The sequence below is a fragment of the Saccopteryx leptura genome, chromosome 7 (genome assembly GCF_036850995.1).
Source record: "Saccopteryx leptura isolate mSacLep1 chromosome 7, mSacLep1_pri_phased_curated, whole genome shotgun sequence".
In the NCBI taxonomy this organism is placed as follows: domain Eukaryota; kingdom Metazoa; phylum Chordata; class Mammalia; order Chiroptera; family Emballonuridae; genus Saccopteryx; species Saccopteryx leptura.
In genome coordinates, this window is record NC_089509.1 from 8683006 (window position 1) to 8827184 (window position 144179).

The 144179-nt window shown below is 44.6% G+C and overlaps 2 protein-coding genes across 3 annotated transcripts; one reads left to right on the forward strand and one right to left on the reverse strand.

Annotated features, from left to right (window-relative positions):
- The first annotated feature begins 18062 nt into the window (after window positions 1–18062).
- Window positions 18063–112016, forward strand: SCTR (secretin receptor). 2 transcript variants are annotated; one of them, XM_066346669.1, is made up of 13 exons: window positions 18063–18342; window positions 40106–40226; window positions 79394–79501; window positions 84703–84815; window positions 92716–92813; window positions 94071–94200; window positions 96182–96335; window positions 100830–100890; window positions 101875–101944; window positions 104358–104449; window positions 105063–105189; window positions 109403–109444; window positions 110554–112016. In XM_066346669.1, the coding sequence occupies exons 1-13, from the start codon at window positions 18274–18276 to the stop codon at window positions 110722–110724; spliced, it is 1356 nt and encodes a 451-aa protein (XP_066202766.1). In that variant the 5' UTR covers window positions 18063–18273; the 3' UTR covers window positions 110725–112016. The 2 variants fall into 2 exon arrangements, with proteins under 2 accessions (XP_066202766.1, XP_066202767.1); XM_066346670.1 differs by lacking the exon at window positions 105063–105189.
- Window positions 112017–112156: 140 nt separating this feature from the next.
- Window positions 112157–119597, reverse strand: TMEM37 (transmembrane protein 37). The gene is made up of 2 exons (XM_066346671.1): window positions 119512–119597; window positions 112157–113670 (listed from the first exon to the last, which is right to left on the reverse strand). Exons 1-2 carry the CDS (start codon window positions 119530–119532, stop codon window positions 113098–113100), a joined length of 594 nt encoding a protein of 197 aa, XP_066202768.1. The 5' UTR covers window positions 119533–119597; the 3' UTR covers window positions 112157–113097.
- Window positions 119598–144179: the final 24582 nt, after the last annotated feature.

Consider the following 144179-nt stretch of genomic DNA (forward strand, 5'->3'; position numbering starts at 1 on the left):
AATATATGCCCAAACATTGAAGAAATCGCTAGGACACATCAGGCTCATTTTTCTCATAAACACAAGCATGAAAAAACTTAACACATTCATGCCAGGACCTGCCCAATTTACTAAGTCTTACTAAGAATGTATCTATATATATATATAAAAGATAACTTTCTTGTCTTTTTATTTTTAACCCCTCTTTTTTACGAATTCTAAAAAGCATAACAAAAAATGTAACATAAGAATGTTTTTTAATGTCAGAATAAATTTAATTTTGTTGTATTTATTTCATTTAATTACCATAAAAGCACATTTGGACTTTATATTTTTTTCTTTAATATGTGACTTAATTATTATAACATATGTAAGGTATTTTTCCCCACCAAGAAAGAAGGAAAAGCGTAGCCACGAAGTGTGGAATAGCAAAAGCTCTATTTAGTACAGCGCATCCTGCCCAACGAGTTTCTCTGGTCTGGGGGACAGGGGCCAGAGAAATCATATGGAGGAAATTGCATGGGGGAAATTTAAAGGGTCATTTAGGGTGTTTGAGGTAATATGTCATGGCAAAATGTCATTGGCTGACAGATGGCCGCTTTTTTCCAAAGGACTCCTGGGAAGCTTCTTTCGATGCGCATGAGTATGCGGGTGGTTCCAGCTTAAGTTCCCGGGCCTGGTTCCTCACGTGACCTTCCCCCATTGCCCACCGACCTTACAACATATTTCTCAGAAATTTGTATATAGTGCACCTACAATTACTTGTAGGATTTTAAATGCGTCCCGACTTCAAAAAGTTTGAGAACCACTGCCCTAGGTTAATTTGTTTTCTATTATGATAAATTTCAAATATATACAAAGGTAGGCAGAATAGTATGGTAAACCTTCAACACTCGCCTGCAACAATAATTAAATCATGGCCAATCTTACTTTGTACCTTTCCTTTGCTCCCTGTATTATTTTGAAGGACATCTCAAACATCATTTTACCCAAATTATATTCCAAGTATTTCAGAATATAACTCCAAAAGATAAGGACTCTTCAAAAACATAACCACAATACTAGTACCTAAAATAATTATAATATTTTTAGCTAAAAATTACAATAATTTTGACATCTTCAAATATTCTGTATTCAATTGTATCATAAGTATTATAAAAAATATATATATTTTTAGTGGTTGATGCTTTGAAGCAGAATTTAAATAAAGTCTACACATTGCAATGGATTGCTGTGTCTTTTAGATCTCCTTTAATCAACAGATTCTCCCTCCATATCATTTTGTTGTTGTTCCAATTTATTCACCAAAGAAACTGTTTCTGTCCTTGATACTCATATTTAGGGGTTATAAACCATGAAGCTGGGTCTGCTTTCCTAACCTCCTACCTTGCCTACTCCACCCTGGTTGCCCAAGGACATTGTTTCTTACACAGATGGCTCAGGCCACTCTCTTCCCAGGAACTGCCCTTGTCTTGCTCTCTCCATCTATGAGTTGACACTTGATGTCATCTATGCCTTCCTGTTGGTAAGAGATTATAGCAGGAATTCAGTGAGGATACCTGCTTTTCTCACACCCACATCACTTGTTGCACTTTTTATAGTTTTGTTTTTTTTCCTCCCACTGGAACTGCTTATTTCTTCCATCTTCTCACTCTCCAATCCCTCCCTTCTGGCCACCACCATTAATGATTAAGAACCTCCCCATCTTTCAAGGCTAACACTAGAGATGGTATTTCCCAGGGGCTGTTGCCCTCCTCTGGGCTTCCATACACCTTATTTCATCATCTTTTTTGGTGCTTATCTTTTTATATGCTGTACCCATCATTATTTGTGTATGTGTCTTTGTTGGTCAAATAAGTTTGTAAATATAATATATATGTCTGCTCGCTTTTAGTTTGCATTGGGTGTGGGGGACAGGCTATAAGCAGGCTTCGTTATAGCCTAAGGCAGGGGTCGGGAACCTATGGCTCACGAGCCAGATGTGGCTCTTTTGATGGCTGCATCTGGCTCACAGACAAATCGTTAATAAAAATAATAACGTTAAAAATATAAAACATTCTCATGTATTACAATCCATTCATTTCCTACTGCTCATGTTCATGGATGTGGGTGTCTGGAGCCAATCACAGCTGTCCAATGGGATAACACCAAATTTTTATTGAATAATGCATAATGTACATGGGTCATTGTGAGGTCAGGAGGTAAACTTTTCTCCTTTTAATCAAGTAGTCAGCTAGCTTATTGCAGAAACCTTTTGATGAAGAAGATGGCTAAAAGAAAAAAAGATGAGGAGTATCATACTTTTCAGCAGAAATGGACATAGGAATTCACCTTTGTGGAGAGAACAGGTTCTGCAGTATGTCTAATATGCAATGATAAAATTGCATCGATGAAATGGTCAAATATAAAGTGGCACTTCAACACACGCCATACTGCATTTGCATCGAAATATCCAGCAGGGGACAGATTAGCTGTGCAGAATACAAGCTAGTCAGCAGCAACTCCATGCTTGGACCCAACAAGGTGACTGGAATTCAGCTAGCTTTGCTGGTGCTTTAGCAATTGTGAGAAACGGAAAGCCATTCACAGATGGGGAGTATGCCAAAACATTCATGCTTGATGTTGCCAATGAACTTTTTGACGACTTTTTGGATAAAGACAAGATAATCAAAGGAATAAAAGACATGCCCCTGTCGGCAAGAACTGTTCATGATTGTACCATCATGATGGTAAATCAAATTGAGGCAACACAAGTGAAGGACATAAATACAGCACCATTCTTTTCTCTTGCTTTAGATGAGTCAATAGATTTAAACCATTTATCCCAGTTCAGCGTGATTGCAAGGTATGCTGTTGGTGACACACTACATGAGGAAAGTCTTGCTGTTTTGCCTATGAAAGAAACAACAAGAGGGGAGGATTTATTCAAGTCTTTCACTGAGTTTGCTAAAGAAAATAATCTACCAATGAATAAACTTATTTTGGTGTGTACTGATGGTGCTCTGTGCGTGGTGGGGAAAAACAGAGGATTCGTAGCACCTCTTCCTGAACATAAAAGAGACCCATCCTAAGTTTTTCACTGCATCCTACATCAGGAGGCGCTTTGTGCTCAGATGTGTGGCGAGCAGCTTGGTGAGGTGATGTCGCTGATCATTTGGGTGTTCAACTTTATGGTTGCCTGAACTTTAAATGATCGCCAGTTTAAAACACTGCTGGATGAAGTTGGGAATAATTATCCTGGTCTGCTTCTGCACTGCAGTGTGCATTGGTTTATAAGAGGGAAGGTGCTCAGCCATTTTATGGCTAGTCTGAGCGAAATCTGGACTTTTCTGGAATTGAAAAATGTCGAGCATCCTGTGTTAGCTAACACTGAGTGGCTCCTGAAGTTCTACTATCTCGTGGATATGACTGAACATCTGAACCAGCTCAATGTGAAAATGCAAGGCATTGGAAATACAGTCTTATCCCTTCAACAAGCAGTGTTTGCATTTGAAAACAAGCTGGAACTCTTTATTGCCGACATTGAAACAGGTCGTTTACTACACTTTGAAAAACTGGGAGAGTTTAAAGATGCATGCACAGCGAGGTGACCCTGCTCAACATCTTGATCTCCAGCAGCTGGTGGGCTTCACATCTAATCTCCTGCAGTCATTCAAAGCGTGCTTTCAAGAATTTTGTGAGCGCACTCGTCTTTTTAAGTTCATCACCATCCACATGAGTGTGCAGTGGACAGCACTGACCTGAGTTACATCCCTGGTGTCTCCACCAGAGATTTTGAGCTACAAGCTGCTGACCTGAAGGCCTCAGACATGTGAGTGAATAAGTTCAAGTCACTGAATGAAGATTTGGAAAGACTTGCACGACAGCAAGCAGAGTTGGCGAGCAAACACAAGTGGAGAGAAATGAAAAAACTTCAACCCGCGAACCAGCTGATTGTCAAAACTTGGAACACGCTTCCTGTCATGTACCACAACAACTGCAGCGTGTGAGTATTGCTGTACTGACAATGTTTGGCTCTATGTATGCATGTGAGCAGTCTTTCTCACATCGAAAGAACGTTAAGACCAACCTATGGTCACGTTTAATGGATGGAAGTCTCAATGCCTGCATGAAGCTTAACCTCACCATGCATCAACCAGACTACAAAGCCATCAGCAAAACCATGCAGCACCAGAAGTCACATTAATGGTAAGAAGTACTTTATTCATCATTGGTTAGCAACAGCATAACAACGTTATTAGAAAGAATTCAGAGACTTATTGTACTTTAAAAGTGTTGATCTTACAGAAAACACACACATTTACTTGTATTTAGTGTTAAACATATTGTATGGCTCTCACGGAGTTACATTTTAAAATATGTGGCATTCATGGCTCTCTCAGACAAAAAGGTTCCTGACCCCTGGCCTAAGGCTTAGTCACTAAGCCTTTCCCATTTTAAGTGACTTTGTATCAGAGACTTCTTTGTTTGTATATTGGATTAAAGGTTTTGATTTCTACACTATAAAATGGGGCAGAGGAGCCTATGCAGGAGGCGAGCAGAGAAAGGCCATGTGGAGGAGAAGAGAAGCAGCCAAGATGTCAGAGTGCTGAAGGAGAAGCCAGTTTGTGCAGTTTGTGCAGAGAGAAGGAGATGGGGAACAGAGGTGAATAAGGCTGCTGAGCTAGAAACCTTTGATTCTAGGAAACTCAGATAAGTCAGTGGTTTTGGGAACCCTGAATGGAAAGAGAAGTGTTTTCCCACTGTGTGTATTTCTTGCCCACTGGGTGCAAGCTAGGATTAAAGCTAATGGCCCACCAGTTCTTGGCTCCATTGTTTCATTACCGTCTGTCTGAATCTAATGCGAACCTGCATGGGCCAGGCAGCTGTGATGGTGGCCGTGCCTACTGGCTTGCAGGATTCTTAGGAGGAGGGGACTATGCTTTATCTTTGGATCTCCCATAGTCCTGACACAGTTCTCTGTTCATAGTGATTACCGAGTAACTATACGCCGAGTGGGTAAAAAATTCATTTGTTTATGTAGTAGGTTACTCTAGTTCTTAGTGTTGTGTTGCTCTAACAAGGTTGTAGATTTCAGGACAGGTACTATGTTTCCAATAATCCCAGAATTTTCTGCTCAGCTCAAATCATCAAATTCATGTTTCTGTACATTTAAAAATTGGTATTGGGTAACACCTTTAAATTTGTACTTATTTTTTTCTTAGAAATAATGCCAAATTCCCTGTTTTATATACAGATATGATATCATATGTAGGTCTCTGTACAATCAATTAACCAAACGTGCATTATAGTGAAGTGGACACTGCTGGTTACTGACTTCTGCTTCCTCACTAAGAGAACCTCAACGTTGCTTTGTGATAAGGTACCAAAGAACTGTAGGGCTTGGTATTGGCAATGCCATTTTAAAGAGGAAAGTTTGGGCTTCTTGCACCCTCCTTTCTGTGGAGAATGGAGGGAGAGGAATGCAGAAGCGTCTTGGCTTGCAAGGACAAATAGGCCATCTAGTCATAATTTAACTGTAGTTCTCTGGAAGGACTGAGGCCACTACTTGGTAGACAACAAAGAAGATAAAGGTTATCTGAAAACTTCCTCTTCCCTTTCAATAAGATCCTTTAGGAGACAATGTTTACATATCCTACACTGATTTTAACTCTTCCTCCCCTCCTGGAGTCCTGAGAGTAAAGTATACCTCTAGACAAAGGGATCACAAGGCCACTCCCCTTGCCTGAAAAACCTGCATATGCTTTCTAATAATCATCCCTTTTGAAATCCTTTATATGTATAAAACTTGTAAACTAAAGCTAACCTCAGTACTTTTAACAAAGGTGATTTCTTATTTCCTTATCCTAAGCTAAAAAACTTTTCACTGTTGTGGTAAGGACCCTAGAAAATTTGGGAATGTCTTAATACGTAAAACGACTTTTATCGCTATTGTGTTACCTTGTAAGTTTTAATGTGTAGGAATGTTTTTTTTCCTTTTAATAGATCCAATAGATAAATGTTGTAAGCTTGTTAATGATTGACTATTGTGCCATGCGCCCCCTCTTTTCCTCCCAACCTGTGTGTGATTAAGTCTATATAACTAACCTCAGAGCTATATTCGAGGCGGCACGATTTGGGTTAGCTGTACCCCGTGTAAGTCTCATGTAGCCGGCTTATTAATAAATCTCCTCCTAAAATTTCTTCTGTATCCTGCCTTGGTGTCTCTATGTAACCCCCAGAATTAAGATAATATACTTTACAACAGCTTAGGTTTCTCCCCACACCCCCAGTTCCAGCAATAGATGCTGATTAGTCTAGTCTAGGCAAATCACTGAATTCCTGATCCTTCTGCCCACAGTTGATTTAAAATTGAGTATGTAACCCAATTCTGGACCCAGAGACATTAAGGGAAGGCTTCTGGGGGACTGCTGGAAAAGGTTTCCTCTCTCCTAGAAAAGAGACATACATGGTGTAGGGTGGTCAGCAATGGGGGAAGGTCATGTGAGGAACCCAGACCAGGGAACTTTGGCTAGAGCCGCCCACAACCATGCACCCAAAAGAAACTTCCCAGGAGCCCTTTGGAAAAAGCGACTGTCTGCCAGTCAGTGAGATTTCACCACGTCATATTAGCTCGACCATCCTAGAGACCCTTTAAATATCCCCCACGCAGGTCACCCTATGCGACTTTCCTGGCCTCTGTCCCTGGGAATAGAGAACCTCGTCAGGTGGGATGCGCTGTACTCAATAAAGCTTTTGCTTATCCACACTTCGTGGCTATGCCCCTTCCTTCTTCCTTGGCAGGGAAAAATACCTTACACATGGGTAGATATAGCATTTTTCTTTTTCTGGACATTGTAGTGTTCAGAGTGATTCCTTGGAATTGCAACAGCCATCAGAGGCCGTGAGAGATCCTTATCGTTAAGGCAAAGCTGATGAGGACAGCAGGAGACAGAAAGAAGACTCTAGACCTGGAAGACATCATTTCACCTTTAATTGTTTTGTACCCGCATATATCTTTTTCTTTCAGCTGAAAACGTTCTGACATACAATGATTTCTAAACACTAACCACTCAAAGTGTGCCCTGTAACACAAGAGCTTGTTAGAAAATTCAGAATTTCAGGTCACCCCAGACTTAATGAATCAGACAGCATTTTATAAAGATCCCTCAGGAGCCTGACCAGGCAGTGGCGCAGTGGATAGAGCGTCGGACTGGGATGTGGTGGACCCAGGTTTGAGACCCGAGGTCGCCAGCTTGAGCACGGGCTCATCTGGTTTGAGCAAGGCTCACCTCAAGCAAGGGGTTACTCGGTCTGCTGAATGCCCACGGTCAAGGCACATATGAGAGAGCAATCAATGAACAACTAAGGTGTCGCAACGAAAAACTGATGACTAATGCTTCTCATCTCTCTCTGTTCCTGTCTGTCCGTCTCTCTCTGTCACTGTAAAAAAAAGATCCCTCAGGAGATTCATAGACACATGAAAGTTTGGGAATCACTGAACTGATGCCCTAGAATTATAGCTGCATTAAATATCAATTATTTAATCAATTCATTTATGTATTTTACATTTATTTTGCTTAGTGTTTTCAATGAGTGGAATACAAAAGTATCCCAGCCTTCTGCATGCATGGAAGCTGTAAGCTACACACTTTGGCAGAATGAGGGGAGCAATTAATATCCTTGCTTAAAACCCTACAGTGGCTTTACATTATACAGGAAATAAAATTCTAAATTCTTAACACAAGTTTCAAGGCTTTGCGGGACCTGACCTTTTTCCACCTTCTCCTCACCCCACTCTGCTGTGCTCCTCTCCCACCCCCGCTGCCCAGTGTTGGGATTTAAAGCTGGCTGAAAATTCTTTGTCACTCCTCCCAGGGACAGGTGGGTCCCTCTGCCCTCACTGTGAGTCTAGGTAGATCTCTGATTGCTTTAACTTTCCAGCCCAGTTTTTCCTGAATTTCTGATCCCCAAATTAGTGAGAAATAATAAAATGGTTGTCGTTTCAAGCCAGTAAGTTTGACGATAGATATAACTGCAGCAATAAATAATCAGAAACATGGCTACTTCCTAATCAGCCTAAGAATCCCTCCCTCAAAAAGGCTTTTCCTGGATTCCCTTTGTTAAAATTTGTGAACTATCTTAATCTGGACAGAAATTAGGAGGAGCTAGGGCCCATGGGAAGAGCTGTCACACTCTATGTCATCAAGAAAGCCCTTCAGGAAAAATTCTATTTACAACATAGCTGTATGGTTGTAACAGCCCTTCCTTTTAACTTCCTCTCCCATCTATGAAGTACTTACTCCATCTTTGAGCAGAACATCCACGTGGTTCACCTTGGTTGCACTCACAGGATTGCAATTCTTTCTTTTTCCCAAATAAATCCTTTTTGGTGACAGAATATCTAGTCAACTTTTGTTTTACAGTAGATATTTTCTAAATCAGGTCCCAGCCATTATCTTCTCCTAGCACTGGGGTGTCCCTTCAGTGTCCTTAATGTAGTGTATGATTCTTGACTGATGGGTTTGCTTCTTAGATGTCTGTCTTCTTAGATGATAAGTTCAACCAAGGCTGATTGTTCACCACTGTATACTCATCGCCTTGCACACTGCCTAGCACATGATGGTCCCTCCAAAATATTTGTAGAATTTAATCATTAATGAGTTATGTCAAGTAAGTTCTAAATATGTAATTTGGAAAAGGAAAAAATATTAATATGGTTCAAAATTCAAGATGTGAAAAATCTCCCTTTACTCCTGTGCTTAAGCCACCAGATTCCCTTTCCCAGAGGTAATGCATCTTACTAAATTCTTATTTATCTTTCAAGAAATATGCTATACATATAGAAGCAATTATATGTATGCTTACATATATTTTAAAAGTTCATCCCCTGTTTAAAAGCCCAAATAGCTTACTCTTCTCAATCCTCTTTCTTTTTTCACTTAAAAATATATCTGGTTGATTATTCAATATTACCCTATGATCATTCTATACATGAAGTACCTCCTTATTCTTTTTTTATGGCTACAAATATTCTATGATTATGTAACCAGTCCCCTATTGTCAGTTATATAGGTTGTTCCTGATCTTTTGCCATTATAAACTATGCTGTAGTGATTTAAACAAATGAATACATCATTTCTACAAAACTTGTACATACATCCACTCATTTACATGTGAGTAAATGTATATAAGAAGAGTTCCTAAAGTATAAATACTAGGTCAAATGGTTTGTGCATTTGTAATACTGATAACTATTGTCAAGTTTCCTATCATGGGTTTTGTGTTAATTATTCACTCCTACTTGTAATGCAGAAGAGCACTTGCTTCCTTGCAGCCTCACTAACAGAATATATTATAAAACATTTATGTTTTTACCAGTTTGATGGGTAAAATATAGTATTTCAATATGCTTCTACTTTTTACTTCTCTAATGATAAGGAAAGGTGAGCATGTTTTGATATGTTTAGGAGACATTTTTGTTTTCTTTTCTGTAAATCCATACCCCCTACTCATTTCTTCATTGGAATCTGATCTTTTTCTTATTGAGTTGTTGGAGCTCTTTATATATTAAGAACATTAGTCTTTTGTTTGTGATAAGTGTTGTAAAAATTTCCCCCCAGCTTGTCATTTGCTCTTAATAGTTTTTGCCCTGCAGAATTCTTTTAAAAAAATTTATGTTATCTTCATTTTGTATTGTTCCATCATAACAAGTTGTTCCAAAACAATGGTTCAAAGCAGCTATAACCATTTAGTATCTCTCACAGTTTCTATGGGATGGGAATTCATCAGAGATGGCTTGTTTCTGCTCCAAAAAGTCTGTGGCTTCAGGTAGAAAACCCAAAAGCTGGGAGATAGAATAGTCTGAAGGCATCGTCTGATGGTTGATGCTCAAGCTGCCAGTGGGTAGCCTACCTAAAGCTCTTGACCCAAATACCCACACATGCCCTGAACTTTCTCACAAAATGGCCACTGGGTTCCAGGAGAGAGCCAGGCTGAAGCTGTGTTTCTTTTTTTTCTTTTTTCTTTTTTTTTAATTTTTTTTTAATTTTTAATTTTATTTATTCATTTTAGAGAGGAGAGAGAGAGGGAGAGAGAGAGACAGAGAGGAGAGAGAGACAGGGGGGAGGAGCTGGAAGCATCAACTCCCATATGTGCCTTGACCAGGCAAGCCCAGGGTTTCGAACCGGCGACCTCAGCATTTCCAGGTTGACGTTTTATCCACTGCGCCACCACAGGTCAGGCCGAAGCTGTGTTTCTTTAATGATCTAACCTTGGAAGTTGTGCAACATCACTCCCTCAGTTGCGATTGTTTCAAATCTGCACCAGGAACACAGTCTACCTTCCAACAAAGGGGAGTCAGTTTCTGAAGAGAATACTACATTCTCTGTTCCTCTGGCATTGATTGTGGATGGGAGACTACAGAACTACTGCAGACAGCTTACCTAAAGCAAGATTGGCCTGAGGTTGTTCCAGTCAGAAGATGGCAGAGCGAAAACGAGCACGGCAGACAGAATTTGAGCCATGTACCAGTCCACCCGGAAGCATGCTCTGTCTCTAGACTCTCAGTCACGTAAGCTGATACTTACTCTTATTGCCAGTTTGAGTTGGTTTGTCTATTTTATGCATTCAAATGCATCTTAATTTATATATCCAGACAATTTAATTGCATTGAATTATTTTCAACCTAACAGCAATGCTGAAATATGGGTATTACTTTTTCCATTATGCAGATGAAGAAATTGAGTCTTAGGGGGCTAAAGTAACTTGACCAAAGTCACATGGCTAATTGATGACTAGGTCAGGATTTGAATCCAGTTTTGTCTGTTGGGGATATTCTTTTCTGTGTGCCAAGCCAAGCTGCTTTATCAGGCAGAGATGTTGAAGAGCTCTTGGGAGGTTGGGGTGTACCTGAACTTCCTTCACTCAATCCAGTGAAGGTTAAGGCCTTGGGAGCAATAGCAACATTGTCTTTTGTATATGGTTTTATTTGCTCTCTTGTTCTAGTTTTAAATTTATTGATTTTTAGAAAGACAGGAAGGGAAAAAGAAAGAGAAACACTGACCTTTCGCTCTACGCATTAATGCTGTCATTTGTTGTCTGCTGTATGTATCCTGCCTGTGGATCGAACCCACAGCCTTGGCATGTTGGAACGGCACTCGAACTAACTGAGCTACCTGGTGAGGGCTTATTTGCTCTCTTTTGTTTGATCTGTTTAACCATAATATTTCACAGAAACATTCAAAAGGATGCTGACAAAGAGAGGAGGAGAATAAGAAAAGTAAAGGAAAAGCTGTTTTCCTGAGAAAGCCAGCCCCCAGTCCCAGAGTGGAAACAGGGAACCTGAACCATAAAAGCCTCATTAAATGTCAGTGCTGTATCTTGTGCTTCAGCACTGAATAGGAAGTCATGCCTGCCCCATTATTTATGGCTCATCAATAATACATTAGCTCAGCTCCCAGGAAAGCTCCCATTCAGGAGAGGACAGATCTTTTTGTTTGGTTTATTGAGCAGGTGAAGGGGCAGAGCACGTTCATCTCATTGGTAGGGTCATCTGGTGAAGGCCTTACACCAGGATACCCAAGGATAGCCAAATCCTCACTCCTTCTTTCCCCAGTGCTCTCCTGACTTCTCACCCTGTAACCAACCCCATTCAGCTCAAATATGTGTTACTTTTTCTGGAAACTTTCCTTAAGTATATGTCAGGGCTCTTTCTGTTACCAGTGAAAAAAACGGATTCAAAAGCATCAACCCCCCTCCCCCCAAAAGTTTAATAGTTATCTATCATATGTCTGTCTAGCATTTATCAAGAGAGGCTCCAGTCACAGCTGCATTTTAAGCCACAAGTCAGAGTAGGTCAAGATTTTGTCTCTTTTTGTTTCTTGGTTCTCTCCACTTAGTGTTGGCCTCATTCTCAGCCAGAGTCTTGGCATGCTGTGGAAAGGCTGTCATCTGGCTCCCAAGTAGAGCATAGTGCCAACACATAGGTTTTGTTCTGCTGTTCCTATTGGCCCAGCTTGAGTCACATGCCCATCCCTGAACCAGTCAATGTGGCTAATTGTGAGGTGTGACTCTCCTTCTCTGGGCCTGAGTCATGTGCTCATTCCTGGTCTGCTGCTGGTGAAAGCCACACCCAAGCTATTGGTCTGAGAGTTGGGGAAGGAAGAGGACTCTTGTATCAGAAAAAAAGGGAATAAAGTTTGGCCTGACACCACCAAGATGTCTGTCTATTAGGATGAACCTTCCAAAATTGTCAATATTCAAATATATTTTCCCTGCCAAAATGGTGACTGATATGACCCAACCTAAGACATTAACCTTCCAGGGTTGGTCTGGTCCTTTAGTATATGCTCCCATAGAATTGATCAGTTTGCAGTGTCATCCACCATACCTTCTGCATCTGCTTATAACCTCCAACCAAGAGATCTGTTAAATGTGTGGTTATGAGAGCCTCTGAAGTGTTGACGACCGGCCTCAGTCATAGTTCCAGGCCTCTTGGGATGGCAGTGCAATCGTAGCACCGCTGGCTTTGTGCATGGGGCTGCGGTGACCAAGGGCAGTTTCCCCAGCTTCCATTGTTCTGGCACACAGCACCTAGGTCAGGGTCAGCGTAAGTACTCCATAAATATTCATTGAGGGACTGCGCTTAATTAGTTTTCCAACAGTTTGTTGCTGTTGGAAATATGCAAAAGAGAAATATGACATGATTTCTTGTTGGAAAAATAATTAAAAATAAAATCTCCTGCCAACCAGATGAATCCTCACACAAAATGAAGACAAGAATGAACCAGTTTTATCAATAACTGAGCATTAAACTAGACTGTGAGGCATGTCACTAACAATCTACAAGAGAAATTGCAAAGATAAATAAAAATTGTACCCTTTTAGACAGCCAGGCAAATATGATCCATCACACACACATGCTACTTGTCATTATCTAAAGAAAACGAGAACTTCTCATAGCTTTTCCATAGGTGGGAAATTGCAACTGGGAGCCAAGTGCCTGGGCTAAACTCCCATAGTGACAGGGATGCAGAACCCCACCTTCCTTGGTGTTCACATTTCAAAGAGATGACAAAGTCTTCAAAAAAGACATTCCTGGGATGCAAAACTGGCAAGAGGCTTAATTAGCTTTTAAAAAGATTTCTATGCCTCTCAAAGAGAAAGAGAAAGGATTCCTAATGGTCAGTTTTCTAAAGGAAATGCTGAAAGGAAAGGAAGGGGAGCCTTAGCTAGTTCAGTTGATTGGTGCATTGTCCCCAGAGAAATGAAGGTTGTGGGTTCGATCCTCAGTCAGGGCACATACAGGAACAGATCAGTTTTTCTGTCTCTCTCCCCCTTTCTCTCTCTAAAATCAATAAATAGATTTAAAAAGTTTTTTTTTTTAAAAAAAAAAAAGGAAGAGGAAGTGGCCCTGGCTGGTTGGCTCAGTGGTAGAGCGTCGGCCTGGCATGCAGGAGTCCCAGGTTCGATTCCCAGCCAAGGCACACAGGAGAAGCACCCATCTGCTTCTCTGCCCCTCCCCCTCTCCTTCCTCTCTGTCTCTTTCTTCCCCTCCCGCAGCCAGGGCTCCATTGGAGCAAAGTTGGCCCAGGTGCTGAGGATGGCTCTGTGGCCTCTGCCTCAGGCGCTAGAATGGCTCTGATTGCAGCAGAGCGACGCCCCAAGATGGGCAGAGCATTGCCCTAGGCTTGGCATGCTGGGTGGATCCCGGTTGGGCGCATATGGGAGTCTGTCTGACTGCCTCCCCTTTTCCAGCTTTGGAAAAATACAAAAAAAAAAAAAAAAAAGAGGAAAAAAGATCTCTTTCCCTTTGGTACCAGGGAAATTTTAAACTTAATTTTTGAGGGGATTTATTTGTATTGTAGAGGAAGAAAAATCACTCCTCCTCTACTCTCCTAGGTTCAGATGTGGAGGTGGGTTGGGTGGGTATTGGGGGGAGGTTATAGCAAAGAGATAGGGAAAGATGGCTGAGGAGCCCCCAGCTATTCCAGCCCCAGACATATAAGAGTATTCTTGCCCAGTCCCAGACATTTGAGCGACTACATCTCGGGGTGACTCTGGTTCCAGCCACTGTCCATGCAACCGTGTGAGAGACCCCAAATGAGAACTACCTGACTGAGCTTAGTCAACCTCTAGAACTGTGAAATGATCATAAACAATTGCTCATTTTTCATCGCTAGAATTAAGGGTAATGGGCATAAGAGTGATGGAACCAACTTAGGCTGGGAATCAAAATACCAGCATTTCAGTATCAGCAAGCCTACCTCTCAGCTGTGTAATCTTGAGTTAAAACCTCAGCAAATCTTAGTTTCTTCATCTATGAAGTGAGTATAATGATATTTCCATGTGGAGTTATTCTCCTTTTGCCTCAATCCTCCAAATCCATTTTCAACCTTCTCCACCCAGGAGATTAAATCTATGGACAGTTTCTCCATACCCCTTCACTCCCCATCTGTCTGCCTTGTCTCTGGCTTTGCACTGGTTCAGCCGATGGCAGACATTGCTGGATGGACAGAAGAGAGGCGTGACGCCCTTGCCAAGCCACAGTTTTGACAGTGACTGCATTCCTCTGTGGTTAAGTTCAGACGGGTGGCTCCCCTCCCAAGGGCAGCTCTTGCTGCTTTCTGGGAACACTGCTCTATCGCCCTGCCCTTTATTGAAGAAAAAAATTGTTCTGACACTTGATAGAATGGTAAGACTTTATTCCATAACTTAATCAAAGAATACCTCATTCAAAACTGTTGCATTAGGGCAGAAAGATTGCACTCAACTTGGAATACAAAAAAAAGGATGAGGGGATTTATAGATAAGAAACAGATAAAGGGGTCAGTGGGTGGGAGATGGCTAAGAAGAGACATCAAGGATAGGAGGGTTCTTGCTAAACTGACAGGATTTACACACCGAAGGAGAGAAATGAGGAAATTGATCAGATATAAAGGGTGATCAGATATCAGAAGGAGGCCTTTCTCACAACACTGATGGCAAGATTCTTGCTAAGTCTGGGCTAAGCAGGCCCAAGACAGACAGGGCCAAGGTGGAGAACCAGTCAAGAAGGGGAGTCAGAGGAGCTGCGTAAAGTTTGGTCAAGAGAGTGTCTTTGTCACCCTTCAGGTATTGTTGCTAATCCCTGGCTCCTCACTCTCCCTTGTTGGCTCTCTCAACCTGCCCACACAGCTACACATACTCCCATTATTTCAACTCTGTTTAGTTAAACAATAAGAGCAAGGCTGCTTACTCTCCTGCCAGCCACTGACTGTTGGTCTTACCTGACCCACAGACTTATTTTGAGGATCAAAAGAGATAATATGTGCAAAAGAGCTAAAGAAGCCTCAGGGTTAAGGAAGTCATCTTTATGACTGAGAGGAATCCCAGTTCAGTGCCAAGGGCATGGGCTCTGGGCTCCGTCTTGGGTTCAAATCCTGGTCCTGTCTTTTATTAGCTGTGTTGTTGGAGAGTGCTTATCTTCCCTAAGCCTCAAGTTTTCTTCCTGCTAGTCAAGGAAAGGGATTCTCTCTCTTCTAGTATTGGAAGATCTGCTATGACAACACACCCTAAATTCCTACAAGCCTTACTTGCATATGGCAGGTATTAGTATATTGTTTGCTCCTTACCCCCCACCCCACCCCTATTATGAAATTGTTTTCTCAGGTGGGTTTACAGAGCCACTGATACATCCAGGGGTTCTAAAAGGGCTTCTCACAGAGCACTTTAGACCCTTTTCTCAATGCCGTGAGAGGCAGGGCCTCCCATTTCAAGAAAAATGAATGGATTGTCACAGGCCAAAAATTTATTGAAGTGCCCAGAATAGATGTTGTTTTGATTTTTCAGTGAAGATTATGAGGTTCTGGCATAGAACACAAGTTGCATTTTGGTATTTTTTTTAAACAAAAAATACATACAGTGGTTACAGAAAGTATTCAAGCAACAGAGAAGTCTGTACAGTATAAATTGCAGGTCCTTACCTCATGTACTTTCCCATGCACATTTAGGGTGTTAGAGTTTATGTGGGATGCAGCAAGTAACATTCTTTCCAGTCTAACTCTTGAACCAGTTGAGAAATAAGATGAAGGCACACAGGGCCAAATACCACTTTTATTATTAATAATGTTGGCCTTGGATAATGTGGTTTATACTTTCCTAGCAGCAAATCCCAAAATTAGATAGGCCACCACCTTGTCACTGATGTTACTAGATCAACACAGTCAAAGCCTGATCATGAATGACAACCTCACCCAGGGCAACTCAGTTACAGGCTCTTTGCAGGTGGGAGCACTGTCAAAAGAAGGGGAGAGTTTGGGGCAGAACCTCATACCAGTCCTTATCCCAAATTCATCAATTATGTAAAGCTGACTTCGTGTGTGTGTGTGCGTGTGTGCATGTGCGTGCGTGTGTGTGTGTGTGTGTGTGTGTGTGTGTGTGTGTGTTGAGATGGTTAGAAGGAGACCAGGAGATTATATTCATGGTTGTTCTCCATGAGGAAGGAAACATCAAGAGTGGGCTAAGTGTTCCCCTTCCACATACACTGTCTCCCATTTTCTGCTCCTTTGATGGTGCTTCAACCACCATCCTTGCACATCTTTCATTGGGCCCTTGGGTGAGTATCTGTAGTGAAAGTTCCTGAAAGTGAGTTTGTGGCTCTGGTCAGATAGCTAAGTTGGTTATAGCTTTGTCCTGAAGTGCAGAAGTTGCCGGTTTGGTCCCCAGTCAGGGCACATACAGAAACTGGTCAATATTCCTGTCTCTCTCTTTCTCTTCCTTCCTCTCTTTGCAAAATCAATTTAAAAAAATAAATAAGCCTGACCTGTGGTGGCGCAGTGGATAAAGCGTCGACCTGGAATGCTGAGGTCACCGGTTCAAAACCCTGGGCTTGCCTGGTCAAGGCACATATGGGAGTTGAAGCTTCCTGCTCCTCCCTTCTCTCTCTCTCTCTCTCTCTCTCCTCTCTAAAATGAATAAAGTCTTTAATAAATAAAGAAATAAATAAAAGTGAGTCTGGTTATAAGTTTATAGACATGTACTGAGTATTGACTGTGGACCTGGGAGCTGCAAGTACTTTCTTCTCTTTCATTTCTGCTGTGGTTTACCAACCTCACCTCATCAGTCACCTCTTGGTGTAGGAAGGCTACTGAGGGCTAAGCATCTTACTTTACCAGCGGTTTAGCAACTTGGCCAGAAGCTAGTCACAGAGAATCAGCGCAGTCACTGAAACCAGGCTCTCCCATCTGACTTTCGGAGTCCTCCATCCACCCTGTGTGCTCTCCTCTGTCAAACAGGTACAATATCAGCTAAGGGTTTGGGGGGTTTGAGAAGAGATTCAATGAACTGATTTATTTCAAGTGCCTGGAGAACGCTCAAGATAGAGTTAAGAAGAAAAGGAACGGGCACTGGTGCAGAGAAAGTAAAAGCTGGGTGTACAAGAGCCATGTGAGCATACCTTGTACTAGGAAACACAACGCCATTCTTCAGAATATCTGAACAATCAGACTGAGGTGGAGCCGGCCACTAGGAATATCCGCCTGATGTTTACCTAGCCTCCAGCGAGGCCAGGAAGCACCAAACTTCTGGGTGGTTTGCCTTCAGCACAGCCCCAAATGCCCAGGTAGACCAGATGGTCCTCCTTGGTTCACTTGATTATTAAAGGCTCTTTTGGGTGATGATACCTGTCGTAGGAAACTTTCTAGAATGAGACGGTATAACTTTAATGGGGAAGAAAAATAAAGAGAAACCCGGAAATCAAGTGCAAGAAACCTGTCCCACGGACTAAATGCAACAGGTATTGACTGAGCCCCAGCTATGTCACAGGGCACTAGCACAACCTTCTTCATCCCGAAGGTGGTTATTATTAGATGTGTCGTGAAGGATGAAAACACTGATAGGTTGCCCATCTGCGCGCCGCAAGGCAGGGCTGAGCTCTCTTTCCGGAATCGGGGGTGTTGCAGTGTCGAAGGCTGAGCCATCGAGCTCTTTCTAGGTCTCCTCCGGCCCCCGGCCGAGCCTGCGGGAGCCGGCTGCAGGCCTCCCCCGCCCCCCCCCGGCCCCCACCCCGCGCCGCCGCCTCCTCTCCCGCCGCTCGCGCGCCGGCTGGTGGCCAGACGGGCTGGGCGGAGGAGCGCAGGCAGCGCCGCGTCCTTATCAATGGGCTGGGCGGCTTAGCGCGCCGCCGCCTCTCCGAAAGGGCGCAGTCCCGGGGCCGCCGCAGGTTACGGGGCCCCGCGATGGCTCCTCCGGGCGTGGCGGCAGGCCGGCTCCCGGGGCCCTGCGGGAGGCTCTGAGCTCCGGCGCGGGCGGCCGTCGGGGCGTTCGCCCGGCACCATGCGCTCCCGCCTGTCGCCGTCGTCGCTGCGGCTGCTGCTGCTGCTGCTCGCTGGCATCGCGCACGCCGTGAGTACCGCGCCCCTCCGCGGGCGGGCGGGATGGGGAGAGCGAGGGACCCTGCGGTCCCCCACTGAGCTGTGGAAACTCTTACCGCCGTCCTCCGCATCAATCATCTCTATCAGCTTCAATCCAGAGGGCCTCCTCCTCCCAAAATAAAAACGCCTGAGCCAGGGGAAGGCAGGTCGCAGGTGACTACCCCTGCTCTTCACCTCTTCGCCCGCCCCTTCCTGTGGGCTCTGGACTGCGCCTCTGAGGCCCCCCTCGACGGAATTTCTGGGGCTGCCCCTGCGGTTCCTATCGGGTGCTGGCACTTTGCTTCCATTATTTATTGAAGCCTCATACCTTCTTACGAGGTTGATCTTATCAACCTCACTTTAAAGACAAGAAAACGGGGACTCGAAGGGCCGAGAATATTGCCCCAAAGGAAGACAATTGGAACCCACATCCGTCTGCCCAGAGCCTTGACATTTTCACACACACCAGGCTGCAGATGGGGAGTGAGAGGTGGGGGGAAACAACCCAGAAGGCTCAGCCCGCTGCTTCCAGGTCTGGGATGGGACCGGGTCTGGGAGGGGACCTGGTCTGGGATGGGACCTTTTGCAGCTCCCTGCCCCCTCTCTCCTGTGGGATTTGGCTCCCTCCTGTCTGCATGCCTGGGGACTCCTGGGAGTAACTGGTCTCTACAAACCAGGTCCAGGGAGAAGCTGGAATGGAAAAGAGAAGGCAGCAGAGTCGGTAGCTGATTTTTCTTTCCCACACAAACTCCTGGAAAAGGCAAACTTCTCCTGTGGGATTCGTGAAGGAGAGAGTGGCCGCACCCAGAGCGGCTGGACAGAAGGAAGGAGGTTGTGGTCAGGGCACACATGAGAAGCGACCATCTGCTTTTTTCCCCCCCAGCTCCCCCTTCTCTCTCTCTTATCCTCTTGCAGCCAGTGGCTCAATTGGTTCCAGTGTTGGGGAGTAAGGGGTGCAGGTTCCAGAACCACTTCTTTCCCCCAACATTCCAGACTAGCTCCCAAGCCTCTCTGTCCCAAGAAATTCCCCAGGGAAAGCCCCTGGGGACCCAGTTTTGAGTCTCCAATCTGTCGTGGGCACATCCTTCCTGGTGTCCAATGACCTTGACCTCCTGTAGTCCTTGACCTGCTGTAGTCCTTTCCTGTTTTATCATAGGAAAAACCTCTTCTTCCAGAGCTGATAAGAGTGTTGACAAGCAGTAGATGTCCATCTTCTGGCAGGTCCATGGCATTCTAGCAGCCGTAGTTTGGAAAAGTGTAATTTGGAGATCTTGTTCCCACCTTCCTGGTAACCTGGGAGCCGTTTCTCCTCAGTGCTAGTGTTGGAAGGTGCTAGTGCAACAGCATCCAATCATTTCATCTGAACTCTCAATTTGGGGAAAAGCCACCTGGGGCATTGGGGACAATTCAAAGCCAAATATAGCCTCCAGGTATGTTGTTATTCAGTGCCCAGGGATAGGAGACACAATAGTTTCCTCTTTATGACCCCCCCCAGCCTCCTTAAGTATTTGCAGTGCCCTGAAGTTGTCTGAAAAAATTAACAGGTCTGAGGTTCAACCTACATTTTAATCTATGTGGGGTGGGGGGGACTCCCGTGTTATCTCAAGAATAAGCAGAGGGGGAAATGAGAGCCTTCACATGCTTCAAGTGAGGTATTCAGTGTTCCTTGGAAGAATGCTTCATTATGCTCTGGTCCAGTTTTTTCATTTTACAGAGTAAACTGAGACCACAGAAAGAAGGGACTTGCTCCAAATATGCAAGTTAGTGGTAAAGCTGGGACTAGAACCCAGATCTTTTGATTTCCAACCACTCAGGGCTCTGCCAATTATATACCTCGTCCTTACATGTCATTTTCGTGCACTCACTGGTACTGCTTTGCATTATTACCAGTTAGTTTCCCATAAGTCTTGGTTCTCTGGTTATTTTATGGTCTTATCCAGAGCTAGGGTCTCACACTCCTTTAATAAATAGGAATGAGGCCTTCGTAGTTGGCTCGGTGGACAGAGCATCAGCCCAGCATATGGAAATCCGGGCTTGATTCCTGGTCAGGGCACACATGAGAAGCGACCATCTGCTTCCCCCCCCCCCCCCCAGCTCCCCCTTCTCTCTCTCTTATCCTCTCGCAGCCAGTGGCTCAATTGGTTCCAGTGTTGGCCCTGGTGCTGAGGGTAGCTCGACTGGTCCCAGCATCAGACTCAGGTGCTAAAAATAGCTTGGCTGATTTGAGCATAGGCCCAAGACAGGGGTTGCTGGGTGGATCCTGGTCAGGGTGCATGTGAGAGTTTATCTTGTCTTACTATATTCCCTCCTTTCACTTAGAAAATAAATAAATAAAACAAATAGCAGTGAAATTGACCTACTGTCATTGGTGTATTTCCCAGCCTATGAAACCCTGTTTTTGTGTGTGTGTGTAACTGAGTGGTCAGAAATTTGATTTTAAATTTTAAGGGGATTCAAACAGGTTTTATTCATTTGGGTCTCACCCTGAATAAGAGCATAGGCACCTTCCCAGTGGGAGGTCAGTAAGGCCAAATCAGTCATTACTATCCCATCCCCCCACCTTGCTTTTCGACAGGGAGGTGCCAGGAAGGAACCTTACAAATGAAAACCCAAAAGTGATGATGGGGGCAGTTTGAGATTGTCATAGGAAACCTTGTCCACACCTCCCTATGCTAACCTCCCCGCCTATGTCTAGCTCATGAGGACTTCCACCTGGGACAGTATTGTAACTATTCACTAGCACATCTGTCCTCCCCTCCGCCTCTAAACATACACTTTGAACTTGAACACTGAGACTTAGTTTTCTTCATCCTTTATCCCTAGGCCCCATCACAGTGTAAGAGGGAGCTCAATGATTGTGTGCTGAATGAATGAATGAGTGAGTGAGTGAAGAATGACATCTTGAAAGCAATCACTGCTGCTTACAAAATTGGACCTAGACAGGAAGGGAGAGAAATGAGAAGCATCAATTAATAGTTGTATCGCTTTAGTTGTTCATTGGTTGCTTTCTTATATGTGCCTTGACTGGTGGGCTCCAGCAGAACGAGTGACCCCTTGCTCAAGCCAGTGAACTTGGGCTCAAGCCAACGACCTTTGGTCTTCAAGCCAGTGACCATGGGATCATGTTGACAATCCCATGCTCAAGCTGGCGACCCCGTGCTTAAGCTGGTGACCCTGAGCTCAAGCTGGTGAGCTAGTGCTCAAGTCAGCAATCTTGAGGTTTCAAACCTGAGACCTCAGCATCCCAGGTCGATGCTCTATCCACTGTGCCACCATTGGTCAGGCTTTGAATCATGGCTTCTTATCTTTGACACTATAATCTTGGATCTTAAACCCGGGCTTCTAACAAGGGGTGCCGGGAAGAGAGCTATGCCCTCCCATAGCAAGGGTGGGGATAATGGGGACAGGGTGCGGGGAGGGGAGTTGGGCAATGCTTTATTCTGTGCAATTGTACGATGTTTAGCAGCATCCCTGGTCTCTGCCCACTAGAAACAACTCTCCAAGTTGTAACAACAGAAATGGCTTCAGACATTTCCAAATGTCTTCTGGGAGGCAGGGAGGACAAAAGTGCCCCTGTTGAGAACCGTTGTCTTAACAGTTGTCATGCTTCAGGGGAGATGCATTAACAGGGCCAATAATAGGTGTTAGTTGCATGTTGGACATAAGGCAGTGTGGTTGGTGACAGGGTATCTGAGTTGGAGGATAGAAGCAGGTGTATCTGATGAAATCAGTTTCCAAACCAGCAAAATAAACTTCTGCAGGCAATGGCTTCCTTGATCATTTACACCCTCCCTCCCCACTTTCCGCCCCCCTTTATCTACCCCTCCTCAGTTGATGGCTCAGAAACATCAAAACTTCAAGTATAGGATGTGGCACATAGCAGCGTCCAGCACATGGAGGGCCCCGCCCCTTCTTGCGGTGCACCTGGATTGGAGCTGACAGGCTCTGTGGTGGCCGGGAGCAGCATTTTAGGGAGGCCTGCAAAAGGCCGCCCGAGGAGTTGTCTACTGATAACTCTTCAGAGGAGGGTCATGGGGATTTTTGTGTACAGTAGCTGAAAAATTACTTTCTGATTTGGATTTCTTTTAAAAACTTTACTATTCCTGAAATTAATGTGAATGATGATGATGGTGATAAAGGCTCCCCTCACTGAGCATTTACTTCACAGTGGGCAGTCGAAGTCCTTCCCAGCTCTGTCTGATTTAATTCTCACCTCAACAATCAGTACCCCCTGGGCCAGTGCAGATGAGGGCACTGAAGCCATTTGCTCAGGTGACCCAGCTGGACACAGTGGTCTGAGGACTCAAACCCTGATGCTCTGAACCAACATAGGCCCCTACTCCCAGAAGGTGGCCTGCTCTGGTTTCTGGTGCCCAACCCCAACGTGCTCTCATACAAGTCTCTCTCAAGCCTCCAAATGACATTAAATTCATTTTAATCTAATTGCTTTAGAAAACATAAAACAAATACTGAAATATACACAGCATTTTACTGAGGGAGTCAGAGAGGAGCTAGGGGGCACAAAACCAAACAAACGGGCGCAACACTGTTCAGGGGAATCCTCTTGGCTTTACATCACCTTTTTGGCATTCCCATTGCGTCCTCTCCCCCCTCCCTGCCCCGTTACCCCACTCAGTCATTACCTCCCATGCAAAGGGCAGGCATGGCTCCCTTCCTGGCCCATGTTGAAAGCCCAGATTTAACATTCCAGGTTAGAGCTCCACCACCACATTGGCCCCCTCCAGTGAGCTCTGATCTGGTCCCTGCTTCCCTGCCCTTCGCAAGCTGAGGTTTGTCAACACTGACCTTCACATGGGCTCTTGGGACAGCCTGCAGCCCAGGTAAAACCCACAACACTCAGATCCTATCTACTTGCTTATAGTACAAACAGTACTGCTCAACGTTGTTCGTGTGGGCTTGAGAAAATGAGAGTATCCTGGGGTCCACCCAGCCTCACCATTCTGTGGCTGGAGAAGGGATGCCCCTGGCTGATTGTCTCCCGTGGTCCTAATCATTATGCTGCCAGGATCCCCCAGTTTTCCAGAGTCCTCTTCAGAATTCCCATATGTGCAGCATCAGTTCCCTCACCCCTGGCTTTCAGAGGCTCTCCCTGATGTCTACGTGTTTGTTCAAATTCCTGACCTTACCACCCCTACTTTCATTTTCAACACACTGGTTTGCCTCCCATTTCCTGAGAGTCAAGACTCTGTGGATGAACTTCCCCCTACCAACATCTTATAGGTGTGTCTAAATTATACCCCCTGTTCTCTTCCTTCTTATCTTAGTCAGGTTGGTCTGCCATAGCAAAACATCCCAGACGGGGCAGGGGGCTGAAACAACAGACAGTTATTTCTCATGATTCTGGACTCTGGAAGTCTGAGATCAAGGGCCAGCATGGTGGGGTTCTGGTGTGAGCCCTATTCCTGGCCTTCAGAGGGCTGCTTTGTCCTCACATGGCCTTTCCTCTGAGCAGGTTCAGACACAGAGAGAGTGAGCTCTCTGGTGCCTCTTCTTAAAAGGACACTAATCCTATCAAATCAGGACCCACCTTATGACCTCATTTAACTTTAATTATGTCCTTATGAGTCCCATCTCGAAATACAACCACACTAGGGGTTAGGGCTTCAATGTGTGAATTTTGGGGAGATACATATTCTGTCCATAATACCATCTGAGTGAACTGGTTCTACTGCCCATGGCCAATCCTGATACCTGTGCTCCTGATCCTTGCCCTCACCATCCCTGGTGACTTCTGTCCTGACATAACACGATGAAGCCATTGTGCCCCATCTTTACCATCTTCCTCTTGACTGGTTTGTTCCCTCAGCTGTTTAACTTGCCCAAGTCCATCTAGCTAGGTTGTAGAGAGCTCTCCCTCTTCATTCTGGGTCCTTCAAGCTACAGTTCCACCTCTGCCTCGCAATGCCCATTTCTTGGAAGTAGCATCCGCAATCATTGCTCCCACTTCCTCTCATTTCTCAGCCTTCTGCAATCTGGCTTCCACCTCACCAGCTGCCAAAATCAGTCTCACCAGTGGCCCTTATTTTGCCACATTTGCTACATACTTTTCAGTCCACGATTTATGAGAGAGGTGCATCATTATAAATAATGACATCGGGACAGCAGGCATGCACATGGACTGTCCTGGGCAGAGTGGACTATGGGACCTGGCCTCTCAGAGACCTCAGTGCCAGGATCCTCCTTCTTTTCTCTTTGGCTCCTTCCCTCCCCTGGCTTCTGCCTTTTGCGGTCTCCTCATCCTTACCCTGCCTCTCGTGCTGTTCCTCAGTCTTCCCGGTCATTTCCCAGGCTCTGTCTTTTGCCCTCGCTCTCCTCACTCGGCTTGCTCTTACCGTGTGAACTTCCTTGGCAGTCTTACCTTGTCACAGATCCAATCTTTCTTAACCAAATTATCTTACCCCAACTCCCAAGCCTATGCCTGTTTTCCCTGTTATTGAAACTACTATCGAGGCACCCAGACCACACTCATGGGAGCCCCACTGTGCCCTGCCTTCACCCCCACACTCAATCCACCTCCTGCAGCATCCGCTTACTCACTGTCACCTCTGGGCCCTCTTCTTTGTGGGGTATTGCTACTCTGAGTACAACAATTCTTCCTCACTGTTTGCCTGAATGTCAGGGCCACCTCCGGGGACTTCCCTGCTGCTAATTTTGGTTTGTCATGATCTGGCCCCTGCCTTCACCATGCATTCTGGCCATTGACCTCCTTGGACCCCCTTGGAGACCATGAGCTTCAAGGGTAGGAGCCATGTCCCTTATACCTTCATGTCCCCAGTGATGAGCAGATTGCTGGGCATTTAGTAGGTGTCCAATAAAGGTTTGCTGAAAATTTACATTTTGAACTTGTAGGATAATGAGTTCCCTCTTATTTTTTATTGTATAAACTAGACTAGCGCTTCCATTCTTGTTTTTCCTCCTTGAAACTACTTCTTTCTGGTCTCAAGTTGGCAAGTATGTAATTACATAATAAAATATATAATTTTTATATAAAATCACTTATATATTTTATAAAACATATAATTTTTGAATTTATAAGAGATTTATAAGAATTTATAAGAATTTATAAGAGATTTTGAATCTCTTTGCCATCTTCAGAATTCAATAGGTTTTATTATATCTCCTCCCATATTTTACCTTTGCAGATTTAAATCCAAAATTAAACTTGAAAATAGCTTACATAACTCTCTTTTGCCATCTTTCCTCTCTTATTTTGGGGTTTGCTTCATTATTCTCTCTCTCTCTCTCTCTGCAGATTGATTTTTCTGTTGCTTTTTTTAGGACAGACTATGGCTGCTGCATAGCTTCAAAGCTTACATGCTTCAGGAATTGGAGCAAGAGACATCACTCCCAATTCCAGTAGCAAATACCCAAGAGAGGAAAGCAGATTGTCTCAGGTTGGGTGAGGTTTTCTTCCTTGGTCTGACCAGTGGGAGGACCGGATCTCATTGCATAAACCAACCTGCCTTGCAATGAAGGGGACTTTCCTGAGATTGGGAGCAGGAAGTAGTTGGCTGAAAGGCTGAGAACACATCTCAAAATAGGTCTATCCTCTGCGAAAATCCCCCAAAGAAAGGGATGATGAACGCTCATCATATGATCAATGAGCAGGTGTGAACTTGTACACTTTTGTGGGCCGGCCGTGACTGGGAGCTGAGTGAGGAAACAAAGGGTGACACTCCCTACCAGAGACACTATTAGATGTACAATATCTCAGAAAGTTTACAACCTACGTGCCTTTTCTGGAAAAAAATAATAAGGGATACAAAAAAGTGGAATTTACCCAGGATGGTCATGGGCAGATACTGATTCCATAGTTCTGCAACAGACCGGAGAGGGTTTAGTTTAGAAAGTCAGAGTGCCCCTTGAGGCAAGTCCCAGAGAAGCTGGGGGGCAGTCTCATCCAGGGCTGCTCTCTGCAGAACCTGAGACTGCAGCAATGCTGTGGAAGTCGATGCAGTGGAGGACCTGAATTTTGTGATCACCTAGAGAAAAGGAAGGCATCTTAAAATTTCAGGAAAAGATGGAAGTTATATGAAAAATCTTGTGGTCTGAGTATTTTACAAACTTTGACATGATTTTAGCAATATTTTAAAAACTCTAGATGTAAAGATGGCTTGGACTCAAACTCTGAAACTGAAGAAAAATCCTAAATATTTCTAAAAGGAAAACAAAAGTCATGCAAAAGATTTGGAATCAGAAATACATTTTTCAACAACACAGAAGAGAAGAGGAGAAATGCCTTGAAAATTTGGAAGGAAAATTATCTTTAGCCTAGCATTCTCTCAAATTAATTGTATAACTAATGAAGTTAATAAAAGCTTTTCCACTTCTGCAAAGATTCAAAGATTTACTCCCTATTCTCACTTTCTTAGGACGTTACTAGGGAGTGTGTTACTATTAAACAGGGAAGTACATGGACTCTAGGACACGCAGCTCAAGTCAGGAGAACTGGGGAGAGGGTACCCCAAGGCCAGCCAGGCATCAGGCCTAGACTGGAGCAGGAGGGAGAAGGACTGTGGGGTCTGGTCTCCAGAGGGAAAACAAAGAGCTGTTGCTCGATGTCTAACAGAGCTGTCAGACTACTTGGAAAATTTAGCTGTATATAGAAAACTAATCAAATGAAAAAAAAGTAATTATTGACTTCAAGAAAGACAAAATGTACAAGAAGAGACGTAATCATTTTACATGACTAGACACAGCAGTGAACAATATTTCATAGTCAAAATAAGTTATAAATACAGATCATGCATTAGAAAATTAAGTCAAAAGGATGATATATATATATATATATATATATATATATATATACACACACACTACAAGGGGGAGAGAAGTATATGTGGAGAGATCAGAGAACATCTAAATCTACCTTCCATTATAGACAGTTTTGGATAATGTCTCAAAATAATAAACCAGGAAATAGCGGCCCTGGCCAGTTGGCTCAGTGGATAGAGCGTTGACCTGGTGTGTGGATGTCCCAGGTTTTATCCCTGGTTAGGGCACACATGAGAAGTGACCATCTGCTTTTGTGCCCCTCTCTCTCCTGCTTCTCTCTTTCTTCCCCTTTTGCAGCCAGTGGCTTGATTGGTTGAAATATCAGCCCGGTTACTGAGGATGGCTTAGTTGGTTTGAGCATTGGCCTCTGGTGCTGAGGATAGCTCAATTGATTTGAGCACATCAGCCTCAGGTGCTAAAAATAGCTTGGCTGATTCGAGCATCAGCCTCAAATGGGGGTTGCCAGGTGGGTCCTGGTCGAGGCATGTGTGGGAGTCTGTCTCTCTATCTCCCCTCTTCTTTCTTAAAAAGGAAGGAAAGAAGGAAGAAAGGAAGGAAGGAAGGAAGGAAGGAAGGAAGGAAGGAAGGAAGGAAGGAAGGAAGGAAGGAAGGAAGAAGGAAGGAAGGAAAGTAAAGGAAAGAAAAAGAAATAGCTGTATAAGGACATAATTTTTAATGTGGAGATACAAATGAGAATAACAGCTAAAAAGAATTGGAAGCAACTGCTGCTGGGAAGCAGGTAGAGGTTAGAGAAGGGAACAGCTGTTTTTCATTATAGATACTTTGACACTAGTACAAGTAAAATTTTTTTAAAGTACCTGATACTCTATCAAGTACAAACTTGTGTTTTCTTTTTAAATTCTATAAAGGGAACTGTTAAGGAATAATAGCTCTTCTTTTGAGAAAAACAAATAAAATAAATTTTAACAATCCTTTCATCTTCACTTGTCTCTTTCTCCAGTGAGTTCTAAGTAAAATTATATTTAATACTCTCAAGTGTAATGGGTATATGGAAATATATTATACATATACACATGGCTACTAACTACCAGCCTCTCCTTCCCTTCCTGATCTTAATTTAGATAACAAGGGGCCTTCTTCCCACACCTTCTCCAGTCCAGGCACCTGCCAGGTGGTTGCTCCATTGAACACACCATTTCCCCAGCCACTTCCCGCAACCCTGAGGCCCACCTTTTGTTGCTGCTAGTCACCATCTGGAAACCATGGATTCAGGTCTTTTCATCAGAATACTGCTACTGTCACATATTGGTGGAGACCTCATGTTTCTTGAGTTAGAATACCACCACTGCACAAAATTATCTGACTTATTAAGTTTTAATGGGAGGATTAAGGTTAAAAGCAATATGGGCTGACCCACTTTATACCCATTCGGGTGGTTGTTATTAACACAGAAGGATAACCAGGGTAGATGAGGATGTAGAGAAACTGAAACTCTTGTGCCCTGCTGGAGGGAACATAAAAGGGTATACCTTTGGTGGGCAAGAGGTTCGTGTTTCTTTAAAAAAGTAAACAGCCTGACCTGTTGTGGAGCAGTGGGTAGAGCACCGACCTGGAATGCTGAGGTTGCTGGTCAAAACCCCGGGCTCCTGTAGTCCAGGCATTTAGGGAAGCAACTAGAGTATAAGTTGATGCTTCCTGCTCCCCTCTCCCCTCCTTTCTCTCTTTCTCTCTAAAATCAATACATAAATGTCTATATTACCCAAAGCAACTTATAAATTCAATGCAATACCAATTAAAATACCAATGACTTACTTCAAAGATATAGAACACATATTCCAAAACTTTATATGGAACCAAAAGAGAACACGAATAGCCTCAGCAATCTTGAAAAGGAAGAATAAAGTGGGAGGTATCACACTTCCTGATATCAAGTTATACTACAAGGCCATTGTACTCAAAACAGCTTGGCATAAGAACAGGCATATAGATCAATGGAACAGAACAGAGAACCCAGAAATAAACCCACATCTTTATGGACAACTGATATTTGACAAAGGAGGTAAGAGCATACATTGGAGTAAAGACAGCCTCTTCAACAAATGGTGTTGGGAAAATTGGACAGCTACCTGCAAAAAAATGAAACTAGACCACCAACTTACACCATTCACAAAAATAAACTCAAAATGGATAAAAGACTTAAACGTAAGCCGTAAAACCATAAGCATCTTAGAAGAAAACATAGGTAGTAAGCTCTCTGACATTTCTCGCAGCAATATATTTGCCGATTTATCTCCAAGGGCAAGTGAAATAAAAGACAGAATAAACAAATGGGACTATATCAAACTAAAAAGCTTTTGCTCAGCTAAAGACAATAAGAACAGAATAAAAGACAAACTACACAATGGGAGAACATATTTGACAATACGTCTGATAAGGGGTTAATAACCAAAATTTATAAAGAACTTGTAAAACTCAATACCAGGAAGACAAACAATCCAATCAAAAAATGGGCAAAAGAAATGAATAGACACTTCTCCAAAGAGGACATACATATGGCCAATAGGCATATGAAAAAATGCTCAACATCACTAATCATTAGAGAAATGCAAATTAAAACCACAATGAAATATCACCTCACACCAGTCAGAATGGCACTCATCAGCAAAACACAGAATAAGTGCTGGCGAGGATGTGGAGAAGAAGGAACCCTCCTGCACTGTTGGTGGGAATGCAGACTGGTGCAGCCACTGTGGAAAACAGTATGGAGATTCCTCAAGAAATTAAAAATCGAACTGCCTTTTGACCCAGCTATCCCACTTTTAGGAATATACCCCAAGAACACCATAACACTATTTCAAAAGAAGAAATGCACCCCCATGTTTATGCTAGCATTGTTCATAATAGTAAAGATCTGGAAACAGCCCAAGTGTCTGTCAGTGGACAAGTGGATTAAAAAGCTTTGGTACATATATACTATGGAATACTCAGCCATAAGAAATGATGACATCGGATCATTTACAACAACATGGATGGACCTTGATAACACTATACTGATCGAAATAGGTAAATCAGAAAAAACTAAGAACTATATGATTCCATACATAGGTGTAACATAAAAATGAGACTCAGAGACATGGACAAGAGTATGGGGGTTACGGGGTTGGGGGGAAGGAGAGGGAGGGGGTTGGGGGAGGGGAGGGGCACAAAGAAAACCATTTAGAAGGTGACAGAAGACAATTGGACTTTGGGTGATGGGAATGCAGCATAATCAAATGTCAAAATAACCTGGAGATGTTTTCTCTGAACATATGTACCCTGATTTATCAATGTCACCCCATTAAAATTAATTTAAAAAATCAATACATAAAATCCTTAAAAATTTTTTTCAAGTAAACATAGGAAACAATATATATATATTTATAAATAAATTTATATATAAATGCAGTATTACCATCTGATCCAGCAATTTTACTACTGGGTGTATACCCCAAACAATTGAAAACAAGGACTCAGTTATTTGTACACCCGTGTTCATAGCTACATTAGTCACAATAGCCAACAGGTGGAAACAATCCAAGTGTCCATAAACAGATAAAGGGATGAACAAAATTTGATATATACAGGCCATGGAATGTTATTCAGCCTTAAAAAGAAATGAAATTTCGATAGATGCTACAACATGAGTGTGAATTAAGCCAGCCCCAAATGAACAAATAGTGTATGGTTCCATTTATGTGAACTACTTAGAAAAGGTAAATAAATTCATTGTCAGAAAGTAGAATAGAGATTACCAGGGGCTAGGGAAAAAGCAATGGGGAGGTAGTGCTTAATGGAGTCAGTTTCTGTTGGGATGTTGAAAAATTCTGGAGGTGAATAGTGATGATGGTTGTACAACATTGTAAATGTATTTACTGCCACTGAATTTTATATTCAAACATGGTAAATTTTATGTTACATGTACCATATTTCACTACAACTTATGAAAAGAAATGTAGGATGAGAAGAAAAAGTTAAACTGTCCTCTGATTATTATTTTTCTACAGTCCCAGAGAAAAAACAGCAAAGAAATTGAAATTTTCTTGGAGGAGTGGTTCCCATTATAAGTGTTCTCTCATTTCTAATCTTGCCTTATTGCTTCCAAGGGTCTTCTTTGTGGAATACCCCCTCCTTTAATCTCCAACAGTGCAAATTGCCACCCACTTTTGGGAAACTTCAACCCCTAGCTACTCACATTGAGGCTGTCCTAGAATCTATCCCCCACCCTGTGTCAGTCAGCTGTACTGCATAACAATCACAAAACTCTCAGTGGTGTACAACAGGTGTTCTTTCTCTCTTAGTGTTTGCAAGTGAGCAAGGGTTTCATTGATCAGCCACGGTATTGGCGATACAGCCAAGGTACCAAACATTTCTATTCCCCAAGGATCCTTCATGATCCCCTGTTATAGTCATACCCACTTCCTTCCCACTCCCACCGTTTCCTTAACTCCTGACAAGCACTCATATGCTCCTCATTTCTATAATGATGTCATTTCAAGAACGGTGCATAAGTGTAATTAAATGGTATAAAATCTTTTGGGATTGACTTTTTCCATTTAGTGTACTTCTCTGGGGATTAGTCTAGGTTAGTGCATGTATCAATAGTTTGTTCAGCATCTATAAGTTTATGTCTCTTGTCAAATTTGGAAAGTTTTCAGCTCCACCCTCTTTTTCCTCTCCTTCTCTAAACTAATGTGAGTTTTAAATGAATTTCCATCTACGAACATAAGTGTAGGTTTGACAAGAGGGTATGAAACCTGGTCTTTTACCTGCTGGCAAGTTGGTTTCTGAAATTAACATCCCTGGGTGAACAATTTTGATCACATCGCCTAAACACCGTGGACCTTTGTTTCCTTTTCTGTTTCTCGTCATAGGATTGTTTCTATTTATTTATTTATTTATTTATTTACTTACTTACTTATTTATTTCTTACAGAGACAGAGAGAGAGTCAGAGAGAGGATAGATAGGGACAGACAGACAGGAACAGAGAGAGAGGAGAAGCATCAATCATCAGTTTTTCGTTGCGAGACCTTTAGTTGTTCATTGATTGCTTTCTCATATGTGCCTTGACCTCAGGTCTTCAGCAGACCGAGTAACCCCTTGCTCAAGCCAGCGACCTTGGGTCCAAGCTAGTGAGCTTTTGCTCAAACCAGATGAGGCTGCGCTCAAGCTGGCGACCTCGGGGTCTCGAACCTGGGTCTTCCGCATCCCAGTCTGATGCTTTATCCACTGCACCACAGGATATTTCTATTTTATTTTAATTTTTTACTTACAGTTGACATTCAATATTATTTTATATTAGTTTCAAGTGTATAGCATAGTGGTTAAACATTCACATAATTTATGAAGTGATTCCCACTCCTCCTGCCATAAGTCTAGTACCCATACTATGTATGGCACCATACATAGTTATTACAATATTATTAACTGTATTCCCTATGCTGTACTTGACATCCCCATAAGTGTTTTCTAACTACCAATTTTTACTTCTTAATCCCATCACCTTTTTCACCCAGCCTCTCAAACCTCCTACCTTCTGGAAACTATCAGTTTGTTCTCTGTATCTATGAGTTTGTTTGTTCATTTATTTTGTTCTTCAGATTCCACATATAAGTGAAATCATATAGTACTGTATTTCCCCATGTATAAGACGCAACTTTTTCAGAAAAATTTGGAGTCTAAAAACTGGGTGTGACTTATACAGTGGTTGTAGATATTTTACTTGTAGTTTTTGCTTTTTCACGCTTGTTTTTGTGCTCATTGTTACAGTTTTTTAACCTGCGTTTCCCGTTTTTTCACACTTGTTTTTTTTTTCTTCAAATTTCGGGCCCCAAAAATTAAGGTGCGTTTTATACATGGGACAATATGGTATTTGTCTTTCTCTGTCTTATTCCACTCTGCACAGGACCCTTTGGTCCATCCATGTTGTTGCAATAGTAAGATTTCATTTTTTTTTTATGGCAGAGTAACATTCCATTGTATATATGTACCACAGCTTTGTTACCCAGTTGTCTACTAATGAACACTTAGGTTGCTTCCACATCTTGGCTACTGTAAATAATGCTGCAGTGAACATAGAGGCACATGTGTCTTTTTGAATTAATGTTTTGGGATTTTCCAGAAGTGGGATTTCTGAGCCATGAGGTAGTTCTGTATTTAATTTTTTGAGAAAACTTTATGCTGTTTTGCATAGTGGCCACACCAATTTACAATTCTACCAACAATGCCTGAGGGTTCCCTTTACTCCACAACCTGGGGAACACTTACTGTTTGTGGATTTATTGATGAGAGCCATTCTGATAGTTATGAGGATTTAATTCTTGTTGTGGTTTTAATTTGCATTTCTCTGGTGACTAGTGACATTTGAGCATCTTTTTATATGTCTATTGGTCATCTGTATGGCTTTTTTTGTGTGTGTGTGAGAGAGACACACAGGAAGAAAGAGAGATGAGAAGCATCAATTTTTCTTTGCGGCATCTTAGTTGTTCATTGTGTATGTCCTTTTTTACAGAAATATCTATTCAGGTCCTTTGCCCATTTTTAAATTAGGTTGTTTGGGGGGTTTTGGTGTTAAGATGTCTGAGCTCATAATACATATATTTTGGATATTAACTCCTTATCAGGTGTGTCATTGATGAATATCTTCTCCCAATTGGTAGATTGTCTTTGCATTTTTTGTTGATGATTTCCTTTGCTATGTGAAAACTTTTTAGTTTGCTGTAGTCTCATTTGTTTATTTTTCTTCTGTTTCCTTTGCCATATAGATAGATAGATAGGTAGATAGATAGATAGATAAAATAAATATTGCTAAGAACAATGTCAGAGATTTTACTGCCTATTTCATGTTTTCTTCTAGGAGTTTTATGGTTTTGAGTCTGACATTTAAGTCTTTAATCCATTTTCAGTTTATTTTTGTTTATGGTATAAGAAAGTGGTCTAGTTCCTTTTTTTTTTCTGCATGTATCTGTCCAATTTTCTCAATACCATTTATTGAATATACCAGTGGTTTTCAACCTTTTTACACTTGGAGAGTGCTGAAAATAGAATTATTTCAGGGTTCGCTAAGGCAGAAATATAAAACATTATTATTAGTTTGTGCATTCTCTTTTAATTATAATACTGTAAAGTGAAAAATTTCTAAAATAACTAGATGAACAGTAAAAAAATATTTTTAATAGAATACACTGAAATGACTAGAGAGCAGTACTTAAGTAAAACTAATGCAAAACTCGCTGCTGCTTCTTTGCAAGAATAATATCTAATTGAGGCTGCAGTTTTGTTTCTGGGAGACCAAGCTGCAATCACATCCATTTGGTTTCTCTGTTTTTTATTAGTGAGAGGGCCAAAAAAGTCTCACACATGTAGGGAGTAGAAAATGTAATTAAAAACTTAATACCTTTGTAAGTAAGAGATGGATATTCTTCCAGTGATATCCAAAATTGTGACAGTGATTGCATTTATGTTTGGACACCAGAGTGACATCAGAATATAAATCTATCAGTTTCTCTTTTTCACAATGATTATGGGAGCAGGAGTTGATATCTCCCATGAAAGGGTTATTGATCCAGCAGTTACCTTTACATGGATCTTCATTTCCAAGGTAATAATGGCCAAAGTTTTAAAATAATGCTTTTAAATGTTGACTTATAATATTAAATGTGATTTTTCTGATTAATGTCTGTAGCAATAAAAAAGTTTTGGAAAAGCAGAAGCATTTCTACATCTTCTTCCTGTATGCAACTTCCCCAAAGAACAAATCAAATGTCTTTTCTTTCTTTCTTTCTCCCTCTTTCCTTCTTTCCTTCTTTCCTTCTTTCCTTCTTTCCTTCCTTCCTTCCTTTCTTTCTTTCTTTCTTTCTTTCTTTCTTTCTTTCTTTCTTTCTTTCTTTCTTTCTCTCTTTCTTTTTTTTTCTCTCTCTCTCTCCCTCCCTCCCTCCCTCCCTTCCTTCCTATCTTTCTCTTTCTTCTTTTTAAAGTGAGAAGAGTGGAGATAGAGAGACAGACTCCCACATGCACCCTGACTGAGATCCACCCAGCAACCTCCATCTTGGGTCGATACTCAAATCAACTGAGTTATCTTCAGCACCTGAGGCTGATGCTTGAACCAATCAAGTCACTGGCTGCGAGAGGGGAGAAAAGAGAGAAGGGGGAGAGGGAGGGGGGAAAAGCAGATTGTTACTTCTCATGTGTGCCCTGACCAGGGCTTGAACCTAGACATCTGCATGCCAGGCCAATGCTCTATCCCCTGAGCCAATTGGCCAGGGCCACAAGTTTCTTTTTGAATGTATCTGTCTTATTTCTCAACATAAAAATGTTTGTGTTAAACTTCTAAAGATAAATATTTAGTTTGTTGAAGAAGCTAAATATATCCGCAAGCTTAGCCACCTAGTCTTCATCCAACACAAGCCCTACTCATGCAGTTTCACTCTTGCAGAAACTGTTTCACTTCTCTCAGTCTGATAAAGCATGAGAGCCACCTCATTTCTGTTTAGAGAAGGAGATGTTGGTGTTGTGAATTCATTCTGTCACATAGTGTCGTGTGCAGTTTGGAGTTCCAACCTCGATTAGGAATATCACTAGTGCTTCTCACTGCATCATTCATCACTGTTTTCAATTCAGGGGAAAGTTTGTTTGTAACTAAATGCTTCCCATGAATCATACATACAGTGCATGGATAGCATTTCTGATGTACGACTTCCTTTATTTTTACAACTATGCATGAGTTATGGCCAATCATGCTTCCACGACCACTTGTACACACTCCGATGAACTTTCTCCAGGCTAAGCCCTTCACTTGAAAGTTCTCATTAAGAAGGGGGTTAAATATCTGTGAACTAGTGGTATGATTAGGCAGATCAGGACAATGGAGTGGTTCTTCCCTAAAATTTGTATCATCAACATACCTCACTAAGCAAAGTAGAATATCATGGTTACTCACATCAGTTGATTCATCAAGTTTGAATGGCAAAACATTTCGATTCCTTTATTCCCTCATTTGCTCTTCAATATCGTTGGCTATACCAACAATTCTTCTCTGAACAGTATTGTTCAAAAGTGGTATAGCCTCAAGTTTTTGTGTGGTTTGTGAACCCAAAATTTCCCAAGTGACATTTAAGATGCAAGACTTTATTAATTCTTTACCAATAGTGACTGATTTTTTTTCACTTTTTATATTTGAAAGGTAGCTTAAAATATACTCAGAGCAGTGATTTGTCACTAGTCATTATTTTCATTTCAATTTTATGACTTTTTATTTGATTGTGTAATCTTTGCCCTCCTCAAAAATACAGAGGCTTCTCAATGTAATCACTATGTTTTAAATACAAATGATGAGTAAGTTTGGAAGGTTTCATTGCATTATTTGACAGAATTTCAAAACACACTACACAAGAGGGCTGTGGTGATAATTCACTGTTAGGTGCTACAGTGAAACCAAGTTTTCTTTTTTTTCTCTTTTTATTTTTATTTTAGTGAGAGGAGAGAAGGCAGAGAGACAGATTCCTGCATGTGCCCCCAACCCGGATCCACTTGGCAAGCCCACTAGGGGGCGATGCTGTCCCCATCTGGGGCCATTCCTCCGTTGCAACCAGAGCCGTTTTTTAGCACCTGAGACAAGGCCATGGAGCCATCCTCAGTGCCTGAGGCCAACTCGCTGGAGCCAGTTGAGCCATGGCTGAAGGAGGGGAATAGAGAGAGAAAGAGAGAGAGAGAGAGAAAGAAAGAGAGAGAGAGGGAAGGGAGAGAAGGGGGAGGAGTGGAGAAGCAGATGGGCATGTTTCCTGTGTGCCCTGATCTGGAATTGAAAATTGAATCTGGTACTTCCACATGCCAGGCCGACGCTCTACCACTGAGCCAACAGGCCAGGGCCGAAACCAAGTTTTCAATATTCCTTATCATACTGCCTAATAAAGTTTCCTCTTCTTTTTTTGACTTCTGTTGCACCTTCCAAATTATCAATACATTTCTTTTTCACTGTTTATTTTGAACTTGAAGCACTAGTCCTTGATTTACTCTCAGTGTCATCACTACTTTTCTTTTGACTATTGTTTTTGCCTTTGAAGAAAGTTAAAATGTGTTGGTTTTTTTCTTTACATTTTGCAGGGTTTAAATTTGACACTTCAATGACACTAACACACAAGATTTTATTTACAAACAATATGGATGCATTCTTAACAAGTGAGGACATGCAAGACTATTTGCACAAGTGTGAAAAAAGTACTACTGGGGGTGGAAATGGAAACACACAACAGATAAAGTTTTATCATACTGTGCACAATAGTGCATTACGGTGCAAGCTGGGACTTGGTTTCCAAACTCCACATGTACGATGTGCTGAACACTACGTAAGTTTGTCCCAATGCTATATGAGCAAGTGTGAAAAAAATGAACTGCAGAGAGAGGGGATGGGAGTTAGAGCCTGTGCATAACCTACCTGGCTGGAAACAGAAACACACAATGAATAAAATTTTATCTTACTGTGCATAACAATGCAACATGGTACAAGCTGGTGCTTGATTTCCGAACTCCACATGTACAGTGCATTGAATACTACATAAGTTTGTCTGTATAAACGCTTTGCATGATGCAGAAGGTTTGAAAGAGCCTACAAGTTCCAAAGCTATTTAAGATAGTCTCATTAGTATATTTATCTTTTTTTAATTCTCACAGATTTATTTTATTTTATTTTTAGATTTTATTTATTCATTTTTAGAGAGAGAGAGAAGCAGGGAGGAGCAGGAAGCATTAACTCCCATATGTGCCTTGACCAGGCAAGCCCAGGGTTTCAAACCAGCTACCTCAGCATTCCAGGTCACGCTTTAATATATTTATCAATGATACAGGCTGAGAAGTAGCAGTCACCCTGAATATAAGCAAATTTGACTAAGATCATTGGGTATATAATCTTCATACAACATTAGGGTGGTTAACTCTTTCACAGACTGACATGAAATTTCTGATGGATCAGCATTGAAAAACACTGGAATAGATGGTCTTTTCCCCATTGTATGTTCGTGCCTTTTTGTCAAGTATTAATTGACCATATAGATAAGGATTTATTTTTTACCTGTCTGTTCTGTTCCATTGATCTATAATTCTGTGCTTTTCAATGCCATTACCATACTGTTTTGATGACTACAGTCTTATAGTATAGTTTGATATTAAACAGTGTGGTATCTCCAACTTTGTTCTTCTTTCTCAAGGTTTTTGTAGCTATTTGAGACTATTGTGGTTCCATGTAAAATCTAGATTATTTGTTCTAGTTCTGTGAAACATGTCATTAGTATTTTTGGTAGGGATTGCATTGAATCTATAGATTGCTTTGGGTAATATAGACATTTTACCGATGTTACATCTTCCTATTCATAAGCATAGTATATGTTTTTATTTATTTGTATCTTTTTCAATTTCTATCTCAAAGTTTCATAATTTTCCTAGTCTTTTACCTCTTTAGTTAAATTTTATTCCTAGGTATCTTTCTTATACAATTGTAAGTGGGATTGGCATTTAAATTTCTCTTTCTGATAGTTATTGGTATGTAAAAATGCAACTGATTTTTTTTTTTTTACAGGGACAGAGAGAGAGTCAGAGAGAGGGATAGATAGGGACAGACAGACAGGAACAGAGAGAGAGGAGAAGCATCAATCATTAGTTTTTTGTTGCAACACCTTAGTTGTTCATTGATTGCTTTCTCATATGTGCCTTGACCGCGGGCCTTCAGCAGACCGAGTAACCCCTTGCTTGAGCCAGCGACCTTGGGTCCAAGCTGGCAAGCTTTTTGCTCAAACCAGATGAGCCCACGCTCAAACTGGCAACTTCGGGGTCTCGAACCTGGGTCCTCTGCATCCCAGTCTGACGCTCTATCCACTGTGCCACCGCCTGGTCAGGCAAAATGCAACTGATTTTTGAATGCTAATTTTGTATTTTGCTACTTTACTGAATTCATTATCAGCTTTAATAGTCTTTTTTGGTGGAATCTTTAGGGTTCTCTATATACAGTATTATGTCATATGCAAATAATGACAATTTTGTTTCTTCCTTTCCAATTTAGATTTTTAAAATTTCCTTTTCTTGTCTTATTGCTGTGGCTAGGACTTCTAATGCTCTGTTGAATAAAAATGGTGAAAGTGGACATTCTTGTTTTGTTCTTGATGTTAAAGGAAACACTTTTAGTTCTTTACTGTTGTGTATGACATCATATATGGCATTTATTATGTTCAGTTATGTTCCCTCTATTTCCACTTTGTTGAGAGTTTTATAGGGTTATTTTGAGACTTGAATAATTCAACGTATGTGAAAGGAATCTGCAATATTATAATTCCATACTCTGTAAAATATAGGAGTTCAGTTTACCTATTTGTTCAGTTGTTCATTCATTCTTTCATTCATTTATTGATACACATATTTTTAAAGTCTCAGATACAAATGAAGGAATGGAGCCATGGTTTGAAATATACTCTAGGAAGAGCTAGGAATCCAGAACTCTGTGTCAATTTTCCTCAACTCTCCTGTCCAACTCCTCCCTGAAGTCACTGTTGGTCTGAGTTAGACATACACTCTCCTCTGTGGGACAGAGAGATGGTTACGTGTAGGTTTCAAAGACCTTGTCTAAACCAAACTAAGCTTTTGAAACCTGAGAAATAAACACAGTTTTAGTGGATTACATAAAGTTTTACAGACTAATAGTGAAGTGCCCTGAAAGCAAATAGCTTGTTGGACTTGGGGGCCTTGATATCTTAAGGGCAAGATTTGCAGTGGACAAACTGCAGATTGTTGTTCTGAACTCCCTCCTAGAAGTGGCTGTCTGTACCACATTGTGGACAAAGAGCTTTTTGCAGGCAAAGGCTTAGCCTCCCTGAATTTGAATCTCCTTTGCCTAGTCCCATTCTTGCTCACAATAAGGCCTTATGTAGTAGAATCAACTTAGTTGCAATAGTTAGCATTCTTGGTTTTGTATTTGCAGGTTGGAGTCCTTCCGCAGACGTGTGATGTGCTATGGGTGCAGCGGGAGGAACAGGACCAGTGCCTGCAGGAGCTCTCCAAAGAAAGGACAGGAGACCTAAGCTTGGTGCAGCCAACCACAGGTACGTAGCCCACTTTAGTTCACTTCTGACATGGATTATGTCTAATTCCATTGTGTCAGGGGAAGCTTGTCCTCTGGACCAAGATGGGGAGGTAGGGGGCTGGACCAGCTGTATTCATTCAGATAATCAGCTAGAGGGAAGGATCTAGAGTGATTCTGGTGATCAGTCTACACACACCCAAAAAGCCAGATTATCACCACTCTTTCTTTCTCTGGGCTTGTGCACACACTTAAAGTTTTTATATCATTAACTTCTGCATGATAACTTCACCAAGGTAAGAGTTTGGTAAGAGTTACTGTACTTATCAAGGCAGTGTACCTCTTATCCATTCTCTTACCTCCTAATGCTAGTTTGATGAGTGAGGTAGTCAGAAAGTCATTGTGGGGTCAGAAAAACCTGGGGCTATGTGACCATGGACAAACTTTTTAACCTTCCGAGCCTCAGTTTCTTAATCTATAAAGTGGATGTCTACTTCAGAATTATAATGATACATGAGATAAAGTATACTAAATACACTTTTTTCTTTTTTTTTAAATTAATTAATTTATTTATTCATTTTAGAGAGGAGAGGGAGAGAAAGAGAGAGAGAGAGAGAGAGGAGAGACAGAGAGAGAGAGAGAGAGAGAGAAGTGGGGGAGGAGCTGGAAGCATCAACTCCCATATGTGCCTTGACCAGGCAAGCCCAGGGTTTCGAACCGGCAACCTCAGCATTTCCAGGTTGACGCTTTATCCACTGCGCCACCACAGGCCAGGCTTTTTTTTTTTTTTTTGCTTTGGGTTTTTTTTTTTTTTTTTTACAGGGACAGAGAGAGAGTCAGAGAGAGGGATAGATAGGGACAGACAGACAGGAACAGAGAGAGATGAGAAGCATCTATCATTAGTTTTATGTTCCGACAACTTAGTCATTCATTGATTGCTTTCTCATATGTGCCTTGACTGCGGGCCTTCAGCAGACCGAGTAGCCCTTTGCTCAAGCCAGCGACCTTGGGTCCAAGCTGGTGAGCTTTTTTGCTCAAGCCAGATGAGCCCGCGCTCAAGCTGGCGACCTCGGGGTCTCAAACCTGCACTTTTTTCTTAAATATTATTAATTTATTATTGCTAATCAAGACTTTAAATATTTTTAATTTGATATTTAAATATTAATTTTATTTCTAGTCGCTTCATTAACTGATCTTCTTTGCTTTTCTGCATCTTAAGGCCAGGAGGGGTTACATTAAGAAAAGGATCCACTTGTAAATATTAATAATATAACCAAAGTGCTAGCTAATTTTATCAAGAAAATAAATGGAGAAAAGAAGCACATATACAGAAAATAAGAAATGACAAGGAGGAAATAATAATTTAAGAAGCAAATCCATTACAGGTAGTGAAATAAAGGCTTATACACGTGTGTTCATAGTAACACTAGTTACGTTACAATAGCCAAGAGGTAGAAACAACCCAAATGTCTGTCAGCTGATGAATGAATAAACAAAATATGTGTACATACAATGAAATACTATTCAGTCTTAGAAAGGAATGAAATACTGATACATGCTAAACATGAATGAATCTTAAAACATGTTAAGTAAAGAAGCCAGTTATAAAAGACCATGTATTATATGATTCCATTTATATGAAATGTCCACTTTAGGTAAATCTTTAGAGACAGGAATCAGATCAGTTACCAGGGACTGAGAGGGGGAGGAATGAGTAGGGGTTTCCTTTTGGTGGTGGTGAAAATATCTTAGAACTGTATTAAGGTTGTGGTGACACAATACTGTGAATATTATAAATGCCTCCAAATGGTACACTTTAAAATAGTTAATTTAATGTTACGTGAATTTATTTTAATAGATTTAATGGTTTTAGAGCAATTCGCTGCACAATGGAGTGGAAAAGTACAGCATTCCTATATACTTCCTGCTCCCTGAACACACAGCCTCCCCTCCCATCAACATCTTGTAACTCAGTGGTACATTTGTTACAATTGATGACCCTACACTGACACATCAGTACCACCCAAAGCCCATAGTTTACAATAGGTTTTACTCTTGGTATTGTGTACTTTGTGGGTCTTGACAAGTGTACAATAATGGCATGTCCACTGTCATAGAACCATACAGGGTAATTTCTATCCTGAAAATCCCGTGCTCCCCGTATTCATCCTTTCTGTTACCTAGCCCCTGGTGACTACTGATCTTTTTTTCACTGTCTCCATAGTTCTGCCTTTTCCAGAATGTCCTATAGTTGGAATAATATCATATGTATCTTTTTTAGAATGGTTTCTTTCACTTAGTGATACACATTTAAGGTTTTCTTCAAGTCTTTCCATGGCTTGGTAGTTTGTTTATTCTTAGAGCTGAGTAATGCTTCATTGTCTGGGTATACTACTGTTTAACCATTCTCCTACTAAAGGACTTCTCTGTTGTTTCCAAGGTTTTGCAGCTACAAATAAAAATGCTCTGTGTAGACATAAGTTTTCAACTCATTGAGATAAATATTAAAGAGCATGATTGCTGGATTATATAATAAGAGTACATTGAAGTTTTGTCAGAAACTGCCAAACTGTCTTTAAAAGTGGCTGTCCCATTTTGCATTCCCACCAGCAACGCATGAGAGTTCCCATTGCTCCACATGTCTGCCAGCATTTGGTGTTGTCAGAGTTTTGTTTTGTTTTGCTTTGAATTGTGGGAAAAGATACATAACAAAATTTACAATCTTAACCCTTTCTTAGTGTATAGTACACTAGTATTAAGTACATTGACATTGTTGTGCATCCAATCTTCACAACTCTTAACATCTTGCAAGTTTGAACTCTACAACCATTCAACAACTACCTTTTCCCCTTTCTGTTATCCCCTAGAAACCATTCTACTTTCTCTTTCTATGAATTTGACTATTTTATTTACTTCCTGTAGGTGGAATCATATAGTATTTGTCTTTTTATGATTGCCTTATTTCATTTAGCAAAATGTTCTCAAAGTTAATCAATGTTCTAGCATATAGAAGCATTTTCTTCCTCTTAATATCTCACATTTTTTTTTTGCACATTTACTCATTGAAGGACACTTGAGTTGCTTCCACTTTTTAGCTATTGCGAATAATGCTGCTATGGACAAGGGTGTGGAAATAGCTGTTTAAGTCCCTATTTTCAATTCTTTTGGGTATATACCCAGAGGTAGAACTGTTGGAATCATATCATAACTTTATTTTTAGTTTTTGAGGAACCACCATACTGTTTTCCATGGTGGCTACACCATTTTACATTCTCACCAACAATGCACAAAGGTTCTAATTTCTCCAGGTCTTCACCAACACCTTTGATTGTTTTTTGATAGTGGCCATCCTCATCAGTGTAACTTGGTATCTCATTGTGGTTTTGACCAGCATTTCCCTAATGAGTAGTGATGTTGAGCATTTTTTTATATCCTGTTGTCCATTTGCATGTCTTCTTTGAATAAATGTTTATTCAAGTCCTTTGTCCATTTTTAAATAGGGTTGTTTGAGCTTTTTGTTGAGTTGTAGGAATTCTTTATATATTCTGGATATTAACCCCTTATCAGATATATGATTTACAAATAATTTCTCATATTCTGTAGATTGACTTTTTACTATGTTGAGTGTCTCCTTTGAGGCACAGAAGTTTTTAAGTTTGATATAGTCCACAACACCCTCCTAGACACAGACAATGGTATGGTGATGACAAGAGGGGAAGAGGGTAAGGGGGGTCGAAGGGGGAAAGGGGGGATAATTGGAGATGGAAGGAGCGTTGACTTGGGGTGATGAACACAATACAATATACAGATGATGTATTATAGAGTTGTACACTTGAAAACTGTGATTTTATAGACTAATGTCACCCTAATAAATTCAATTTAAAAATATCTGTATGAAATAAACAGCATTTTCTTAAGGAAAAATAAGATTTCCTCCAATGTTTTCTTCTAAGAATTTTGTACTTTTAGCTCTTCCATTTAAGTTCTTGGTCTATTTTGAGTTAACTTTGTGCATGGTGTGAGTTCCGGGCCCAACTTCCTTCTCTTGCATGTGGATATCTGGGTTTCCCCACGTTGTTTGTTGAAAGACTATACTTTCTCATCCAATAATTTTGGCAAACCTGTCAAAATTCATTTGATCATATATGTGACTTTATTTCTGAACTCTCTATTCTATTCCATTGGTCTACCTTTACACCAGTATCACACTGTTCTGATTACTGTAGCATTGTAGTAAGTTTTGAAACCAGGAAGTGTGAGATTCCAACTTGGTTATTTTTTTCAAAATTGTTTTGTCTATTCCCATATCCCTTGAAATTCCATGAAGGTTTTAGAATGGATTTTTCCATTTCTGCAAATAATTTTAAATAAATACTAAACTAAATATTAAATAAACTATTTCTATCAGTAGAATTTTTTTTTTATATCGATAAATCAGGGTACATATGTTCAGAGAAAACACTCCAGGTTATTTTGACATTTGATTATGCTGCATTCCCATCACCCAAAGTCCAATTGTCTTCCCTCACCTTCTAACTGGTTTTCTCCCCCAAACTCCCTCCCTCTCCTCCCCCCACCCCATAACCACCACACTCTTGTCCATGTCTGTGAGTCTCATTTTTATGTTACACCTATGTATGGAATCATATAGTTCTTAGTTTTTTCTGATTTACTTATTTTGCTCAGTATAATGTTATCAAGGTCCATCCATGTTGTTGTAAATGATCCGATATCATCATTTCTTATGGCTGAGTAGTATTCCATAGTATATATGTACCAAAGTTTTTTAATCCACTGTCCATTGACGGACACTTGGGCTGTTTCCAGATCTTCGCTATTGTGAACAATGCTGCCATAAACATAAGGGTGCATTTCTTCTTTTGAAACAGTGTTATAGTGTTCTTGGGGTATATTCCTATAAGTGGTATAGCTGGGTCAAAAGGCAGTTCGATTTTTAATTTCTTGAGGAATCTCCATACTGTTTTCCACAGTGGCTACACCAGTCTGCATTCCCACCAGCAGTGCAGGAGGGTTCCCTTTTCTCCACACCCTCGCTAGCACTTATTCTGTGTTGTTTTGTTGATGAGTGCCATTCTGACTGGTGTGAGGTGATATCTCATTCTGGTTTTAATTTGTATTTCTCTAATGATTAGTGATGTTGAACATTTTTTCATATGCCTATTGGCCATATGTATGTCCTCTTTGGAGAAGTGTCTATTCATTTCTTTTGCCCATTTTTTTGATTGGATTGTTTATCTTCCTGGTATTGAGTTTTACAAGTTCTTTATAAATTTTGGTTATTAACCCCTTATCAGACGTATTGTCAAATATGTTCTCCCATTGTGTAGTTTGTATTTTTATTCTGTTCTTATTGTCTTTACCTGAGCAAAAGCTTTTTAGTTTGATATAGTCCCATTTGTTTATTCTGTCTTTTATTTCACTTGCCCTTGGAAATAAATTGGCAAATATATTGCTGCTAGAGATGTCAGAGAGCTTACTGCTTATGTTTTTCTTCTAAGATGCTTATGGTTTTATGGCTTACATTTAAGTCTTAACCATTTTGAGTTTATTTTTGTGAATGGTGTAAGTTGATGGTTTAGTTTCATTTTTTTGCAGGTAGCTGTCCAATTTTCCCAACACCATTTGTTGAAGAGGCTGTCTTTACTCCATTGTTTGCTCTTACCTCCTTTATCAAATATCAGTTGTCCATAAAAGTATAGGTTTATTTCTGGGTTCTCTGTTCTGTTCCATTGATCTATATGCCTGTTCTTATGCCAGTACCAGGCTGTTTTGAGTACAATGGCCTTGTAGTAGAACTTGATATCCGGAAGTGTGATACCTCCCACTTAATTCTTCCTTTTCAAGATTGCTGAGGCTATTTGTGTTCTCTTTTGGTTCCATATAAAGTTTTGGAATATGTGTTCTATATCTTTGAAGTAAGTCATTGGTATTTTAATCGGTATTGCATTGAATTTATAAATTGCTTTGGGTAATATAGACATTTTAATGATGTTTATTCTTCCTAACCATGAGCACGGTATATGCTTCCACTTGTTTGTATCTTCCCTGATTTCTTTTATCAATGCTTTATAATTTTACAAGTACAAGTCTTTAATCTTCCTGGTTAAATTTATTCCTAGGTACTTTATTTTTTTGGTTGCACTGGTGTAGGGGATTGCTTCCTTAATTTCTCTTCCTGACAGTTCATTGTGAGTGTATAAAAATGCCTCTGATTTCTGAGTATTAATTTTATATCCTGCCACCTTGCTGAATTCATTTACAAGGTCCAGTAGTTTTTTGACTGACACTTTAGGATTTTCTATATACAATATCATATCATCTGCAAATAATGATAGTTTTACTTCTTCTTTTCCAATTTCGATGCCTTTTGTTTCTTCTTCTTGTCTGATTGCTGTGGCTAGGACTTCCAGAACTATGTTGAATAAGAGTGGTAAAAGGAGGCACCCTTGCCTTGTTCCTGATCTTAAGGGGATTGCTTTTAATTTTTGCCCATTGAGTATGATGTTGGCTGTGGGATTGTCATAGATGGCCTTTATCATGTTGAGGTATGTTCCCTGTATTCCCACTTTGCTGAGAGTTTTGATCATGAATGGGTGCTGGATTTTATCAAATGCTTTTTCTGCATCTATTGAAATTATCATGTGGTTTTTTTCCTTTTGTTTATGTGATCAATCACATTGATTGATTTGCAAACATTGTTCCAGCCTTGTCTCCCAAGAATAAATCCCACTTGATCATGTTGTATGATTTTTTTCATATATTGCTGGATCCGGTTTGTAATATTTTGTTGAGGATTTTAGCATCTAAATTCATCAGGGAGGCCCTGGCCAGTTTGCTCAGTGGTAGAGTGGCAGCCTGGCATGCAGGAGTCCCAGATTTGATTCCTGGCCAGGGCACATAGGAGAAGCGCCCATCTGTTTCTCCACCCTTCCCCCTCTCCTTCCTCTCTGTCTCTCTCTTCCCCTCCCGCAGCCAAGTCTCCATTGGAGCAAAGTTTGCCCGGGTGCTGATGATGGCTCTGTGGCCTCTTCTTCAGGCACTAGAATGGCTCTGATTGTGGCTGAGAGACGCCCCAAGATGGGCAGAGCATCGCCCCCTGGTGGGCATGCTGGGTGGATCCCAGTTGGGCGCATGCGGGAGTCTGTCTGACTGCCTCCCCGTTTCCGGCTTCAGAAAAATACAAAAAAAAAAAAAATCATCAGGGATATTGGCCTATAACTTTCTTTGTGTTGTCTTTGCCTGGTTTTGGAATCAGAATTATGCTCGCCTCATAAAAGGTGCTTGGAAGTCTTCCTTCCTCTTGAATTTTTGAAATCGCTTGAGAAGGATAGGAGTTAGTTCTTCTTTGAATATTTGGTAGAATTCACTTGTGAAGCCATCAGGCCCTGGACTTTTCTTTTTTGGGAGTTTTTTGATAACTGTTTTGATTTCATTTGTTGTAATCGGTTTGTTTAGGTTTTCTGATTCTTCTGGATTAATTTTTGGAAGATTACATGTTTCAAGGAATTTGTCCATTTCATCTAGGTTGTCTAGTTTTTTGGCATACAGTTCTTCATAGTATTTTCTTACAATATTTTGTATTTCTGTTGTGTCAGTTGTTATTTCTCCACTTTCATTTTTAATTTTATTTATTTGAGTCCTCTCTCTTTTTTTCTTGGTGAGTCTGGTTAAAGGTTCATCGATCTTGTTTACCTTTTCAGAGAACCAGCTCCTGGTTTCATTGATCCTCTGTATTGTTTCTTTAGCCTCTATGTCATTTATTTCTGCTCTGATCTTTATTATTGCCTTCCTTCTACTTCCTCTGGGCTTTACTTGCTGTTCTTTTTCTAGTTCTTTTAGATGCAGGGTCAAGTTGTTTGAGCTTTTTCTAGCTTCTTGAGGTATGCCTGTAATGCTATGAACTTCCCTCTCAGTACTACTTTAGCTGTGTCCCATAAATTTTGAGTTGATGTATGCTCATTATTGTTCATTTCTAGGAATTTTTTTTTATTTTTTCTTTGATCTCATTGTTAACACATTTGTTATTTAATAACATGCTGTTTAGTTTCCAAGTGTTTGAGTATTTTTCAGTTTTTCTATTGTCGTTGATTTCTACTTTCATGCCATTGTGATCAGAGAAAGTACTCAATATGATTTTAATCTTCTTCAATTTGTTGAGGCCGCTTTTGTGCCCTAACATGTGGTCTATCCTAGAAAATGTACCATGAGCACTTGAAAAGAATGTATATTCTGCTGCTTTAGGATGAAAGGTTCAGAAGATATCTATTAAATCAAGTTGATCTTGTATGTCAAGTCTGCTGTTTTTTTGTTAATTTTCTTTCTTGAGGCTCTATCTAGTGATGTTAGTGGGGTATTAAAATCCCCTACTGTTATGGTATTGCTGTTGATCTCACCCTTTAAATCCATCAAAGTCTGCTTTATATATTTAGGTGCTCCTATATTAGGTGCATAGATATTAGTGACAGTTATATCTTCCTGTTGGATTGCTCCCTTTATCATTATGTAGTGACCTTCTTTATCTCTTACTATAGCCTTTGTTTTAAAGTCCATTTTGTCTGGTATAAGTATTGCTACTCCAGCTTTTTTTTTCATTTCCATTTGCATGAAATATTTTTTTCCATCTTTTTATCTTCAGTCTATGTGCATCTTTTGTTTTTAGGTGTGTCTCTTGTAGACAGCATATGTATGGTTCCTGTTTTTTTATCTACGCAGCTACTCTATGTCTTTTGATTGGGTCATTTAATCCATTTACATTTAAGGTTGTTATTGATATGTATTTGTTTATTGCCATTTTATTCTTTAAAACTATATTCCTCTTTTGCTATATTCTTTTTCCCCTTTGATCTGTTTACAACAGGCCCCTTAGCATTTCTTGAAGCATTGGTTTGGTTGTAGTGAATTCCTTGAGTTTTTTTTTTTTGTCTGGAAAGCTTTTTATTTCTCCTTCAATTTTAAATGATAGCCTTGCTGGATAAAGTAGTCTTGGGTGTAGGCTCATGATCTGCATTAATTTGAATATGTCTTGCCATTCCCTTCTGGCCTCAAGTGTTTCTGTTGAGAAGTCAGAAGTCATCTTCCTTTGTAAGTGATAGCCTTTTTTTTCTCTAGCAGTTTTTAATATTTTCTTCTTATCACTTTGGTATTTTAATTATGATGTGTCTTGGTGTAGATTTCTTTGGGTTTCTCTTTAATGAGGTTCTCTGTGCTTCTTGAATTTGTGAGATGTTTTCCTGCCTTAATTTAAGGAAGTTTTCAGCTATGATATGTTTGAACAAAGTCTCTATCCCTTGTTCTTTTCTTCTTCAGGAACCCGTATGATGCAGATGTTATTTTTCTTCATGTTGTCCCAGAGCTCTCTTAGAGTTTCCTCAGACTTTTTGAGTCTCTTTTCTTTTTTCTGCTTTGCTTTCATGCCTTCATTTATGTTGTCCTCTAACTTGTTGATTCGATTCTCAGCTTTATCCATCCTGCTTTTAATTCCTTCCATTGTGTTATTCATTTCTGATATTGTATTTGTCATTTCTGACTGATTGTTTTTTATTATTTCAATGTCCTTTTTTTATATTTGCTATCTCTTTATTTAGGTGTTCGTAATGACCATCTATTGTTGTTATAAGATCTTGGAGCATCCTAACAATTGTTATTTTAAATTCTGCATCTGGTAATTTGGTTATATCTTTCTCATTCAGATCCTTTTCTGGGGATTTCTCTTCATTCATTTGTGTTGCATTTCTCTGCCTTCTCATTTTGTCTTTGTAAAAGAAGTTTTTGGCCACTGTAGTCCACTGGGTGTGGCCTCTATGTTCCCTAGGTGTGGTCTGTGTGCAGGCCCGCCACCCCTGCCTAGGGCAGTGGTCCTCAACCCCTGGGCCATGGACCGGTATTGGTCCGTGGGCCATTTGGTACCGGTCCACAGAGAAAGAATAAATAACTTACATTATTTCCATTTTATTTATATTTAAGTCTGAATGATGATTTATTTTTAAAAAATGACCAGATTCCCTCTGTTACATTCATCTAAGACTCACTCTTGATGCTTGTCTTGATCACGTGATACATTTCTTTGTCCCACCCTAAAGGCCAGTGCATGAAAATATTTTTTTTACATTAAACCGGTCCATGGCCCAAAAAAGGTTGGTGACCACTGGCCTAGGGTGTTCAGGTATGGTCGTTGCCAGTGCCAGCCCACTGGGGCTGTTGCTCTGGTTTCTGTCTCTCCTTCATGGTAGGGTCTGTGTTCATATGCTTGGGTGTACAAGCCTTGGTGGCCTCGGCCTTAACCCACTCCCGCGGGTGGTGTTATGCTTGGCCCTGAGGGCAGGGGTGAGCACCTTTGCTCAGCTTCGGGTCTCCACCTGATTTCGGGCTTTTGCCCTATCCCTGCAGGAGGAGCCCACTTGCAGGATGGCCTGCAAGCCTTGGTCTATTAGTAGGAATTTGATTGCGATTGCTAAATCTGTAGATCACTTTGCATAGTATTGTCATCTTTAACAACATTAAGTCATCAAATCCATAAGCATAAGATGTCTTTCCATTTACTGTGTCTTCCTTAATTTCTTTCAGCAACATTTTGTCATTTTCATCTTGGTTGGTTTATTTCTAAGTACTTTATTCTTTTTTATGCTATTGTAAATGCATTTGTTGTTTTTTTTAAGTTGTTTTATGCTACTTTATTTAAGAGGTTCCATTTTTACACCTCAATAGATTTTATGTATTTCTCATCTGCTTTTTCATTTGTAGGTTTATTTAGTTCTGAAGGGTTTCTCAGTGTGGTTTTAATCAGCCATTTTAACAAGATTTGCTGACATGCCCTGGATTTCCTGCAAGAGCTTTGTTCATTTTAGTTATTTCTCCTAAGAGAGGAGAATAGAGTTCACTAGCAGCTTTCACACTTTCCAAAGCACAAAACTCACCTTATTTGTCCAATTTTGTTCAGATTCCAGGAAGACTATAGCAAACAACATCTTTCAAAGCTTCTTGTGCAAAATTATTGATTCCCACTATTCCGATACCATTTTCTGTTGCCCATTCATGTTTCTCTTGACTTTACTTACCTAAAGCAGAATGAGGCCAGTGCTCAGCATCCAGATGATGACCACCTTCAGGCTCTAGGGCTAGTGGCCAGGAGCAGTGGTGCTGCCCAGGCAGTGTACAGGCTGCCAGCCACTCCCCTCAGGATCCCTGTTGCTTGCAGCACCTTATTGACTGGAGTGCAGGGTTGTTGCACAATTCCCCGGCCATCCCAGCCACTAGGGGTAGGACAGGGTTAGCCCCCTTGATTTGTTTATTAATTTTTTTTCAGGTTGTTTCTCACTGTATAGAGATGCAGCTGATTTTTATGTGTTGTTTGGTATCTATCCTGAAACTTTGCTGAATCCATTTATTAGTTCTAAGTTTCTTTTATGGGATTTTTAGGACTTTCTACATATAAGATTGTATTATCTGCAATAATAAATTAGTGATAATTTTAGCTTTTTCTTTCCAATTTGGATGCCTTTTATTTATTCTTCTTGCCTAATTGCTATAGCTAGTACTTCCAGTACTACATTGAATACAAGTGGCAAAAGCAGGCATTCTTGTCTTGTTCCTGCTCTTAAGGAAAAGCTTCAGTCTTTTACCACTGAGTATGACATTTGCTGTGGGCTTTTCATATATGACCTTTATTGTATTAAGATAGTTTTCTTCAATTCTTAGTTTAAGGTGTTTTTATTTTAATCACAAAAAGATGTTGGATCTTGTCAAACACTTTCTCTATATCTAAGACAATCATGTGGTTTTGTCTTTTGTTCTGTTAATGGTGTTTTACATTGATTGATTTTCATATTTGAACTACTCTCTTATTGAAAAGGAATCCTTTTCAATTCAATTTGGTTTGCTAGCATTTGGTTGAGGATTTCTGTGTTCATGTTTATCTGTATTGGTTTGTACTTTTCTTTTCTTGTAGAGTCTTTGTGTGGCTTTTTTATAGGATAATGTTGGCCTCATAAAATGATTTTAAAAGTGTTTTCTCCTTTTCAGTGTTGTTGTTTTTTTGTTTTGTTTTGTTTTTTGTTTTTTGTTTTTTTTTTTTTGAAGAGTGTGAGGAAGATTGGGGCTGCTAATTCTTCCTTAAATATTTGATAGAATTACTCAGCAAAGCTATCTGGGCTTTTCTTGGTTGGGAGGTATTTTTTTTTTATTACAGATTCAACTTCTTACTGGTGAGAAGTCTCTTTAATTTTCTATCTGTTCACGCTTCCATCTTGGTAGGTTGGGTGTTTCTAGTAATTTATCCATTTCATCTAGGTTATCTAGTTTGTTGGTGTCTAGAACATACATATTCTTTTGCAGTACTCATCTCTTCACATCATAGGGTTTGTTCTTGAAATTCTTAGTCTTCTGGTTGTCCAGTTTCTCATAGTCCACCATGGCTAGTCTGATGAGTCCTTCCTCTGTCCCAACCACTGTGCTGTGCCAACACTCCCAGGAACTTGGTCACTGCCTGAGCTGCTGCACGTTGTGTTGTGCCTCTGAGTCCTTCCTCCTTTCAGTTGTCTCAACAGAGGCCTTCTCCTCTCCCAGCATGGCCCACGTCACCAGCTCAGGGGCAGACTACTGCCTGACCCACAGTGGCAATGTGACAGAATGTGCTGTGGGCTGAACGAGGGAAACAGCTTTGATCTCTTACATGAATTTTACCTCCATTTTTAAAAAGAAATAAAGAGGAAGAGGAGGGAAGAGGAGGGGCCTAGCCTTTTCAATGAGACAGACTTTGTGATCTTGAACAAGTTACTTGCTCTCTCTGGACCTCAGTTTTCAAATCTATTTTATGGGGTTGGTGTGACATTAAAAGCATTCATTCAAAATGATGTTTCATTGAATTGTACACTTGAAACCTATATGGCTTTGCAAACCAATAAATTCAGTTAAAGAATATTTAGTGCATACTCTTATGAGGTGAGTATGGTGAAAATAAAAGTTATGATGAGAAAAAAGGAACATAAACTCATCTCTTATCACTTGGCAATGTATTTGCTGCTTGTGGCATCAAGTAGGAGTTGGTTCTTTTGCATATTACAAAATGTCCAGAACTGGTGCAAAGTTCCAGAATGTTATCAGAGCCCAGAGTTCTTATGTATTTCTGCTTAATGTGTGGCATTGGCCTCATGGTTTCATGATGGCTGTTGTACCTCTAGAGAAGAAAGGAGAGGAGAGAAGGGGAGGTGAGGAGAAGAGAAAGGAGGAAAAAGGAGAGGAGGGGCAAGAAGGGGAGGGGAGGGGAAAGGAAGGGGATGGGAGGGGAAAAGAGGGGAGTGGAGAGGAGAGTACCTGTTTCTCTGGCAGGAAGAGGAAGGAAGTCACAAGATATGCTGGGAAGCCATACTTTCCTAAAGCTCCCCAAATGACTTTTGCTTATACCTTATTAGCAGCCAGAACTGGACTGCAGGGCCACCTCCAGATGTTCCTGAAGCTGGAGATAGAAATTGTTAGCTGTGTATGTGTCTGCCTTGAACAAAGTCTTGTTCTGTTAGTGTAAAAAATGATTGAGCAGTAGACTGTCTCTGCCTTAGCCATTATAACTCTGGTGAGGTAGATATTAATCAAACAATCACAAATTAATGTAAAATGGCAATGAAATAAGTAGAGTAAATATGTAATGAGTGATCTTTCCTTGATCTTTAACTCCAGGAAGACTTTTCTGAGGCAGTGTTGGAGCTGGGACCTAAGGATGTGTAGTGGTTATTAGGCAAAGAGAAGAATGTGTGCAGGCAGAGAGGAGTAGGGAGCTGTGTGACAGTGGGCAGCAGCAGTGAGCTTGAGGCTGGAACACAGCCTGGGGATGAGAGGGAGCCTGCTGCAACATGAGCTCAGAAGGCAGCAGGGCTGCAGCACAAGGACCTCATTGAACTCTTAAGGACTTTTATCCTAATCCTGAGAGCAATGGAAAGACCTTTCAAGTCTTAAAGGAGAATGATGCGATTGTCTGCATCATGAAAAGATCAATTTTGCCACAGCATGGAAGATGCCTTAGGACAGAAGAAAGTTCAGAGAGACTCACTGTGAGATCTGCACAAGAGATAAGTTTCTGGGATTAGGTAGGGTGTCTTTGAGTTCCCTAGTTGTGGGTTTTGGGACAAGGATTCAAATGCAAGTGGCTTGGTTTCCAGTCAAGATGATGAAGTAGTTAAATTCTGTGCTCACCTCCTCTCACAGCCACATCAAAATTACAACTCAACTACAGAACAGTCATCGTTTAGAACCACCTGAAGTCTAGCTGAACAGAAGAAGGATATACAGAAGAAGCCACGTTGAGACTGGTCAGAAGGCTGGAGACGTAGTACTGGCTAGTCTCATCCCACATGGGTGGGGTAGTTAAAAATTAGGAGGGACATCTCTACTTTGGAGGTCCACCTTGAGAAATGAGGGGTCCCAGTCCCACACCAGGCCCCCCAGCCCAGGGTTCCAATGTCAGGAAGAGAAGTCTCTGTACCTTCTGGCTGTGAAGACCAAATGAGATTGTGGCTGAGTGAGATGAAGGGCTGCTGGGGTCCTAGGCATTCCTCTTAAAAGGCCCTTGTACAAACTTACTCACCGATGGACTAACTGGCTTCAATCTCCTGAGCTGGGGCAGCAGCTCATAAGGTAGAAACTAAATTGTCTGGCATCAAGGCAAGAGCTGGGGGAGCTGCTTTCTCCCAGACAGATGTGTTGGTAGAGGTCTTTGTTCCTTTGCTGAGCCCTCCCCATGCAGGTGCAGGCCAGTGCCAGATCTGAGTCTCTATAAACCTGGCTAACAATGTTCACCCCCACCCCCTGGTTATTTCCTGAGGTACTGTCCCACCCAACTTGTAGGCCCAGGCCACTTCCAATGACTTTTCTATACAAATGGCCTATCTTGACTTATGCTGTGGACTTTCCTAAAATCTCTCAAAGGTTCATAAATTCTAAACAAGCAGCATCTGGCCTCTGTGTACCCTGTACCTCTTGCTAAGTTGTTCCAAGCCTGGCACTAGCGGCAGCTGACCTCAGTCCACAGCTTAGCCTCTCAGGCACCTCCAAGTCCAGCACAAGTGGCAACTATCTGTAGCTCTGTAGTTTATACCAAGTGGCCCTTGACAGGGCACATGGGCTGGCACCTCCCAAGAGACTCCAGAACCAACACAATTGATTGCAAGTTTTAAGCACACCAGAGAACTATCAAACCACCTTACAAATGACACATCTGAGAGTCAAACTGGGCAGCCACTAGAGCCTTGATAGGACAAAGCTTGCTCTGTAGGGTCAGCCTTCACACAATAGCTGTAATCAAGAGGAGTCCTAACAACCAGTCCGCCTGAGGGTCAATCCCTCCCACTGATGTGCCAACAGTAATCAAGGCTCAACTACAACAGAAGAGCACACACAATCCACACAAGGGACACACCTGAGCTGGGTGCTTCAGGTGTGACCATGGAGACTGAACCACTGGGTTCCACAAGACACCTACTACATAAGGCCACTCTGCCATGACCAGGAGATATAGCAGCTCTACCTAATATATAGAAACAAACACAGGGAGGCAGCCATAATAAAGAGGCAATGAAACATATCTCCAATGAAAGAATAGAACAAAACTCCAGAAAAAGAATAAAACAAAGTGGACATAAGCAATCTACCAGATGTAGAGTTTAAAACTCTGGTTACAAGGATGCTCAGTGACCTCAGTAAGAACTTCAACAAAGAGATAGGAAACATAAAAATGGAGATAGAACATATAAAGAACCAATTAGAAGTGAAGAATACAATAACTAAAGTGCAGAATAAGTTAGAAGGAATCAACAGTAGATTAAATGAAACAAAGGATTGAATTAGTGGTTTGGAAGATAAGAAAGCAGAAAACACCCAGTCAGAACAGCAAAAAGAAAAAAGAATCCAAAAATTGAGGATAGTTTAAGGGGCCTCTGGGACAACATGTAGTATACCAACATTCTCATCATAGGGGTACCAGAAGGAGAAGAGAGAACAAGGACCTGGTGAAGGAGGTAGACATACAAGTCCAGGAAGTGCAGAGTCCCCAACAATATGAACTCAAAGAGGCCCATAACAAGACACATCATATTAAAATGCCAAAGGTTAAAGACAGAGATAATCTTAAAAGCAACAAGAGGAATTACCTACAAGGGAGTTCTGCTGGTTTCTCTATAGAAACTTTGCAGGCAAGAAGAAATTGGCATGAAATATTCAGTGATAAAATGCAAGGATTTACAACCAAGATTGCACTACCCAGCAAAACTGTCATTTAGAATCAAAGAACAGATAAAGTTTCCTAGACAAGAAAGAGCTAATGGAGTTCATCACCACCATCACCACTAGCATTACAAGAAATGTTGAAGGAACTTCTTTAAGAAGAAGAAGGAAAAATAGATCAAAAATACAAATAACAAAAATATAAATATATTAATAAATATTAATAAATATATGTAAATAACAAAAATATAAACATAAATAAAAATGTCAATAACTACATATTTATCAACAGTTACTTTAAATGTAAATGAATTAAATTCTCCAACAAAAAAACAAAGGGTAGCTGAATGGATAAGCAAACAAGACACTTACATACGCTGTCTACAGGAGACTCACTTCAGATCCAAAGACACACACAGGCTGAAAGTATAGCAATGGAAAAAGATTATTTCATGAAAATGGAAACAAACAAAACAGCTGGGTAGGGTGGCACACTTATACCAGACAAAATAAGCTTTAAAACAAAGGCTGTAAAAAGAGACAAAGAGGCCTGACCTGTGGTGGCACAGTGGATAAAGCGTCAACCTGGAAACGCTGAGGTTGCCGGTTCAAAACCCTGGGCTTGCCTGGTCAAGGCACATATGGGAGTTGATGCTTCCTGCCCTTCTCTCTCTCTCTCTCTCTCTCTCTCTCTCTCTCCTCTATAATGAATAAATAGGCCCTGGCCAGTTGGCTCAGTGGTAGAGCGTCGGCCTGCCGTGCAGAGTCCCGGGCTCGATTCCCGGCCAGGGCACACAGGAGAAGCACCCATCTGCTTCTCCACCCCTCCCCCTCTCCTTTCTCGCTGTCTCTCTCTTCCCCTCCCGCAGCCGAGGCTCCACTGGAGCAAAGATGGCCCGGGTGCTGGGGATGGCTCCTCGGCCTCTGCCCCAGGCGCTGGAGTGGCTCTGGTCACAGCAGAGCAACGCCCCGGAGGGGCAGAGCATCGCCCCCTGGTGGGCAGAGCATCGCCCCTGGTGGGCGTGCCGGGTGGATCCCGGTCGGGCGCATGCGGGAGTCTGTCTGACTGTCTCTCCCTGTTTCCGGCTTCCAAAAAATACAGGGAAAAAAATAAAAATAAAATAAATAAAATATAATGAATAAATAAAAAAATTTTTTTTAAAGAGACAAAGAAGGTCCCAGGATTTCCCCTTCTGAGTATTTCCAAAGAAATCCAAAACACTAATTCAAAAATACATATGCATCCATGTGTTCATTGCAGCATTATTTACAATAGCCAAGATATGGAAGCATCCCAACTGTCCATCAGTAGATGAATGGATAAAGAAGTGGTGCATATATATATATAAAAGGATGTAACTGGGCCATAAAAAATAATGAAATGTTGCCATCTGCTACAACAGGGAAGGACCAGAGGGTACTGTGCTAAGTGAAAGAAGTCAGAGAAAGAGAAATGCCAGATGATTTCACTTGTATGTGGCATCTAAAATATAAAGTAAGCAAATAAACAGAACAGAAACAAGCTCATAGATACAGTGACTATTTTGATGGTTGACAGATATGAGGCAGAGGGAAGGGAAGGTGGGGGTTGGGGGATGGGTGTAAAGCGTGAAGGGATTAGGAAGCACAAATTGATAGTTCTAGAATGGTCATGAGGATGTAAAAGTTTAGCATAGCAAATATAGTCAGTAATATTGTAATAACTATGTATGATGCCAACTGGGTACTTACATTTATCAGAGGGATCATTTCATAAGGTATATAAATGTCTAATCACTATGATGTACACCTGAAACTAATATAATATTGTATGTCAGCTGTAATTTAAAAATTAAAAAAAGCTATTAAAAAAACCATGCAGGTGATTTGGCATGTGATTCCAGGAAAGCCCACGTAGGGTGTGTGTGTGTGGGGGGCAGACGGAGAAGGAAAGGTCAGCAGAGTTTCCATTATCACTATGGGCAGCAGGAGCTCTAACCCAGGGGCACCTCAGAGCTAGCACAGAACACACACTTGGGAGTAGCGAAGGAGCTGGCTGGTTTGTCCACCACTTCCCATCAGTCAGAGCCTGGGGCTGCTTCTGGGAAGGAACGTTAATTAATTCCCTTGCTCTCTCACCTGACCAGGCGGTGGTGCAGTGGAAAGAGCGTCGGACTGGGATGCGGAAGGACCCAGGTTCGAGACTCCAGGATAGCCAGCTTGAGTGCGGGCTCATCTGGCTTGAGCAAAAAAAAGCTCACCAGCTTGGACCCAAGGTCACTGGCTCGAGGGAGGGGTTACTCAGTCTGCTGAAGGCCCGCGGTCATGGCACATATGAGAAAGCAATCAATGAACAACTACGGTGTCGCAACGAAAAACTGATGATTGATGCTTCTCATCTCTCTCCGTTCCTGTCTGTCTGTCCCTATCTATCCCTCTATCTGACTCTCTCTCTGTCCCTGTAAAAAAAAAAAAATTCCCTTGCTCTCCAGCCTCTTGTGTTTGGAGGCAAAGTGGGTCCAATGGCTGGAGGAAGCCCCCAGACAAAGGAATTTCCAGGCCAGCATTTGAAAGTAAAGTTGACAGGTGCAGAAAAGGTAAAGATTAAGGAGGCACCCCGGCAGAGTCTGCTCCACAGGAAGGAAGTGGAGAGGAATGGCCACATGTAAGGGCAGTTTAGGGGGTAACATTGACGAAGTGTGGTGATGGACTGGCTCAGGGTGACGTGGGGAGGAAGTGGGTCCAGAGTGACCCACAAGTGTTTGACCTCAGCCACTGGAGGGAGAGGGTGAAGGAAGACCAGGTCTCTGGGAGCAAGAGACAATGACCAAGAGTTGAGTTTTAGATATGTGGACTTGGGACTTCAAAGCAGGTCAGGGCTGGGGACTCTTCTGTGCAGGGGGCAGTGAGGCCGTGGTTGCACTGGGGAAGGGTGTGGGGGGAGGCAGCGCCCGGAAGGGGCCTCAGGCTCCAGCATTCCTCATCATGAGCAGTCAGGGGCATGAGGCAGATCAGGGTGTTGTGGGCGGCAGGGATCAAGCAGTTTGAATGATGCTGTGGGCTTTAGCCAGTTGACCCATCTGCTGTCTGAGGGACAGGGACAGGATGACTTCCTCCCAGAGTCTGAGCCTTTCCTTCCTCTCTTCTGGCTAGGAAAGCCACCTGTGGGGGGTCAGACCATGGTCTTCTGGTGCTCGTTGGGGGTACCATTAGGCCAGAGCCTCCTGATTTCCCGGCCTTCCTAGTATCCCCCCAAACTGTCTGGAACAGCAAGTTGACAGCTTCCCTCTGTTTGCATGTCCCCAAGACGAATGCCTAAAATTCTAATGACAAGGCATGGGGCTTTCATTCAGCCCTGAGAGATAAGGCCTAGAAGGCAAAGCCTTTGGGAGAGAAGATGGTGAACTTCAGCTCACACTGAGAAGTCTGGGGCAGTTATGTTAAAAATTAGCATCCAAGGTGTTTACAATGTCCCATTGCTCTTCAGTGGTTCCAGGAGGAAGTCCAGCTCCTTGGCCTTCAGACCAGTCCAGGCCTCCAGACCAAACATTTTCACTTGGCTCAACCAAATTGCTTATAATTTCCTGACTGTGTCAGTTTCTCTCATGAGTCTAGGCCTTTGCACATGCTGATCCCTCTGCTACAACACCATTCTTTCTTCTTCACTCTGCAAAACCATTCTCCCTTTTAGATTTCACCAGCAATGATCTCCTGGATGTCCGTAGTCCGTCCAGGCTGTCTGCCCTGACTCCGACAGGACCCTCCGTCTCTCAGCCCTGGCTCATCTGCACTGAACTGCAGGGATGTGTGGGCTGGCCTGTCCCTGCCTCAGCCCAAGCAGAAACTGTGCCACTTCCTCTTCTTCCCCAGGGCATGACTCAGGGCCTGCCAGACCCAGTGCTCGGCATGTGTTTGTCGACTGACTTACTGAGTGAAGGGGTGAGTGCAGATTCCTGACTGGGAGCAGAGAGAGAGGAGAAAACAACAGAGAGTGCTCCCATGGAGAGAGTGGCATGCAAGGCCCCCAGCTTGCACAGCTTGTCACAAACTAGCTGAAGTGAGCAGTATAGCCCATGTCACCCATGGAGGGATGCTCTCCAGAGCCTGACCTGGGAGCAGAAAGGCCAGCCCTTGTTCTCTTAGGTCTCCCATAAAGAGCTCTGCCTACCCCACTCAGGCCCCAAGTGACTCCATTGGTTGGAGCCTCCTGCTTGGCCTTCTGGGTTCCCTGATATTCTTTTGGGCTCCACAGTGCAAGGGTAGATTTGCTCCTGCAACCACAGGAGAAAGTGGTAGGCTGCTAGGCTGCCGACAGTCTGAATCTGGTGAACTGAGCTCACGGGCTAAGTGCCAGGCTCAGCTGGAGTCAGCTGAAATCTCAGCATGGCTGCTGCCTCTCTGCCATCCTGGGCAAAGGACTTCACTCCTCTGTTCCTCAACTTGCTCATTTTAAAATGAGCACAATAAACTTATGGCCTCATGAGGCTGTTGAGAATATGGGCATCTTGTTGTAGCAGGAGCCCCTCCGATGGCCTCTCTGCCCTGGATGGGCCCTCTTCCCACCTGCACACTCAGCCATGCCCCTGGAGGCTCCTCTTCTGTGACCCACTTGCCCAGTTACCCAATGGCTGCCAATGGCTGCTGGTCTCCCATTTACAGTTCTCAGGGAAAGCTGGAGCAGGTCTGGTGATGTGTTGTCCCCAAGGCTCCATGCAGTCCTAAGTGTGCATCCAGGGCTGAGAAAGCTCGTTAGGGACCACTGCCCTGGTTCTGCCTCTAACTTCCTGGGGAGCTGTGGGTAAGACACTGACTGCACCCCTCTCTTCTGGACTCCACGCTCCTCGTGTGAGGAGAGGGCTGAGCTGCACTGGTAATATCTGAGTCTGTTTGGCAAGGCTGGGCAGCGGGTGACAGAGTGGCCAAGCTGGCTCTACCCTGCCCCACGTGGCTCAGGCCGCTTGGTCTGTTTGCATGTTGGCTTTCTGCAATTTTCATTTAGGAAAGGGGTCTGCTGCTTTTTTTTTTTTTTTTTTTTTTTTTTTTACACAGAGACAGAGAGAGAGATTCAGAGAGGGGGATAGACAGGGACAGACAGACAGGAACAGAGAGAGATGAGAAGCATCAATCATTAATTTTTCGTTGCGCGTTGCAACACCTTAGTTGTTCATTGATTGCTTTCTCATATGTGCCTTGACCGTGGGCCTTCAGCAGACCGAGTAGAGCTGGTGAGCTTTTGCTCAAACCAGATAAGCCCGCGCTCAAGCTGGCGACCTCAGGGTCTCAAACCTGGGTCCTCCGCATCCCAGTCCGATGCTCTATCCACTGCGCCACCGCCTGGTCAGGCAGGGGTCTGCTGCTTTTGAATCACATCATTCAGAAGCCCCTGAGGCAGAGGATGTTTGAGGCCTGGCCTGCTGGGAAGCCTTCAAGGCCTGCTCTGCTGAAAAGCTGATAAGCAGAACCAAAGGTCCACTGTGGAGCTCAAAACGGATGTGGTGGATGAGGGGGAACTCCCTCAAAGACTGAGTGGAGAAATGACAAAGGGGCAGAACCATTGGGGTGAGCAAGCCCATTGTGTCCACATCAGAACCAAGCTGGTGGCAGGGCTGAGGCTGAGGCCACCCAGATACGGGCCCAGCCCTGTAACCCAGGCCCTGCTGGCCTCAGCAGCTCTCCCAAGGAGCATGACTCCTGAAGTCCCAGGCCCCAATTCCCACAGCCCACAGGACCTCCATCTCCAACAAGGATCTGTCCTGATACCTAAGGTGGAGAAGAGGTGGTGGGACTCTCCATTGAGGGCACAGTACTAATGGTTAAACTGCCCGGTCTTCCCTGGGGAGGAGGTTAATGTTTGAACACCAGACGAATCACAGGAAATGCTCCTCACAGAACTGTCACCAAGCCCTGCATACTTATCACAAATAAAAAATTAACTATTCAACTATTCCAGGTTAGGTGGCTAAGGCCTTCCTGGCATTCTGTGGGAATGTTTCAGGGTCACCCTAATAGCTGTATGGCCTGTTCTACCAGGCTATTTATTGCTCTGTTTACAGAAGCTGATACCCCCTCAGAGCTGGCTAGTGGAAGGCCTTTGGCTCTCCCTAGGGAAGAATGTTCCAGTGAGTTGGTGTGGTGGCAGGAAAGGTGTGGGCTGGGCCGTCAGACAGACCTGGGCATGTGTGCTGCTGTCATGTAGAGGCTGTGTGACCTTGAGTAACACACTGATCCTCTCTGGGCCTTAATGCCCTTGCCTTTAAAATGGGGACATGCCATCCTCTTTTTCTTGTCTATACCAGCTGGTTGCCCACTCCCAAAGAACATGGGCAGGAAGGAACGGCTGGCTGCTTTGGGGATGGGGGTGGACTTTTTTTTATTGAGGTGAAATTTACATAAATTTAGAGTGAGCACTTTAATGGCATTTAGTTAATTGTTAATGATGTTAAGCCCAGTATGTTTCATGACATTCAATTTTTCACATGTGATTATTGTTATTGGAAAGGGGACCTGGCCCTTCAGGTCTGCCTAGAGCCAGCTGGTAGTGTGTAGTTTCTTGACTTTGTGTAGGAAAATTTTTACAACGCGAGTCCAGGTGACTCTGAGAGTAAGTTTATTAAAGGGGGGACAGTGAAACAAGGAAGGGACGAGAATAGAAGAAGCAACGGGACAGCTAAGGTGGGGCTGCCTTGGCTCTCTAGAAACCTTGTGGGAAAGAAATGAGCCCACACTGGGCAGTCAGAGGAAAGGGGGGCCCTGGAGACGGATTCAGGGGGTTAGCCCGGGACAGGCTGCCGCTGCCCCTGCTCCTCTGGTTGCAGGTCTCATGGAGTCCCTTAAAGTTCAGGAGATGCATCCTGTGGGGAAGCAGAGGGGAAGGGAAGGGTGAAGGTATGCTCCCTGGAAAGGGAAATGAACTGGGTCCTATGTTTCGAAGGTTTTTAAGGACTGCAAGTTTAGGGGAGGATTTCAATAGAATATTCATCAGCCTTTCCAGCTGTGCCCTTTCAGGGTTGTGGTCTTGACTCATTGATCATGCCCAAGGCAGGGAGTCCTGGGGTCATCCACCTGGTTTTGCTGCTTCTTGGGGCCTGGACCTAGGTAACATATAGCTGAAGCCTAAATGCTGTCTCTAGGGAGGTGATCTTCAGTAGTGCGATTCAGTAATTCACACAGGTTCAGCAGAACTGATACCTAACTTTTTGTTGAGTTCAGTGAGCTGGTTGTTAAAATGACACTTGTAATCAGGGTTCTCTCTAAGGTGGGCGCTTAGGCAGCTGCCCAATGTGAAAATCACAAATTTACATTCCTTACTCTTTTTTAATGTTCATCTGTGCAACAGTGTATTCTAAGTGCCCGTAGTAATGTTCATTAGGTCCATAGGTGAAAAGAATTGCAAGTGAGGATGCCAGTCAAGAAGTGATATGGAAGTATCTTAAATAACAATTTTATTGTTTTTTGTTAGGTATTATTTAATAGTTTTTCATTAATATTTTTAAACTCTTTTTTATAACATAGTCTAGTTTTGTGAACCCCTTTTATTGTTCTTATTTAAGTATTAAATGCATAAAATAATAAACTATCTTTCAGTTTATTATTATTATTATTTTTTGTATTTCTCTGAAGCTGGAAACGGGGAGAGACAGTCAGACAGACTCCCGCATGCGCCCGACCGGGATCCACCCGGCACACCCACCAGGGGCGATGCTCTGCCCACCAGGGGGCGATGCTCTGCCCCTCCGGGGGCGTCACTCTGTCACGACCAGAGCCACTCTAGCGCCTGGGGCAGAGGCCAAGGAGCCATCCCCAGCGCCCGGGCCATCTTTGCTCCAATGGAGCCTCAGCTGCGGGAGGGGAAGAGAGAGACAGAGAGGAAGGAGAGGGGGAGGGGTGGAGAAGCAAACGGGTGCTTCTCCTGTGTGCCCTGGCCAGGAATCGAACCCGGGACTTCTGCACGCCAGGCCAACGCTCTACCACTGAGCCAACCGGCCAGGGCCAGTATATCATATTTTTATACTTAAAATGGTCATTAGGACAGAGGACCAGTTGTTAAATTGTTTGACTCCCACCATGGTGAATGTCTATAGCTGACTGGAAGTTGCTGGTCCCGCCTGTTCAGCTGTCTGTCTTAGTTGCTCCATTCTACTTGCCAAGGAACTTTCCTAGCCTCGTACTATCCTGCCTCAATTACCCAGGGCTTAATTCTTTTATTTTATTAATGTGATTCAAACAACTTTGTGGTGAAATGTCATTTTCTACATTGTTTCTTAAAAAACAATTATAATTTAGATTTTGATATCAGTTTTATACTTGTAAGTATTGCTATGCTTTATGTTTCAGTAACCAAGAGGATCTCTTAAAATATCCTATTCTGGAGGATTAACATATTGTATAATTGTATCAGTATGCTAAATACATACACCTTTTGACAAAAAAAAGTGTTTGAGAGAACATTTACAATGCCATGTAACTACCACCTTACCTATTTCCAAAACAGTTCTAACCTCCAAATAACACCCTATTCCCATTAAGTAATCACTGCTTAGCCTCCCCTCTTCCCTGGCTCTGGTAACCATGCCTCTTGCTGACTCCGGACATTTCCTGTAAGTGGAATTGTACAGTATGTGACCTTTCGTGTCTGCCTTCTTCCACTGAGTATACTGTTGTTGAGGTTCAGCTGTGTTGTAGCATGGGTCAGTAGTTCATACGTGCTGGCTTTTAATGCACTTTTCTCTAACGAACATTCCCAGGTCATCTTCTTGATTCTCTGGCTCCTGCTGGCTTTTGGCAGCCAACCCCACCGCTGTGCCTGGGACGATTCCCTACACCGCCCACAGCTCCCATCCCCCATCCCTTCCTTGTCACAACTGATCTTGGTTCAGTGTTCAGGAAAAAGTAACTCATGCTTGTATAATATTTTAGACATTTTCTTGTTTGTTTACTTCCTAAAACAACTTGGCAGTAAGTACTATTATCCCCATTTGACAGATGAGGAAATTGAAACTCTTGAGAGTCCCGGAATCACCCAGAGCTGAATCAGGATTCAGCCCAAATCTTTTGACTAAATCCTGAGGCTTTTCTACAATAGGTTGCCATCCAGGCTGAGTTGTGAATGACTGAAGGCCTCACCCTCCCAAGAAGAATTTGCTTTAGAAAAAAATGAGAGAGAAAGATTGTCATTGACAATTAATCTTGACTTAGTGTGTGACATAGCATGGAACTAGGAGCTTGCGTCAGGTGAGGAAGAGTTCTTGGGGCGGATGAGAAGGATTCTGTGGGACAGGGAACAGTGTGTACAGCCACTGGGATATGAAGGGCTCAGCATACAAAGTTCAGAAGCTTGCCTCAAACTGGCCTCCTGGAGGTAGACTTGGCAGGCTGCTCCAAAGAGCTGCTTCAGCCTCAGGTGAGAAGCATCCTTTATCTCATTTAGTGCAGCCTCTATCTGATGTCTCAAGCATTTCCCAGCCTCCTAATTCTATGATGCTTTTTGCTTGAGTACTTTCAGTGGTAGGAAACTCACTACTTCCAAGGCAGTTCATCCATGGCATGGCTTGTGCTTCTTGCTTTAAAGAGAAACATCCAGGGCTCTTTAGCTCTTCCTTGGATGCTAACCTTTTAAACCCCTTTGCTACCCTGGAACGTCAGTTTCTCCAGTCCCGTCCCAACCACTCCTGTGTGTGGTCCATCACAAGGAGGGCAACGCTTCTCCTGACCTAAATACTTTAGGTCAAGTCATTAACAAAGCCAAGGAAACCTCCCCAGGCTGCTCTATGGCCGGCCCAGAGAGGGGGCTGCAGGGGTGCTGAGAGGGCCAGGGGAGACCTGATGAAGCTGAAGCTAGGAATCAGGGGCCAGGCAGTAGCTCTTCCTGAACTACCATGGGGTCCCAGGCAAGAGAAGGGGTGAGTGGAGGTGAGCAGGGTCATGAGGTGCAGGGAGATGGCTCTGGCAGCTCTAGGCAGGAAGGCACGAACACTGACAACGCAGAAGCTAGGGGAGGACACAGGTGGGAGGAGCTTGGTCTCCCTGGGGATCTCCATTCTCAGGCCCAGTGAGCACCAGGGGCCAATCCAGCATGGCCCCAGAGGACCTGGCTGGATAATGGCCCCACGTCACTGTGCCTGACACATCGCTCCGGAAATAGTCCCAGGTTATCATCAGGCCATCTGAACTTGTTTATAAATAAATCAAGGACTGCGGGATGGCTGCTCCTCTGTGGGCAAATGCGGGCAGACTTGCTGCATGCCAGGCACCAGGCTGGGTGGGGAGCTAGGGACTGCCAAGGCACCGGCCCTTTGCCTTATCCGGCCCCTCCTCAGGCCAGACCTTCCTCTGGGGCCACCTCTAACTCAGGGTGGTGATAGGACAGGGCAGTTGATGTCACCAAGAGACCCCTCGGGCCCTCGCCCAGTACCAGGGGTTCACAAGTATGAAGGAAACCATTTCTGCCCATAACCTCCAGTAGGCGAAAATGGAACTCTTTCCATTTTCTATAGCTTTAATTCTGACCCCATTCTCCTGGGACAGCAGAAACTAAGCCTTGGTGTTTTCTGGATCTTCCCTGCAGAGAGTCCCACGGCACCGCTACGTCTGAGGGAGCCGTCTGATCTGGTGCTTTGCTCCAGGGTGGTGGCTGACAGACCGGAGGAATTCAGGCCACATGACCCCTCTGCATCACTGGGAGGCTGGGCTGTCTGCGTCCTGCTCATCAAGACATGGCCTCACAGTCATCTTGCCTCTGGACTGTTCCATCATCCAGGGCACTCTGCTTGTTTATAGAACCTTCCATGTCTGCTCATCCTTTCTCCTCCCTGTCTTCCCAGTCTGAGGAAAGTCTTGGTCCTTTTCTGTCTCTCCTAAGCATTTTGATACACCAGAATTCCTCTTCACCACCTCCCCCAGGGGCCTTGGGAATCGCAAGCTAGGAAGACTGTAGGTTTCCCTGCCCTCCTCTGAAACTGTGAGCCAGTAATCTGAGGAGGAGAGACAGAGAAGGGGCTGGGGAGGATACCAGGAGAAAAAAGGAACAAAGGCTAATGGATTAAAGAATATTGCATTGCACACACAAATCATTTAATTATCACTAAAATCCTGGGGGTATTACTATGTCCATTTCATAGATGAGGAAACTGAGGCTCATAGAGATAAGTGGCAGGCCCAAGGTAGATTGGGGTTCAAAGCTCACTCAGTCTCTACCACACCACCCGCCTCAAGCAAGTATCCCGTGCTGCCCACCTAGGCCACGGGCACATGGCAGGCACCCCTGCTCCCCAGATGGCATTTGAGGTCCGATGTGGCATTTTCTTCTTTCCTCACATCAGCTTCCCCAGCCTTAGGTCCCACCCCCTCCAGCCAGGCAGTCAGTGATGGCAGATGGTCATTGGAAATAGTGGAGGGGTGGGAGCTATGCCTTGCACTGGTCCTGTGCCCTGCCCACCCAGGCAGCAGCTACTTCGTGTTTATTTCTGCTCCGCCTTTCCAGAGGAAAGGTCGCAGTGACCTTGTTTACAAAGCTTTTCCATCCCTTATCTCATTGGGTTGCCTTCACCCCCAATTCATGTGGCGAGCTTTGCCACTGTGGACCTGAAACTACCAGAATCCCACTGTGACCTGAATCCTTCGCTCTGTCCCTTCCCTGCCAGAGCTCCTCAGGGAGGCTAAGACAGGACACCAGCCTCCCCCCCCCCCAACTCAGGTTAGCAGCCTGGTGAGGAGTGGAGTCTGAGAGCCTCCACTCACACCCTGAAGGATAGGAGGTCCCCGCAAGCAGCCAGAGCCACACAAACTACCCTACTCCTCTGGCCGTAGTCCCTCCAGCCCAGCTGTAGCCACGCACCACTTGTACTGGGATTTCCTTAATAAGTTTTCCTTTTAAAAAATTGAGGTTTTTCTCCCATAATGCTGTACATTAGATCTTAGACTTACTCATCCTACATAACTGCACCTTTGTGCCTTTCGGCTAACCTCTCCCCATTTCTCCCACCCCAGCCCCTGGTAATCACCGTTCTACTCTCTGCTTTTATGAGTGTGACTTTTGGGTTCCACAGATGAGTGAGGTCATGTAGTGTATGTTTTCTGTTTGGCCTCTTTCATTCAGCATAATGTTCTCCAGGTTTATCTGCGTGATCACAAATGGCTGAAGTTTCTTTTAAGACGGAGTAATATTTTATTGTAATTTTTTAATCCATTGGTCTTTTTTTAATTGATTTTAATTTGTTGTGTTTACATAGTTACAAGTGTTCCCCCAAATATATCTCCCTCCCTCCCACTCCCGTGTTCTCTTTGATACCCACTTTATCCCCACTGTCTCCCCTCCTTCCCTCCATGATTTACTATTCTGCCCTCTATCCTTCTGTGTTATATGCTTTCACTAATGTCTTTTCTTTCTTTGGTCCCCGCCTCTCATTCCCTTTCTCTCTGACCACTTTCCCTCTGGACTCTTTGACCCCTTCTCTGCCTCTCTTCCATTCCTCAGTTCACATTGATCATTGGATTCCTCATATGAGTGAGGTCATATGATATTTTTCTTTCTCTGCCTGGCTTATTTCACTTAGCATAATAGACTCCAGGTCCATCCATGTTGTCACAAAGGGTAAGATATTCTTCTTTTTCACAGCTGCATAGTATTCCATTGTGTATATGTACCACAGCTTTTTTTTTCTTTCTTTCTTTTTCATTTTTTGAAGCTGGAAACAGGGAGAGACAGTCAGACAGACTCCCGCATGCGCCCGACCGGGATCCACCCGGCACGCCCACCAGGGGTGACGCTCTGCCCACCAGGGGGCGATGCTCTGCCCATCCTGGGCGTCGCCATGTTGCGACCAGAGCCACTCTAGCACCTGGGGCAGAGGCCACAGAGCCATCCCTAGCGCCCGGGCCATCTTTGCTCCAATGGAGCCTTGGCTGCGGGAGGGGAAGAGAGAGACAGAGAGGAAAGCGCGGCGGAGGGGTGGAGAAGCAAATGGGTGCTTCTCCTATGTGCCCTGGCCGGGAATCGAACCCGGGTCCTCCGCACGCTAGGCCGACGCTCTAACGCTGAGCCAACTGGCCAGGGCTTGTACCACAGCTTTTTAATCCACTAGTTCAACTCAGTCGGCAAACTCAGTCAACAGAGCCAAATATCAACAGTACAGGGATTGAAATTTCTTTTGAGAGCCAAATTTTTTAAACTTAAACTGTATAGGTAGGTACATTTTTTATCAAGGTAGCGCCCGCACATGATATTTTGTGGAAGAGCCACACTCAAGGGGCCAAAGTGCTGCATGTGACTCGCAAGCCGCAGTTTGCCAACCAGGGCACTAGTCTACTGATAGTCACTTGGGCTGTTTCCAGATCTTGGCTAGTGTAAACAATGCTACAATAAACATAGGAGTGCATTTCTTCTTTTGAGTCAGTAATTTCTTATTCTTAGGATATATTCTTAAAAGTGCAATAGCTTGGTCAAAAGGTAGTTCCATTTTTAATTTTTTGAGGAATCTCCATACTGTTTTCCACAGTGGCTGCACCAGTCTGCATTCCCACCAGCAGTGCAGGAGGGTTCCCTTTTCTCCACATCCTCGCCAGCAGGATTCTGTGTTGTTTTTTTGATGAGCGCCATTCTGACTGGTGTGAGGTGGTATTTCATTGTGGTTTTAATTTGCATTTCTCTAATGATTAGTGATGTTGAGCATTTTTTCATATGCTTATTGGCCATCTATATGTCCTCTTTGGAGAAGTGTCTATTCAGTTCATTTCCCCAATTTTTGATTGGATTGTTTGCTTTCCTGGTGTTGAGTTTTACAAATTCTTTGTAGATTTTGGTTATTAACCCCTTATCAGATGTGTTGGCAATTATGTTCTCCCATTGTGTGGGTTGCCTTTTTATTCTGTTCTTATTGTCTTTAGCTGCACAAAAGCTTTTTAGTTTGATATAGTGCCATTTGTTCATCCTGTCCTTTATTTCACTTGCCTGTGGAGATAAATCGGCAAATATATTGCTGCGAGAGATGTCAGAGAGCTTACTGCCTATATTTTCTTCCAGGATGACAATGGTTTCACGACTTACATTCAAATCTTTTATCCATTTTGAGTTTATTTTTGTGAATGGTGTAAGTTCGTGGTCTAGTTTCAATTTTTTGTGTGTACTTGTCCAATTTTCTCAGCACCATTTATTAAAGAGACTGTCTTTACTCCATTGTATGCTCTTACCTCCTTTGTCAAATATTAATTGGCCATAAAGGTGTGGGTTTATTTCTGGGTTCTCTGTTCTGTTCCATTGATCCTTGGTACTGTTTTTATGCCAGTACCAAGCTCTTTTGAGTACAATGGCCTTGTAGTATAACTTGATATCAAGAAGTGTGATACCACACACTTTATTCTTCTTTTTCAAGATTGCTTAGGTTATTCGTGTTCTTTTTTTGGTTTTATATAAATTTTTGAAATATTTGTTCTATATCTTTGAATTATGACATTGGTATTTTAATAGGAATTGCATTGAATCTATAGATTGCTTTGGATAGTATAGATTTTTTTTTTTTTTGTATTTTTCTGAAGCTGGAAACAGGGAGAGACAGTCAGACAGACTCCCGCATGCGCTCGACCGGGATCCACCTGGCACGCCCACCAGGGGGCGACACTCTGCCTACCAGGGGGCGATGCTCTGCCCCTCCGGGGCATCACTCTGCTGCGACCAGAGCCACTCTAGCGCCTGGGGCAGAGGCCAAGGAGCCATCCCCAGCGCCTGGGCCATCTTTGCTCCAATGGAGCCTCGCTGCAGGAGGGGAAGAGAGAGACAGAGAGGAAGGAGAGGGGGAGGGGTGGAGAGGCAGATGGGCGCCTCTCCTGTGTTCCCTGGCCGGGAATCGAACCCGGGACCTCCGCACACCAGGCCGACGCTCTACCACTGAGCCAACCGGCCAGGGCCAGTATAGATATTTTAATGATGTTTATTCTTTCTATCCATGAACACAGTATATGCTTCCACTTGTTTGTATCTTCCTTGGTTTCTTTTATAATGTTTTTATAATTTTCTGAGTACGGTCTCTAACCTTTTTGGTTAAATTTACTCCTCGGTACTTTATTTTTTTGGTTGCAGTAGTGAAGGGGATTGTTTCCTTAATTTCTCTTTCAGACAGTTCATTGTTGGTGTATACAAATGCCACTGTTTTCTGAATATTGATTTTATATCTACCACCTTGCTGAATTCATTTATCAGTTCCAGTAGTTTTTTGACTGAGATTTTAGGGCTTTCTATGTGTACATCGTCAGCAAATAATGAAAGTTTTACTTTTTTTTTTTCCAATTTGGATGCCTTTTATTTCTTCTTGTCTGATTGCTATAGCTAGGACTTCCAGAACCATGTTGAATAAGAGTGGTGAAAGGGGCCACCCCTGCCTTGTTTCTGTTCTTAAGGGATTGCTTTTAATTTTTGCTCATTGATTATGATGTTGGCTGTGGGTTTGTCATAGATGACCTTTATCTTGTTGAGGAATATTTCCTGTATTCCCACTTTGCTGAGAGTTTTGATCATGAATGGGTGCTGGATTTTATCAAATGCTTTTTCTGCATCTCTTGATATTATCATGTGGTTTTTTTCCTTCCTTTTGTTTATGTGATGAATTATGTTGATTGATTTGCAAACATTGTACCAGCCTTGCCTCCCCAGAATAAATTCCACTTGATCATGATGTATGATTTTTTCATGTATTGCTGGATCTGATTTGCTAATACTTTGTTGAGAATTTTAGCATCTAAGTTCGTCAGGGATATTGGCCTATAGTTTTCTTTCTTTGTAGTGTCTTTGTCTGGTTTTGGAATGAGGATTATGTTAGTGTCATAAAAGGAGTTTGGAAGTTTTTCCTCCTCTTGAATTTTTTGAAATAGCTTGAGAAGGATAATAGGTAGTTCTTCTTTGAATATTTGGTAAAATTCACCTGTGAAGCCATCAGGCCCAGGACTTTTCTTTGTTGGGAATTTTTTAATACCTGTTTCAATCTCATTTGTTGTAGTCAGTCTGTTTTGGTTTTCTGATTCTTCCAGATTGAATTTGAATGATTATATGTTTCAAGGAGTTTATCCATTTCATCTAAGTTGTCCAATTTTTTGGCATACAGCTCTTCATAGTATTTTCTTACAGTCCTTTGAATTTCTGCAGTATCAGTTGTTACTTTTCCACTCTCATTTCTAATTTTATTTATTTGAGCCCTCTCTCTTTTTTTCTTAGTGAGTCTGGTTATAGGTTCATCAATTTTGTTTACCTTTTTAAAGAACCAGCTCTTGGTTTCATTGATCTTCTGTATTGTGTTTTTTTGTTTTTTGCCTCTGTGTCATTTATTTCCCCTCTGATCTTTATTATTTCCTTCCTTCTACTTCCTCTGGGCTTTACTTGCTGTTCTTTTTCTAGTTCTCTTAGGTGCAGGGTTAAGTTGTTAATTTGAGCTTTTTCTTGCTTCTTAAAGTATGACTGTAATGGTATGAACTTCCCTCTCAGGACTGATTTTGCTGTGTCCCATAAATTTTGAGTTGATGTATGTTCATTTTCATTTGTTTCAAGGAAGTTTTTGATTTCTTCCTTGATCTCATTGTTAACCCATTCATTATTTAATAGCATGCTATTTATTCTCCAAGTGTTTGAATGTTTTTTAGTTTTTCTATTATAGCTGATTTCTAGTTTCATGCCATTGAGATCAGAGAAGATGCTTGATATGATTTCAATCTTCTTAAATTTATTGAGACTCATTTTGTGTCCTAACATGTGGTCTATCCTAGAGAATGTACCATGAGCACTTAAAATGAATGTATCTTCTGCTGCTTTGGAGTGAAAGGTTCTGAAGCTATCTATTAAGTTCAGTTGATCTAGTGTATCATTTAAGGCTGCTGTTTCTTTGTTAATTTTCTGCTTGGAGATTCTATCCATTGATGTTAGTGGGGTATTAAAATCCCCTAATATTATAGTATTGCTATTGATATCACCTTTTTTGTCCATCAAAATCTGTTTTATATATTTTGGTGCTCCTATATTAGGCACATATATATTTATAATAGTTATATCTTCCTATTGTAATGTTCCTTTTATCATTATGTAGTGACCTTCTTTATTTCTTACTATAGCCTTTGTTTTAAGGTTTATTTTGTCAGATATTAGTATTGTTACCCCAGCTTTTTTTCCTTTCCGTTTGCGTGAAATATTTTTTTCCATCCTTTTACTCTCAGTCTATGTGTATCTTTTGTTCTGAGGTGGGTCTCCTGTAGACAGCATATGTACAGTCTTGTTTTCTTTTCCATGCAGCTACCCAATGTCTTTTGATTGGAGCATTTAATCCATTTACATTTAAGGTTATTATTGATATGTAGTTGTTTATTGACATTTTATTCTTTAAATCTATAATTCTCTTTTTCTCAACTTCTTTTTTCCTTTGCTCTTTTTATAGCAAGCCCCTTAACATTTCCTGCAATATTGGTTTGGTTGTAATAAATTCTTTGAGGTTTTTTGTTTGTTTGTTTGTTTTTTGTCTGAGAAGCTTTTTATTTCTTCAACTATAAATGATAATCTTGCTGGATAAAACAGTCTTAGTTGTAGGCTCTTGTTTTGCATTACTTTGAACATTTCTTGCCATTCTCTTCTGGCCTCAAGTGTTTCTGTTGAAAAGTTGGATGTCATCCTTATAGAGGCTTCTCTATAAGTAATTAACTTCTTTTCTCTTGCAGCTTTTAGTATTTTTTCTTTATCTCTTAACTTTGGTATTTTAATTATGATGTTTCTTGATGTAGGTCTCATTGGGTTCCTCTTTACAGGCACTCTCTGTGCTTCTTGAACTCATGTGACTGTTTCCTTCATCAATTTAGGAAAGTTTTCAGCTATGAGTTCTTTAAACAGGTTCTCTATCCCTTGTTCATTTTCTTCTCCTTCAGGAACCCTATGATGCAGATGTTGTTTCTCTTCATGTTGTTACAGAGTTTTCTTATAGTTTCCTCATTTTGAGCCTCTTTTCTTTTTGCTACTCTGTTTCTGTGTTTTCATTTATCTTGTTCGCTAAGTCACTGATTCGATTCTCTGTTTCATCCATCCTGTTGTTGGTTCCTTTTAGTGTAGTCTTCATTTCTGATATTGTAATTGTCATTTCTGGTTGATTCTTTTTTATGATTTCAATGTCCTTTTTGATGCTTGCAATTTCTTTATTTAGGTGCTCATTAAGTCCATCCATTATAGCCCTGAGATCCTTGAGCATCCTAATAATTATTATTTTAAACTCTGGATCTGGTAATTTGGTTACTTTCATCTCATTCAGTTCTTTTTCTGGGGATTTCTTTTGTTGATTAATTTGGGTCACATTTCTCTGTCTTCTCATTTTTTCTGTGTGTGGTTTGCAAGCTTGTTGGGGTAGGAAAGCTGAGGTTGGTACATGGTTACGGCCCCTCCTCCAGGGCTTAATTCCTTAGCCTCTACTGGTTGTTCTCATTTTATTTCTCCCTAACAAGGTGAGCCACATAAAAGTCTTAATTTCCTTGCTGTTTGTTTGCTGAGCCCAGCAGGGAACTTCTGCAGTTAGGACAGGGATAATGGGTGTATCTTGCTCTTTGGCCCCAGTTGAAACTCTGTCCAGACCTTTTTTTTTTCTGTATGGTAAGTCCACAGGAATGTGGTGGGTGTGACCTCTAAGAAGCAGAAGGTGTGGTTTGCCCAGGTACTCTCCAGGGGCAGGGTGCGTTCTCTGTATAAGAAAGGGGAGGTATAGCTCAGGTCTCCCTGGAAACCTTAGTCACTGCCCCTCCCCTTTACTTCCTCCTTTCCGAATGGCCTTTCGTGCTGATTGTAGCTGGAGAGCTTTCTGGAGGTGGGTCAATTGGCCTTATGCTAGGTTTGTGCTGGACGGAGGGAGTGCCCCTCCCCTTGTATATGGCCACCTCAGTATTGGAGAATGCCTCAACACAGTATAGTCACAGTATGTGTCCCTGTGCCTCCATCCCCCCACTCTCCTCATGCAAGACCAGTCCTCTCAGCTCCCCTTGTCCCTGGAGCCCCAGGTAAGTGGCTGTGAGCAAGATTTTCTGCACTGGCCCTTTAAGGTAGCTGCAACTTCTTTGCAAGCCATTTCCCGCAGACAGAAATTCCACTCTTCTCCCCACTCAATACTGTCAGGTTATCTCTTCCAGTCTCTGGGTCTCTAGTCCTGGGGCTGAGGACCCTCGCCTCTCAGGGTCTCTCTCTGCCCATAGTGAGAATCCCTCTGGACCCTCAGCTGCCACTCACTCCTTGGAGTGGGGGAGCCCCCACCACATCCCCACACTTCCTACCAGTCTCGATGTGGTTCCTTCTGTGCTCCTTGGTTTTCAAGTCCTGTTCTTTTAGTCCAAAGTTGGTTTTTCATGATGATTGTTCTTAAATTAATTTGTAATCCAGTTTGGTCCTGGAAGGTGGCAGTTTGTATGTCTGCCTACTCTGCTGCCATCTTGGAAAAAATACTAATTCATTCACCTTTAATAGATATTTAGGTTGTCTTCATATCTTGGACATTGTGAATAATGCTGCAGTGAATGTCAGGTACAGCTATCTCTTTGAGATCCTTATTTCATTTCCTTTGGATAAATATGCAGAAGTGGAATTGCTGGATCATATGATAGTTCTACCTTTAATTTTTTTGAGAACCTTCACACTGCTTTCCATAGTGGCTGCACCAGCTCACACACACCCCCAACAGTGCATGAGGGTTCCCTTTATCCAATTGACTTTTCCCCCTAACTTAGCCTTATCCTAAACAATAACAGGTATAAAATCACAAATGTGATATATATATATGCTAGTTCTGTGACTTTTTAATACATACTAAAGTTTTTCTTTAAAAATGTGTAACTGTTAAAAGTTTTATACCATGTACCAACTAAAATTGCATGCCACTAGAACATGCTTCTTGCACACTGGGCACCCTGGGTCTGTTCCAATGCCTTCCGTGGCCAGAGAGTGAAGCCAAGGCTGGCAGAGAGTGTGGCCATGTCACAGTGCTCAGACATGAGCAGCGCATGTGGAGTTGGCATCTAGGCCTGCTGCCACTAAGGGTCAGCATAGCAGGTAGGGTCCCAGCTCCACCATTATAAGCTCTGTCACCCTTGTCATGTCACTTTACCTCTTGGAGCCTGGGTTTCCACATCTGTGCTGTGAGCCACTGATCCTGCCTGACCTTTATGGGTTCCACAATGTCTGATTTGTGTCTAGAATGGCCTGGATGGCTCCTTCCCAAGCTTTTTCTCTTTGCGTGGTGATAGGAGGGATGTGGCGGTGGACCAGCTGTCAGGGGAACCCATGGGGAGTCTGCTCCCCTTTATTTTCGTCTCTCACCACTGGCCACTTCCACCAGCCTTGGGCCAGTACCAGGCCAGCATCCCTATGGGCCCAGCCTGACATGACCCAGGCCAGGAAACTTGCCAGATGCCCTGGCACCCTCCCCATCTGTCTGGCCAGCCAGCATGGGCTGTCCAGCCCCATGGACTGGGGCTGTGGGCCAGTGTCCTGGCTGATGTGGTCAGCCCTGCCCTGATTCCATTTTTCCCAAAGTGAGGAAAGAGGCTCTTGCAGGGCCCCCACGACTTCCTGTGCAAGAGGTGCAGCTAGCTGGCAGGGAGGTGGCACTCTGCACGAGTACCTGCCACTGCTCAGAGATCTCTTCAGAGGGAGAGCTCTGCAGAGGGAAAGTGGACAAGGGGCTAGCCTCCAGGTTTCTGATGCTGGAGCAGCTCTGTGTGGAGAGACACTGTGGGTTATCTGTCCCAAAGGCATGTGGAGAGGCCAGACCTATCCAGGGACCTATGAGCCCCAGGACACCCTGCTCAGGCCTGGCAAACAGCGTCCACAGCTGGAATCTCTATGGCCAGTAATCTGGACAGGGGTGGAATTCTGAGGAGGAGCTCCAGCCCCTACTCAGTCAGGGCTCACTGTGAGAGCTGGGTGAAGGTTCAGGAATACCCATGGGGCTTCTCATCTCCCACATTCCTCAAAGGACATGGACACCTGGTCCTTTTGTCCCATAGATTCTCTGACAGTTCTTGTGGGAGCCACATCCAAACCCTGCCCTTCATATCAACGGTCTTTCCCCGTCACTCCCCCACCTCCATTGCCAGGGCCGCAGCCTGTTCTGTCATCCCCAAGGCTGCCTTGCCTCCAGAACCCCCAGTCCTATATCCTGATCTCAGGCCTGGCCTCCTTCCCATGTCCATTTCCTATCTCCCCCTCCTCCCTCGGGGGGCTGGTCCTGCCGGGGGAGAAGTGGGCACACCTGCCTTCACCATCCCACTTCTCCAGTCCCCTCCCTGCTCTGTCCCCGGCCCCACATCCTGTTTCCCTTCACCTCCTGGCCTCTGCCCAGCATCAGCCTGGCTCTAGTGGGGAGGGCTTTGGGAAGCTGGGGTTGGTGCCACCTGGACACAAGGCAAGTGGGCAGAGCCTGTGAGGTGGCAGCAAGCAGTGTGGCTAGACAGTCCTGGCCTCCATTTTCTGTCTCTGTGACTCCAGTAGCCCATGGCTACACTGCCGTGGATTCAGTGAGCTTCCATGTGTAAAGCACGGGGGGACCCTTGCTAGCACCCGGCCAGAGTTGGCAGGCAGAGGACTGGAAGGCCTGGACCTTAACATGGAATTTAAAAGTCAAGTGTGGCTCCCACGTTTGTTGAGTGCCTATGATATGCCGGCCCGTTGCAGGTGCAGGCCTCTGGCAGTGGGGACTCACACAGGTTCCTGCTCTCATGGGCTGTCTGCCCAGTGGGGAGAGCCATGTGCACCGAGGCACTAGGGGGAGCTGCCCACCAGCAGTGACCTCCCTGGAGGCTGCCTGTCTCACTATCTCATATTTGCTCCTGGGAGCCAAAGGTGGATCTGAGCCCAGAAGTAGGGGCCCTCCCTGTGGGGAGGAGGGTGGTGCAGTGTGGAGATTCTCGCAGCAAGGGAGTTCTTACAGTGCTGATTCCTGGGTCTCGGAATGGCTGAATTACAATCTCTGGGAGAGGGGCCTAGCGATCTGCACGGTTAGCATGTTCTCAGGTGATTCTGACGTATGCTGGAGGGTCGGCATCTCTGATGTGGGACAGGTTGCCAGGGAACTGGGCTTAGAGGGGACACAGGTGTCAGAAGGATATTGATGTTTCAACTTTGCTGTAGTCAGCATCTATAGGACAGATGTATAGAAGTTGTTTACCATATGTCCAGCTTCTCACTGCGCTGAGACCAGCTTTTTCTTCCAGGAGGGACCTTGTGCTGGAAAGCAGTGTTCTCAGCAATGTTTCTACTACAAATGTAGTGGCCATGCTGGTGTAGCTGCTTCCAAAGGCCAGGACAGTGGCTCTCAATGTGTGATCTCAGCCCAACAGCATCAGCCTCACCGGGGAACTTGTTAGAAATGCAAATTCCAAGGTTCTACTGAGACTCCTGGGGTGGGAATCTACTATATGTGTTTTAACAAGCCTTCTGGATGATTCTGATGTGAGCTGAAGTTTGAGAATCATGGGGCAAGAATTCTCAACCTTGCCATCACTTTAGAATTACCTGGGAAGCTTTATCACAATACGTCTGGGACCCACCCGAAAACAATTAAATTAGGATTGCTGGTTGTAGGGTCAGTTATGTATGTTTTTAAAGCTTCCCAGATGGTTATACTGCACAGCCAGGGGAGGCTTTTGGTCATTTAATGAAAGCTGAGGGCAAGAGATGTCTCTGCTCTAGAGAAATCCAGACCTGTACTTGTGAGCCATGTATGAGATAATGTCTCCCTCCCTCCCTCCCTCCCTCCCTCCCTCCCTCCCTCCCTCCCTCCCTCCCTCCTTCCCTTCCTCCCTCCCTCCCTTCCACGGAGCACTTATTGTTTAGATGGCAGAGTCCAAGGCCCCAAAGATGAAAAGATATTCAAAAGGCAGGACCCAGTGGGAGCTCCTGGCAGGCAAGGGTATTGGGGGAGATGACAGGGCAGTGGGGCGGCTCTTGGCCCACGCTCCACCCCTGTCTGATGCTGCTGCTCTCCTTGACAGGCTGCAAGGGGATGTGGGACAACGTGAGCTGCTGGCCCTCCTCTGCGCCAGGACAGACAGTGGAAGTGGAGTGTCCGCGGTTCCTCTGGATGATCACGGGCAGAAATGGTAACCACTAGCCCAGGGGTTCTGACTGAGAGGCTGTGGGTTGGCCTATACATGGGGCCCCAGCCTGGACCTATGAGGCCAAGAAAACTTCTCTGGGGACAAGTAATTTGTGGAATGATGGGGGTGGAGTCCCTGTTAGGGATTGAAAACCTTGCTTAGGGGGTGTGGGGTGGGCTTATCCTTAGGGTTCCAAGCATGGGACCCTAAGCATGTCCTGGGGGTAAAATAAAGGAGGCTAGACTAGGCTTGTTCCTCTCTGCTCTATGCACCCAGTTAGAGGCTCCCCTCCTTCCTTTTATGTTTCTGCCCCCTTAGCAACCAGGGCCTTGCTCCGGCCACTGTGTCTGTGTCCCACCCCGGCACAGCCTGCCTTCCTGTGCCCATTCTGCCAGGCCCTGCTGGTGAACGGTGCAGTCCCTGGAAGCCCCTGGCCTCCTGGAGGTCACTTGCCTGAGGACAGCTATACCTTACAAGGACTCATAATTTCAGGCAGGGGAGTGAGGGGCCGTCTCAGACAGGGGATGTTCAGGGACTAGCACTGGCTAGAGCTCCTTGTGCGCCAGGCAGTCATCACAGAACAAATCACAGCTCTTTTCTCCTCACACCTGACCCAATAAAGAGTAATATTAACAGGGACTAAGGGGGGTTGGCAGTTTGCCTAAGGTTTACATCTAAGAGGTGTAGAAACTGGGACTCAAACTCAGGTGTCTCTGACTTCAACACTGGTGCTCTGTTCGAGGCCAGGGGCAAGGTGAGCCAACCGCCCCAGAGTGGGGGTGACCCTGAGTGGAAGCAAGGTAGTTTCATGGCTTTTGGCTCCTCTGCTTAATAGGCTCATTTAAAGTCTAACACCTATACTGGCTATGCCGACCTCTCCCCTCATCCACGTGGGGCAGGAAAAGTTTCCTGATGAGGTTCTTAACAAGAATGAACCAAAAATGATGACTTACCACTAAATCCTTCAGCTTCCAAAGTCAGGAAACTGGGACCGGTACAGACTAAGACTGTACAGTGGGAGAGAGGAGTGTAAAGTCTTCACACCATGATTCTCTAGTACACGTGTGTGCATGTGTGCACATACACAGACTTGAGGAACACGCTGCTGTTGCTCACTGTCGCTCTCAGCCTCGCTTGTCCCCCCATGATACAGAAATCAGAGAGAGCCAAGGAGTCTGGTTTGAATACCACCCCTCCCTAATGCTAGCTGCTGAAACAGGCGATGCCCGAATTGCAAAGCTGTCACCCAGTGCCTGTCTGCTGAGGGTCCAGACAGGTGCCTCCGACGAGCAGGAAACTCTTTCCTCCATGTTGATTCCTATGTCTGGGGCCTGTGGGTGTGGTGCTGGCACACAGCTTTCAGGGTAACTGGAGAAGAGAAAGGACCCAGCGAGGCAGCCAGGAGAGGTTTTGAAGGGCCAGGCCTGAAAGTGGTACCATTTCTGCCCATGTTGCTTCTGCTGGAACTCAGTCTTGTGGTGATTCCTAGAGGCAAGGGACACAGGGAAATGGAGTCCCACTGGGTGCCAGTCTGCCTCTGGGCCCGAGTTCCTTGAATTGTCTCTGAGCTTCAGTGTTCTCACCTGTCAACTGGGGAGAATAAATAGCACCAGTCCTGTAAGGCTGCTTGGAAATAGATGTTAAATAGTTTTTTTGGTCTCTTTTCTCCCCCTCATATCCCTTCTTGTCCTTTCTTCCTACCCTTCCTGGAATGAGCCTTCCATGCCTATCTCTGAAGTCCATGGAGCTTGGGACACAGGAAATTAATCCAGACATGGTTGACCCTGAGTGACTTGTTGGCCAGGTGCAAGGGCAGGACCAGACCCTGGTCTTGGACTCCCCATCCAGTGCTCTTTCCTGGCTGGCCAGGTTCTCCTGTTGGAGGGACTGGAAGCTCTCCTCTTTCCCGAGCCCTTCGTTCACACCCTTCTTAGAGCCGCTGTGCCTCTGCCTCCCTCCACTACCACCCCACCTGCCCTTCAGCAGAGGGGCCAGGTGGAGCTGTGCTCATTGCCACGTTCCTCCCCAAACGATTGCTTAATTCCTGCCTGCCTTGTTAACTATAGTAGAATCCAGCTGCCCCTTTCTTGAGCTTTCTCAAGCCTTTAATTGCTCAAAACCTTCCAGGGGTCCCCCAGGGATGCACTTCCAGGTTGCCTGCTGAGGCAAAGGGAGCTGGGGTCCTATGCCAACCTCTACTGCAGTTTCTTCTTGCTGCCACCTGGCGTCACTGTGGGGCTACAGGACCCACAGGCGTGGCCACACAGCCTCTGGCTGTTGAGTGCTGGGCACAGGCCCCCAGGGGTTGGAGGTAGGGATCATCTTGCCTGTGGGGGCTACTCTGGCTCATACCCAGCCCCAGGCCCAAGGCACTGGCCAATCCTGGAGCACAGGTCAGGGCCAGCCATCTTCCCACCACTCCTTTCCCTTCCCAGAGATCCACCTTGGACTTGGTTAGAGCCCAGCCCCTTTGCCTCCTTTTAGGAGAGAAGGCTTCCCTCTGTGGTGTCCCACGGCGTTCCAGGGCTCCCCACCACAACCCAGGGAGGAACGCCTAAGGAGGACAAGCTGGTGTTTTGGAGTCTTCCTTTAGTAAGAAGAAAATAATTTTAATCCTATCTCAAGGCACCCACTACCTGGGCTCAGACAGGTGACCAAGAACCTGCAGGCTGGACTCTGCCCCAGATATTTCTCTGTGTGTTCCAGGGCCTACTATGTTCTCTCTAGAATGCGTTCCATTGATTCTTTAAAGGGCACTGGTCTTCCAGAGTTCCTTAACAAACACACTCTCCAGGCAGGGCCAAGCCTTGGACCTCGTTCTCTTCTATCTTCGTGGGGATTGGAGGCTTAAAGCAAGAGCAGTTCCTAACCTGACTAGGGTTCTGGGGCCTCTGAGAATCAGAGGAGAGCTCTGACCTGCACTTGTGCATGAGCACAAAATACCAACTGTACTTTCGGGAGTCCTTGAGGTGTACATTGACATTAAAGCCAGGGGATGAGGGTAAGTTGAAAGGACCCCCAAGATAGCCCAAACCTTGTCTCCTCTGTAGTTCTGCCAGGAGCATGGTTAGCAAAGGGCACTTCCTTGTTAGTTGCTCTGGGCACCTGGCCTGGATGACATGCAGCGTGTGTGCTGGGAATCCTGCTGGGTCATTGAGGACATGGCCCCAAACAGGCAGCCCACCCTACTGTGGGCCTGCACTGTCTGATAGCCAGATCTGGGCTTCACAGGGTTTGTATTCTCTTAACCCATCTTCCTATATAACCAGTCCAACCAGGCTAAATCTGACCACCATTTTTTCCTGTCTGACAACCTGGCTCCTTTGACATAAGTTTCAACCCTCTCCTAAATCCCAAGACTCCAAGCCCCACCACTCTTGGTCTATTTTAGGAAGACCCAAAGCAGCAGGGAGTAGCACTGTGGTACCCATTCTGCGCATGGCACCAGCCTGGGCAATTTCTCTGTGCCATCAAATTTCCTGTTCAGCACTGTAATGTGCGTGATTATTCCTACTTGGCACAGAAGAGTGATGCACCTAGGGTCCCATGGTGACCAAGAGGCAGTGCTGGGTTTCAAACTCAGATCTGGCTCGTTCTAAAACTGTGCTTCAGGCCTTGGGAGCCTTCATAGGCTGGGCATGCCTAGAGCCCCCAAACCATGGCCTCCTGCTTCGAGAAGCTGCCCCTGGGTTTGTGGGGGGTGGGGCAGGCAGGAAGGTGGTACAGTGATGGGACATGTCCTAGCTGGGGACTGTTGCCCAATTCTGGGTCTTGATTATCTCATCTGTAAAATAGGCCAGTGGCATCTCTCTCACTAGGACCCTATGAAGATTGGCTCAGAATCCATACATTAGCATAGTGGCTGATACTAACATACAGCTATATTTTTCCAGCTCAGTGGAATCTGCTTGACCCTAAACCCTGTGAGCCAGTGACCCAGATCCTGGGGCTTGTCAAGAGGAGCATGCCAGCCCAGCTAGGGTGCTTCAGGGGCCCCCAGACAGGGTGCAGATGAGAGCAAAAGCAGTGGCAGGCTGTGATCGCTCCCTGCACTCCTGCAAGGTCCACAGCAGCTGGCCCGGGGACCGGAACTCAGCCCTCCTTGGGCGGCAGCTGAGCCAGTTATTCCAAGAAGGGGAACTCCTCCAGGTGGCTCTCCACGACTTCCTTCTCAGCTGGCAGCCCCCACCTGTCTTCAGCTTCTGCTCTAAACGCTCCTGAGGGCCAGCTCCCCCCACTTCCCCACGAGCAGCTTCCAGTGGGCTCTTCGTCCCTACTCACTCGTTTCTGTAGCCAGCCAGCCAGCAAATGCTTGGTGATCAAGAAGCGCAGGCCCTGGGAGCCCTCAGGAGCTCACCTGCCGGGGGAGGCAGAGAAGCCATTGCCACCCATGTGCGGGCACAGGGGGCAGCCTGTGTTGGGGCTGAGGGCAGAGGGCTCTGAAAGCCAGCGGTGGCACGTCAGCCAGTGGGTGGTGGGGAGTCCCTCCCTGAGTGCTGGGGGACCTGGGAGCTGAGTTTGGAGCCTGTAGAAAGAAGGGTGGGGGTGGGGGGTGGGAGTAAACAAGGGTCTCAGGGAGCCATGGAGGGGGCTAGGCCCCAAGAGCAGCAGGCTGTGGGGGTGGGCGGCAGTGACACTGGGAGTTCTGCTGGGGCCTGGCTGTTTGGGGCCTGGGGTCTGGTTGAGAAGTGTTGTTGGGATTACTGAGTCCTGCAACATGAGCCAGTCAGCCTCCCGCATCCGTGGAGCCCTGGTGCTTGGCACTGTGGGGTGTGGTGTGTGGGTAAGGCGTGGGAGGAAGACAAGCCGCGATTGAAGGTTGGGAGGGGCGTTTATTCAGGGACAGCCTAGTTTGTGGATCAATGAGACAGATCTCTCTCTCTCTCTCTCTCTCTCTCTCTCTCTCTCTCTCTCTCTCTCTCTCACACACACACACACACACACACACACACACACACACACATCTCAGGTCTGTGCCCCTTCTAGGTCCACCTGCCTACCTACCTTTCTTACCACTTTTCCTGACATATTCTTCAAGGATCAGTTGGGCCATTGAGAACTGACCACGTGTTTCAGAGAAAGGCAGCTGGAGACGGTGGCAGAAGGAAGTGCCAGGCTGCCCTGTGGCATTGCTGAGGGCCCGGGAGACCCAGCCGTCTGTCTCTGTCCCTACTGCTCACACGTAGCATGCTTGGCACCCACAGGTTCCATGTTTCGAAACTGCACACAGGGCGGCTGGTCAGAAATCTTCCCCAGGCCTGACCTGGCCTGTGGGGTTAAAGTGAACGACTCGTTCAATGAGACCAACCAGAAGCGGGTAAGTCATTACCTCCCTTCTTCCTTCGATGGGGCCTGCAGGACGAGAAATCCCTGGAGGGGGCAGAATGGAGCCAGCAAGGCCAAGGACAGGTGACCCGGGGGCTGCCCCTCCCACCCACTTTTCTCCTGTTCATCACCTGGGGTTCAGTGGGCCTTGGTCGATCAACCCAGAGATGGTGGTCTTGAGGGCCATGGCACAGAGTGGACTACCATATGTGCCATGAGACCAGGGTGATTTAGTCATGAAACCAAAAGGAGTAATGTGGTGGCTAAGTGCTCAGAGACAGGCTGGTGGGTCTCAACCTTGGCCTTGGTGGGGTGGGGAGGACTTCAGTTCTCTGTGCCTCAGTTTCTTCATTAGGGAAATGGGGTTAATAATAATCCTGACCTCACAGGCTTGCCAAGAGACCTAATGAGTTAATCCATGGAAGTGTCAAAAAGGGTGTCTGGCCATAGTGAGTGCTCAATCAACATTCACTCTCAGAGGAGAAAGCCCAGCCACAGGGTTGAGAGGAGACACTGTGAGCCATAGCTGAACTGCTCTGGGTGCCTCTGAAGTGGCCGTCAGTCTCGGAGAACCCTTCCCCCATCACTTTCCCTTACCAATTCATACACACTCTTTAAAACTCCACTCCAGCTCATCTACTCCAAGAAGCTCTTTCTTTCTGTCTCCCAGGAAGGGCTCCCTTAATTGTGTGAGCCTCCAACTATCACCTACCATGTTATATGGAACCATCAGCAGGTGCATGTGCACCCATCCCTCTCACTAAAGTATGAGCTGCTAAAGGCATCTATTCACGCCATAAACATGTATTGAGCATCTGCTATGGGCAAGGCATGGCTCTCAGCATGGAGACGCAGCAGTGACAAGTTGCAAAGAGTCATTTCCAGGCCCCATTGCCCAGCACAATGCCTGGCACCTATAAGGTGCCCAACAGATGCTCATTGTTGGACTGAACATCTACCACTCACCAGCTGCTTAGTGCACAATTACATTCAATCCTCAAAAGCATTCAGTGTAATTTCATTATTTTCTTCATTTTGCAGATGAGAAAACTGAGGCACAAAGGGGTTAAAGAAAATGCTTAGAAAGGAATGAAGGCAGATGTCAGAGAGGTATTTGCACTCCCATGCTCACTGTAGCATTATGAGTAATATTCAAGACATGAAAACAACCTAAGTGTCCATCAATATAGATGAATGGTTAAAGAAATGATGCTACATATATACAATGAAATATTACTCAGCCACAGAAAAGAAGAAAATCCTGCCATTTACAACAACATGGATGGACCTTGAGGGCATTATGCTAAGTGAAATGTCAGAAAAAGACAAAACCATGTCATCTCACTTATATGTGGAATCTTTTTTTTTTTTTTGTACTTTCTGAAATAAGAAGCGGGAGGCAGAGAAACAGTCTCCTGCATACGCCTGACCAGGATCCACCCAACATGCCCACCAGGGGGCAATGCTCTGTTCATCTGGGGCATTGCTCTGTTGCAACCAGAGCCATTCTAGCACCTGAGGTGGAGGCCATGGAGCCATCCTCAGCGCCCGGGCCAACTTTGCTCCAGTGGAGCCTTGGCTGTGGGAGGGGAAGAGAGAAATAGAGAGGAAGGAGAGGGGGAAGGGTGGAGAAACAGATGGGCGCTTCTCCTGTGTGCCCTGACCAGGAATCGAACCCAGGACTTTCACATGCTGGGCTCTACCACTGAGCCCACTGGCCAGGGCCTATATGTGGAATCTTAAACAAACAAACAAACAAACAAAACCCCCACCAAACTCATAGCAAAGGAGATCAGAGTTGTGGTTACCAGAGGCAAGGGTAGGGGGAGGAAGAACTGGATAAAGGTACAAAATTTCAGTTATAAGATAAATAAGTATTAGGGATATAATGTACAATGTGATGACCATAGTTAACACTGCTGTGTGATATAAATGAAAGTTGCAAAGACAATAAAACCTAAGAGTTCTCATCACAAGGAAAAAAAACAATTTTTCTTTTTTGAAATGATGGTGTTATGTAAACTCATCATTTAACAATATGTGTAAGTCAAGTCATTATGCCATATACCTTAAGCATACTGTGATGTATGTCAATTATATCTCAATAAAAGTGGCAAGCAAGTCAAGGGAATGAAAAAGAAAGCTGTGGAGGCAGGATTGAAACCAAGTGTCACTCGAAAAAGACCCAGAGCTCCCCCTCTGTGTCCTGCCACTACCCCATGAAGGTGTGTGACCCCTGGGAGCTGTGCTTTTCAGAGTCCTGTGAGCTAAATTTCCCATTGTGAATATGAGGGACAAGCTTGCATCACCCTCGGAGGGTGGGATGGTGTCATGTTAGAGAAACATGAAGGGGGAGCAGCAGAATTAAGGAGAAAGGATGTAGCTGGGAGGCAGACCACACCCCCTTCTAAATTCTTCTAAGACTCTTCTATAGCCAGTCAGTCTTACCCTGTATGAAGGGGTTTGGTTGGGGGATCAATATGGAGGATGGAGTTTCTTTCTTTCCAGGGCTTGCCAGCCTGTTGGAGAGAACACATGCACGAGGTCTTCAGATCTGGCCAGAGTGGGCTCATTTAACCACGACACATAACAAAAATTGATCAGTGGGTGCATATGGTCTTGGCGGGGTGGTGGGTAGGCTCTGACCTCTAAAAACTACCATTGCTGTCATTGATTCATGAAGACAGGGGCTTAGGAATGTCACATTTATAAACTCCATAAAATTAAAAGGAAACATTCTTAGAATGGGTGGCAGGGTTGAGATTCAAAAGGATGCTTTGGACTACAAATAACAGAAATTTCTAACTGGTTTGGTAAGCAAGTTTGGCTCATGGCTGGGCGGGTGCAGAGAGTGGTGTTGGAACCCCACGATGAAGCAGCACAGCAGAGCTGCTGGGCACTGGGCTCCGCCCGCCTCTCACCCGCTCTCCGCTGCTTCTTCCCCAGGTGGGCTCCTGCTCCATCGTCATGTGAATGCCTCTGTCCACTCCAGCTACATATATCCCCATGCCTGCTTGTCCAGGAGAAGGGACAGCCTGACTTCCTACAGCTCCTTCCTGGGAGCAAGAAAGCTTCTTTACCCCATCCCCCAGCAAGCCTGTCCAGACACTTCACTGGTCCAAAGCGAATGGAATCTGCCCACCACTGGACCACCCTGGCAGAGGACTGGGGTACATGGTTGACTTATGCCAGAGATTCCCAAACTTTTCAGCTTTGGGACCCTTTTACACTTTTAAGAATTATTGAGCATCCCAAAGAGCTTTTGTTTTCTTGAGTTATATCTATCAAAACCGCACATGAGAATTTTTGGCTGGGGAAGAATGAGCCCAGGTCCCTAAACTTGATATTCATGGCAAGGTTGGAACTGTGAAATCCTCAAAGAGCTGAAATGTAACTAAGATAAAAGCAAAATTTGGACTTACATCATAAAATTATTGTTTAAAAATACTGGAAAGAAGATATAACTTGGCTTCAGGTCACATGCACAAAATTTCAAAGTCCCTAAGATCAGAAGGAATTCAGACTATATGATTCATACTGGTCTCTAAATGCTGGTCAACAAATTGGCACAAACTTTGTCTTTTATTCTGAGATTTGAATCATCCTAGTTATTATTGTTGACCTTTTTTTTCTTTTAATCAAATGATGCGGAAAGTCTAAATTTTTTATTTTTCTTTCAACTTCTTGCTTGGCATACACCTCTTTATTATTGACATATTATTGACAAAGTGGACTGTGATTGGCAGAAGGACCAGGCAAAGCTACCACTTGAATAAATAAAATGGGGTTTGCTTACCTACAGCAGAGGTTGGCAAACTACAGCCCTTGGGCCACCACCTGCTTTTGCAAATAAAGTTTTATTGAAACATGGCCATGCCCATTTGCACTACCAGGGCAGAATTAAGTAGTTACAAAAGAGATTTTATGGCACCCAAAGTCTAAAGTATTTACTATCTGCCCCTTTATGAAAAAATTCTGGTGACCCCAATTTAGAAGATAGAGAAGGAAGATGACCTAGTCAAGATGCAAAGCAGAGAAATAGGTAACTTGACTCATCACAGACAGCGGTGAGGCTCCTGGACCCCAAGTCCTCTGGAGGGTGATGCACAGTTGTAGTTGTCAAGGTCAGGGGCACTGGGGTTGCATCAGGCCTGTGCCTGTAAGGCAGTGGTTCTCAAACGTTTTGAAGTCAGGACGCATTTAAAATCCTACAAATAATTGTAGGCATACTATATAGAAATTTCTGAGAAATATGTCATAATAATTAAGTCAAATATTAAAGAAAAAAATATAAAGTCCAAGCGTGCTTTTATGGTAATTAAATGAAATAAATATGACAAAATTAAATTTATTCTACATTAAGAGACATTTTTATGTTACATTTTTTGAGTTATGCTTTTTAGAATTCATAAAAAGAGAGGGGTTAAACAAAAAATGACAAAAAAGTTATCTTTTTATACATATATAACATTTTTAGTAAGATTTAGTAAATTCGGCAGGTCTTGGCACGAATGTGTTAAGTTTTTTCATTCTTGTGTTTATGAGAAAAATGAGCCCGATGTGTCCTAGTGATTTCTTCAATGTTTGGACATATATTTGAAAGGCAAACTTTTATTTCCTCATTAATACATTGAAGAATTCCTCTCTTTTTACTCTTGTGTTGAGTGCAGAAAACCCCCACCATACATATCATGTTAACTTGACACCAAACAAAGGATAGAAGAAACTTGCCTCCAGTCTTTCCGGGGAACATGGGGGGTAGTGTAAACAATCCAGCACCACAGCTTAACAGCCTTTTGCAACCTAATCAGGCAAGTGAAGTGGGGGGTTGGGCAGACTGTCAGTTTACAGCCAATTCCCCACAGTTCTGTCCCCCAAATATCTAAACTCCAAAAACCCTGTTGGTTTTTTGGTCCCCAACAGGCACGTATTTCTCTGGAATACCATAGGGAATGGAAAATCCTTTAGGGCACACGCACACTTTGAGAACCACTGCTGTAAAGTGACTTCTGGCTCCTGGGATTGCAGTCACATCAGTGGGGAAGCTCAAAGTCACAAGGCAGCCATCCTATCAAAAATCACCTCTTGCTGTCAGAAAATTTTTGGTCACTCTGAGTCAAATCTACTTTCTGGTAACTTCCTCCAGCTGGAGCTCACACATGAGGTCTTACTTTACTTCTACATGTCCATCAACCTAATATTGTCCTTCCCTAAGTTTGTGTTTTCTTTTGGGTGTAATGTATCTAGTTTATTCATGCACTCTTTAAGATGACACTATCAGCCTTCTCTAGAAATACTCAAGTTTATTACTGTGCCTCTTAAAATAACATGCCCAGAACTGGACCAGATACTCCTACTGTTCCAACGTGGCTGGCTACTCCATAACACTCCATTATGTAACTGAGAGCAGGCATAGTTTTTCTAGCAGCTAGCTCATACTTCATACTTACCATAATCTCACACACCATTTTCACACTACAGACTCATGTTGAAGGATGGATGATAGGGATGGAGGGTAGAGGGTGGAGGTGGGGAAAATTAACATGCATTCTGTGTCTTTGAAGAGCCAGCCATATCCTGGATACTCTACCTGATACTTTATTTGTTCTTCCAACAAGCCTGCAAGGTAGATATTATCCCCATTTTGCAGATGAGGAATCTGAATCTCAGAGAAGTAAAATAATTTTCCCAAGGTCACACAGCTGGTGAGTAGCAGTCCTGGGTTTGGAACCCTTGTCTCTTGGCTCTGAAGCCTGTGTTCTTTTCCTAAAGTACACTTCCTTAACATCATGAGTCTTTGGCCGTTCTGACCTCAAGGTCATTTTCATCTGAACAGCTGTTAGCCAGCCCAGTTTCCCCAATACTATTTCTGTGCCTGTCTTCTTTTGAAATTAATTACCCTTTTTTCTGTCTATAAGGTAGTACTTATCCACTATAGAAAAATACAAGTGAAAATAACACTATATGCAAACATCATCCAAAGTTAACCAGTACTACCATCTAACACATCTCCTTGAGATTGTTTCTGTGCATGTATGAGATTTAACTACATGAAATGGCCCATATTTAATTATTGTTGATCTACAAAAAGGGATACTTTCATATAATTCAACTGAACACTTTTCTTACATAGAATGGGAATGATACTGTGATGGGAAATTTGTATTCTGCCCTTCACTATGTGTGACACTCTTAGCATGTCTCGACATTTTTTCAAACTCTTGGTAAGCAGCATTTTAATGGTGGCTTAACATTAAAATAACTCAGATTTAAAATAATTTAGTTAACTATTCTTCTATTGTTGGACATTTGAATGTTTGTCATCACAAATAGTTCTGTGATAAACATCTTTATATATAAATATGCTTTTATATTTCTTATTATTTCTTAGAATCAATTCCTAGAGGTAGAAGGTGGGAGTCAAAAGGTGTGCCTATTTTAAAGGTTCTTAATTCGTGTTACTTTGCAGTGAGATTGAACCAAATTTCATTCCCACTATACCCTCACCTACATAGAATATTATTAGTTTCAAATATTTGTTAATTGGATTGGTTAGAAAATGGATTATTATTTTAATTTTCATTTCTTTGATTCTTTTTAAGACTGTTGTACAATTTATTTTTTGAACCTAAATGCAGGCCTTTATATTTATCTCTATATGTCAAATTATTCTTTTCCACTGAGATATTTTTGAGTCAAAGATGAATCAAGAGTGGGAAGTGGTTGCTGAATGTGTAAGTGCCTACTTGGTTGCATAAAAAGGAGTGCAGCGTGTAAATCAGGGGAGGTGATGGTCCTGCTCTACTTCTTCCTGGTTAGAGGCTACATCTGGAGCTTTTCGGCTGTCCAGTTTTGGGTATTTTATTTAAGAAGGACATTGACAAGTTGAAGCATGTTAATTGAGGAGAATGGTGAAGGATTGTGGAAACAGACTAACGACATAGGGAACGTTTATTGCTGAAAAGATAAGTGAGGGACAAATTGGCGAAACAGCTGATTTAAAAATAATAGGCCTCTCTGTGAGAGCTTCATAACTTTTCTGTAAGTCTAAAACTATTCTAAAGTGAAATGTTTATTTTCTAAAATAAAGACAGGCCATAGGTAAAAGACAAATTCAGTGGTTTTTTTGTTTTGTTTTGTTTTTACAGAGACAGAGAGAGAGTCAGAGAGAGGGATAGACAGGGACAGACAGACAGGAATGGAGAGAGATGAGAAGCATCAATCATTAGTTTTTTATTGTGCATTGCAACACCTTAGTTGTTCATTGATTGCTTTCTCATATGTGCCTTGACCGCGGGCCTTCAGCAGACCAAGTAACCCCTTGCTCAAGCCAGCGACCTTGGGTCCAAGCTGGTGAGCTTTGCTCAAACCAGATGAGCCTGCACTCAAGCTGGCAACCTCGGGGTCTCGAACCTGGGTCCTCAGCATCCCAGTCTGACGCTCTATCCACTGCGCCACTGCCTGGACAGGTGTAATTCAGTTTGTTTTAAGTGGCTCCAGGAAAAAAAAAAAGGACCAATAAGTACAATTTAAAAGACAATAGATTTTAGTTTCACATGAGAAAAAAATAATCTGATATTTTGCACTGCTGTATACTGACTGAATGACTTCCTTGAAAGCTAATGAGCACCTCATCCCTGGAAGTATTCAAACAAAGCCTTTAAATTCACGGTAATGTAAGAGGGATACAAGTCTGAGTTGGCATCAGAGGATCTGCAAAATCTTTTCGAAAACCAAGATGTTATGAGTCTATGAATTGGTGTCCTTGGGATATAGACAGCACAGCCATCAGTTGAAGGTGTTCAAGCCGTCTGAAGCAGGTACACTCTGAGGCAGAAACATGCAGAACAAGCCAATGGGTGGGTGGGGCTGACACATGCCTTTCTCTGCAGCACAAGTACCTGCTGAAGCTGAAGGTCATGTATACAGTGGGCTATAGCTCCTCCCTGGTGACACTCCTGGTTGCCCTCAGCATCCTCTGTTCTTTCCGGTAAGAACATGCTCTTCATTTCCCCAGCCTTCCCTGGACATAGACTTTATATCTCTTTTAACTGCTCAGGACAAAGGAGGAAGGTCTGGGTGGGCCACTTTGCTGCCCCTTGATCTAAAGCGTGCCTGTGACAGAAGTCCCTGTGTCCTTGTTCATTCCTTTATCCACACAACATTTACTACGCATTACTAAGAACTTACATCAGTTGCTTCACACATTGTTTCTAGTTTTCAAACAGTGCTGTGAGATAGGTGTCATTACCCCAATTTTACAGATGTATTTTTACCAGACTCTTGGTTACAAGAAACAGAAATTCACCTTAAAACAGCTTAGGAAAAACAACGGTAGTATGACCCACATAGTTGATGACCCAAGTTCAGGGACGCCTGGCTTTAGGCATGGCTGAATCTAGGCACTGAAAGGTATCAGCAGGGGTAGGTTGGTCTCCCTCCATTATTCTGCTTGCACTGGCCTCCTCCTAGGTAGGCTGTCTGCAGGGGAGGCAGAGACAGCCACCAGCAACCGCAGGGGTCCATTCTTCCGTTCTGCAGCACCAGAGCAAAGAAAGCCTCTTCTCCATTAGTTACAGTGAAAGTCCTGGGGGAATTCTCATAGGCCCAGCTTAAGTCACATGCCCAACCCTGAGCTAATCAATGTGGCAAGAGTTGGCGAGCTCCAATTGGTCAAGTCTGTCATGAGGTTGGGAGAGTGGAGTCAAACGCACCCAGAGCTGAAAGGGGTTCCCCATAAGAAAGACTGGTTCTGGTTCCTGAAGAACGGGAACAAGTAACAGACTTTGGTGCCGTATAGCAGAGTAGGAAAGCCAGGCTCTGGGAAGTGAAAAGGCTTGCTCAAGGTCATGTAACTAGTAAGTGTGAGAGCCTGGGTCTCACATTTCCCTGAGGCCTGTGTTCTTCTGCTCCTCCCATTCCGGTTGCTTGCCTGTGGAACCTCCACCCCTTCTAAACAGCTCTGGGAGCTAGGGATGGTAGGAGGTCAGGCAAGAATATAATCTTGCCCCTATGATTCCAGCTTTTTTTTTTTTTTTTAATTCCAGCATGAGACAGAGTAGACTGGGCATCGGTAGGCCTGGGTTCTTATTTCGGTTGTGCTGAGAGATACAGAGAAATGTTCCCCCTAGAAAGAGCTAATATCCAGGACTGGGGTTTCCCCTGTGCACTGGGGGAGGAGTGGGCCTGGCTGCTCCCTACCGCCTCCCAGCTCTGGCCCCTCTGGCCCTGCTTTCTCTCCCTCCAGGAGGCTGTACTGCACCCGCAACTACATCCACATGCACCTGTTTGTGTCCTTCATCCTGCGCGCCTTGTCCATCTTCATCAAGGATGCTGTGCTCTTCTCGGACAATGATGCCTATTGCAATACCCACAGGGTAACATGCCTTCATGCCCCAGGGTGTGACTAGTCCTGCCTGCCGACCTCAGCTTAACTTTGGAGAAGGTGGTTGCCCTGTTGAGGCTGCATATAATGGATAACTTAGGGGCCAACACTGTGGCTGGGCCAGGAGGTTCAGAGAGAGCTCCATGCCCCCATATATATAGTCTGGTTCACGTGCAAAATCTGCTTGTTGGGAAGCCAGTGCCCTGGAGTGGATTAACCAGCTACTCTGCTATTTAGATTCATAGCAAAATCCTCTTTTCCCTACTCTTTCCAAGTCCCAGCTGTAGACAGATGGCCAAGTCTAGAGAGGGTGGGCTTGGTTGTAGAAAGTAAAGGGTTAGCATATGCCTATGTGCCTGCACACAAGTCTTCAGTAAAACAACCGTGTCTGGTTAGGTCTAACCTTCTTATTTATTCGGAATGCTCAGATGTGTCTGAATTTATTGAATATCACTTTGTGTCAGCTAGGAACCCATTTTGGTGCACATAACAGAAAGTTGTACATCAGTGACTCAAACAGATGGGGGTTGTTTCCCACATAGGCAGTCCGTAGATGGGCAATTCAGAAGGGGCACAGTGGCACCATGATGCCATGAAGGACACAGTCCTCTTCCCTCTCTCTGACCTGCCATCTTAGTCCCATACCACATGTTTGTAAGATGGCTCCTACAACCCAGGCTCCACATTTCCACTTTCCAGACAAGAAGGGTTAAGTTTAAATACTTTTTCTTTTTGGGAAACGTTGACTTTTCATTTGGGAAAGAACACTGTCCCCGAGACTCCTACCTACCTCTTATTGGCTAGAACCGAGTCACATGATCATACTTAACTGCAAAGGAAGCTGGGAGATTTTTTTTTTTTTTTTTTACTATTATAGTCCCAAAAGCAGAGGCAAGTGAAGGATAAGGGGACTGGAAAATGAAGTTGGTTCAGTTGCCTGTCACTTTCCACCACTTACATCTGTTTGTGTTTGTAGTTTTTTGTGTATGTATGCATGCAGATGTGTGTGTGTGTGTTTCTGACTCAAACTGAGAGGTCCCAAATGTAGGGCACAGGGAGAGCTCCAGGATGAAATAATAGTACCAGGCTGGGGTCAGGAGACTATATTCAGGCCTCACCCCATCCCTGGCCAGAGATGGGGAAATCCAGCAGTGCCCAATAGGGAACCTTCTTGGATTCTACTAACATCAGACTTTTGAGCCAGCCACGGACCATGCCTGGAGTCAGTCACTGGGAACCACAGGGCCAGAGCCACAGATGGCCAGCAGGGCAGATGTGAACCCACCTTCTCTGTGGGCGTGGCCTGCAGCAGTCCAGGCTGTCCTCTCCCCAGGGGAGAGCTCAGTGAGAGGAAAGGGGATCCTCACAGGGCTAGTCTAAAAGCCATGCTGATACAGAAGCCCCACAGTCCCACAGGCATAGCTTCCAGGGATCCCTGCAAGGGACATGCTTGTGTCACTACATCAAGCATGGCCAACACTGTGGCATCCCCATCAGGTATTTAGATGTCTGTAGTCTAGATGCAATGTACCAGTCAGGGGCCATTTTTACTCTGATCAATGTTACCCTTCTTCATCTGTTTCCAGGAAAACTGACCTTGGAAATGAGTTTAACCCTTTGCTCAGATATTCCTTTTTCTCTCTAGGCCTCAGTTTGCTCATCTGAGGGAGTTGGGAGCTGGGCTATATCTGACACAATTTTACAACTGGTAGTCAATCCCAGGACTTGAATGCAGTTCCTGCTTCTGCAAAGCCATCTTGACTGAGTTTACTGGACTGTGGACTTCTACTCTCTGCTGTGGGCCTTGTCTCCTGGCAGTGGAAGACCACAGGGGCTGGCTCTGAGGCCCAGAGGCTCACTCTGTGGCCTGGCCCCTGACCTCTACCACACCTTTGTCACTTCCCTTAAGGCTAGCCACCACAGGGAAGCCCACAGCCGCCCATCCTGGGACTCACCTGCCTCTCTTTGTACAGGTGGGCTGTAAGCTGGTCATGGTCTTCTTCCAGTACTGCATCGTGGCCAACTACTCCTGGCTGCTGGTGGAGGGCCTCTACCTTCACACACTCCTCGTCATCTCCTTTTTCTCAGAAAAGAAGTGCCTCCAAGGATGTGTTGCCCTCGGATGGGGTATGTTTCTCCATGGGTATAGAGTCTGACTTACCAGTGGGAGAGGGCATGAGTCAGAAGGATTTGGTTTCTAGTTCAGTTCCGTATTTAAAGTTAACTTGTGCAAGCTTAGGTAAGTTACTTGCTGTTCAACCATCTGGTCTCAGTTTACTTATTGGTTAAATGGGAAATAATAGCTAAAATGTAGCCCCTGTTTCTGGCATCTAAAGCCTTTTATGATTGATACCACTTGTTGCCTCATCTTCCTTAGACATTTCATTTATATGTCCTCATTTTTGCTTCTTTCTGTATCAGTTGGGGTGCTTTGGACAGTAGCTATCATAAAACCTGGCTTATATAGACTTTAAATATAAAATAAATTAATTAGCTCATATAAATACAAAGCCCAGGGGTCACTAACTTTAGGTGAGTGAATTCAGCAGCTCAACAATGTTTCATTTTATCTTGCTATTTTGCATTCTGCCAGTGCTTCCAATGTAACTGCCAGCAGGTTTGGGCTACTCGCTTCCTCGTTACATCTAATGAGGGGGAAGGCTGTGTCCTAGCATTCCCTGCAAATATTCTGAGATTCACTTGGCTGGATCAGCTCATACACATCCTTGAACCAGTCATAGAGGCCTGAAGGAATGGAATACACTGATGAGTTTAAGCTGCTCAAACCACATGGCTTCCCAAAGGAAACCAGGATTCAGCTTCTAGGGAGGAGGGGAAATGGTAGTGAGACAGTTGACTTAAGGCCCCGTTACATGGCTTTCCTCTTTTCTTTCTGATCGACGGGAATGATAACCATTCCTGTTGCTTGAGCAATTACTATGTGCCAGGCATTGAGCTCAGTGCTTTACACGCATTACTTTAGCATCACAAGCTGCTGTGTCCTCTCAGAGAAACCTTAGCTCAGAGATGTGACATAATATGCTCAACTCACACTGTAGACAAGGCTGACCCAGGATTCAAACCACAACCTATTTTTAAAGCTCCTTAACTTCTCTTCTGTCATTAACAAACCTCCATTTATCCACCCATCCATCCACCCACCCATTCACTCCTTTCTGACTCATTTCCTTCCTTCCTTCCTTCCTTCCTTCCTTCCTTCCTTCCTTCCTTCCTTCCTTCCTTCCTTCCTCCTTCCTTCCTTCCATCCATCCATTTATCAGTTGTTCATTTGATAAACATATGTAAGTTAACTACTGGGTTCTGGACAGAGAGCCCAGTTCGTAGGGCTGACTCACAGGCTTATAAGAATAGTCATGTGTACCAGCCACTAGCTTCATTTTCTTTCTTCTTGGTGCTTTTAATTAAGAAGTGCCTCTGCCAGGAATGCCCTACACTGCTTTTCTGCTTGTTTAAATCCTACATGTAAGCCCTATCTTGTCATCAGACCATCAGGGAACTCACCCAAGCTGGCAGAGCTCGCTGAGCTTCTGAACTTTGGCAGCCTGATTAGCACACATCCCTTGGCCAGCAGGTGCTGTAGGGCTCTGCAGATCCCTGAATGTCCACATAGGCAGTAGTCTGAGTTCCAGGGGACCCAGGACTTGCCTTATGCAGCTGACTCTTCTGAGAAAGCACCTAGCTTGGAGCACAGCTTACTGAGCCTTGATCCCATATCTTCCCGGATTTCACTGTATGAGCATGGACAGTTTTATCATCTATAATATCAGGATCACAATTTATTCACCTTTCTTCAAGCCCTTTTTTTGTGCTCAAGGGGGCTTATAGAGATTACAAAAAGAAAAGCAAAACCAGTCTCATCACTCAAAAGGTTTGTTATTTAGCAAGAAGATAAAATTGCATTGTGATATCTTTCACAGGTTTCTAGGAGTTTAAATGTGATAATGAGAGCCTTCTTTTATTGCTCAGATATTTAGTGAGCATCTACTACATGCCAGGCATTAGGGATAGAGCAGCGGTTGTTCCCTCCGGGCCTCTCTGCCTACACAGCCCCAAGGAGACCATGAAGGGGCTCAGAAAGGTCTGAAGTTCTCCACCTATGAGATGCCTTTCTCTTGCAAAAGCAGTGACCAATCCTCAATTTGGACTCAACTTCTTTCCACCAAGATAGTTTGCTTAACTTTTGTGCCTACTATGAAACTTTGCAAAAAAAAAAAATTTATTTATTTTTTTTACAGAGACAGAGAGACAGTCAAAGAGAGGGATAGACAGGGACAGACAGACAGGAACGGAGAGAGATGAGAAGCATCAATCATTAGTTTTTTGTTGTGTTGTGACACCTTAGTTGTTCATTGATTGCTTTCTCATATGTGCCTTGACCGTAGGGCCTTCAGCAGACCGAGTGACCCCTTGCTCGAGCCAGTGACCTTGTGTCCAAGCTGGTGAACTTTTGCTCAAACCAGATGAGCCCGCGCTCAAGCTGGCAACCTCGGGGTCTCGAACCTGGGTCCTCCGCATCCCAGTCTGATGCTCTATCCACTGCACCATCACCTGGTCAGGCAAAAAAAAAATATTTTTTTAAGTAGAAAAAATATTACCCACATTCCATATTTTGAGCATTTTCTGGGATTTTCTTCCAGACTATTCTTCCTACTTTCAGTTTTCCCCACATAGTTGTTGTCATTCTATATGTAGAATTTTTTGATCTTGCTTCTTTCCATTAACACACAAGCATGGACAATGTTCTTTTAACTCTTCCATAAACACTTTAAACTACTGTGAGGATGTATTTAACCAAATACCTGTTATTTGGACATTTAAGATGTTCTTTTTCACTATTATAAATAACATAGCAATGAATACTTTATGTGGGCAAAGCTTATTCCATATGTAAGATAGAATTCTGGAAATGGGATCATTGAGTAAGAAAGGAGTGAATACTTTTAAGATTTTTTAATACTTATCCAAAGCTTTTACATGGTGGCTGGGGTATTAGTCTGTACCCAGAGAAGGGTGATAGCTCTGTCTTTTATGGGCATGAACCAAGCTTGCACTCATCAGTGGACTTGAACTTGAAGTCAGTCAAGATCCTGGGGGTTCACAAGAAAAATTTACCTCTCCCTCTTTTTTTTAAGTGTCCTGGCTAGGGCTCAAACCCACAACCTTAGTGTGTTAGGATGTCACTCTAACCAACTGAGCTACCTGACCAGGGCTTAGTTTTTATTAATTTTTAGAGAGACAGAGAGGAAGGAAGAGAAAGAGGAGGGGGAAGGGAAGCATTCATTTGTTGTTCCACTCAGTCATGCATTCTTTGGTTGTTTCCCATGTGTGCCCTGACCAGGAATCAAACCCGCAACCTTGTTGTTTTGGGACGACACTCTTAACTGACTGAACTAACCAGCCAAAGCCACAATTCCTTTATCTTTCAACCCATCTATGAAAAAACTGTTAAATCTTTGCTGTTCTGTATTCAATTTCTGAGCCCTTTTCCTTTTCCTGTCGACGTTCCCTGCTTTCAGCATCCTGTTCGTGTCTCGCCAATGAAATCTCTTATCTCTCTGATGATAATCATTAAGAGTTGTTTCGTTCAAGTTTCTTCTGCAGACTGTATGGTCTGTGTCCTCTGCGTTCCTTTTCTCTGATTGTTTTGGTCCTTGTCTTTTATGTAATCAGCGTTCCTTAGACGTCAAAGGTCTTGACTGTTTGCATGAGTCACTGCAGAGCTGACTGCAGACCCTGTGGGGGGGGGCATATGTCTCAAGGGAGACTGGGCTGGAAATGGCCACTCTGTTTGAGGGTCACCAGCATTGCTATCTGTAGGCCCTTTGTCTGAGGCTATTTGGTTCCTCCAGAGAAGAATCCTTTAATCTCCTGCCTGGGATAGAGGGTGGACAGTGGTAGCATGAGTGAAACCTGGTTGCTAGAGGTCTGAACACTGAGCAGCCCAGGAATGGGACAGCTACCACTCAGCACCTGGATGTGCATGTCCATCAGAAACAACACTTAAGCCTCACATGTAATGTATAACTTTCTAGCAGCAACGGTAAACACAGTAAAAAGAAATAGATGAAATTGATTTTAATAATGTATTTTATTTAACCAAATATCACCAAAACATTATCGTTTTAACATATGATTAAGATAAAAATTGTTAATAACATATTTTACATTCTCTTATTTTCACTAAATCTTCAAAATCTGATATCTATCTTGCACTTCTAGCACATCTCCACTGGGACCAGTTACATATCAAGGACTCAATAGCCACATGTGGCAAGTGGCCACTGTCCTGGACAAGACAGGTGTAAAGCATCACTTCATGCTCTCTGTCCTGCAGAGGTACTCCGGAGTCTGGCTCAGGCTCCTGGGAGACCTCGTCCCCGAGAGACATTCAAGATCCAGCTGACCCTACCTCAGTTCCCAGGACGTCCCTGGTACCCTGCAAGCATGAGGCTACATATTGACACGAGATTGATCTGCAAGGCAGTTCCCATGGCACATGCTCCCTACCTGGGCTGGGGGAGCTGATTGTACTGTTGCTCATACAGATGTGGAAAATTGAGTCCTCTTTCTTCTGCCCCTTCCTTTATTTTTAATCCCCAGGTTCCCCGGCCATTTTTGTGGCTTCATGGGCCATCACCAGGCACTTTCTGGAAGATGTTGGGTAAGCTGTTTGAAGGAGAGGTAACAAGAGTGTGTTTTATATTGTCCAGTTCTGCAAATAGGGTGGACACTTCTTTAGAACTACCCAGGGGAGGCATGTTTCTCAAACCGGGGCCATGGGAGAATTCTCTAGAATGCCAGACTGCTGAGTGCCCAGCTTTCCAAGGGTGTGAGTTTTCAGACAAGCCTTCACCACGGGCAGCCTCTCGGGCCTCCCTGCCTGCCTGCCTGCCTGCCCTAGCAGCTGTGTGGTTAGTTCAGGTGCCAGACAAGTTTCGAAACTCCAAGCAGGTGCTCCTCAGTGAGGAGCTGTAAAGGCCCACACAGCTTTTCCATCCTCCGGGGCTCTCCTCCTCAGCGCCTCCTCAGCTACACCTGGGTATCTGAGTCCTGCAGAGCCAGGCCTGGGAGTGGCAGCTGCATCCCCAACAACTCCTGCTGGGGACAAAGAAATCCCGTCTTGTTCCCTAAGGATGTGAGGTGCTAGGGAGAGAGGTGATCCCAGAGGGCCTTAAGCTTACAAGTGCTTCACAGTTCAAAATCAGCACCAAATAATTATTTCAAAATAATTTTTTAATTGAGTAAATTCACTTTAAAAAATCTGGATTTTCAACTTCCCTAAACAAATGGAAAGTACTATCAACATTTCTCATTTTTATTTTGTGGCAAAACCAACTAGAACAGAGTTGTGGCTGCCTTAGACCAGAAACACGTTCTCCAGTTTGCCAAGTACCTGCCATGCCTGATGTCCCTGGGGCCCTGAGGTCACATGTCAGTTCACACCTGCTCCCCCAGATGCCCCAGGCATGGCTGCAGACAGGGTGCTGTGCCCTCAGCTCTAGCAGTGCTCCTGGGCAGTAGGAGAGCACAGACGGGTTAAGGATCACAAGCTTGGGTCTTTCATATGAAGGGCACCTCAGGAAATGAGTCTTTTCTGGTCAGCCCAGCTCCTCACTCCTAACGATGCCTGGCTGTCCTTCCATAGGTGCTGGGATGTCAATGCCAATGCATCTGTCTGGTGGGTCATTCGAGGGCCTGTGATCTTCTCCATCCTGGTAAGTGGCCATTTTCCCCTGAGCTAGGCTCCAGTGAGAGAGACTGAATGGTGATTGGCCTGCAGGGACAGAGGAGACCAAGCTAGCCCCCTTCCTCCAGGTGCGGGAGGAATAGATCTCAGAGCTTCCAGATGTTGGCCAGCAGCATGAGAGGCCAGAAGTCCCACCCCCAGGGAATAGTGGATGGGAGTGGGGTCTGGGATAGGCAGGAGGCACTTTTGTCCATGACTAGATGCTGAAATATGGTGAGCAGAACTCCTTGCCCTAAACTGGCCGGCTCCATGTTGGCCTCAATTCTACCTTTACTGGTTCAGATCTTTGGGTCTTGGTCATTTTATAAGCATCTTTTTGTTAAATTGGGAAGAGTCACTGAGCTGGGGTCATGGAGGGTGGTGGTGGGTCATGGTGGGGGAAGCTGAGTGAGGCTATGGTCTTTGGCCTGGATGCTCATCTTACCTTAAGTTTCCAGGTGCTTCTGCTGAGCCTGTGCATATGGGTAAAAATATGGGGGACAGAGGAAGACACATGGGGGACATAGTGGGGTTGTCTCATGGACCGAATCAGCCCCTCAGCTGTGCACAGGGCTCAGAGGGACCCCAGGGCTGCAGGACCAGTGGATACAAAATGCCTTCCATGGCCTGCTGGAGTGGAGGGAGGGCAGGGGACGGGGTAGCAGCCCTTTCCTCTTCCACTGGCTGACAGGCGACCTCCTGGGGCCAGTTGGGAGGAAGTGGCCATCTCATGACCTCCTTTTTTTTTTTTTGAAAATAGTATCCTGTGAAAATAAAGGAAGACACAAAATATATTTTTAAAAGGAAATAAAATCACTCATAAATCACCATTTAGCACCTAGATACACATTGTGAATACACATGATTTTTCTTGCTATATTTTCTTTAAGCACATACTTTTTTTTTTCAAAATGCTTAATACAATTTTGTATCCTAGCTTGTTTTTTTTACTTAGCAATAGACATGAGCTCTCCCATTTCCTCTGAAGTTATTTGACCAATCAAGTGCTTTGGCTGCATAATATTCCCACAGGAAGACATTTCCCAATTCAGTTAAGCCAGTTTCCCTTCTGTAACTCTGGATTCAGACAGCCCGGCCTGGCAGAGCCCCTGCTGAGGGACACCGAGCCCCTGTGTCCAGGCTGATCTCACGGTACTGTGGTCCCTCATGACTGAGGGGGGTGTGATGGGCACTGATGCCAAGTGTCTCCCTCCCAGCCTGTCATGTGACCTAGAATTTCGCTATTTATATCTCATGCTTGGGATCTCAAGATTATTTTTTCTTTTGCCTACAAGTTCTCCCTATTAAATTAAATACAACTCTAAGACAAAATAACATAACATAAAATAAATAGCTTTTATTAGTGTAGCCCATGCACAGCCAGCTCAGAAGCAAGACACATGACACCCTGAGAAGCAGTGTTCCCTAAGGAGCAGTGCTGGGCTGGGAGTCTCAGGCCACTAATCCTGTGGGGGTTTTTTTGCGAGTGTCCCTGGGCCCCAGGCTATTTGGATGAACAAAGAGGGTGTCTGGCTGGGTGATTCCCCTCAACTGGAGGGTCAGTGGGACCGAAGCTGGTGGATGAGAGGGAAGGAAAGGTACTGCAGCTCACATGTGGGCAACTTCATAACATTCTGCCACTGGGCACTGGGCTTGGCAAAGCGGACACCAAACGAAGTGAGGAGACTCCATTCTTGTCCTTTAGGAAGTTGCCATTGAATTGGCAGATAAGTAGACAAACATACAAGTTTGACAGATGCATATATTTGGCCCCTCTCAAATATTCCAAGGGCTCTTACTCAGTAACGTTATCTCTAACTGCAATGAATTAGGAAAGGTAGATAATCAAGGCTGTCTTCCTGGAGCTGGTGGTTGAGCTGCACTGCAGTGGTTCTGTGTGATCCCTAGACCAGCAGCTTCAGCATCACCCGGGAGCCTAGAAAAGTGTAAAATTCTTGGGTCCCACCCCAGATGCCGGGAGGGTGCTCAGCAATTTGCACTCTAAACTTTGAGGACCTCCCTGTAAAGGTTCCACTCAGAGTGCTGAAGGACCAGCTTTAGCATTCCCAGGAGCTGGTTAGAAATGCGGAATCTCAAGCCCCCCCAGACCTGCAGTTTAACAGGATCCCCAGAGAATTCCAGTGACTCCAGGTGAGTTTTCCTGCTGTGCTCAGCCCGATGCAGAGCTCTGCAGCCCAGGCTGGGAGCGCTGTGCTCCGCGGCCTCCCCGGACAGTTTTTGTCACCAGCACAAGGAGGTAGGGGCGAGGGAGGAAGTGGTGATGTGCTATCCTGGGGGCGTCCTGGCTCTGGCCTGCAGTGCCTTGAGGTCTAGAGGCAAGGCCAGGAGAGTGGTGAGAATACAAATCACCTTCACTGCCCTCTCTGCCTTGTGTTTTACAGATTAATTTCACCCTTTTTATAAACATCCTAAGAATCCTGATGAGAAAACTTAGAACCCAAGAAACAAGAGGAAATGAAGTAAACCATTATAAGTAAGTGGAGGGCAGAGACTTAGCACACAATCACTGAGTACCAACTGTTCACCCATCTGGTGCCAGGCATGGAGTTCCAAATTTAGTGTAAAAGGGGGTAGGAGGGTGGGTCCACTATGAGACAGGAGACACTGCTCTGGGAGCAAGGAGACAGGAAATCTCAGCAGGACCTCTGGAGGCAGAGATGAAACTGGGCAGCCTGTCTTTCTGTTTGCTACAATCGGTAAATCTAACCTGGGAAGGAAGTGAAAGACCTTCTCCTTATTATCAAACAAATAAGAATACTGGCTTTGCTGAGAATCTATTAGACCTAGAGTGTCAGTCATATATGCACGTAATGTATGAATAAAGAGCTATTTGACTGGGTCCATGTGCAGGGTTTTGTACTGGTATAGGGATGCCGATCAGAAAGTTTTAGGACTGGTTGATACCTGTTATATCTCAGTGATGGGTACATGAAAATTGAAATTTTCTGAAATAAAATGTTAACAACAAAACAGTTGAGGGCCACTGCTGTGAAGCCTTCTGCAAACAGGTGAGGTGGTTGTACAAAGCCATGTGCCCACCGGCAGGGTAAGGGGCAGAAAACGGCAGGGTATCTCTGTGTCCCCAGGCGTCTGGCCAAGTCCACCCTCCTGCTGATCCCCCTCTTTGGTGTCCACTACATCATCTTCGCCTTCTCACCAGATGATGCCATGGAAGTCCAGCTGTTTTTTGAACTGGCCCTTGGCTCATTCCAGGTAAGTTTCAGGGACTGGGACTTCAACATGGAGAAACATGGAGGCCATAGAGACAGCATGCCAGATCTTCCCGAAAGAGTTCAGCAGTGCAGTTCGGGAAGGTGGGTGCCTCATTTGGCAGGGACCCAAGCAAAGCAGGGGCAGGACCTCGCTGTACCATGTGACCTGAGGGGAACCCAAGTGCCCACCAATCAAATGGGGCTGGGAGATCAGACTGAGGAGAGAGAGACTGATTGCAGGGAAAACAGAAGGGAACAGTAACCCTGGCACACTGTATTGTGTAACTCTCAACAACATCTACGCAGTCAAGCAGTGTGAGCCCTGAGGAGGGTGAGTGGTGGCTGAGCCATCAGAAAGTAGGCAGGAAGATGAGCATTGTGGGAAGGTGTTTCAAGGGATAACATCCTCATATTCTTACTGGGAAGTCCATAAAAATGCCCCAAACTGAAAAATCCAGAAGTAGCAACATCAGCATGTTGCTGAGAACCAGTTAAGAACATTCCAAGTTATTGCTTCTGAGGAACAGGAAATGGAGGCGGGAGTGTCAGGAGGCTGCTGTTTTTCATGACAGGAATCATTTGACTCTTTGAAACCATGTGCATACACAACTTAACAAAAATACAAACCAACTTAAAAGAAATAAAAAATGAAGGGAACCGTAGTCAGATAGCTCGGTTGGTTAGAGCTTTGTCCTGAAGCACAGAGGTTACAGGTGTGATCCCCAATCAGGGTACATATAGAAACAGGCTATTGTTTTCTTTTTCTCCTTCTTTCTTTCTCGCCCTTTCTCTCTCTCTTAAATTAGTATATATAGATGTGTTCTAAATTAATGTGTGTGTGTGTATGTGTGTGTGTGTGTGTGTGTGTGAGAGAGAGAGAGAGAGAGAGAGAGAAGGGAGAAATCACTTATTAATTCAACAAGATGTTGTGAGGTTAAAAAAGAAAAGTAAGCATGTTTGTTTGGACAGAAGTAACTTCCAAACTTCATAAGGTTATTTATTTACTCATAGCTATAATGTGATGCAGCTTTCAGGAAAAACATACAGAGGGCAAAAAATAAGTAGATGAAGGATCAGTGAAAAAAGAAAATAAAGCCCAAAGAATTCCCACACAGAAGCAGATTTGATCAACTTCTATAAAGTTGGAAGATGTGAGTGATAAGTTTGGTTTGGAGCTTTCCAGTCCAGTAGCCAGAGCAAAGACAGAAACACAATTGTTTCAAGATTTCCAGTATTCACAGATGAAAACAAGCTGGAGTACCCAAGAAAGGCCTAGTGATGATAGGCTGTGGGGCCTGAGAGACACTTTTCCCAATGGGTTTTCCTAAAGAAGCCAGCTTGTCCTCAACAAGGTTGATCATCCCACAGAGCCCTCCGCAGCAGGCTGGCCTGGCCCACAGGGCATTCAGAGCCTCCGCCATCCCCAGAGGGTAGGCTGGGCCAACATCATCCCTTTTTCATTGTCAGGTTCCAGGGAGGACACATCACTGGGGACACACGATTGAGTGGAGTCAGGTCTAGCCCTAACCTACGCCTTTGGACTGTCCCCAGGACTGTCCTCGCTGCCCTTCTCTGAGCCTCTCTTCTACCCAGAGCCCCCGAAAGCACCCTAGACCTCCAGAAGATTCAGCCTCTTGTGCCATTCATGATCATTTGTCTCTGGGCCAGGAAGTTTTCAGGCTCACTGCTCTTGTAATATATGGGGAGGCTGGGCTTGCAGTGGCCCATTCAGCAGATGAACAGCCTTGACCCAGCTTACAGAGTGGATAGTGACCTCTCAGAGCATGGAGGCCCAGGTCTGCCCCCCTGCATGGAGGGGACTTCCTGCCCATTGGAGCTGGGGTTTGAGTTGGGGTTGTGGACTACCCAAAGACTACTGGGCTTTCCTCTGGGGAGATGGCTTATCAGGAGAAAACCAAGAGCACTTTTCCAATGTTCCCATAGAAATGTTTACAAAGAAGAGGGGTCTTTAAGAGTTTGTTAGTTTTTTAAAGGAACTTTGGTCATATACAAACATGTATTATTTTATGATATATATAACATATTTTTAAAACTTGTATTATGGAAAATTTCTTCTATATACAAAAGTGAAGAGCAGTGAAGCCTCCTGCATAGCCATCACCTGTGGCCTCCCTGGCCCGTTTCATCTTCATCCCCAGCCTCCACTCCTCATCATTTTAAGCAAATCCACAACATTGTTTTATTTCCAATGTAAATATTTTAGTATGTATTTGTAAAAGGTAGGCTTAAAGAACACACACACAATACCATTACCTCTGCCGTGTGTGTGTGTGTGTGTGTGTGTGTACACATTTTTTTAGACAGAAACAGGAAGGGAGAGAGATGAGAAGCATCAACTCGTAGTTGCATCACTTTAATTGTTCACTGATTGCTTCTCATACATGCCTTGACTGTATGGGGGGCTCTAGCTGAACCAGTGACCCCTTGCTCAAGCCAGTGACCACTGGGTTCAAGCCAGTGACCTTGGTATCATTTTGAGGATCCCACACTCAAGCTGGTGACCTCCAGATTTTGAACCTAGGTCCTCAGCATCCCAGGCCAACACTCTATTCACTGCACCACCACTTGTCAGGCTCTGTCATATAGTATTTAAAATCCCAGGAGACACCATCGGAAAAACAGGAGCTGTGGATACCAGGGAGGGAGGGTCCTGATAGTCATAGACCCCCACCAGGCCAGGGCAGCACGCGAGGAACACAAGCTGACTCAGCCCTGAGGCCCCTGGCCAGGGAGGTGCCCGTGCCCGTCAGGCAGGGAGGTCACACCCACTGCTGGCTGAGCAGGCTGTGCACACAGGGTGTGTTCTGACCACATGTTCACACATTTATTTTTCCATTTGAATAGTTGTCCATGTTTAAATATCTCCAGATTTCCAGCTTATCATTTATTTTTTTAAATATTTCTTTGGGGGTGAGGACACCATGCTTGTGCTCAATTAAGAGAAAAAAAATTTTTTTATTTTAGAACATTTTTATTACCCCAGAAAGAAATCCCATCCATATCCATTAGTCAATTTATTACTCTATTCTTAAGAGAAAATTTTTAACAGTACAGAGGTCTTTTATTTTTTACACTTGTCATGCATTAATTCATAGGAAATGGGTTCCGGCAGGTCGGGCTCCTTTCTACTCGTTCTGTGTGCTTCTCCAGGTGGGTGGGGCAGACTAGTGCTTCAGTTCAATCCAAATACTTTTCTTTTTGGTTCCCTTCTTTTTCTGATCATTTTCCTTCACACGTTTCGGGAAGCCATCCCCGCTCTTAGAGTGTTCACTATGCTCAATACATACATTCATGCTCTTGGCTGGAATCTCACCCTTGATTGTTAACAATGCCCACTGCTTGCTGGGTCACAATGTAAGCTCCTCCAGTTTTTTTAAACAATATATGATTTTTTTTTAATTTAGTGATTTTAGAGAGAAAGAGCTAGGGGAGGGCAAAGAGAGAAATATAGATTTGTTGGTCCACTTATTTATGCATTTATTCATTGGTTGATTCTTGTATGTGCCCTGACTGAGGATCGAACCCTCAATGTATTAGGATGGCACTCTAAACAACTGAGTACCTGACCAGGGCGACTTCTCCACTTTTGCCATGGGAACATTGTGAGGCATTCCTTTTTGAAGCCTACAATACCATGTTTCTTGTAGATTCACCTGTATGTGGCCAAAGGAGGAGCTCCATGCTTTGTAAAAGGCTGGAGAACAGAGTGGGAGCCCCTCCCCTTTCCCTTTGTGTCAGTCATCTTGACACAGAACTGGAAGATGGCAGCTCCAGTCAAAAGGCCCAGCCTACCTTACAAATTAGCCCTCTTAGGGCCCAGGTCTCACATGGACTGGCCCAAATCCCTCCTCTTGAGGTAGGGGACATGCTTCAGGAGCCACCACTCCCTGACTCTCCTGGGTGGCCCATCATTCATTTTAATGGTACTGACACCACATGTGTGCGAGGCCCACTGGACACTGGGGACCGCACACAAAAGGGTCCCTGTGCTTGTCCTCAACTAGGATGTTGTGGAGGCCCAGAAGAGGGAGCCTTAATTCCTCCTGAGCTGAGAGGTTGAGAAGGCTCTGGAACATTGCCTGGGGTGGGAGGGAGCCTGGGTCTAGTAATTAAAGAACTGAAGAGGAGGTTGGGGAAGGAGGCTGAGGTTGGAGCCCCTACACTAAGCCCGGCTGCCTCTGCTTGCTCCGCAGGGCCTGGTGGTGGCTGTCCTCTACTGCTTCCTCAATGGGGAGGTGAGTGCGCCCGGGCTGCCCTAATGCCTGCGGGAGCTCCCACCACTGGATTCAGGGTCAGAGGCAACTACCTGGAAAGGGTGGTGGGGTGTGGGCAGGGGAGGCTGGGGCCAGACACGGCCTGTTTTCTCAGAGTCAGAGCTCACTTCACAGCTTTATAGGAGCACCAGAATCATGTGGAGGGCGGGTAAACGATAGCGGGCCCCACCCCCACTTCCTGATGCAGCAAAAATGGCCTGGGTTGGAGCCCAAGAACGCATTGAGCAAGCACTCCAGGTGATTCTTGTCCTTGGGAGGTCAGGAAATGGAGGGAAGGGCAGGCACCCCAACCTGACACCAGGCTGACAGCTCTGCTGCTATCTGGACGGCTGAGCTCTGTCACTGCCCCTCTCGGGGCCTCAATCTCCTCATCTGTACAGTGAGTGACTCAGATGCCCTAACAGCCCTGACACCACCGTGAGCACTGTCTCTTTTGGTGGCTGCACACTTACCTTGAGGCCTTTGCTGCTGCCCAGCATTTGGGTCCAGATATGAGGTTCCTGACACACAGAACTTGTGTAATCATTAGTTAAACACGACACTGCACAGAAGGAAAGCCTTTCTGTAACTACCAACCACCTGTCAGCTTCACCACACTTGAATGGGGATAACTTCTGATGTTTTCCAAAAATGAGGCACCAAGCCTATCCTTGAAGGTTTTGCTGCTGCAGCTGGGGTTCACAAAAGAAACTTTCGAAGAGCAGGTTCCTGGCCCTCAGATTAGTTCCCAGTTAGGGTGGCTTCCTGGGACTGTGTCCTGTTGTCCCATGTGATGATGATTTGGATGTTGGAGTTCTGCAGTTTGTATGACAATCACAAGCCCCTACTTCAGGGCAGAGATAGTAAGATCACAGGTGACCATGTGCAGGGAAGGGGGCTCTCAATACCTATTGGACTTCGGGGCTGGAGTTGGTCAATCCGAGTGGCCTGCGGGAGATGGGAAAGTGTGATTACTGGGCAAGAGTGGCAGGGCCCCTGCGAGTGCAGAGGCCCCGGGGGAGTGAGCAGGACCCTGGGCCTGCGTCCTTCTCGCTCTCCCCTCCTGGGCTGATGGCTGGTCTCTGGGGCAGGTGCAGCTGGAGGTCCAGAAGAGGTGGCGGCAGTGGCACCTGCGTGAGTTCCCCCTGCACCCCGTGGCCCTCAGCAACTCCTTCAGCAGTGGCAACAGTGGCCTCACCCACAGCACCAAGGCCAGCCCCTCTGAGACGAGCCGGGGCACCTGCAGGGCCAGCGTCGTCTGAGAGGCTGGAGGAGGGCCGCCCATGGACAGAGGCCAAGCGGGGTCCTGAGAGGTCCCTCTTTCCCACAGATAGATGCTTTCTCCTGTGACTGATGACCTCTCCTCCTGGCCTTGCAGTGGAGGGTGAGAAGTCCTCAGAACTCAACAGAAGGAACTCGGGGCACCATGGGGGAGGGAGTGGGAAGGGGAAGAGCAGTTCAGGGGTCTTAGAAGGAAGAAGGGAAAAAGTGGTAATGGGATGAGACGAAGTCTGTATTTGTCAGCTGTTTTGCCCTCGAGAGGGAGGATGTTCTGGTCCATGTCCCTATCCCTTGCTGGAGGAGGGGGGCTTCTTTGATTCCCTGTCTAGTTTTTAGGGACAAACTCAGAAGCCCAGGAAACATAAGAAATTAAGGTCCTTGGCCCTAGGGGGCCCTACCCACCCCTCACTACAACTCACCTGTCCAGTAGCTCTCATTCTCAACTGAGCCTTCAAGACAACTGCTGAATTGATCTGATCAAGCCACAGTGGAAGCCAGGGGAGCCGCAGACCCCTGCCCCCTTTCAGTAGCCATGGCACAGCTGGAGGCATCTCTCCGTTCTTACTGCCCTTTCAGCTAATTACCCAGCGCTTCCCAAGGCAGGTACCGCATGACACCATTTGATAGAAAAATAGGCTCACCAAGGCCCTGCGACATGCCCCCAACTACTAGGCAAGGAAGCGGCAGGAGTCCAGTCCAGGACTTTTGGTCTCAAATTCCCATGCTCCAAGGCTGTGTCTGTTTTCCCAGGGCCTGTCTCCCCATCCCCTTGTGGATTTTGTCTCAGTCTTTCCTCTCCCCATCTCAGTTACCTTGAATACCAACACCCCCTACCCACCAGCCTTGTAAGGATTAAAGAGGACTCGACATTGAGTCCTTTTACAAAAAAAAAAAAAAAAAAGCTAGCAGCACTCAGGCGAACACATTCTGGACAGAGTGAAGAACCCCTCCCCACAGTGTGCAGATAAGAGCATCTTACTGGTCCAGCTCTAGTCCTGGCTTTGGGTGGCCCTGGATCAGGACTATCCCTCTCCGGGCCCTGGCTCCCCGCCTTTGCACCTCTCATCTGCAGAGATATGGAGGTCACCCTATGCCCCTTGTAGAATGCTTCTGGATAGAAGGCCAGGTGCCCACTTCCTGGTCTAAGAACCTAGCCTGTATAGTTACTGAGCTCTGTTCTCCAAAACACCTGTTGGTCCATAACTCCACAGAGGATGCATTTTGGGGAAATTTTTTTTAAAAAATCACAAGAGGTAGATATAGGTACCCAGCCCAACCCAGAAAGAGGAACCACAGTGACCCCAAACTCATATAATCAGTGGCAGCCAGAATGAACCAGGGAAGGACAGACTTCATTAGGGAGGGGAACAGGAAGGGGCTAGTGTGGAATGAAGTGGGCTGAGGACACAAGGGGACTGGAAAGGGGCAATTTAATGCACAAACCACGGATCTGCTGGCCAGGATAGGGTCCTGACTGGTTCCCGTCGCCTTCCCCCGCACTCATCATCAGGATGCTTGTACCCAAGGTCCAGGCGGTCCAGACAGGTGCTCTCTGAATGTATTTTAGGATCAAAATGGTATCCTGATGCTGTCCTATCCTCACATCCTATTCAAAGATGGACATGCACTCGCTTCAGGGAGGGCTTGCTCAAAAAGTCTCCTCAAAGAGTTCAGGCAGAAACCCTACGGAGTCCCCAGAGGAGACAGCCAGCTGGTGGAAGCTGGGGTTAAGAAGGAATTATGGGGTTTCCCAAAAGGCTGACATCGAATCAAGTAAAATTGTTTGGAAACCTACCAGGTGTGAGAAATTCTGAGGGAAGTGTAAACTCGGCCTCCCTGGCATGACCATAGCTCAAGCAGAGAAATGTGTAACAAGGTCCTTTGGGTTGGCAGAAGAAAAATCTTAGTCACCAACCACATACCCTTCACGAGAAGGATCCACTCCTTGCGATCCCAGGGGGCTATAGGGACCCTGCAGCTTCCTGCCCAGCACAGAGCCATGAAACAGGTGCGAACAGCACTTGGCTCTGCAGCCAGCCCGGGACCAGTCGCCAGAGCTGCTTCCAAATCTATTCCCGTCCTGGGAATATTCAAGAAAAGGACTTTTACATGTGTTCTATAATCTACATCCGGATAATTTGGCTAAGAGTGGTTGGTAGCACTGAGACACCCTTCTGGCTCTGGCTGTGGGCAAAGGCCCCTGGGCCATTTCTGGCTGACTACCCAAAGGTTATTGGGTTAGAGGCAGCAGTTGCAAGGTCACCCCCTCTAACCTGCCCCCACCAGAGGTCATGTGTGGAAAAGTTCCATCTTGAGCACACTTCCTTGTAGAACCATATGTCGTTGGAGGGGTCCTAAAATTTCCTGAGCTGGCCCCAGGGATGAGTGATGCTGTTGATGTGAAGGCCGCTGATGGCATTCAGGAAGAAGAGGAAAGAGGCAGCGAACTGACACCAGAACATCAGGGTGAAGCCGATGAGCGTGGCCTGGCCCCGGAGGAGGACCACAAAGCTCAGAAGCCCCGCCGAGGAGAGGACAAACGAGACGAGGAGCAGGATGGAGCCCAGGGCCCACTTGCGCCATGAGTGGAGGTCCTCACACACTTGAGACACCATGAGGAGCTCCAGGCCAAAAATGGCAACCACCAGAGCCAAGGCCCCCACACTGCGGGCCAGGACCATGCCCATGGCCAGCCCCGGCACACGGGCCTGACTCAGGTCTCTGAGGCAGTGTGGCCCGGTCTGGTTGGCATTGGTGCAGAAGTCCCATAGCCCAAAGAGGTGGTCCTCAGCCAGGAGCCAGTGACCGTCACAGATGGAGACAGAGGACAGGACCACAGCCAGCGCAGCACACACAGTGACGAAAGTCCGGATGAAGGATTCAAAGAAGGAGCGGCGGGGCCTCCTTTGGCCCAGCAGCCTCTGGGCCTGGAAGACACCACAGAGGCAGTATGTCAGGGAGAGCCCTGCCATAGCCCCTCCAACCTGAACACACCTTCCACCTCCCCATAGCCATGACTTCTGCGCCGGTCTCCCATGAAGCCTGGAGCATGGCCTTGACTCCCAGCTTCCTCCCGGCACCTCCTGACGTGTCAGCACAGACCCACCTTTCTGGGGAACCCTTCCCCCATTCAATGTGTTCCCTGTTCCCCATTCAAGACCTATAAACATTGTCTGTCCAGTCGTTCATGAGGTCCGAAGGGTTCCCTAACATGTCTCCAGTGATCTTCAAGAGTAAGAAATCCAAATTCTGCCTGACCAGGCAGTGGTGCAGTGGATGGAGTGACAGACTGGGATGTGGAGGACCAGGTTCGAAACCCCGAGGTCGCCAGCTTGAGCGCAGGCTCATCTGGTTTGAGCAAGGCTCACCAGCTTGAGCCTAAGGTCGCTGGCTTGAGCAAGGGATCACTGGCTCAGCTGTAGCCCCCTGGTCAAGGCACATATGAGAAAGCAATCAATGAACTAAGATGCCACAAGGAAGAATTGATGCTTCTCGTCTCTCTCCCTTCCTGTCTGTCTGTCCATCCCTATCTGTCCCTCTGTATCTCTCTGTCTCTGTCACACACACACACACACAAATAATAATAAAAAAGAAAAGAAATCCAAATTCTGTTGACTGGCAAATCCTAGAGCCTCAGAATGCAGCAAACCTATCTGTTCTGGCTACTGTGACCTTGAGCTCACAGCTGGCCTGCGTTTCTTTGTAAGCAAAACAAGAGAAGTGCCTGGAAGGTTGTAAAAGTCACTGGAACAGAATTCATGGTTGTTTCCCTCTCCCCTCGAACTTGCCCAGTGCAAGCCCATTTTCCTCCCAGTGCACACCCAGCTGCCCGGCCTCCGTTTCGTGAGCTTCTTTTCCTCAGTCCCAGCAGTGCTGTTTGCACCTTGCTCTTCAGTCTCGCTTAGCCCCTCCTAGAACTTGCCAACCAGACCTTCTGTTCTTGGCAGGAAGGGTGGGGAGCCCATGAAGCTCTTCCTTAGCCTTGGTTTTGGTGCTGGACTCCTCCCTGCCCCCTCTCTCTTGGCAAGCTAAGCCGGGTGTTCAGTGAGGTGTCCTTTCTCTCACGGCACACAGACACCACCCAGGTGCCATTCCCAACCACCAGCCCCAAAAGCACAAGAAACACTTCAGAGTAAAACTACGTATCCAGCCCGCAGCATGGCAGGCCCGCCCCACCTCCCTCTCCGACATCGTCCCCCACGTTGTCCTGGGCCATCCCACTCAGGCACAGCAGCCCTCCTCCATGCCTAGGACAAGCTGAGGATTTTCTTCCCCCCACCTGAAAAGCTCTTCTCCAGGTTGCCCTTTCTCTCCATTCTTCATGTCTCAGCTGAAATGAGAGACATCTTTTCCACCTACCCTGCCCAGACCAGTCTCCTCCTCTCATTTCCCATCAGGCACGTTTGTTCCTTCACCATTCTGATCATAAGTTACCTATTCCCTTCTGATTTGTTTTACATATTGTCTTACTCAGAGACTGTGCACTCTAAGAGGGCAGGGCTTCCCATTAGGACACTGCTGTGTCCCTAGCACCTGGCACAGTACTAGACTGGCCAGTCAATGGGTGCACAAGAAGCAGCATGGGATAAATGAACGGTCAAGTTTGCAGCTACAGTCATTTCCATCTGAAGCTCCTTTGAAACCGAAGACTTCTGCCCAGCCAGTGTGTGTGGAAGCAATCCAGGTTACACACTGTTTGGGAGGTAGCAAAACAAGACAGCTTATGCATGACAGCCAGGGCTGGGACACTGAACAGGGACTACGGAGGACACCCTCCACAGAGGCAAGCCCAGGCCATACCTCTCATGAGGAACAAAGTCACGCTTCTGGGAGAGTCCTATGGTCAGAGCCCTAGCAAGAACATCACCTAGCTGCTAACGTGCAGAGGTGAGCAGGAACTACTGCTAAGTTCAGTCCCAGACATATATGAATAAGGACTTTGGTTGCTTTCTGTACTTCTGCTTAGGTAGGGTCCTATTTTACTCTTAAACCTGTGAGGTTGGTAGAATAGGAAGCTCTGTGTGTGGGGGATGGTGGTTATGCAAAGATGAATCTGTTATGCAGAAGTCAGATGACTTGCCCAAGATTACTCACTTAAATCACAATAAAGCCTGTTACAGCTGCCCAGACAATTGCACAGTGTGCAATGGATGAGATGCACTCAGCCAATAAACACCAACTGCAACCTTCAAAGTACAGGGCCTTGGTGTTAGGGGCTCACTATTACTGGTGAGGAAAAAGATTAGAGTCCACAGGGATACTCAAGGGGTCAGGACCCTTGACAGCTGCTGAGACAAAGACAGCTTTGGGAACTGTGACGAGCACCCAAGCAGGAGTCTGGGCTGTGGTTCTCGAGCTCTGTCCCTTTGCTTCCTAGAGGGGCTTCCAGGTGCTGAAGCAGGGCCGCACTCCAGCTGCCGCAGGTCCCTGTTATCCATTGGAGACAGTGGGAATCTGGGAGTCTGTATTGAAAAGGATTAGAAAAAAATGGCTCTACTGCTAAGAAACAAACCAAGGAAACAAATCTGTGTCTACAAACCATTAAAGACATTGTCCTTGGGTGGTTTCTTGACCTTTTTAGCCCTTGTCTTCTCACCTACAAAATGGACTTGGCAACTCCTGCAGAAAAGCAGGAGCCATAAATGCACCTGGCGAAGTTACCGCACCCCTGGAGCCTGATAAGGTTCTAGGATGGGAGAGCCTCAGATGCAGAGAATAACTCACAAGAACACAGGACCCAGAAACCTGACCCTAGACATCACGCTGTCTAAGAACAGGCACGTCCTGTTCCTTTCTCAGCCCCACCTGTCCTGAGCCCAGACAGGACTTTACTCTCCAGACCTTCAGATATCACACCTGGATCAGAAAGAAAGACAGCTGATGTCAGTTCATTTTCCCCCTTCCCACTACAAAACTCTCTGACCAACGATTACATGAGAGCATGTACATAAAAGTGCTTGGCACATGGGCAGCTCCCACTTCACCAGAGCTATTAATATTAGTAACAATAATGATGCATGCTGGAGTCTTCATTCCTAGCCACCAGACACCACACCCCAGCTCTGGCACCCCAATCAGTGCTCCAGAGCCTGAAGTCCTCTCCCAGTGGGCAGCTGTGTGGTCGGTGGAGGTCTAGTGGATAAGCGGGCAGCTAAGTCTTGCCCTGACCTATCTGCCCCCAGCTCTGTGAGCTTGGACAAGTCACTTTAATCTCTTAGAGCTTTGACTTTCTCCACTAAAAAGGGGCAAATGTTTCCCTTTTTTCATCTGTAAACCCAAATGAATGATTTCTTGTGATCCATAGAACAAATCCTGGGGTCTTTGAGTCCCATGCAGAGATCTTATCTTCCCCTATACCTCAGGACCCCATCAGTACCTAAGTAGGCACTTTGGGTTGCTCATCACTCATTCTCCATGTTCCCAACAGCCCCCATGTTTGTCTCCCCCCATACCCACTCTGCCCAGGCCCAGGCCATGCCCTCCTCATCTTTAGCTGGAAATTTCAATAGTTTCCTAATAAGTTGGCCTGCCACCATCCTTTGAGCCACCCAGGTGCTGTGGTCACACAGTCCCAAGAGCCAGCCAGCCTGCTTTTTAGCTGTGTTCGACCTCTGACAAGTTATCCTCTCTCCCTCTCTCTCTTTCCTCACTAATAAATGAAGATAACAGTACCTACCTCCTGTAGTGGCAGTGGGGATGAAACGAGTTATCACTCCAAGTACTTAGAACAGTTCCTAGCACCTTGGTTAAGAGCTAGTTCAGGGGTCGGGAACCTTTTAGGCTGAGAGAGCCATGAATGCCACATATTTTAAAATGTAATTCTGTGAGAGCCATACAACAACCTGTGTACCATATGCATTATCCAATAAAAATTTGGTGTTGTCCTGGAGGACAGCTGTGATTGGCTCCAGCCACCCGCAACCATGAATATGAGCGGTAAGAAATGAATGGATTGTAATACATGAGAATGTTTTATATTTTTAACATTTTTTTTTTATTATTAAAGACTTGTGAGCCAAATGCAGCCATCAAAAGAGCCATATCTGCCTGACCTGTGGTGGCGCAGTGGATAAAGCATTGACCTGGAAATGCTGAGGTCGCCGGTTTGAAACCCTGGGCTTGCCTGGTCAAGGCACATATGGGAGTTGATGCTTCCAGCTTCTCTCCTCTCTCTCCCTCCTTCTCTCTCTCTCTCTCTCTCTCTCTCTCTGTCTCTCCCTCTCCTCTCTAAAATGAATAAATAAAAAATAAAATAAATTAAAAAAAAAAAAAAAGCCCTATCTGGCTCATGAGCCATAGGTTCCCGACCCCTGGGCTAGTAAGTGGCAGGGATGATTTTCATGCAAGCGCCACACCATTCCTCACAGGGCAGCCTTTGCTCCACGTCAGAGTAGAGTCACTGGGCTTTACGCATCTCTCCCCCTCCCCACAACTCAGCTGCCTCCTCCCCCCTCCTTTTCCTCCACTGGGACTGGGGTTTCCTTGCTACCAGTTTTCCTGCTGCTCCTAGCCCAGCACAAAGCAGCCCCCCCAACTCCTCCCAGTTTTCTAACTTCTTAATTTAGCACTCACTTTCCAGATACTCCTTCTAAATCCTTGTTTACAAGCCTCGCTCCCCAATGGACAGCCAGCTCCTAGGGGGATGAAACTACAATCTAACTGCCTGTCCCCTTCTTCCCAAGGCCTGTTCCATGGTCATGACTCAAGATTCTGCCCAGGACAGAGGATGAATTCGCTGCACCATGGTCCCCTCCTTCCCTCCACGCCCAGCAGCTGTGTCCAGGCTAGAAGGGGTTGGGAGGTGGGCTGTGGGTTGTTGGGTTTTCTGTTCAAGAAAATCATAAAGGGCAAGTGAGATTTGGAGCCAATATGTCCTGGCTTTGAATCTCGCTTCTGTCGCTTAGCTGGCCTCATGGACGGGTTCCTTCACCTCCAAATTTCAGTTACCTCACCTATAAAATTGGATGGAGCAGTATCTACCGGAAACACTGTTGTAGGGGTCTGAATACTTGCATATGCAGATTCGAGGAGCCTCCAATAGTCAGCACAGGCCCGTCGATGGACTCTGGGGGCCGAGATCGGGAGGGATGTGTCCCGTAAGGGAAGCTGGCGCGCAGGGCAGTGGCCCTGCCCCCTGCTGACTCCCCCCCGGAGAGCCGCAACCCCGAGCGAGCAGAGTGGCTGGGCCCCGGCCAGCACAAACGTCTTGCACTAAGGAGAACCCAAAACCTCGGGAGGCGCGCCGCTCCCCTCACTGGACCCTTTTCTCTGGGGCGTCCGCGAGTCCACCCCGTTCCCAGAACCCAAACGCCGTTTAGTGGACGGGAGATGGTCTTTCTTGCCCCCACGTAAGAAAGTTCTGGCTCCTCAGAGTCGCATCCTCAGGTCACAGAGGCAAGTCTCACTTTGCAAGTGGATTCTGTCCATCCTCAACCCAGACGCACCTCCTCTTTAAAAAGGAGGGACCTCTCTGGTGAACCTAACCGAGCCGATGGGCACTTCAACGAGTGACACCAACGAGAAACCGAAAAAGCAGCTGGGAGCCTCTTGAGCTTGAAGAGCCTCGAGCAGAGGCGGGAGCGCCGCAGGAGCCCCGGTGGCCGCCAGCCCACCGTCCTCGAAGCCCCGCCGGCTGGCGGCGAGGCCCGGCGCCGCGGGCACTCCGCCCACCTCCCAGCCGCCGCCCGCGGGAGCTGGCCGCGAGGCGAAGCCCCGGCCCCGGCCCGGCCCCGGCGGCAGAGCCCGCCCCCCGCCGCCCGCGGGGCTACCTGCGCTGCGATGGCCGTCATGCTGCACGGGGCTCGCTCGCGCTCCCGCCGCTCCGTCCCGCGCTCTGCTGCGGGCGCCCGCGCGCGTCCCGACCTCTCCCGGGGGGCGGAGCGGGGAGGCCGCGGGGCGGGAGGGAGGCGGCCTTCAAAGCCGAGCGATTAACGACCTCGGGCGGACTCGGTCCGTCCCGCCACCGCCCTCCGCGGTCGGTTTACGCTGAGTCAGCGGGCGGCCGGGAGGAGCCCCCGGGGAGGAAGGGGAGGCGGAAGGCCGACTCCCGGGGAAGGAGCGAGGACCCCGCCCGCAGGGGTACGATCCCCCGGGTCCAAGGGAGGAGAAGCGGGCTTTACGGGGAGCGCTGACCCGGCTGACGTTGGGCCCGGAGTCACTCCCTTGCTTCCGAACCTCGGACACCTCATCTCCCAGGGGAGGCAGATTCCTCGAGGGCCGGGTGGAGCCGGCAGAAGGGCCTGGGGATTCGGTTCCAGCCCCGCTTGCGGAGTCGAGCGTCTGGAGGAGGCGGGAGGGTCCAGAGAGGAGTCTGAAGCCCAGACTCTACTGCCTGCACTACACGCTGTTTGACCTTGGGCTGCTTGACTAACGTCTTTGAGCCACGGTTAATAACAAGATAATATTTATGCAAGGTTGGGGTCTAGGCAAGGCCCTCAGTAAGTGTGAACGGAGTGGAACCTTCTGGGGCAGTCCTTCTTGTGTCATTTTTGTCTCTCGGAATGGAAAATGTACAGATCTGTTCCTATCCTGGCTTCCCAGGTGACCACCAAAAAGACAAGTATGACAAAAGTCATTGTTCCTCCTAGACTTCTGATGAGGCCTGAGTTCTCAAGCAAGCAGCACATAAAGTCTCCAGACCAAAAAGGGACGGGAGTGGGCCGGAGGGCCAAAGGGCAGCACTTTCGAATTAAGAGCCTCCCCTAGGATCTCAGTTTGTAGAAAAGTGTGTTGGTAAAGAGAAGGAATCCTGCTTAAGGTAAAGCAAGATCCCCTTTCTCCTGAACTAAATAGAATAAATAAAATTATTTACAGAACAACTCCATCTCTTTTTCCCCAAGAGCCACAGGAGAAAGGCGGAAAGTTACAGTTATCTGTGCATCTCCCAGTTAGATCTTCCTGATTTCATCACTGCCAAAGGGACCTTGTAAAAATCCTTAAACTTGGTCATCAGGGCCCAGGTCATGAGGGCCATGCCCTCAGCCTCCCACATTTGAATTGACTGAGAACCAGGACTGGACTTAACCAGCAGAATGAGTTTAGGTCTGAGTTATTGCCGCAATTTTGCATCAGACTCTCCTGAAGGGCTTGTTAAAATACAGACTGCTGGGCCCCACCCCAGAATTTCTGATCTAGTAGATGGGGGTGAGGCCCCACTTTGTGTATTTCTAATAAAGTGCTGCTACTGCTGCTGGTCTGGGGGCCCTACTTTGAGAATCACTGGCAAAGGCAAAGGGGAGCTAGCCAGGCCCAGTCAGGTCAGCACCTCTCTGCTGGGGGCCTTACCTCCACCCCCTACCTGCCTTCTCTATCCTAGAAGCCAGGTACCCCTCTCCACAGCCCTGGGCTCCAGAGAAGGGGCTGACACAGGAATGGAGGACCTGAACCCGTTGGGTGTCCCTTTACAGAGCCATAGAATGCTCATTGCAAAGGCCTTTTTGGGTTACTGGGTGTTGGGCAGATAACATATATGTATTATGCTCACTTTGTTAAAAATGGCGCTGCCCACATGGAAGCCTGTCGCCCAGGTGATGGTATTGGTTACCCTTCTTGCTTGGGATGGGCATGATTATATTAATGTGTGTTGGGGGCAGGCTGTGGGCAGGCAGGATCCTTGTAGCCTGGGGCTTGGTTTTAGGACTAAGCCTTTCCCACTCTTTTTGATGTGGGGTGGTGCAATCCCATCATGCCTCAGAGAAGTGACTTTGTATTAGAGACTTCCCTATTTTGTATATTGAATTAAAGGTTTTGATTTCTGCACTATAAAGTGGGGCAGACTGAGAGCTTGCTCTCTCAGTTCCTGAGATTAGCATTAGAGCAGAGAGCAGGTTGGAGAGCAGAGAAAGGCCACGTGGAGAAGAGAAGAGGCAGCCAAGATGGCGGAGTGCTGAAAGAGAAGCCAGTTAGTGCAGAGTTTGTGTAAAGAGAAGAAGATGGGGAACAAAGGAGAATGAGGCTAGTGAGCTAGAAACCTTTGATTCCAGGAAACTTGGATAAGTCAGTAGCTTTGTGAGTGCTGAATGAGTGGGTTTTGGAGCCCAATGTGTGTTTTTACTTGCCTGCCGGGCACAAGCTAGGATTAAAGATAATGGCCCACCAGTTCATGGCTGTGTTGTTTCATTACCGTCTGTCTGAATCCAATGCGAACCTGCATGGGCCAGGCAGCTGTGATGGTGGCAGTGGATACTGGCCATACACTGGGTCCAGCAGCATTTCATGTGACCAGGGGTGTTCCTGGAAGTAAAATCAGAAAGGACTGTCATGTTCTTGTACCGTCTAAGATTTCCGTGTGTGGTCAGGCATATTGGGAATATGTTGCTTGTTTGCTTTCTTGCTAAGAATAGAAAGTCTTGAATCAGTAGAATTTAGAGCAACAATGTCAGCAAGATAGCTGGAGAAGCAGAAATGACTTAAAAGTAAGGAGGAAGTGACCGTCTAGTTCCAATCATTTTATGGCCATAAGAAGGCTCAACACATAGCCAGGAGTCTGGGTGGAGTTGCGGTTGAAGAACAGGGATCAGGTCTGAGCTGGTCACCAGGGCTGGCCTTCTGCATTCTAGCATCCTGGAATCTCCTAGGTACCCATGGTGCCCAGGGCTTGAGACAGAGTGGGGTGTGGCAGCATCCATAATACTTCCTCAGTGTGTTCCAAACCCCTTCTGAGATAGTGAGAGAGGCAGATAACTCAGCAGGAGTGCTGTCTAGAAGGGAGGGGATTTCTAGTGCCATGGGGGCCTTGCAGAGGCACAGGTGGGGGATAGGATGACAGAGTAGGACCCTTAAGGCTCAAAACCAGAAATAGCATGGGGTGAGTGGTGACCCCTGGGACAGCACCGAACCTGCCCTGCTTCTTAGCTTTCTCTGCTGTTTCACCAGACAGTGTGACATTCAATAGCCATCCCTCTGCCATCCCCACTTCTAGGCCTGGTCAGGGTTGGGTAAAGAACGACATAAAGAAGGGAGGAAGTGGCCTCCATGGAGCTAGGTGTTGCTCATAGAGTGTACAAGGCAGAGACACAGGTACTGATTAATAAAGCAGTAAGGACTAGATCTATTAGTCAGTCAACAAGCACCTCTGGGCCTTTGTACTTACTGCTTCCTCTGCCTGAAATGTACTTCCTCAAGATATTCACATCTTCTAAAACTCACCACCTCACTCCTTTGAGGTCTGGGCTCAGATGTCACCTTATCAGAGAGCTTACAATGACCACTGCATCTGAAACAACCCCCTCCATTCTCTTTTCCCTCCCCCCTTATCACCACACACACACACACACACACACACACACACACACACACACCCTTTCTCTCTATAGTGTAAGCTCCAAGAGGCCAATGACTTTGCCTTATTCATGAGTATATCCCTGGTGCTTAAGACAGAGCCAGGCACGTAGTAGGTGCTCAGGAAGAGGTGATTGAATACCTACAATGTACCCACCACTGTCCTGGTCAATGAGCAACAAAGAAGGAAAAAACAGAGTATCTGTTGGTAGTAAAGTGCATGAATTTTAGAATCTAAATCTGCTTCCCCTTCATTTCTTTTTTTTTATTATTAATTTTACTAGGGTGACATCAATAAATCAGGGTACATATGTTCAAAGAAAACATGTCCAGGTTATCTTGTCAATCAATTATGTTGCTTACCCATCACCCAAAGTCAGATTGTCCTCTGTCACCTTCTACCTAGTTTTCTTTGTGCCCCTCCCCCTTTCCCTCTCCCTCTCCCCCCTCCCCCCATAACCACCACACTCTTATCAATGTCTCTTAGTCTCGCTTTTATATATCCCACCTACATATGGAATAATGCAGTTCCTGGATTTTTCTGATTTACTTATTTCACTCCGTATAATGTTATCAAGATCCCACCATTTTGCTGTAAATGATCAGATGTCATCATTTCTTATGGCTGAGTAGTATTCCATAGTGTATATGTGCCACATCTTCTTTATCCAGTCATCTATTGAAGAGTTTTTTGGTTGTTTCCATGTCCTGGCCACTGTGAACAATGCTGCAATGAATGGGGCTGCATGTGTCTTTACATATCAATGTTTCTGAGTTTTTGGGGTATATACCCAGTAGAGGGATTGCTGGGTCATAAGGTAGTTCTATTTTCAGTTTTTTGAGGAACCACCATACTATCTTCCATAATAGTTGTACTACTTTACATTCCCACCAACAGTGGATGAGGGTTCCTTTTTCTCCACAGCCTCTCCAACATTTGCTCTTCCCTGTCTTGTTAATAATAGCTAATCTAACAGGTGTGAGGTGGTATCTCATTACAGTTTTGATTTGCATTTCTCTAATAACTAACGAAGATGAGCATCTTTTCATATATCTGTTGGCCATTTGTATTTCTTCCATGTCTGTTCATGTCCTCTTCCCATTTTTTTTATTGGATTGTTTGTTTGTTGTTGAGTTTTATGAGTTCTTTGTATATTTTGGATATTAGGTCCTTATCTGAGCAGTTGTTTTCAAATATCATTTCCCATTTAGTCGGCTGTCTGTTTATTTTGTTTTCAGTTTCTCTTGCTGAGCAAAAACTTCTTAGTCTGATGTAGTCCCATTCATTAATTTTTGCCTTCACTTCTCTTGCCTTTGGAGTCAAATTCATAAAATGCTCTTTAAAACAAAGGTCCATGAGTTTAGAACCTATGTCTTCTTCTATGTACTTTATTGTTTCAGGTCTTATATTTAGATCTTTGATCCATTTTGAATTAATTTTAGTACAAGGGGACAAACTGTAGTTGAGTTTCATTCTTTTGCATGTGGCTTTCCAGTTTTCCCAGCACCATTTGTTGAAGAGGCTTTCTTTTCTCCATTGTGTGTTGAGGCCCCTTTATCAAAAATTATTTGACCAAATATATGTGGTTTTATTTCTGGACTTTCTATTCTGTTCCATTGGTCTGAGTGTCTGTTTCTCTGCCAATACCCTGCTGTTTTGATTGTTGTGGCCCTATAATATAGTTTGAAGTCAGGTATTGTAATGCCCCCAGCTTCATTCTTTTTCTTTAGGATTGCTTTGGCTATTCAGGGTTTTTTATAGTTCCATATAAATCTGATGTTTTTTTGTTCCATTTCTTTAAAAAATGTCATTGGAATTTTGATGGGAATTGCATTAAATTTGTATATTGCTTTGGGTAATATGGCCATCTTGATTATATTTATTCTTCCTAACCAAAAACAAGGAATATTCTTCCATCTCATTGTATCTTTTTCGATTTCCCTTAACAATGGTTTGTAGTTTTCATTATATAAGTCCTTTACATTCTTTGTTATGTTTATTCCTAGGTATTTTTTGTTGTTGTTGTTGCAATCGTGAAGGGGATTATTTTTCTGAGTTCGTTCTCAAATGTTTCATTGTTGGCATATAGAAAGGCTATGGACTTTTGTATGTTAATTTTGTATCTTGCGACCTTACTGTATTGGCTTATTGTTTCTAGTAGTCTTTTTGTGGATTCTTTGGGGTTTTCGATGTATAGGATCATATCTCTGCAAAAAGTGATACCTTTACTTCTTCTTTTCGGATCTGGATGCCTTTTATTTCTTTGTCTTGTCTGATTGCTCTGGCTAGAACCTCTAGTACCACATTAAATAAGAGTGGAGAGAGTGGACAACCCTGTCTCGTTCCTGATTTAAGGGGGAAAGCCTTCAGTTTTGTACCATTTAATATGATGTTAGGTGACGGTTTATCATATATGGCCTTTATCATGTTGAGATATTTTCCTTCTATACCCATTTGTTGAGAGTCTTAAACATAAACTTGTGTTGTATTTTATTGAATGCCTTTTCTGCATTTATTGATAAGATCATGTGGTTTTTGTTCTTTGTTTTGTTGATATGGTGTATTACGTTAACCGTTTTACGTATGGTGAACCATCTTTGAGATCCTGGGATGAATCCCACTTGATCATGATGTATTATTTTTTTTAATATGTTGTTGTATTCGGTTTGCCAGTATTTTGTTTAGTATTTTAGCATCTGTATTCATTAGAGATATTGGTCTGTACTTTTCTTTCTTTGTGCCATCCTTGCCTGGTTTCGGTATGAGGATTACCTTGGCTTCATAAAATGTGTTTGGAAGTATTGCTTCTTCCACAATTTTTTGGAAGACTTTCAGTAAAATAGGAACCAAGTCTTCTTTGAATGTTTGATAAAATTCGCTAGTATAGCCGTCTGGGCCTGGACTTTTATTTTGGGGGAGGTTTTTAATGTTTTTTTCTATTTTTTTCTCTACTAATAGGTCTATTTAGGCTTTCTGCTTCTTCTTGACTCGGTCTAGGAAGGTTGTATTGTTCTAGGAATTTATCCATTTCTTCTAGGTTGTTGAATTTAGTGGTATAAAGTTTTTCATAGTATTCTACAATAATTCTTTGTATATCTACAATGTCCGTGGTGATTTCTCCTCTTTCATTTTGGATTTTGTTTATATGAGTTCTTTCTCTTTTTTCCTTGGTAAGTCTTGCCAAGGGTTTGTCAATTTTGTTGATCTTTTCAAAGAACCAGCTCCTTGTTCTATTAATTTTTTCTATAGTTTTTCTGTTCTCTATTTCATTTATTTCTGCTCTGGTTTTTATTATCTCCTTTCTTCAGCTGGTTTTGGGTTGTCTTTGTTCTTCTTTTTCCAGTTCTTTAAGGTATGAAGTTAAGTAGTTCACTTGGGCTCTCTCTTGTTTGTTTATATATGCCTGAAGTGATATGAACTTCCCTCTTATCACTGCTTTTGCTGCATCCCATAGATTCTGATATGTCGTATTGTCATTTTCATTTGTCTGTATATATCTTTTGATCTCTGCACTTATTTCTTCTTTGACCCATTCATTTTTTAAAAGTATGTTGTTTAGTTTCCACATTTTTGTGGGATTTTGTTCCTCTTTTTTGCAGTTGAATTCTAGTTTCAAGGCTTTATGATCAGAAAATATGCTTGGTACAACTTCGATTTTTCTGAATTTGCTGATGTTGTTTTTGTGGCCCAACATATGGTCAATTCTTGAGAATGATTCATGTACACTGGAGAAAAATGTATACTCAGTCACTTTGGGATGAAATGTCCTGTAGATGTCTATCATATCCAGGTGCTCTAGTGTTTTGTTTAAGGCCACTATATCTTTGTTGATTCTCTGTTTGGATGACCGATCTAGAGCCATCAGCAGTGTATTGAGGTCTCCAAGTATGATTGTATTTTTGTCAGTTTTTGTTTTAAGGTCACTAAGTAGCTGTCTTATATATTTTGGTGCTCCTTGGTTTGGTGCATATATATTAAGAATTGTTATGTCTTCTTGATTCAGTGTCCCCTTAACCATTATGAAACGGCCATTTTTGTCTCTGAGTACTTTTGCTGTCTTGTAGTCAGCATTATCAGATATGAATATTGCTACGCCTGCTTTTTTTTGGATGTTATTTGCTTGGAGTATTGTTTTCCAGCCTTTCACTTTGAATTTGTTTTTATCCTGGTTGCTTAGATGACTTTCTTGTAGGCAGCATACAATTGGGTTTTATTTTTTAATCCATTCTGCTACTCTGTGCCTTTTTATTGGTGAGTTTAATCCATTTTCATTTAGTGTAATTATTGACACTTGTGAGTTCCCTATTGCCATTTTATATATTGCTTTCTGTTAGTTTTGTGTCTTGTTTGATTCTTCTCTTTCGTTTTTCTATCTTTTGTTTTTATTTGGTTGTATTCCATACATCTTTCCTCTGTTGCTATCTTTTTTAAATCATGTGCTTCTGTGGTGGTTTTTTCAATGGTGGTTACCATTAAGTAATAAAAAGGGTTCCTACCCTGTTCATTGTAGTGCACTATCTTGTGAGTACTTTTGCACTCCATCGTCCTTTGCTACTGTTAATCTCCATCCTCCCCCCCCCCTTTTTTTGTTGTCACAGTTTAAATTTGGTTTTATAGTGTTCTTCTTGGAGCTTTTACTTGTGGTTTTGTGTTTTTTTTGTTCTTTGTATCTGATTGGAGAACTCCCTTTAGTAATTCCTGGAGTGGGGGTTTTCTGATGATAAATTCCCTCATCTTTTCTGTATCTGTGAATGTTTTTATTTCTCCTTCGTATTTGAAGGATAGCTTTGATGGGTATAGAATTCATGGCTGAAAGTTCCTCTCTTTAAGGACTTTAAATATTGGGGCCCACTCTCTTCTAGCTTGTAGAGTTTCTGTTGAGAGAAATCTGATGATAATCTAATGGGCCTTCCTTTATATGTTGTATTCTTCTTTTCCCTGGCTGCCTTGAGAATTTTTTCTTTGTCGTTGGTTTTTGCCAATTTCATTATGATGTGCCTTGGAGTAGGTTTGTTGGGGTTAAGAAAACTCAGAGTTCTGTTTGCTTCATGAATTTGAGGCTTTAATTCTTTCCACAGGCTTGGGAAGTTCTCATCTATTATTTGTTTGAATATGTTCTCCATTCCATTTTCTTTCTCTTCTCCCTCTGATATACCTATTATTCTTACGTTATTCTTTTTGATGGAGTCAGATAATTCCTGTAGGGCTATCTCATTTTTTTAAATTTTTGAGTCTTTCTTCTTCTCTCTGTTGTGCCTCAAGTTGCTTGTCTTCTATTTCACTAATCCTACCTTCTATCTGGCCTGTTCTATTAGCTAAGCTTGTTACCTCGTTTTTCAGCTCGTGAATTGAGTTTTTCATCTCTGTTTGATTTGTTTTTATAGGTTCAATTTCCTTGGAAATATATTCTTTGTGTTCATTGAGTTGTTTTCTGAACTCCCTAAATTGCCTTTCTGTGTTTTCTTGTATATCTCTGAGTATTTTTAGGATTTCTATTTTAAATTCTCTGTCATTTAGCTCCAAGGTTTCCAATATATTAAATTTTTTCTCCATAGATTTTTCTTCATTTATCTGTGTTACCTCTCATTCTTTTGTATCCATGATATTCAATTTTGTCTTCCTTAATTGGATCTGAGGGTGGTTTTGTTGATAGTATTAATGAGATTTAATAAAGAATAGAAAGTTAATAAAATAAAAATAAAAAATAGAAAAGAATTTTTAAAAAAATTAAAAATTAAAAAAAAATTATCCCCCCCTCCTTTTTTTCTCTCCTCTCCTCTCCCCTCCTTCTTGAGAAAATCTTGTGGTGAACTGTGAATTATATTTTGCTAAATAAAACAAACAATGCCTATTATGGAGGGCCTGACTTGGGGAGAAGTATTAAAGGGGCAAAAGAAAGGGGTATGGACCCACAAAATGCAAATAAGGAAAAAATTTGGGTCAAGAATAAAATGATTTGCTTTTAGGTGTTGGTTGACTAAGAGATATGATGAGAGAAATAAGAGGGAAACAGGAAAATGGGGGGAAAATTAAAAAATTATTATTGTATTTAGTGGAACAAGAACTAGATAAAATGGTGATCCAGGGTTGGGAGCACTGCTAGTGAGTTAAAAAAATGAAGTAAAAACCCCCCAAAACACCACAAACATAAGTTTGAGTCCCAGATAAGATAATTTGTTTGTTATTGAGGATTGAATGAGAGGAGACATAAAGGAGAAAGGAAGAAACTAATATAGAGGGAGAAAAGAAAGAGAGGAAAAAAAAAAAGAAAAAAGGAGGGAACCACTAAAAGAAGAAAAAAGAAAAAAAGTAGAGAGAGAGAGAGAGAGAGTTAAGGGTTTTGGAGTGCAGCCCTCATAGAGAGAAAGGAAGAAGAAAGAAAACATAATGGGAGATGTAACACTTATGGTTAGTATAGTTCAAGGAGAGGAGAGAGTAAGACTGGCAGAGAATTAAATGACCAAATTGGAAGAGGAAAAAAATAATCAAGACATGAAGATAAGAGAAACAAATGAACAAATATCAATATAATAAAATGGGATAGGTTATAAAGTCTGTGGATTATTCTTGATTTTGAGAGGTTATCTTCTTGCTTTTTCTTTTCTCTCCCTCTTCCTGGTCAGTGACTTTGTACCCCGGGTTCTGCCCCTGTGGCACGCTCAGGTAGAGGTTTGCAGTTGATAAGTCTCTATGGCAATGTCATATATTGGGCTTCAGTCTCATTGGCAGTCGAGGCTCATTAGCATTTGCAGGCTCTGACAATGTGAGAGTCCCTGTTCCCGGAGCCTCTCTCCTAGTCTTTCCTTCCTGAACTAGTAGCCTGATGATCCAGCCATGGGGTTGCTGCTGCCTCTGCCTGGGTAGTAAGAGGCTCAAAGAGCTGGCAAATCCCCACTCTATTCCCACTCAGCACAGGGCTCTGGGTAAGGCTCAATCAGTCAGAGCTGCTAGCATAATCAGGCGGGGCTTCTGCCCACTCAAAGACCTCTGACTCTGCCCCTCTGTCCGTTACATGGGCAGGCGCCCACTCCCAGGGTGCTCAGAGGAATCTCTCGCTCACTATCTGTGTGCGCAGACCGGGATATGGAGCAGGCTGTCTCTTACTTCGAATGAGACACCCGCCCACACGGAAAAGTTCCAGCGTTGGAATTAGCTCTCCCTCCCTCCCCGTGCGTGGCTTTTTCAGGGTGCTGGGGTGGCCCGAGATTCCACTTTCGGCCTACACAAAGGCCCCTGACTCTGCTCCTCTGTCCAGGAACATGGGTGCCCACTCCCGAGGTGCTCGGAGAGTCTCCTGCCCACTCTCCGTGCGCGCCGACCAGGATATCAGGCCAGCCGTCTGACAATCCAAGTGAGACCCCTGCCTGCACGGAAAAGTTCCAGCGTTGGAATTAGCTCTCGCTCCCTCCCCGTGCATGACTTTTCCAGGGCACTGGGGCAGTCCCAAGATTTTGCTTTTCGGCCCACACAAAGGCCTCTGACTCTGCCTCTCTGATGGGTAACACGGGCGCCATACAAAGGCCTCTGACTCTGCCTCTCTGTGGGGTAACACAGGTGCCCACTCCCAGGGCACTGGGGCAGTCCCGAGATTTTGCTTTTCGGCCCACACAAAGGCCTCTGACTCTGCCTCTCTGATGGGTAACACGGGCGCCATACAAAGGCCTCTGACTCTGCCTCTCTGTGGGGTAACACAGGTTCCCATTCCCGAGGAATCTCTCGCCCACTATCTGCGCGCGCCGACCAGGAGATCGGGGCGAATGGCTGCCCCACTTGTCTTTCTTTGTCTGGGTTTGGTGCGAGTGTTAGCTTGTATTGACTGGGTTGCCACAAGCACAGTTTTTCCTCGGCTTGGATCTCCGTGCCACAGCCTGGTTCGGCCGTTTGTGCCGCGGCCTGGATCTATTCACCCCTTTTGCCCGCCTCAGTTTCTATACTCTCAGTTCCCAGTGAAAGCAGCCCTATTTAGGTTAGTGAGGAAGGCGGAATGTTTCTTACTCCCTATTTCCTTCGGGGTTTGATTATATAGTTAGCCAATTTTTCTCTCGACCATACCTTAGGGTGTATTGCGGAACATCTGGAGGCTCCAAGGATAGATTTTTCTGTTTCTGGTTGAAGATATTGTTGAGTTTTGGGGGAGATTTATCGGTATCACTCCCTACAGCGCCATTACTCTCTCCCCTTCATTTCTGCTCCCTCCTTGGCCTTCTCCGTTCAGGCCCACGTCCTCCATCTCTTTATTCCCTCACACCCTTGCACCACTTTGTCCTTTCCCACCCTCTCTAAAGCAGATGCCTGTGCAACAGCCTCCTTCATCTCCCTTCCTCTCTTCTTCATAGCTTCCCGTTCCCTCATTTCCAAGGCTCACGGGGCTGGCCCCTGCCTACCTTCCACCTTCAACTTCAGCCACATTTGCAGGAGGTTCCATCCATTCTCACGACTTCTGTGTTCAGTGTCCCCTCTGTGTCGCTGGCCGTGCCCTAGGGCTCACTAGACAGGCAGTCAGTCACCTCTTCAGCCAGAGTAGCACCCCCACACACGTTCCCCCATTATTACCTTTGTATGTTCTTGATCATTAGCTGAACGTCTTTATTTATCTGTCCCCTGGAGTTTCTGTTTCCCCTTCTAAACGTTGTCTGCCCCCTGAGCGCTGGGGGGTCTCACTGCTGCCTGCCTAGCTCCGAGAGTACACACTGGTCAGTAAAGTTTGCACAGTGATCGACCAGGTTTCAGATGCACCCTGGGCAAATCACTTCTCCTCTGTGAGCCTTGGTTTCCCATCAGGTGGGGCAGCACATCCCTCTGGATGTTCTGAGGGTCTCTTGACTCTCCAGTGTCCCTGACTTTTAGGTGAGAGAGGCCACTTCATCTCTGCCCTTAAGGAGCTTCAATCTGAAGAGGGCGCCGTTTCTCCTGTGTCAGCCTCAGCAAACTCAGGATGCTGGAAGGTGGGGAGGAGAAGTAGCTGTTGTTGGAGCAATGAAATGAATGGAGCAGGAACTAGGTATCTTTCCTAAAAGTGTCTATCTATCAAAGCTCCCACCATCATTTTTTGAAAATGGTGGGAAGTGATGCAGATGGGACCACTGCAGTGGCCTGTCTGTGGTGTCTTCATCTTCTGAGGTCAAATCTGTCCCAGAGATGAGAAGCATCCGGGCACTAGGACCTGAAGATTTCCAGGGAGACCTTGTACTCGGAGTGGGGGAGCTCCTGGCTAGCACCTTCTTTGCAGGCTTGGACACTGGACTTGTCAGCACAGTCTGAGAAACCAAGTCTCTTGGGGACAGTTCCCCCCTTAACCAAACATACCTGGGGTGGTAGTAAAGAGCCAACTGCCAGCCTGTCCATCCCAAGATGTTTCTGTGTTCCTCCTTAATCAAGGCAGCCTGCCAGGTTCAAAGCCTCCCCCCATCCCCCAAACAAAATTAGGTGCCAGGATTTGATGGGGAGTACTGAATGATGACAAGAGAAGTTACCAGTAAATGGTTTAGACATGGCTTTGCCTACGTTTTGGGTAAGCCCGGGAGATGCCCCACCACCTGGCTTATTAGACTTAATGTACAAAGAAAGAATGCTGGGTCCAAGGATCCAGAGAAGTGGTAAGGAAGAGAAGGATTTCTAGGGAATTCACTGTGGGGAAATGGTCCCCCAGGAGGTTGGGGCAGCCTCCAGGCTTTGAGTCAGTGAGGTCTGGGAGTCTGCACAATGGCTGCTTACCATCCTGTCTGGAGACGTGTTTTGTTTTGTCTACAAACTGTTTTTAGGTAAAATCAAAAAGAAAAAAAAAAGTTATTTCAAAAACTGGAAGATTCTACACTAAATTCTGGATTCCTGGCTTCTCTTGAAAATGAAACCACTTGGAACTCTGAGGGTCGTGTTTCTGCAGGGGAATGATGGCCACTTTTGTTGGCTGCTTTTTGGATAGACTGTGTTCTTTGGGCCCCCCTGTCCTACCCCGGCTCTGTGTTGCCTGCCTCACCATCAGCAGGGCTTCCGTAAGCCCAGTTCTGGGTGGTGTTAGTAAAGGGACCCGGGACCCAGCCACACTCTCAGTGTCTGCGTGTTTCCAGCCCACCACTGCACTCCCCAGCCTGGCCCAGCTTTTGTTCCCTGCAGTTCTCATGCCAATTCTGGGCCAGCCCTCACTCCTATGGAAAGGATCTCTCACTTCTGGGTTCAGCCTCCTCAGAGAGGATCTCTTTAGTCCAGGGAAGTCAAGCTGCTCAGTTTAAAGGGACCCAGACTGTTTTCCTGGGGCTGGAAGTCCAACCCAGTTCAGAAAAGCTGTGACCAAGGGCTGGGAGCAGGGTCACATGGTATAAAACACAGACTGTGTGGCAGTGGACACTATGGGCAAAAGAGGGATGGCAATGAGACAGGGACTGTGCACCCAACAGAAAGCCTTCTTCCTGGAGCCACTGTGGCCCCAAACTTGAGCCCCGAAGCACTCTGGGGTATACTGACCCCCATGCCTCCCTGACTTGACTCTTTGCAAGCTTCTAAGCTGGTGTCCCTTTGCCAATGATGAGTGGCTCCTTCTTTCTCTGTTTCAACTTTGCTCTGGATGGCATTTTGTCTCTGACCTTCTGAACTAATTTGATCAGTACATTTCAAGATTTCTCAATGTGCCATTCTCTGGCTTCTATGTATTTTCTAGATATTTATATGATTCTCAAACTTTTCCAGCAATTACGTATATGTCGATCTTCATGTAGATCTAATTCAGTGTTTTATAAATGTTAGGTTAAGTCCCAATAGTGACTAGAGAAGTCAATTTGGTAGGGGCAAAAGCAGCACTTATAAGAAATGAATAGAATAGAATGAAAACAAGTATTAATAGAATAGAACAGAAGAGAACTGAACAGAATAGAAAATACTAGAGTGCCTCAAACATTATTAGAGTAACTAAAAGATTTCCTACCTTGGTTCTCAATAAAAAAAGTTTGAAAGTCTGGTGTGTTATCAATGAACAGAAACAATAAATGGGGCTTGTGCCAGGCAAAGATAAATCCCCCCCCAAAAAAGATGTCTGGGACCCATGAATAATCCTTCCTTTTTTAATTTAATTTAATTTATTTTAATTTAATTTATTGGGGTGATATTGGTTAACATAATTATACAGGTTTTAGGGGCCCAATTCTACAACACATTACTGTACACTGTGTTGTATGTTCACCACCCAAGTCAAGTCATTGTCCACCATTTATGCCCCTACACTCTCCTCCACCTCCCCTACCCCACAATCACCACACTGTTGTCCAAGACCATTAATTTTTTTCTCTTTTTTTTGTCTTTTTGCTTAATCTCTCCACCCCCCCCCAAATCAGCCCCCAATCTCAATGGCTGTCAGCCTGTTCTCTATCTGTGAGTCTGTCTCTATTTTGCTTGTTAGTTTATTGTGTTTGTTACATTTCACATATGAGTGAAATTCTATGCTACTTGTCTTTCTCTGACTGGCTTATTTCACTTAGCATAATGCTCTCCAGGTTCATCCACGCTGTTGCAAAAGGTAAGATTTCCTTCTTTTTCATGGCTGTGTAGTATTCCATTGTGTAAATGTACCACAGCTTTTTATGCATTCATCTATGAACAGACATGTGGGCTGCTTCCACATCACTTAATAAAACCAATTACATCCTCAAATTTATTAGGTTGAATTATGTTATTTTAAAGATTAAAACAGGACGTTTTTATCACTTTGAAAAATTTTCAGTATCCTACATAATAGTTTCTTTCTTTTTTTTTTTTTTTTTTTGTATTTTTTCTGAAGCTGGAAATGGGGAGAGACAGTCAGACAGACTCCCGCATGCCCAACCGAGATCCACCCGGCACGCCCACCAGGGGCGACGCTCTGCCCACCAAGGGGCGATGCTCTGCCCCTCCGGGGGGACACACTGCTGCGACCAGAGCCACTCTAGTGTCTGGGGCAGAGGCCAAGGAGCCATCCCCAGCGCCCGGGCCATCTTTGCTCTAATGGAGCCTTGGCTGCGGGAGGGGAAGAGAGAGACAGAGAGGAAGGAGGGGGGGGTGGAGAAGCAAATGGGTGCTTCTCCTGTGTGCCCTGGCCGGGAATCGAACCCGGGTCCCCCGCACGCCAGGCCGACGCTCTACTGCTGAGCCAACCGGCCAGGGCCCATAATAGTTTCTTGATTGAGGAAGATACATGTTTACATTTGGATTTCTAGACTCCCTGAAACATACTCCTGTTCTGCCTTCCATACCTGGGAATCTCTGGTCCAAACCCCTGACTTTGTGGTTAGAGAAGCCATCATGATCAGTGTGAGGACTGGCTGGTGTGCTGTGCAGGGTGTGGGATGACAAGCCCATGGTAGGGGATCAGGGCCCTCAAACTCTAGCTTCCAAGCTCTCAAATAACATGTAAGGTAGGTGTATATTACACATCTGCATAGTTATTTGTAGGTATAAAAAGGTCTTTCTTAATCATGTATGGAGGATGTTCTAAGCCCCCCCACCCCCACAAACTCTTTTAAAAGTTTCTTGCTCTGACTCTTGCATACCCAGAGGCGGATTTAAATGCAAGTGTACCGGGCACTTGCCTGGGTCCCCGACTTCTGTAGGGCCTTGCTAAATCTCAACTTCACACTTTTTTCTAATGACACCAAGTTTGGTTTCATATGTGTAATTTTAACATTAATAGTACATAGTACTTTTTATTTATTTAAAAATATGGTTAACATGTATTTTTATTTTCCCTCTCTCTTTTTTTAAAGGGGCCCAATATTTTCTTCTGAGTCCGGGGTCTCAACCGACTTTAATCCACCTCTGCGCGTGCCTGTCCTCCATGCAGTGGCAGAGAGGACAGGCTTGTCTCCCTATGACTACACTGTGGCCCCAGGGCTGCCAACCTACAGGATGCTGTGGTGCGCAAAGGGAAGAAGAGAGTTTCCTTCATCTTCCCTGAACCTGGGCTCAGGTCTCAAAAAGGTGAAGGGTTTCATATGGGAGGGATCCAGAAGCCCTCCTGGAACATAAGAATTATTTTGAACTGAAGGCATTTGAGAATAGATTGTTTTTCTTGACTTCTCTTGTCTGCTCTTCTAAAAGCAAAGCCTCCCAAAGAACTTGTAGGGGAGGAACATCTGTTTTTCCTCTACTCATCTTTGGTTTGTTGACTGGGGCCTTACCTTAGAACTTAGACCAACAGAAGACAGATTACAAAAGAAAAGCAAACAGGAGTTTATTAGCATGGGAGCAATCAATAATTAGTCACTCAAAGGGGTGGCCAGAATGTGGCCTTATATAGCATCTTAACAAAAGAATGATACATTTTTAGAAAAGTGGTAAGACCAAGGAAGACTTTGAATATCTAGGGTGGCAAACTGTGGGAAGGCAAATGTATGAGGGACACTAATGGAAACTAAGGGCCAGTGAGTGAGGTTCGTCATGTAGAGTCCTCTGCTGCCTTCTCTGAGCTGATAAGGGCTTATAGTTGTCTCAGGTGAATAAACTTTGTTCTTCCTGGTAAAGAGTGGAGGAGCACCTTCACAGGCTTCTTGTCCTGCTGTTAGGTAAATAGGGGGAGGGCAGAGAGCTCTTCTTAGATCTGCTCAAAATGATCCTTATGCCAAAGTGGCACGTTTTGGGTTTGGCATATTCTGCTCCCCTTCAAACTCAGTTGTTATAAATCTTCCCTATCCCAGAGGCAGCTAGGGAAGGTGAACTCTATCACCAGAGACTAGAAGTCCCCATGGCATCACACCTAAACAGTCATTTTCAAATGACTTTCATGCCTGTGGGCTCTTACCCCTTCCTCTATTTAGATGGTATATAAGCCCCCCAATGATAACGACTTCCTTGAATTATATTTTTTTCCTTAATGCCTGTTTGTACATGATTACTGTCTTTTCTCTTGTTAATCTGTCTTTTGTCTGTTTAATTTGCAGCCCCACAATTACTTACCCTAAGAGGGTAGAGGAAAAGTTTTTCCTTCCCAATGATATCTTCCCATCTCCTTTCTTATACAGTCTACTTCTTGGTGACTTTTACCCCCTAGACCGGTGGTTCTCAACCTTGGTTGCTAATGAGTGTAGGTTCAGATTTATTAGTCCAACTGGCCAGTTGACAACACTGTCCTAGACTCTAAAGTTGTGGCTGGGGCACACCCAACTCAGGTACCCTCCCCCGCGTTCTCCAGCTTTCCTCTTTCATTAACTTGGAACTCAGTGGGGGTTGGGGGGCTATGTAGTTAACATTAAGTTGTAAATGGCTGATTTACTCAAGGCAGTAAACTTTTAATTTATTGACACACAGATCTCTAATTTGAAGACTATCTGTCAGGGAAGAAAAAAATAAAGTAAAATAACAGTTTTAGATCGAGGCCAGACCCTAAGCCAAGATTTCCAACCCTTACTAGAATCACCTAGGAAGCTTTTAAAAATACACCCTAAGGCCTAGGCCAACCCTCACCCCAAACCAATTAACTGGGCATCTCTGTAGGGCAGGGTGTGGGCAATTTTTTGACTGGATATATTGGGGTGACTTTGGTTAATAAAATTATATAGGTTTCAGGTGTACAATTCTTTAACACATCGTCTGTACTCTGCAGTATGTGCTCACCACCCGAAGTGGGCATTTGTTTTTTAAAGCTCCCCGGGGGGTTTTAATGTGCAGTTGAGGTTGAAAACCTCTGTCCTGAAAGCTTTCTGCTTCACTTAACTTCTTGCCCCACCCTCTTCTCTTCTTGGTTCATGGGTGTTTTGACCTTGAAGTTTTGCGTGTTTGCTTGCAGTTGCTCACAGACAAAGCAAGGTGGGTTCAAGAGTGAAGTGTGGGTGTGGTTCCTATGGCCAAAAATTAAAAAGAGATTCTATGGAAAGCAATTTCACAGGATGATCTGATCATAAATTCCTACCTGGGCAGGTCATGGTGGGCAGTCACACCCAGACATATAACTTCTCGAGTGGCCTGAACTGTGCTGGCGCACTGGGTAAAGCCTTGACCTGGAACGTGGGCTTGCCTGGTGAGGGCACACATGACAAACAAGCAATGAACAACTGAAGTGAAGCAGCTATAAGCTGATATTTCTCTCTCTCCTCCACACCTCCTCTCTCTGTAATACCAATAAATAAAATCTAAAAAAAATAAAAATAAAAATAAAAACCTTCTTTAGTAAAAAATTTATCTTTGCCTTAAGCAAGCTCTGTCCATTGTGTCTGTGCCTTTGGGCACCTTTGAAACGGCTGTGTTCAGACCCCCCCTTCTAAAGGTGACCATGCTCCAGAGAGCATGTAACCTTGTTAACTATCCTGTAACCCAGTCCTAGCCTTGCTTTCTCCCATTTTCATATAATCTTCCTTACATTCCCTCCTTAATTCTAAATGCATTCAAAAAGCTACAAACTGTCATTTCTTGGAAACATTTTTCTTAGTCTGTTAATCTTGCTTCTAGTGTGTCTTCTTATGGCAGGAATCAAAGGAGGACAAAAACGCCCAGACAACTTGATGAAGGAAGTAGGATTTATTAAAACCGGCAGAGCATGTGTGTAGTGGAATAATCCACTGCATGGCCTTGGATGGGAACACAGCCAACAAGAAAAGAATGTTTTTTGCCTAGAGAATTGTTTTGTGACTTGAAGGCGAGTCACTGAAACAAGTCTATGTGACTGAAGGCAGTTGCTGGGCTTTTCTCAGTAAAACATTCTCATAAGATTTCTGTACTTTCCTTATCCCTTAAGATAAGGAGAGGAATGTTGTGGGATCCATAGAAGCAATAGCAATTAATGCCTTCTGATATTATGTTGTTACTAAGCTATCTTGCAGGTGCACTCTATGTATCTTTAAGTAAAAGTTACTCTTGATGTTATGCCAATTTCTCAGTAAACAAGCTTTTTGAAGTCTTGTGAATAAAATTAGGACACTGCATGAACTCAGGGCCATTTGCCTGAGCGAGCAGTGGTCCTTTGCTAGTCCTTGATGATTCCGTCTGCTGATCTCTCTCTCTGCGCCCCCGACTCACAACAACACATGTGGGACTTGTAGCTCTAAAACTTAGCTCCCCAAAGTTGACTTTCTTATAGGATATATAGCAATGGGCATGTGGTTTCTTAGTTTAAGGTTTCCCAGGACTCAAGGAGAGGGGAGGGAAAGTTTCTGTGGGGTCAGCAAGGGGGAGGGGTTTCCAGATCACTGGCCATAGTTACATACAGATCCTGCTCTTCTTGTTTTGTATTGTAACTACAGGATATAGATAATTTATCACTGGCTGACTTGGTTACCCGTGCTGTCTCCTTTCCCTTGAATTCTTTCCATTTTTTCTTTCTCAGGGAAGAGGGGACTGCCCCTCCTTCCTCATTCCCCCTTTGAGAGCTCAGAATTTCTTTCATACTGGAGTCTCACATTCTTCATCTGATCCCAAGGGGAAGGCCTGATAGTGGCGGGTAAAGTATACATGGGCCGTTGTTCATTGCTATACTGTGGCCTCTATCATGTTCCTTATGTTGTTCATCAATAGTGGCAACAAACACGGACCTGTTAAGCAAATTCCTAGGAGAAGTTATAAAGCCAGTATCCATGGTCACCATCACAGCTGCCTGGCCCATGCAGGTTCTCATTGGATCCGGACAGTCGGTAATGAAACAACAGAGCCACGAACTGGTAGGCTATCATCTTTAATCCTAGCTTGCACCTGGCGGGCAAGTAAAAACACACACTGGGCTCCAAAACCCACTCATTCAGTGCTCACAAAGTTATTGTCTTTATCTGAGTTTCCTAGAATCAAAGGTTTCTAGCTCACCAGACTTATTTACCTCTGTTCCCCATCTCCTTCCTTCTCCCTGCACAAACTCTGCACAAACTGGCTTCTCACTCAGCACTCCACCATCTTGGCTGCTTCTCCTGGCCTCCTCCACGCGGCCTTTCTCTGTTCTCTCCTCTAATACTAATCTCAGGAACCGAGAGAGCAAGCTCCTGGTCTGCCCCACTTTATAGTGCAGAAATCAAAACCTTTAATCCAATATACAAATAAGGAAGTCTCTGATACAAAGTCATTTATCTGAGGCATAATTGGATTCCTCATGAGAGTGTACCACCCCACATCATGCAATCAATCAAGGATGTGGGGAAAAGCTTAGTCTTAAAACTAAGCCTTAGGCTATAACGACCCTGCCTTCTTACAGCCTGTCCTCCACACCCAATGCATACCATAAGCAAGCAAACATATATATCATATTTACAAACTTATTTGACCAACATTCCACTCTTTTTGCTCCCTTCACAATCTAAACCACAGGTATCTTCCATGATGGTCACTGTGCAAGGAGTGGGATACATTGCATAAACAGAAACAGTACCAACTACAGCAATATGACAAATCATACAATTTCAACAATTACAAAGTCTCTGAGCACTTTGCCAAAAGTGCAAAATGTCCTCAGCCTTCTTTCCAGCCATGGGAAAAATTTCCTGGGGCAGGGGAGTGCTTCCAGCGAAGCCACCTGCCACCCCCATCAGGGTATTTCACATTGTCCAAAATCCATAAGTCCATCCATCAAAGGAGCCAGTGCTCACTCTGGTCATAGTCCAGGAAATCAGTCCACGCATATGGGGCGTCAGCCACCCCCCTCATCCCTGCCATCCTGGCAGGTCTTACACTGTCCCAAAGAGGAGCACATGGCAATGACAGTCAGCATTTCCATCTCTGTTCTGGGAAGCATGATGGCATCCACCCTTGTGTCCCAAAATTGCAGACCTACCAGAGCCGTAGTAGGTGCTCTTTCCAGCTGGGTTCTCATCTTATGGAGACTGAGGATTGCAACTCCAGCCCGATTCTCCTCATCCTCCAAAGGGGGACTGGAAACATCAGCTTCTGCTGCTGGCCTTGCAGCCCTGGGCCCGGCCTCAGCCCCAGCCTCCTACTGCTGCTGGCTCTACACAACATCCAGGGAAATCTTCAACTCACAAACCTGTGATTCCTTCTCCAGCATCTGCTCCATTTCCAAACAAGTCTCGTGAACCTGGTCGGCCTCCTCCGGTGCTTGCTCCAGCTCCAGGGTCGGCATCTCTTTCTCCCACATTTGCTCCAGCTCCTTCCACTGCCCATTTTGCAGGTCCCGGGCAGCCTCTTTCACAGAGCTCTTGGTTTCCTCACATATGGCTGTAAAAGTCAGCCAGCCTAGGGTCCCCAAAAGGACAGCCATGGAGAACCATAACAGCAACCAGTCCTCTACCATGCACATCAAGGGTGATGGCTCATACCTATCTCCGAATCCTGCTAACTATGCCAAATGTAAAACCAGTATCCACGGCCACCATCACAGCTGCCTGGCCCATGCAGGTTCTCATTGGATTCAGACAGATGGTAATGAAACAACAGAGCCACAAACTGGTGGGCTATCATCTTTAATCCTAGCTTGCACCTGGCGGGCTAGTAAAAACACACACTGGGCTCCAAAACCCACTCATTCAGTGCTCACAAAGCTACTGACTTATCCGAGTTTCCTAGAATCAAAGGTTTCTAGCTCACCAAACTTATTCACCTCTGTTCCCCAACTCCTTCCTTCTCCCTGCACAAACTCTGCACAAACTGGCTTCTCACTCAGCACTCCACCATCTTGGCTGCTTCTCCTGGCCTCCTCCATGTGGCCTTTCTCTGTTCTCTCCTCTAATACTAATCTCAGGAACCGAGAGAGCAAGCTCCTGGTCTGCCCCACTTTATAGTGCAGAAATCAAAACCTTTAATCCAATATACAAATAAGGAAGTCTCTGATACAAAGTCACTTATCTGAGGCCTAATTGGATTCCTCATGAGAGTGCACCACCCACATCATGCAATCAGTCAAGGATGTGGGGAAAAGCTTAGTCTTAAAACTAAGCCAAAGGATCCTGCCTTCTTACAGCCTGTCCCCCATATCCAATGCAAACTACAGTGTGTCCGTAAAGTCATGGTGAACTTTTAACCGGTCACAGGAAAGCAACAAAAGACAATAGAAATGTGAAATGTGCACCAAATAAAAGGAAAACTCTCCCAGTTTCATACCTATTCAGTGCAGTTTGATGTGGGCTCATGCACATTTTTTAGGACTCCTTAGGTAGCTATCCCGTACAGCCTCTACAGACTCGTCACTGACTGATGGCCTACCAGAACGGGGTTTCTCCACCAAACTGCCGGTTTTCTTCAACTGCTTATCCCACCGAGTAATGTTATTCCTATGTGGTGGCTCTTTTTTATAAACACACCGATATTCATGTTGCACTTTGGTCATGGATTCGAATTTAGCGAGCCACAGAACACACTGAACTTTCCTCTGTACCATCCACATCTCGACTGGCATGGCCGTGGGCTGCTCTGTTGTATACACGGTGTTATGTCATCTTCTGCACATGCACACATGCTGCCTCATTGTCCTACAGAAACTGGGAGGGTTTTCCTTTTATTTGGTGCAGATTTCACATTTCTATTATCCTTTGTTGCTTTCCTGTGACTGGTCAAAAGTGCACCATGACTTTACGGATGCACTGTATAAGCGAGCAAACATATATATCATATTTACATACTTATTTGACCAAAAGTAGTAAAACTTTTCCTATTAAGGTTTTAAACCTACTAAAGGCTGAGAACTATCCCCTAAAAAGGCTACTGGGGTTTACTTTAACTTTGGTCTGGACTATTGTTGGTCCTTCTACCTATTTCCTCTATCCTCCTGCTGCTATTTTTATTTCAAATATTGTTGTAGTAGGAGGATCTGTAGGATTATAACAGACATAGAGCTGGTTATCCCCTGGGTCACACACTGAATACTGAGTCTGATTATATCATCTTAACTTGACACCAAACAAAGGATAGAAGAAATTTGCCTCCAGTCTTTTCGGAGAACATGGGAGGTAGTGTAAACAATCCAGCACCACAGCTTAACAGCCTTTTGCAACCTAATCAGGCAAGTGAGGTGGGGGGTTGGGCAGACTGTCAGCTTACAGCCAATTCTCCACAGCTCTGTCCCCCAAAAATCTAAACTGCAAAAACCCTGTTGGTTCTTTGGTCCCCAACAGGCACATATTTCTCTGGAATACCATAGGGCACACCTGGAAATCTTTTAGGGTGCCCTGGAGCACACTTTGAGAACCTCTGCCTTAGAGTCTAATTATAAAGAGCCCCACAGTGATATTCCTCAGGCTTCAGTCATGTATGGACCAGCCAGCTCCCAGTTTGTGACTGGAGCAGGGCATGTTGTTCTTCTCAGGGTCAACTTACAAGGGTTGGCAGGGTTAGTCTTTGCTGTCAAGAGCCCTCTTTCTGGCTCTATGGACTTGCAGAGTGAGAAAGGCAAAGCAGAAGTCGGTACATACCCTGCTTGCCTTTCCCCTGGTGAGATGACAGAGCTGCTTCTATCTATATACAGCTCCTAATCTAGGTCTCTTATGGGCTGATCCAGCAAGTCTGGCCAGCTGGAGTATGCTGCCTCAAGCACTTCCATGCAATTGTGCTGCAGCTTTCCCTCATTCACTGGGAGCAGTGTCGCTGGATTTAGAGTGGTACACACCTCTATTACTAGTCTTGGGTTTTCACATAATAAGCTCTGGTACTTAGTGAGGTGGGCATTAGTGAGCCAGTGACATCCTATGACATTCATCAGAGTCACTACTGCATGTGGCACCCGCACTTTCAGGTCTTGTCTTAAAGTTAGTTTGTCTGCCTCTTGCACCAGCATGGCAGTGGCTGCTAGGGCTCTCAAGCATGGTGGCCAGCCCTGTGCAACCCCATCTAGTCAGGGGTAGGCTACTGGTCTAGGCCATGACCCCAAGTCCTGGGGTCTTGCTCCTCTCTGAGACACACAGCACAAAAGGTTTTGCTAGGTTAGGAAGACCTAGCGCTGAGGCAAGTTCTAATTCCCTTTTAAGAGTCTGAAAGGCTCAGTTCTATTCTGGCCCCCAGTCCATAGACTCTTTTTCTGTCCCCTTTGTGACTTCATAGAGGGGTTTGGCCAGTGCTGCAAAGTAGGGGATCCACAAATGGCAGAATTCTACTGCACCCAGGAACTCTCTAACTTCTCTCCTCATGGTGAGGACCAGGATGTTCTGAATAACCTGTTTCCATTCTATTCCTATTCCCCTTCCCCCTGTTGGAGAATGAATGAAATATTTTACTTGCCTTTGGCAGATTTGGGCCTTCTTCTTCTCTATATGATGTAGAAGCACTTCTGTTCCT

What these genes read in the sequence shown, in the direction of transcription:
- SCTR (XM_066346669.1), top strand. Translation starts at nt 18,274, where the DNA reads ATGCGCTCCCGCCTGTCGCCGTCGTCGCTGCGGCTGCTGCTGCTGCTG. An exon ending in TCGCTGGCATCGCGCACGCC is followed by an intron (nt 18,343 to 40,105) that starts GTGAGTACCGCG and finishes TTGTATTTGCAG; the next exon opens with GTTGGAGTCCTTCCGCAGAC. An exon ending in ACTGCTTCCTCAATGGGGAG is followed by an intron (nt 109,445 to 110,553) that starts GTGAGTGCGCCC and finishes TCTCTGGGGCAG; the next exon opens with GTGCAGCTGGAGGTCCAGAA.
- TMEM37 (XM_066346671.1), bottom strand. Translation starts at nt 119,532, where the DNA reads ATGACGGCCATCGCAGCGCAG. An exon ending in TGACGGCCATCGCAGCGCAG is followed by an intron (nt 113,671 to 119,511) that starts GTAGCCCCGCGG and finishes GGTGTCTTCCAG; the next exon opens with GCCCAGAGGCTGCTGGGCCA.